The sequence below is a fragment of the Coccinella septempunctata genome, chromosome 7 (assembly GCF_907165205.1).
Source record: "Coccinella septempunctata chromosome 7, icCocSept1.1, whole genome shotgun sequence".
NCBI classification, from domain to species: domain Eukaryota; kingdom Metazoa; phylum Arthropoda; class Insecta; order Coleoptera; family Coccinellidae; genus Coccinella; species Coccinella septempunctata.
This window is the reverse complement of record NC_058195.1, coordinates 30,174,403-30,301,183: the sequence shown is the minus strand read 5'-3', so window position 1 is coordinate 30,301,183 and position 126,781 is coordinate 30,174,403. Positions and strand designations below refer to the sequence as shown.

The window sequence follows — 126,781 nt, the reverse complement described above, 5'->3', positions numbered from 1 at the left end:
TGTATGCCAAATAGCTGAAGTTAGCAGACATCAAACAGATGAGATGGCAACGAAGATGGACGGCACGAGCATCAGGCTGGATAATATCAACTCGTCCAAATCTAAGATAAGTACTTCAAACATTGTAAAAAGAAAAATGAAAAATGGACATTCTCTTAATAATCCTTATAACTGTAAAAAGTGTAATACGAAGCATAATGCAGGACAATGTCCAGCGTTTGGAAAAGAATGTTTTTATTGTCATAAGTTAAATCATTTTGAAACAGGTTGCCTGGTAAAAAAATCAGGTAAACAATTAGATAGAAGTAAGAGAAACAATTTCAAAAAGAAAGTGCACTCTGTTGAAACCGAAAACGCAGAAATAATTAATGATGACATAAATGATCTGTTTATTGATAGTTTAAAGTTAACAAAAGTCAATTATAACAAGTCAATTAACAATGATAAGATTTAAACTGAAATTGTGAATATTAATGGTTATAACATTTCCTTCAAATTAGATACGGGAGCTGATTGTAATATACTGCCATCGAGAATATATCTACAAATTATGCCTTCCAGAAGTGTCCAAAAGTCAAAGGTCAACCTCATTGCTTTTGGTGGTAATAGGATTCCGGTTGAGGGCTCAGTGAGGGTGAGTTGCCTGGTAAGAGGTCAGGAACACTACATAACTTTTCATATTGTTGACACAGCTGACAAGCCTATATTGGGTCTAGAAAGTTGCTTAGAATGTGAATTAATTAATAAGATTGACTTGGTAGAAAAAAATGTCTCAAATTTTCAATTTATGTCTAAAGATACTATTATAAAAAATTATATGGACGTATTTGAAAATTTAGGTCAATTTCCAGGACAGCCATGTAAATTATTTTTAAAAGATGGTGCTGAACCTGTACTTCATGCTGCTCGTAGGATTCCTAAAAATTTAACATCTAAATTTAAGTCAACACTAGAGTCACTAGAGAAGGCAAATGTTATTTGTAAAGAGACCAATCCAACTGATTGGGTTAATAATGTGGTAATCACAGAAAAAAAAGACGGAAAATTACGCGTTTGCTTAGATCCGAGAGATTTAAATAAGAATTTAAAGCGAGAGCATTTTCAAATTCCTTCGCCGGATGAAATATTAACAGACCTGAGTGGTAAAAAATATTTTTCCATATTAGACTTAAAAGATTCTTTCTATCAGATACGTTTAGACGAAAATTCGTCAAAATTATGTACTTTTGCAACCCCATTTGGCACATACCGGTTTCAACGACTTCCCTTTGGCATCAATACTGCGGCCGAAATATGTCAGAGAAAAAATACTGAAATATTTGGTAATATTTTGAATAACGGAATTTACATAGATGATCTAATAATTGCAACAGAAACTGAAAGAGAACACGACCTAAAATTAGTGCAAGTTTTAGAAGCTGCTAGGCATAACGGCGTAACATTTAACATTAATAAATTCCAATTTAAAAAATCTGAGGTTAAACTGCTAGGTTTCATTGTTTCTAGTAAAGGGATTGAAATTGACCCTGAGAGAACAGAAGCAATTACTAATATGGAAATCCCGAAGAATAAAAAAGAACTACTCAGATTCTTAGGTTTAGTTAAATACCTAGGAAAATTCTTACCGAATTTGTCATCGTTAACGGCACCCTTAAGACAACTAACTCATAAGAATATATTATTCCAGTGGGATCAAATTCATACTGACACAGTCATCAAAATTAAAAGACTTCTCGTAAAAGCACCCATTCTAGTTCACTTTAATCCAAATAAACCTTTAGTAATTCAATGTGACGCAAGTTTAGACGGTTTTGGTGCGTGTTTGCTACAAGAGCGTAAGCCAATCGCGTATGCCTCTCGAACGTTAATTGATGCAGAAAAAAGATACGCCAATATAGAACGTGAGCTTTGCTCTATTGTGTATGCCGTGGAAAAATTTAATTATTTAGTGTATGGAAGAGAAGTAATTGTAAATACTGATCATAAGCCATTGGTTAATATTTTTAAAAAAGACATCAATAAGATTTCAACAAGATTACAAAGATTATTGTATAGGTTATTAAAATATAATTTAAAGATAGTTTACTTACCGGGAAAGGATATGCACATAGCTGATGCGTTATCAAGAGCAAGTATCGATGATAAGTACGCCACTGAAGTTGAGGATATTAGGGTTCACAGTATTGCTAAACTACTACCAATATCGGAAGAAAGACTTAACGAGTTTATTGTAGCTACTGAAAATGATGAAATGCTAAAGCAATTGAAAATTTATCTTAGAAATGGTTGGAAAAAATATAAAACATTACCTCACGATCTTAAAATTTACTATAACATAAGAAATGAAATATCAGAATCTGACGGTTTATTATTTTACGGTGATAGATTGATTGTACCTGAATCAAAACGTAACATTATTTTACTAAAAATACATGAAGGGCATCTAGGAATAAATAAATGTCGAGCAAGAGCCAATGAGTGCCTTTATTGGCCGAATATGTCCAAAGACATCTATGACTTAATAATTAATTGTGAAATTTGCAATAGATTCAGCCAAAACAATGCCAAATTACCGATGTTGAGTCATGAGATACCTGATAGACCGTGGAGTAAAGTAGGAACTGACATTTTTGATTTCGGCGGTAGCTCATATATTGCAATCATGGATTACTACTCTAAGTGGATCGAATTCAAAGTTCTAAGAAATAAATCTATTGGAGAGGTAACTAAGAAACTAATAGAAATTTTTGCTTCATTTGGGTTCCCTGATAAAATCGTATGTGATAATGTACCTTTTAATTCATATTTGTTTAAAGATTTCACTAGTAGGTACGACATAAAAATCATTCATTCTAGTCCAAATTATCCGAGAAGTAATGGATTGGCTGAAAAATCAGTCAATATCTGTAAAGGAATTTTGAAAAAGTGTGCTTATGAAAACGGCAATTTACAAATATATTTATTGAAATATAGAAATAGTCCAATACCGGATATAGGTTTGTCACCTGCTCAGTTATTTCTTGGTAGGCGTCTGAAAGATAATATACCTTCACTGAGTACTCTTCTGAAACCGAATTTAGTGAATAATAGAAAATTGATGAATAATTTCAATAAAAGGCAGAAAAAACAAAAATATTTTTATGATAAAAATACAAAAAATCTAAGGGAAGGAAAAGAAAATGACATAGTTAATTATAGATTAAATAATGTATGGAAAAAAGGTAGAATTTTGAAAAAATGTGAAGAGCCTTCCTATTTAATACAAGATGGTAATAAAGTACGTCGTAGGACTAGGGAACATATAATTTTACATAATCATAGAAATAGTTTTAATGAAAATTCAGGGAATAAAAACGGCAATACTGATGATCTTGATGTTGACCGATATCATTTGAGAGATAGAACATTGATTAAGAAGCCAAGTAGGTTAGGAATTGTATCATAGTTTAGCGAATCTATTTTGTTCTCAGTATGACTCATGGTATTATAATGTATTATAAATTTGTATTTATATTGTTGATATAATGGCATTTTAGTGAAGTGATGAAGAGTGTAAACCAACTTGGGAGAGAGGATGTAAGGTTATTGAGCAACACATTATTTATGAAAATGTATGTTTGGTTGCGGTTGCTCAGTGGCGTGAATCCCCACTCCCATATTGGGGGTATGAGACCGGCCGTTGGTCAGTCGATGGACAGCGTAACTAGCGTAACGAATGTATTCTAATAAAACCGAAATAAAGAGTTCGCAAGTAAAGCGTGGCCTTTTAAAATACTGGCTTCATAACACCCTAATAAAGAGAAAGGAACGTTACAAAACTATTATTAAAACTACGTCACCAATTCTCAATCCTGTGAGTCCAAACTCGTGAAGACAAAAATTGAACATAAACCAAAAATCTGCAGCGCTCGTTCAGTATCCTTGATATTCTTGGATCTTAGGTAAATTGAATTCTCTGTCGACAGCACTCTTATATTTTACGTTATATTCCAAACGTAAACTCAAGAAGAAAAAGTCGGGAAAAAAAAAGGCCCTAGAACAATGGGATGTACGATATTAATCGTTCTAGATGAAGATAAACTATTAACGAATGTATGAAAAAAAAACTCACTTTGATGTTGTGTGGCCTAATGGAGAAAGATACTCTTTCAATACACTCCAATGATCCCCAAATTTGGGTATTATATTGCTTCATCAAATAACCAACTCGCAATACAATATTGAAAGAAATCAGGAAAATATTTTTATCCCAAAACTCTTGGATTTCCACAGAATAAATCGAAATATCTACTTTCCCAATTTCGAAGTACGAAAGTAAATTCTTTCTTGAAGGAAATTACCGTATCTGGCACATATGGAAAAAAAAAACCGATAAACATTCCCCGAGATAATTTAAATTCGTCGAACTCGAAATCAGTAGGCAACCCAAATTACTATACGAAGTATTTTGTGCTGCAATGAAATTGAACGCTACACAGTCCATGGTGTGAAAGTAAAGTTTGGTATTGTGATTAAAAACAGGGAAGTGAGTGATATTATTTGACAGAAGCTTACTCGCTATAGGAAATACAAAATCTATGTCCGCCATTCGAAGATGCATGAATTGCAATTCCATTATGTGAAACGAAAATCTCCAAAAGAAGGTTTTTGAGCAAAAATACATTTTCTACCTGACAGGATAGGTCTCTTTTTTGGGATCTAGCGCCTTCTATAATCTACAGTAAAACGAGTTATATAAGAATTCTTATTTTCAAGAAAAAACCCCTACAACTAAATTTTCTTGTTTCTACTGTCAAAATAACCATTATTATCAATTTTTGTGTTTTCAATATCCCGAAACCATATATTTGCCATATAATTAGTTAGCAATATCAATAGTTTCCAGATTTTATTTTAGTTTTGAATAACCCGGTATGTTCCTTCAGAATTTATGTAGGTACTGTGTATATCACGTGAGTGGATCCCTGCATTTTGTACCTAATTCGTTGAGCAAAATCTTGAAGTGAATAATCAATTTGATGATATTTTAGGGTACATATATCAAAATATGATATCGGAAAAACTATCCAACATACGCATGGGAAGGTATCATGGTAAACAACCATTTTCGTCGACTGGCTTAGAAATTAATGGTACATAGAGACTATTTCTAACCTTTTTTCAGATTCCATCAATTTCTTACAAAATAACTCCGAGGAAATTTGAAATCGAAATTCGGAAACTATGCATCCATGTTGTGTATGGTTCAAAAAATACTTGATGTCAAATGTGAGAAAATGGATAAAACTAATTCGACAAATTTTATTTTTTAAACCATACCTATAGACAACAGGGATACATTTTTCGTTGATGCTTTTTACTCAGAGTTGTTTCATTAAACACAGCGTCCGTAGCTTGGTGGTTAGAAGCGTCGGCTCAGTATTTCGCAACCGTAAGGTACTGAGTTCGATCCTGGGCTAGAGAAGGAATTTTCTTGTCCATACGGGTACGAGCCACCATTCACTGTTGTGTTCGAATTAACAGTGCTGCGCCTAAGGTGGCGTAAGGACACAGTAAGCCAGAACAAAACTTATTCTCCGAACTCGTACAAGCTTACGGAGCTTCTGAGGCGTACTTCGGTACCTGTGGAGAATCAGGATAATATAATATATGAATATTAATGAAATATAAATATAAAACTAACATTGTATGAATATATTCATGCAATTTGTAAATGACTAGTTGATTTATGGTCGAAAAACAGTGGGTCTTTCAAATATATTTTTTTGAGCAGCCCCCTGAAGATGGCATGTGAAAATAAATGTTTAATTTTCTCCTTAGTAACCATCAATCAAATTTTGTAGTTGTTCTATAGGCAATAAAAAATTGGTGGTGTTTCTCTATAATGTCAGCATGATATACGCCAACTAGGTAAAAACTGTCACTTTGCAGGAAATGACGAGAGATCTTATTTGTTCAAAATGAATCAAGCTATCAAAAATTGATTTCTCAAAAGTATTATATGCATAAGTAAAAAACTTTTCGCGAAACGATTTAAGAGGTGTTTTTTTCTACCCCTTGCAATTATATGAAAACATCGCAGAATTTTTTGATCGCCTTCTCGCTTCCCCAAAATGTCTGCTCAATTTTTTGACATTTTTCTGAATTGTAAGAAAAAAAATCGCGTTTCAGTTGCCATCCTTTGGGGATGTTCATTAAAACGTCTTTTTCATAGCACTTCATGCTAGCTACTCCACTGAACCCTCACCAAAACTACTTTTTCGTTCTAAGTGTGCCGGTCTGGAAGAAAATTCCCGGGCCGGTTCGATGTAGCCCATATCTGCTTCTGTTCAATATCCAAGGTTGGGGAGTTATGCCCATTTTAATGACGTAAGGTCGAAAAAAAAACGGAAAAATTATGGATTGCATAAAAACCGGATTTCTTGGTGAAAAGCAAAAATATTATATGATAAATAAGAAATATGGAAATTTAGTTGTAGAATCAACTCATGGAGACGGCTGTCAACCTTAAACATAACCACCCCACACTCATAAAATTATGAGTTGGGGCATCAATATGTGCCTGCCAGATCTAGGTGTTTTTAATATTATTGTATTTTCAAAAAAAAACTACAATTAAATCCAAATGAACAAATTTCGTATGAAGTATAAGTATCTGCCGCTGTTTGAGATCGTTTCTTACTTTCTAAAAGAACAATATTTTTGAGAATATTCCAGATGAATTAACTGTGAAATTATGAATGTCTGAACTTACCTGGTATTCTCTCACTTCACCGTTAAATTATACCGTACTTAACCTTTCAGAAATCAATTTGCACAGCAACACTTTGTAAAGTGAGAGCGTACCCCAAAATCCCATTATACCTATCAAATTATTCCTGGAATGGACTAACATTTCCTAGAATCATGAAGGAATATTTTTCCCAAAATTTTATGATGTTGATCCCAATAACAAAAGGTATTCGATAAGAAAATACTTAACGATAAAGTTCACGAATAGACATGCTCCTTTCTTCAAAAGAATCTACAATTTTTATGTGCCCCATACAAACTGCATACTCTCCTAGAAGAACTATGTCAAGAATTTTATCCTTATTGTCACATTTTGGCAATGTAATGACGTATTCACGACCAGCTAAAGCGATATAAATATTACAGAATCAAAAAGTCAAAAACAAAAATTTTATTTCGACACTTTTATTTTTCATATTTTTCATTTTTGTATGATCTATATTTTATCATATATGTCTTTTTATTTTCTACTTTCGGCGGAATTCCCAAATATGTGCGATCTTCAAAGTAGCGAGAGGAGAAAAACCTAATATACACGGTGTATCAGAGTAGGTATAACAAACGGTAGATGTTACAAATGGATTTTATAAATTTTTTTTGCTCGGTTTATTTCTGAGATACAGGATGTCATAATTACGAAAAATTATCAGATTTCGGCAAATTTTGAAGAGTGTGTCTGCTTTTAGAGAAAACAATGTTTGTCAGATTGAATGTTTGCTTCAATTTGCCTCTTGTTATACCTAACTTCCATAATTTGTCTAGCAACATTTTCTTAATTCCCTAACTATATTATATTCTTCTGATTTCTGATTTTTTCAGAAACGGTCAGGATTAGACTCAATTTATTTTCCCTTTCGCAAGAGAAGCGAAAGAGAAATCAAATAGGTTCCATGTCCACATCTTGTTCTTATTCTTTTGAGAACCATTCACCCTCCTTTACTACATTTATGTCTATACTAATGAATAATATTGAAGTATCTCACTGTAATTTTCGAATTCTATCTATCCGTTGAATGATGCTTTTAAATTGTGCCGCAAAAATGTTATGAGAAAGAATAATACAATTCATCTCCGTTCATTTAAATTTGCCGGTGTGTGTAGTAATAAAATTAAAAATCTTCATTATCTACTCGAATCTAACGAATTATTGGGACAAGTTCATCTATCCAATATTCGGAAATAAATAGGCGTTCCAGGATTCATGATTCGCAGCTTCAAAAAGTTCAGAGATATGATTTTTCTCTCAATTTTTTCCCTATCAAATTTGAATAAAAAGGGGCTGTAGATTAGCCTGAAGGATATGCCTATAAAACTGAATATCACCAACCGAATTACTTCATCTTATGAGGGTACGCTTGCTCAGGTATAATTTAAAATTTCGAAGCCCAGTCTATAATGAGTCATAGTTGACAATTTCCATGAAACGAACCGAAGTTTATTATTATTGTTCGGAAGAAAAAGATGCAGAAAAGAAGAAGAACATCTAGAATTCTCACCACTTAACCGGGTTGATGAATAGTTGAGTATTCTGCGATTTGAGTTTCATTAGTGCGAAAGACACTCTGCTTAGTACAAGTCTAAAGTTATTGGTGCTTTCAAAATGTTGTTCCTAAGTGTCGAACTCTTCTTTATTCTGTTTTTGATCGTTATACTATGTGTCAATAAGGTAAGTCCGAATAATTTTGACTCAACGCTAAAATTAAGCTACAAAATATGCTAACCGGCATATTTTTATGGAATCTAATAATAGTTTTCTTCAGGTACTTTTTTTCGATCTCTGAAATTCCGTTTGTATACATATTCAGTATGTGTAGTACCTTTGTGTGAAATAATTAATACCTCGATTCATTTCCCTTGAGTAACGGGTAATATTGGCTTAGAATAAAAAAAATTGACGTTGAAAGAGATACTCATATGCGAGAAATATTGAAATCAATTTTCTATAGAACGAATAAATACTTGAATGCTAAATTCATCGAGGATATATCAAAGGCTTAACGATACAGTAACATTGGATTGAATATAAGAAATAAATAACTGAACTCAATATTTGGAAGAATAGTTAACTAATGGAAATATGTCGAAGAAATTTATTTTTATTAAAATTATACCAGAACTTTCGTCCTCCATAATTAATTCAACGGGTCTATTCTTTCAGGAAATAGGACTAAATAAAAAATATTAATGGTTATACAACTGCCGTGGCGACATTTCGCAGAAGTTGCCTTTTGCATCTTCAGGTCTACAATTTATTCAAAAACATATAATACAAAGTCACATATAATGTCAACAAATCTTATTTACCAAAAAAATTTTTACAGTTTAGCCCCAATTCCAATGCCCCTTTCAAAGCCAGTAAGGTCCCAATTCCAAGAATTCCCATAAATATTTGCTCGTGATCTGACAAGGGCGGGTCTACGGTTATAATTCGCGACCAATTGTTAATGGAATTGATTCCCTCATTTTCTACCATGATCTGCAATTCTACTTTTCACAAATCGAAGCAAATTCCTTAATTCATCAAATTCTACAGAAATATAAAAATTACATTCTTTCAATCATTTATTTTTTCCAAACTTCAATCAGAATCTGACATCCAATTTAATTTGTCATAGGTGTATCATTTATTTTACGAAGAAATTTTTAAATTTTTGAATTCTAAAGAAACTTACATCAATGTTTTACAAAATTCTGTCTCTTAAAATTGAAAAAATGTTGAACTTGTAATATTCACACCTCTTGAGTAACAACCATCCTTAGTATTCTAACTGAAAACTTGAACGGTGTACTAATATTGTTACAAAGTATATAATTTGAAATTTTATTAATTCGGAAGAAACTAGAACCGTAACGGTATTCGCTCATCTAAAATACTAGAGCAATCAAAATTCTTCACCTGCTTCATGAATTGTTTGCATCAATATTTCATTTCAAATTGACATTGGCTCTGAAAAAATTGGCTTATGAAAGCGATAAAAAATTCTGGAACTTCAACTGCATCAATTAATTAATTCCTAATTTTTTTTCTCACAGAAGGTGTTACTCTTATATGCGAGGAAGAAACTGAAGCAGAACCAGGATAGGATTAACTCCGCTTTCAGAGCTTCAATTTTTGCTGGAGAAGAACATACAATGTTGAAGTTATTGGAAGAGGGGGCGGATGTGAAATGCACCGATGTTATTGGCTATGCTTGTCTTCACCACGCAGTGCTATGCGGACATTACAAATTAATTAAACACCTAGTAATGTATGGCGCTGATATAGAGCAAGAAGGCAATTTTTACGGTTACAAACCAATTCATTTGTGTGTTTATGCGGCCAACAAAGACAAATGCTTGGAAGAGTTACTGAAATATGGTGCTCAACTAGATGCCGTTGACTGTTTGCAAAATACCTTACTACATTTAGTGGTGAAGTTTAGACCCCAAGATATGAATTTTATCGAAAAACTGCTCGATTACGGTTTAGGTCCAAATGCCACAAATATAATAGGAAACAACTGCCTCCACATCATTGCTGCATCTCGCACATGCTCTATCGAAAAGGTCCTGTTTCTGGCGAGGAAATTCATACACAGAGGTGTTGATATCGACCGTAAGAATACATCAATTGGTGAGACACCCTTACAAATAGCATCCCGTACAGGAAAGACGGTTTTGGTCGATCTTCTTCTTCGTGAGGGGGCGGCAATAGACGTGAGGAGCAACATTGGATTGACTGCTTTCGAGCAATTGTTCGTGGAAAATCATCCAATGACGGCCATCATCACCACCTTCATTAAACACATCGCTCTGAGAAAACACCGTGGGGAAAATGTTGAAGACAGTATTTTTAGGAAAATTGCCTCCGATGTGAAACTACAAATCATATATCGCTATTACGACGAAGATTTGGAGTATCTGAAATCCATAAATATAGTTGAAACACACTGGGTAACACTGCATCATATATTATGCTGCGAGAAGAGTGAGGTTATCAATTACTTGAGAAACGCTAGTGTCAGGAATAACATTTTTTCACAAGAGGTTTCCACTTTTTATTGGAATGAAATTCGACACAAATTCTCGAAAATCATTGAAATCGTCAAATTTCAAGAGGAGGCCTGTAGAGTTCTGAATATAGTGTTCGATAGTAGAATTCCTTATTTATGTTTAAAGCAAATATGCAAATATTTGTCTGAAGAGGATGTGAAAAAATTGTCCACATTATTGTTGAGAGAAAATACAATTGATTGAAATTATCAGTTTTTGATATTAATTTAACCCAAATCACCTTTTTATTCACCAGAAATTGTCCCTATGAAACGGATTCATCGAAAAAAAATTCACATTTTGCACTTTTCATTCCTCATGTGAAGGGCTAAAATAGCTATTTGACTTGAATCCAAAGGAGATCAAAGTAAGAGGGGAACATATTATTTCTTCAGATCGCAGCTTGCTTTTATCTTATTCTATAGCTTTTCCAATGTCCATCTTCAAATTAAATTTTATTTTTTCATTATGCCACATTTCAGTTTGAATGATAATACTCAATGTTCTTATTTATACAAATGAAGAATTTTTACTGTTTGACATAAATGGGCAGAAAACAATATTAAAGTCAGTTGTGGATTATTCGTTTGTCACAACACCGTTGCCACAACTAATATCAATTTTTATTACGAAAATGCCGAAAGTGATTGAAAAAAGAGACAGGGTTTCGGGAAATACTATTTAGAATTCAGGTCCGCTCATTTAATATTCTAAAATCCACAATACGTCAGACAGAAGCGAAAATATCAATTGTGAGAAAATTTATATAATGTTTCATCTGAATCCAAACGACTTATATTTCAGCTGAATATTTCCACAATCAGAAAGATTGTGAATGAAGAGGATGACAAAGAATTTCCTTCTATTGAGAGACCCAAAAAAGTGGTGCATTTGAGAATTTCATGCTTGAGTGAATTAATTGCGAAAAGTTTACTACAGGATTCTCGATGAATGTCATCGTAGAATATGTTCCCGAAAATTGATATTTCTAATCTTCATTTGAGTTGCCTATACATTGTGAATGATTTAAGGTACCAATTATTAATTATCAATTATTATTATTATATCAATGTATTAAGATGAACAGCCACAAATACGCGTCAGTTGTCCTGTTAATTGTTTATTCAGGTGAAATTTTTTTTCAAAGGTGAAGTCATCTTGACAATTCCCCTATATACAGGTCTAATTTTTCGTAGAGGTACTCTACAGGTTCCAAGGTATGTCCCCTTATATTAATCTGACACGCTAGAGTATATCCCGAATTTCCCTCTTCGGCTCCCCAACTACAAGTGTCACTTGACTTAGAAATTGGAAGCCAAACTTATATTCTGAGAGGGATAGCCAATTTTTTGAGTCCGGTGGATAGCGCAGGTATAATTCAATATACTTCCTACTGTAGGAGAAATGATGGGCAGTTGGGCGAATATAATGATTTAGAAAAAATATATAAGAAATGATATAGTAATTAATCCTAACATGCTTTTATACACGATCTTATTTTGAATATAGTTCTTAGTTAAGTGTTATATTTGTGTAAGTAGTTTGGGTAGATTTTTTTTATTGATATCCAATAATCAAGTACGAAAAATATCAGTACCTCTTTCAATTACTGATTACTCACTGCTCTCTTATCCGCTGCTTTTGCAGTGGAACGATAAAAAGACTGAATTTTATAGAAAGCTACCAAAAGATTCTATTTTACGAGTTCAAATTACCAATGCTATGATTCTGATATTGTAGAAATGTTTTATGAAAACTTCTGGAACATGTAACTAGGTTTTTTATAATTGTCTAGGGTATACAGGGTTAATTATATTATTCTTACTGGTTTCACTCTTTAATCGGCAACACACAATTTTGATACAACCTTACGTCTTCGATATTAAATTCGTCGTAACTTCTTCTAAATAACGGTCGCGTCTCGACTGATGTTATTTTTCAACACTTTTCAACAAATTTTTGAAGAACTGAATACTAAAGTATTTTTTCAATTTCCGTCTAAATTGACAACTCCCTAGCCTTCCCATTTTCTATCAGTTTCTCATTATTCAAACAATAGGAACAACAATAGAACAGCAACAACAACGTCAAAAGTTAATCAAGAGTAATAAAAATATCTTTCTACATGTATGTACCTTATTGGTGTTTACATTGAAAATATGTATGTTTGTCCAAATACCTATTGAAATAATAATGAATCCAAATTTATATGCCACTCAGATACTCACAAGTTTTTTATATTGAATTAGGCAGAATACCATACCTTGCTTTATGAGTTGCGGTGATTTTCACCGGTGAAATGGTGAAACCAGTGGGTCACACTCATCTGAATAATTCTTCTGGACAAATTTCTTCAGGAAAACTTCAATATCTTCAGAATATTCGAAATGGCGATAAACTCCCAAACATGTCATAAAAAAAAGTTTTACGACGTTTCGAGTGTTGAAACCTATGGGCAGAGTATGGTCAATATAAGTGCCTAGTTATTCTAGGAATCCTATATTCAATCTGAAGGAAAATTCAATGTTATTTTCAAAATATTCACAGATTCATGTTCAGGGGCGGATTGGACCGCCGGGTAACCGGGAAAATTCCCGGTGGGTCGGTTGATTTTTGTGCCAGCGGGCTGGTCAGATCGTACCATTCTTTTTGTCTCCGGCGGAACATGTTTCACGTCGATAACTTTATTTTTACAAATATTGAAACCGATTCAAAATGAATGTTGGAAAAACTACCAATAAATATATGTTTCAATAAGTTTTGAAAATAATACTGATAATAGTAAATTATTCCTGAACAATTGGCATAAACAGGGTGACTTGAAACGTAATGAAAATACTGAAGTTGCAAAAAACTACACGTGATTGTAAGTATGATTATTATGCTGAACTTGCCTTACTCGAATATTTTAAGTTGCCAGTTGTGGCGTCATTCTTGCTCAAAAAAATTAATAAAGAAAACCAATACACAGAAGAGTTTCACTTGGGTTTTTCCTCGGTCAGCTGTCAGTGTAGACGGCGTGGGTTCACAATGATTTTATAAAGGGCGCCAACGTATTTTGAATAAAGTGACTCTTCAAAAATGAAAAACTATATCACATCGGCTAAATACGTAAATACCGACCAGAATATTTCAAAGGTGGAAAAGTATATTGTGACAAGTAATAAAAAAAAAAAATAAAAGGAATTGAGAAGAACCTGGAGAATATGAAAAGAATTTAATATGTAACGTCGAATTCGAGCACAATTCTAGCGAAATTTCCAACAAAATCTTGAGCCTAACATTAAGTAGTAACGTAATAATATTAAAGCTTTCACAAAAAAATATTGAAGGTGCACCTCACTTGATCAAGATCAGTTGAAAAATTTTGTATTTAAACAATAATGATCATTTATATGTGTATTTACTCTATAGCAGTGGTTCTTAACCTTTTAGTGATCAGGGACCATTTGACAACATTGTTGTCTTGTCACGGACCACCAACTGTTCGGAGGTAATATTAAGTACGTAAATGTCAATTTTACAATTTTTGTAAATGAATAAACAAGGTTGTTGTAGTTATAAATTTGAATGAACGAAACACACCAACAATCATTCAGAGCCAACAGTATTTTATACAGGATGGCCATTTGAAAACGAAACAGACGAGATTACAGACGAAATAAATTTTTTCGATAGAAATGCTCGGACAGGTCGATTTCTGTTTCGAGGGGGACAACTTAAGATGTAGGTTACGGACGCATAGCGCTTCAACCCTTGCTACTACAAGATTCTTCAATCAACGACATTTAGATAAACATGTTAATAGGAAGTATGTTTTGAAGCTCAAAATGTCGATTTTTCACAAAAAAACACTACAAGTGCCATGAAAACACCACTTCATTTTCAAATACTTAGTTAAGAATATTTCGAGAACTAATGCATAAAATGAAATAACAATTGCTGTGCTGAAATCAGTATAAAAATACCTTCCAAATGAGGTATCACTCACCCCATCTTCCCTATTCAAAAATTGAGGGTGAGGGTTGTAATAGCAAGGGTTGAAGCACTATGCGTCCGTAACCTACATCTTAAGTTGTCCCCCTCGAAACAGAAATCGACCAGTCCGAGCATTTCTATCGAAAAAATTTATTTCGTCTGTAATCTCGTCTGTTTCGTTTTCAAATGGCCACCCTGTATTTGTATTTTTAAACAGATAAATATACAGAGAAGCTTTATCATTTCAATGCGATTTTTTTCACTGCATACTATTCACCAATTTATGAATGCTTGGTTCAGGTTCAGTGCTAGGTACTTAATGCCAAACTGGCATGTCGGCACTGGCATCCAACCGATATCGATGTTTTTTTATCAGTAGAATCGAAAACCCCTGCTCGCATAAATATGTCGATGAAAAGAGAGAGCATTGGGGTCTAGTCTCCCCATTTTTTCTATTGAAGAAACCCAGTTCAATATAATAGCCGTCATACTTTCGTTTTGGTGGCATTTTTCTAGAAAACTCATATAAAATAATTGTTATCAATAAGTGCTCTTCAGTCTGGTTCAACCCTATGTCCTGTCGGATGGCTTCGCGGACCACTTTGGGTGCTTTCAGGGACCACCAGTGGTCCGCGGACCACCGGTTAAGAACCAGTGCTCTATAGGTTCAGATATTCAGATATATATATATATATATAAATATATATATATATATATATATATATATCTGAATATCTGAACCTATAGAGTAAATACACATATAAATGATCATTATTGTTTAAATACAAAATTTTTCAACTGATCTTGATCAAGTGAGGTGCACCTTCAATATTTTTTTGTGAAAGCTTTAATATTATTACGTTACTACTTAATGTTAGGCTCAAGATTTTGTTGGAAATTTCGCTAGAATTGTGCTCGAATTCGACGTTACATATTAAATTCTTTTCATATTCTCCAGGTTCTTCTCAATTCCTTTTAATTTTTTTTTTTATTACTTGTCACAATATACTTTTCCACCTTTGAAATATTCTGGTCGGTATTTACGTATTTAGCCGATGTGATATAGTTTTTCATTTTTGAAGAGTCACTTTATTCAAAATACGTTGGCGCCCTTTATAAAATCATTGTGAACCCACGCCGTCTACACTGACAGCTGACCGAGGAAAAACCCAAGTGAAACTCTTCTGTGTATTGGTTTTCTTTATTAAATTTTTTGAGCAAGAATGACGCCACAACTGGCAACTTAAAATATTCGTGTAAGGCAAGTTCAGCATAATAATCATACTTACAATCACGTGTAGTTTTTTGCAACTTCAGTATTTTCATTACGTTTCAAGTCACCCTGTTTATGCCAATTGTTCAGGAATAATTTACTATTATCAGTATTATTTTCAAAACTTATTGAAACATATATTTATTGGTAGTTTTTCCAACATTCATTTTGAATCGGTTTCAATATTTGTAAAAATAAAGTTATCGACGTGAAACATGTTCCGCCGGAGACAAAAAGAATGGTACGATCTGACCAGCCCGCTGGCACAAAAATCACCCGACCCACCGGGAATTTTCCCGGTTACCCGGCGGTCCAATAAGCCCCTGAACATAAATCTGTGAATATTTTGAAAATAACATTGAATTTTCCTTCAGATTGAATATAGGATTCCTAGAATAACTAGGCACTTATATTGACCATACTCTGCCCATAGGTTTCAACACTCGAAACGTCGTAAAACTTTTTTTTATGACATGTTTGGGAGTTTATCGCCATTTCGAATATTCTGAAGATATTGAAGTTTTCCTGAAGAAATTTGTCCAGAAGAATTATTCAGATGAGTGTGACCCACTGGTTTCACCATTTCACCGGTGAAAATCACCGCAACTCATAAAGCAAGGTATGGTATTCTGCCTAATTCAATATAAAAAACTTGTGAGTATCTGAGTGGCATATAAATTTGGATTCATTATTATTTCAATAGGTATTTGGACAAACATACATATTTTCAATGTAAACACCAATAAGGTACATACATGTAGAAAGATATTTTTATTACTCTTGATTAACTTTTGACGTTGTTGTTGCTGTTCTATTGTTGTTCCTATTGTTTGAATAATGAGAAACTGATAGAAAATGGGAAGGCTAGGGAGTTGTCAATTTAGACGGAAATTGAAAAAATACTTTAGTATTCAGTTCTTCAAAAATTTGTTGAAAAGTGTTGAAAAATAACATCAGTCGAGACGCGACCGTTATTTAGAAGAAGTTACGACGAATTTAATATCGAAGACGTAAGGTTGTATCAAAATTGTGTGTTGCCGATTAAAGAGTGAAACCAGTAAGAATAATATAATTAACCCTGTATACCCTAGACAATTATAAAAAACCTAGTTACATGTTCCAGAAGTTTTCATGAAACATTTCTACAATATCAGAATCATAGCATTGGTAATTTGAACTCGTAAAATAGAATCTTTTGGTAGCTTTCTATAAAATTCAGTCTTTTTATCGTTCCACTGCAAAAGCAGCGGATAAGAGAGCAGTGAGTAATCAGTAATTGAAAGAGGTACTGATATTTTTCGTACTTGATTATTGGATATCAATAAAAAAAATCTACCCAAACTACTTACACAAATATAACACTTAACTAAGAACTATATTCAAAATAAGATCGTGTATAAAAGCATGTTAGGATTAATTACTATATCATTTCTTATATATTTTTTCTAAATCATTATATTCGCCCAACTGCCCATCATTTCTCCTACAGTAGGAAGTATATTGAATTATACCTGCGCTATCCACCGGACTCAAAAAATTGGCTATCCCTCTCAGAATATAAGTTTGGCTTCCAATTTCTAAGTCAAGTGACACTTGTAGTTGGGGAGCCGAAGAGGGAAATTCGGGATATACTCGAGCGTGTCAGATTAATATAAGGGGACATACCTTGGAACCTGTAGAGTACCTCTACGAAAAATTAGACCTGTATATAGGGGGAATTGTCAAGATGACTTCACCTTTGAAAAAAAATTTCACCTGAATAAACAATTAACAGGACAACTGACGCGTATTTGTGGCTGTTCATCTTAATACATTGATATAATAATAATAATTGATAATTAATAATTGGTACCTTAAATCATTCACAATGTATAGGCAACTCAAATGAAGATTAGAAATATCAATTTTCGGGAACATATTCTACGATGACATTCATCGAGAATCCTGTAGTAAACTTTTCGCAATTAATTCACTCAAGCATGAAATTCTCAAATGCACCACTTTTTTGGGTCTCTCAATAGAAGGAAATTCTTTGTCATCCTCTTCATTCACAATCTTTCTGATTGTGGAAATATTCAGCTGAAATATAAGTCGTTTGGATTCAGATGAAACATTATATAAATTATCTCACAATTGATATTTTCGCTTCTGTCTGACGTATTGTGGATTTTAGAATATTAAATGAGCGGACCTGAATTCTAAATAGTATTTCCCGAAACCCTGTCTCTTTTTTCAATCACTTTCGGCATTTTCGTAATAAAAATTGATATTAGTTGTGGCAACGGTGTTGTGACAAACGAATAATCCACAACTGACTTTAATATTGTTTTCTGCCCATTTATGTCAAACAGTAAAAATTCTTCATTTGTATAAATAAGAACATTGAGTATTATCATTCAAACTGAAATGTGGCATAATGAAAAAATAAAATTTAATTTGAAGATGGACATTGGAAAAGCTAAAGAATAAGATAAAAGCAAGCTGCGATCTGAAGAAATAATATGTTCCCCTCTTACTTTGATCTCCTTTGGATTCAAGTCAAGTAGCTATTTTAGCCCTTCACATGAGGAATGAAAAGTGCAAAATGTGAATTTTTTTTCGATGAATCCGTTTCATAGGGACAATTTCTGGTGAATAAAAAGGTGATTTGGGTTAAATTAATATCAAAAACTGATAATTTCAATCAATTGTATTTTCTCTCAACAATAATGTGGACAATTTTTTCACATCCTCTTCAGACAAATATTTGCATATTTGCTTTAAACATAAATAAGGAATTCCACTATCGAACACTATATTCAGAACTCTACAGGCCTCCTCTTGAAATTTGACGATTTCAATGATTTTCGAAAATTTGTGTCGAATTTCATTCCAATAAAAAGTGGAAACCTCTTGTGAAAAAATGTTATTCCTGACACTAGCGTTTCTCAAGTAATTGATAACCTCACTCTTCTCGCAGCATAATATATGATGCAGTGTTACCCAGTGTGTTTCAACTATATTTATGGATTTCAGATACTCCAAATCTTCGTCGTAATAGCGATATATGATTTGTAGTTTCACATCGGAGGCAATTTTCCTAAAAATACTGTCTTCAACATTTTCCCCACGGTGTTTTCTCAGAGCGATGTGTTTAATGAAGGTGGGGATGATGGCCGTCATTGGATGATTTTCCACGAACAATTGCTCGAAAGCAGTCAATCCAATGTTGCTCCTCACGTCTATTGCCGCCCCCTCACGAAGAAGAAGATCGACCAAAACCGTCTTTCCTGTACGGGATGCTATTTGTAAGGGTGCCTCACCAATTGATGTATTCTTACGGTCGATATCAACACCTCTGTGTATGAATTTCCTCGCCAGAAACAGGACCTTTTCGATAGAGCATGTGCGAGATGCAGCAATGATGTGGAGGCAGTTGTTTCCTATTATATTTGTGGCATTTGGACCTAAACCGTAATCGAGCAGTTTTTCGATAAAATTCATATCTTGGGGTCTAAACTTCACCACTAAATGTAGTAAGGTATTTTGCAAACAGTCAACGGCATCTAGTTGAGCACCATATTTCAGTAACTCTTCCAAGCATTTGTCTTTGTTGGCCGCATAAACACACAAATGAATTGGTTTGTAACCGTAAAAATTGCCTTCTTGCTCTATATCAGCGCCATACATTACTAGGTGTTTAATTAATTTGTAATGTCCGCATAGCACTGCGTGGTGAAGACAAGCATAGCCAATAACATCGGTGCATTTCACATCCGCCCCCTCTTCCAATAACTTCAACATTGTATGTTCTTCTCCAGCAAAAATTGAAGCTCTGAAAGCGGAGTTAATCCTATCCTGGTTCTGCTTCAGTTTCTTCCTCGCATATAAGAGTAACACCTTCTGTGAGAAAAAAAATTAGGAATTAATTAATTGATGCAGTTGAAGTTCCAGAATTTTTTATCGCTTTCATAAGCCAATTTTTTCAGAGCCAATGTCAATTTTAAATGAAATATTGATGCAAACAATTCATGAAGCAGGTGAAGAATTTTGATTGCTCTAGTATTTTAGATGAGCGAATACCGTTACGGTTCTAGTTTCTTCCGAATTAATAAAATTTCAAATTATATATTTTGTAACAATATTAGTACACCGTTCAAGTTTTCAGTTAGAATACCAAGTATGGTTGTTACTCAAGAGGTGCGAATATTACAAGTTCAACATTTTTTCAATTTTAAGAGACAGAATTTTGTAAAACATTGATGTAAGTTTCTTTAGAATTCAAAAATTTAAAAATTTCTTCGTAAAATAAATGATACACCTATGACAAATTAAATTGGATGTCAGATTCTGATTGAAGTTTGGAAAAAATAAATGATTGAAAGAATGTAATTTTTATATTTCTGTAGAATTTGATGAATTAAGGAATTTGCTTCGATTTGTGAAAAGTAGAATTGCAGATCATGGTAGAAAATGAGGGAATCAATTCCATTAACAATTGGTCGCGAATTATAACCGTAGACCCGCCCTTGTCAGATCACGAGCAAATATTTATGGGAATTCTTGGAATTGGGACCTTACTGGCTTTGAAAGGGGCATTGGAATTGGGGCTAAACTGTAAAAATTTTTTTGGTAAATAAGATTTGTTGACATTATATGTGACTTTGTATTATATGTTTTTGAATAAATTGTAGACCTGAAGATGCAAAAGGCAACTTCTGCGAAATGTCGCCACGGCAGTTGTATAACCATTAATATTTTTTATTTAGTCCTATTTCCTGAAAGAATAGACCCGTTGAATTAATTATGGAGGACGAAATTTCTGGTATAATTTAAATAAAAATAAATTCCTTGGACATATTTCCATTAGTTAACTATTCTTCCAAATATTGAGTTCAGTTATTTATTTCTTATATTCAATCCAATGTTACTGTATCGTTAAGCCTTTGATATTTCCTCGATGAATTTAGCATTCAAGTATTTATTCGTTCTATAGAAAATTGATTTCAATATTTCTCGCATATGAGTATCTCTTTCAACGTCAATTTTTTCTATTCTAAGCCAATATTACCCGTTACTCAAGGGAAATGAATCGAGGTATTAATTATTTCACACAAAGGTACTACACATACTGAATATGTATACAAACGGAATTTCAGAGATCGAAAAAAAGTACCTGAAGAAAACTATTATTAGATTCCATAAAAATATGCCGGTTAGCATATTTTGTAGCTTAATTTTAGCGTTGAGTCAAAATTATTCGGACTTACCTTATTGACACATAGTATAACGATCAAAAACAGAATAAAGAAGAGTTCGACACTTAGGAACAACATTTTGAAAGCACCAATAACTTTAGACTTGTACTAAGCAGAGTGTCTTTCGCACTAATGAAACTCAAATCGCAGAATACTCAACTATTCATCAACCCGGTTAAGTGGTGAGAATTCTAGATGTTCTTCTTCTTTTCTGCATCTTTTTCTTCCGAACAATAATAATAAACTTCGGTTCGTTTCATGGAAATTGTCAACTATGACTCATTATAGACTGGGCTTCGAAATTTCAAATTATACCTGAGCAAGCGTACCCTCATAAGATGAAGTAATTCGGTTGGTGATATTCAGTTTTATAGGCATATCCTTCAGGCTAATCTACAGCCCCTTTTTATTCAAATTTGATAGGGAAAAAATTGAGAGAAAAATCATATCTCTGAACTTTTTGAAGCTGCGAATCATGAATCCTGGAACGCCTATTTATTTCCGAATATTGGATAGATGAACTTGTCCCAATAATTCGTTAGATTCGAGTAGATAATGAAGATTTTTAATTTTATTACTACACACACCGGCAAATTTAAATGAACGGAGATGAATTGTATTATTCTTTCTCATAACATTTTTGCGGCACAATTTAAAAGCATCATTCAACGGATAGATAGAATTCGAAAATTACAGTGAGATACTTCAATATTATTCATTAGTATAGACATAAATGTAGTAAAGGAGGGTGAATGGTTCTCAAAAGAATAAGAACAAGATGTGGACATGGAACCTATTTGATTTCTCTTTCGCTTCTCTTGCGAAAGGGAAAATAAATTGAGTCTAATCCTGACCGTTTCTGAAAAAATCAGAAATCAGAAGAATATAATATAGTTAGGGAATTAAGAAAATGTTGCTAGACAAATTATGGAAGTTAGGTATAACAAGAGGCAAATTGAAGCAAACATTCAATCTGACAAACATTGTTTTCTCTAAAAGCAGACACACTCTTCAAAATTTGCCGAAATCTGATAATTTTTCGTAATTATGACATCCTGTATCTCAGAAATAAACCGAGCAAAAAAAATTTATAAAATCCATTTGTAACATCTACCGTTTGTTATACCTACTCTGATACACCGTGTATATTAGGTTTTTCTCCTCTCGCTACTTTGAAGATCGCACATATTTGGGAATTCCGCCGAAGTAGAAACTTTTCCATCAGAAAATAAAAAGACATATATGATAAAATATAGATCATACAAAAATGAAAAATATGAAAAATAAAAGTGTCGAAATACAATTTTTGTTTTTGACTTTTTGATTCTGTAATATTTATATCGCTTTAGCTGGTCGTGAATACGTCATTACATTGCCAAAATGTGACAATAAGGAAAAAATTCTTGACATAGTTCTTCTAGGAGAGTATGCAGTTTGTATGGGGCACATAAAAATTGTAGATTCTTTTGAAGAAAGGAGCATGTCTATTCGTGAACTTTATCGTTAAGTATTTTCTTATCGAATACCTTTTGTTATTGGGATCAACATCATAAAATTTTGGGAAAAATATTCCTTCATGATTCTAGGAAATGTTAGTCCATTCCAGGAATAATTTGATAGGTATAATGGGATTTTGGGGTACGCTCTCACTTTACAAAGTGTTGCTGTGCAAATTGATTTCTGAAAGGTTAAGTACGGTATAATTTAACGGTGAAGTGAGAGAATACCAGGTAATTTCAGACATTCATAATTTCACAGTTAATTCATCTGGAATATTCTCAAAAATATTGTTCTTTTAGAAAGTAAGAAACGATCTCAAACAGCGGCAGATACTTATACTTCATACGAAATTTGTTCATTTGGATTTAATTGTAGTTTTTTTTTTGAAAATACAATAATATTAAAAACACCTAGATCTGGCAGGCACATATTGATGCCCCAACTCATAATTTTATGAGTGTGGGGTGGTTATGTTTAAGGTTGACAGCCGTCTCCATGAGTTGATTCTACAACTAAATTTCCATATTTCTTATTTATCATATAATATTTTTGCTTTTCACCAAGAAATCCGGTTTTTATGCAATCCATAATTTTTCCGTTTTTTTTTCGACCTTACGTCATTAAAATGGGCATAACTCCCCAACCTTGGATATTGAACAGAAGCAGATATGGGCTACATCGAACCGGCCCGGGAATTTTCTTCCAGACCGGCACACTTAGAACGAAAAAGTAGTTTTGGTGAGGGTTCAGTGGAGTAGCTAGCATGAAGTGCTATGAAAAAGACGTTTTAATGAACATACCCAAAGGATGGCAACTGAAACGCGATTTTTTTTCTTACAATTCAGAAAAATGTCAAAAAATTGAGCAGACATTTTGGGGAAGCGAGAAGGCGATCAAAAAATTCTGCGATGTTTTCATATAATTGCAAGGGGTAGAAAAAAACACCTCTTAAATCGTTTCGCGAAAAGTTTTTTACTTATGCATATAATACTTTTGAGAAATCAATTTTTGATAGCTTGATTCATTTTGAACAAATAAGATCTCTCGTCATTTCCTGCAAAGTGACAGTTTTTACCTAGTTGGCGTATATCATGCTGACATTATAGAGAAACACCACCAATTTTTTATTGCCTATAGAACAACTACAAAATTTGATTGATGGTTACTAAGGAGAAAATTAAACATTTATTTTCACATGCCATCTTCAGGGGGCTGCTCAAAAAAATATATTTGAAAGACCCACTGTTTTTCGACCATAAATTAACTAGTCATTTACAAATTGCATGAATATATTCATACAATGTTAGTTTTATATCTATATTTCATTAATATTCATATATTATATTATCCTGATTCTCCACAGGTACCGAAGTACGCCTCAGAAGCTCCGTAAGCTTGTACGAGTTCGTAGAATAAGTTTTGTTCTGGCTTACTGTGTCCTTACGCCACCTTAGGCGCAGCACTGTTAATTCGAACACAACAGTGAATGGTGGCTCGTACCCGTATGGACAAGAAAATTCCTTCTCTAGCCCAGGATCGAACTCAGTACCTTACGATTGCGAAATACTGAGCCGACGCTTCTAACCACCAAGCTACGGACGCTGTGTTTAATGAAACAACTCTGAGTAAAAAGCATCAACGAAAAATGTATCCATGTTGTCTATAGGTATGGTTTAAAAAATAAATTTGTCGAATTAGTTTTATCCATTTTCTCACATTTGACATCAAGTATTTTTTGAACCATACACAACATGGATGCATAGTTTCCGAATTTCGATTTCAAATTTCCTCGGAGTTATTTTGTAAGAAATTGATGGAATCTGAAAAAAGGTTAGAAATAGTCTCTATGTACCATTAATTTCTAAGCCAGTCGACGAAAATGGTTGTTTACCATGATACCTTCCCATGCGTATGTTGGATAGTTTTTCCGATATCATATTTTGATATATGTACCCTAAAATATCATCAAATTGATTATTCACTTCAAGATTTTGCTCAACGAATTAGGTACAAAATGCAGGGATCCACTCACGTGATATACACAGTACCTACATAAATTCTGAAGGAACATACCGGGTTATTCAAAACTAAAATAAAATCTGGAAACTATTGATATTGCTAACTAATTATATGGCAAATATATGGTTTTGGGATATTGAAAACACAAAAATTGATAATAATGGTTATTTTGACAGTAGAAACAAGAAAATTTAGTTGTAGGGGTTTTTTCTTGAAAATAAGAATTCTTATATAACTCGTTTTACTGTAGATTATAGCCTTCTATAATTCCTTCTATAATCCCAAACAAGAGACCTATCCTGTCAGGTAAAAAATGTATTTTTGCTCAAAAACCTTCTTTTGGAGATTTTCGTTTCACATAATGGAATTGCAATTTATGCATCTTCGAATGGCGGACATAGATTTTGTATTTCCTATAGCGAGTAAGCTTCTGTCAAATAATATCACTCACTTCCCTGTTTTTAATCACAATACCAAACTTTACTTTCACACCATGGACTGTGTAGCGTTCAATTTCATTGCAGCACAAAATACTTCGTATAGTAATTTGGGTTGCCTACTGATTTCGAGTTCGACGAATTTAAATTATCTCGGGGAATGTTTATCGGTTTTTTTTTCCATATGTGCCAGATACGGTAATTTCCTTCAAGAAAGAATTTACTTTCGTACTTCGAAATTGGGAAAGTAGATATTTCGATTTATTCTGTGGAAATCCAAGAGTTTTGGGATAAAAATATTTTCCTGATTTCTTTCAATATTGTATTGCGAGTTGGTTATTTGATGAAGCAATATAATAACCAAATTTGGGGATCATTGGAGTGTATTGAAAGAGTATCTTTCTCCATTAGGCCACACAACATCAAAGTGAGTTTTTTTTCATACATTCGTTAATAGTTTATATCTTCATCTAGAACGATTAATATCGTACATCCCATTGTTCTAGGGCCTTTTTTTTCCCGACTTTTTCTTCTTGAGTTTACGTTTGGAATATAACGTAAAATATAAGAGTGCTGTCGACAGAGAATTCAATTTATCTAAGATCCAAGAACATCAAGGATACTGAACGAGCGCTGCAGATTTTTGGTTTATGTTCAATTTTTGTCTTCACGAGTTTGGACTCACAGGATTGAGAATTGGTGACGTAGTTTTAATAATAGTTTCAATCCTGCTGTTCATCAAACTGGTATGTACAGATAATTTAGATTTCGATTGCTGGTACCAATCAAGAGTACCTTGTGACATAGGCACTTTTCTAGTGAAGTTGATTTTGGAGTTTTGACATTAATAAGTGAATATCTGTTTTTAGGATCTGTCTCTTGTTCCATTTCTTTACACCCGCTTCATTGTTATTTTCAGATTGTAAAAATTTGTAACACTCTTTTTCAAAAGAATATATATATATATATATATATATATATATATATATATATATATATATATATATATATATATATAAATTCGACGATAAGGCTCTTATAACTACAGTGATATATATATATATATATATATATATATATATATATATATATATATATATATATATATATATATATATATATATATATATATATATATATATATATATATATATATATATATATATATATATATATATATATATATATATATATATATATATATATATATATATATATATATATATATCTGAATATCTGAACCTATAGAGTAAATACACATATAAATGATAATTATTGTTTAAATACAAAATTTTTCAACTGATCTTGATCAAGTGAGGTGCACCTTCAATATTTTTTTGTGAAAGCTTTAATATTATTACGTTACTACTTAATGTTAGGCTCAAGATTTTGTTGGAAATTTCGCTAGAATTGTGCTCGAATTCGACGTTACATATTAAATTCTTTTCATATTCTCCAGGTTCTTCTCAATTCCTTTTAATTTTTTTTTTTTTATTACTTGTCACAATATACTTTTCCACCTTTGAAATATTCTGGTCGGTATTTACGTATTTAGCCGATGTGATATAGTTTTTCATTTTTGAAGAGTCACTTTATTCAAAATACGTTGGCGCCCTTTATAAAATCATTGTGAACCCACGCCGTCTACACTGACAGCTGACCGAGGAAAAACCCAAGTGAAACTCTTTTGTGTATTGGTTTTCTTTATTAATTTTTTTGAGCAAGAATGACGCCACAACTGGCAACTTAAAATATTCGTGTAAGGCAAGTTCAGCATAATAATCATACTTACAATCACGTGTAGTTTTTTGCAACTTCAGTATTTTCATTACGTTTCAAGTCACCCTGTTTATGCCAATTGTTCAGGAATAATTTACTATTATCAGTATTATTTTCAAAACTTATTGAAACATATATTTATTGGTAGTTTTTCCAACATTCATTTTGAATCGGTTTCAATATTTGTAAAAATAAAGTTATCGACGTGAAACATGTTCCGCCGGAGACAAAAAGAATGGTACGATCTGACCAGCCCGCTGGCACAAAAATCAACCGACCCACCGGGAATTTTCCCGGTTACCCGGCGGTCCAATCCGCCCCTGAACATAAATCTGTGAATATTTTGAAAATAACATTGAATTTTCCTTCAGATTGAATATAGGATTCCTAGAATAACTAGGCACTTATATTGACCATACTCTGCCCATAGGTTTCAACACTCGAAACGTCGTAAAACTTTTTTTTATGACATGTTTGGGAGTTTATCGCCATTTCGAATATTCTGAAGATATTGAAGTTTTCCTGAAGAAATTTGTCCAGAAGAATTATTCAGAGGAGTGTGACCCACTGGTTTCACCATTTCACCGGTGAAAATGACCGCAACTCATAAAGCAAGGTATGGTATTCTGCCTAATTCAATATAAAAAACTTGTGAGTATCTGAGTGGCATATAAATTTGGATTCATTATTATTTCAATAGGTATTTGGACAAACATACATATTTTCAATGTAAACACCAATAAGGTACATACATGTAGAAAGATATTTTTATTACCCTTGATTAACTTTTGACGTTGTTGTTGCTGTTCTATTGTTGTTCCTATTGTTTGAATAATGAGAAACTGATAGAAAATGGGAATGCTAGAAGTAACGACGAATTTAATATCGAAGACGTAAGGTTGTATCAAAATTGTGTGTTGCCGATTAAAGAGTGAAACCAGTAAGAATAATATAATTAACCCTGTATACCCTAGACAATTATAAAAAACCTACTTACATGTTCCAGAAGTTTTCATAAAACATTTCTACAATATCAGAATCATAGCATTGGTAATTTGAACTCGTAAAATAGAATCTTTTGATAGCTTTCTATAAAATTCAGTCTTTTTATCGTTCCACTGCAAAAGCAGCGGATAAGAGAGCAGTGAGTAATCAGTAATTGAAAGAGGTACTGATATTTTTCCTACTTGATTATTGGATATCAATAAAAAAAATCTACCCAAACTACTTACACAAATATAACACTTAACTAAGAACTATATTCAAAATAAGATCGTGTATAAAAGCATGTTAGGATTAATTACTATATCATTTCTTATATATTTTTTCTAAATCATTATATTCGCCCAACTGCCCATCATTTCTCCTACAGTAGGAAGTATATTGAATTATACCTGCGCTATACACCGGACTCAAAAAATTGGCTATCCCTCTCAGAATATAAGTTTGGCTTTCAATTTCTAAGTCAAGTGACACTTGTAGTTGGGGAGCCGAAGAGGGAAATTCGGGATATACTCGAGCGTGTCAGATTAATATAAGGGGACATACCTTGGAACCTGTAGAGTACCTCTACGAAAAATTAGACCTGTATATAGGGGGAATTGTCAAGATGACTTCACCTTTGAAAAAAAATTTCACCTGAATAAACAATTAACAGGACAACTGGCGCGTATTTGTGGCTGTTCATCTTAATACATTGATATAAAAATAATAATTGATAATAAATAATTGGTACCTTAAATCATTCACAATGTATAGGCAACTCAAATGAAGATTAGAAATATCAATTTTCGGGAACATATTCTACGATGACATTCATCGAGAATCCTGTAGTAAACTTTTCGCAATTAATTCACTCAAGCATGAAATTCTCAAATGCACCACTTTTTTGGATCTCTCAATAGAAGGAAATTCTTTGTCATCCTCTTCATTCACAATCTTTCTGATTGTGGAAATATTCAGCTGAAATATAAGTCGTTTGGATTCAGATGAAACATTATATAAATTTTCTCACAATTGATATTTTCGCTTCTGTCTGACGTATTGTGGATTTTAGAATATTAAATGAGCGGACCTGAATTCTAAATAGTATATCCCGAAACCCTGTCTCTTTTTTCAATCACTTTCGGCATTTTCGTAATAAAAATTGATATTAGTTGTGGCAACGGTGTTGTGACAAACGAATAATCCACAACTGACTTTAATATTGTTTTCTGCCCATTTATGTCAAACAGTAAAAATTCTTCATTTGTATAAATAAGAACATTGAGTATTATCATTCAAACTGAAATGTGGCATAATGAAAAAATAAAATTTAATTTGAAGATGAACATTGGAAAAGCTAAAGAATAAGATAAAAGCAAGCTGCGATCTGAAGAAATAATATGTTCCCCTCTTACTTTGATCTCCTTTGGATTCAAGTCAAGTAGCTATTTTAGCCCTTCACATGAGGAATGAAAAGTGCAAAATGTGAATTTTTTTTCGATGAATCCGTTTCATAGGGACAATTTCTGGTGAATAAAAAGGTGATTTGGGTTAAATTAATATCAAAAACTGATAATTTCAATCAATTGTATTTTCTCTCAACAATAATGTGGACAATTTTTTCACATCCTCTTCAGACAAATATTTGCATATTTGCTTTAAACATAAATAAGGAATTCTACTATCGAACACTATATTCAGAACTCTACAGGCCTCCTCTTGAAATTTGACGATTTCAATGATTTTCGAAAATTTGTGTCGAATTTCATTCCAATAAAAAGTGGAAACCTCTTGTGAAAAAATGTTATTCCTGACACTAGCGTTTCTCAAGTAATTGATAACCTCACTCTTCTCGCAGCATAATATATGATGCAGTGTTACCCAGTGTGTTTCAACTATATTTATGGATTTCAGATACTCCAAATCTTCGTCGTAATAGCGATATATGATTTGTAGTTTCACATCGGAGGCAATTTTCCTAAAAATACTGTCTTCAACATTTTCCCCACGGTGTTTTCTCAGAGCGATGTGTTTAATGAAGGTGGGGATGATGGCCGTCATTGGATGATTTTCCACGAACAATTGCTCGAAAGCAGTCAATCCAATGTTGCTCCTCACGTCTATTGCCGCCCCCTCACGAAGAAGAAGATCGACCAAAACCGTCTTTCCTGTACGGGATGCTATTTGTAAGGGTGTCTCACCAATTGATGTATTCTTACGGTCGATATCAACACCTCTGTGTATGAATTTCCTCGCCAGAAACAGGACCTTTTCGATAGAGCATGTGCGAGATGCAGCAATGATGTGGAGGCAGTTGTTTCCTATTATATTTGTGGCATTTGGACCTAAACCGTAATCGAGCAGTTTTTCGATAAAATTCATATCTTGGGGTCTAAACTTCACCACTAAATGTAGTAAGGTATTTTGCAAACAGTCAACGGCATCTAGTTGAGCACCATATTTCAGTAACTCTTCCAAGCATTTGTCTTTGTTGGCCGCATAAACACACAAATGAATTGGTTTGTAACCGTAAAAATTGCCTTCTTGCTCTATATCAGCGCCATACATTACTAGGTGTTTAATTAATTTGTAATGTCCGCATAGCACTGCGTGGTGAAGACAAGCATAGCCAATAACATCGGTGCATTTCACATCCGCCCCCTCTTCCAATAACTTCAACATTGTATGTTCTTCTCCAGCAAAAATTGAAGCTCTGAAAGCGGAGTTAATCCTATCCTGGTTCTGCTTCAGTTTCTTCCTCGCATATAAGAGTAACACCTTCTGTGAGAAAAAAAATTAGGAATTAATTAATTGATGCAGTTGAAGTTCCAGAATTTTTTATCGCTTTCATAAGCCAATTTTTTCAGAGCCAATGTCAATTTGAAATGAAATATTGATGCAAACAATTCATGAAGCAGGTGAAGAATTTTGATTGCTCTAGTATTTTAGATGAGCGAATACCGTTACGGTTCTAGTTTCTTCCGAATTAATAAAATTTCAAATTATATATTTTGTAACAATATTAGTACACCGTTCAAGTTTTCAGTTAGAATACCAAGTATGGTTGTTACTCAAGAGGTGCGAATATTACAAGTTCAACATTTTTTCAATTTTAAAGAGACAGAATTTTGTAAAACATTGATGTAAGTTTCCTTAGAATTCAAAAATTGAAAAATTTCTTCGTAAAATAAATGATATACCTATGACAAATCAAATTGAATGTCAGATTCTGATTGAAGTTTGGAAAAAATAAATGATTGAAAGAATGGTCGCATTCAGCGGACGAAACAGTTGCGCAACTGTTACCAAACGCTAGCGTAAACGTTCGGTGACATATGCGCTACATTCTCAACACGTTCTGGAGCGGACGCCACTTTTGGGAGCGGATTTGATTTGTGCTAGGTAGCGGTAGCGGAAAGGAGCGAAAGTTGGACTTGAACTGAGTAGGTAGTTGTTATTTAGTCTGGAAGATGCACGAGCTTGAGTTTGTTGAGGAAAATGAAATGAAAATTGATGGAAGGTAATAAAGAAGGATGTTAAATAAGTTATAGGAAATATACTAGAGCAACAAAGTAATTCGTCAGAATTCTAGGTTATGTTTTTCACAAAAAAAAAAACTGACTTAACCAGCACAAGGTTAACGAAACTTAAAAAATCCGTTTGTTTACGTCTTTCCTACAGACTTCTCAACTAATCAGCTGATAGTGACAGCTCGTTGGACTGCCTTATCCTATCTCGGCTTGCCAGCGAACGTTCAACATGTTCCCGACCGCTACCGCTACCGATGGGTAACAGAAGCGTTTTGCGCTCCGTCCGCTGAATGCGACCAATGTAACTTTTATATTCCTGTAGAATTTGATAAATTTAGGAATTTGCTTCGATTTGTGAAAAGTAGAATTGCAGATCATGGTAGAAAATGAGGGAATCAATTCCATTAACAATTGGTCGCGAATTATAACCGTAGACCCGCCCTTGTCAGATCACGAGCAAATATTTATGGGAATTCTTGGAATTGGGACCTTACTGGCTTTGAAAGGGGCATTGGAATTGGGGCTAAACTGTAAAAATTTTTTTGGTAAATAAGATTTGTTGACATTATATGTGACTTTGTATTATATGTTTTTGAATAAATTGTAGACCTGAAGATGCAAAAGGCAACTTCTGCGAAATGTCGCCACGGCAGTTGTATAACCATTAATATTTTTTATTTAGTCCTATTTCCTGAAAGAATAGACCCGTTGAATTAATTATGGAGGACGAAAGTTCTGGTATAATTTAAATAAAAATAAATTCCTTGGACATATTTCCATTAGTTAACTATTCTTCCAAATATTGAGTTCAGTTATTTATTTCTTATATTCAATCCAATGTTACTGTATCGTTAAGCCTTTGATATTTCCTCGATGAATTTAGCATTCAAGTATTTATTCGTTCTATAGAAAATTGATTTCAATATTTCTCGCATATGAGTATCTCTTTCAACGTCAATTTTTTCTATTCTAAGCCAATATTACCCGTTACTCAAGGGAAATGAATCGAGGTATTAATTATTTTACACAAAGGTACTACACATACTGAATATGTATACAAACGGAATTTCAGAGATCGAAAAAAAGTACCTGAAGAAAACTATTATTAGATTCCATAAAAATATGCCGGTTAGCATATTTTGTAGCTTAATATTAGCGTTGAGTCAAAATTATTCGGACTTACCTTATTGACACATAGTATAACTATCAAAAACAGAATAAAGAAGAGTTCGACACTTAGGAACAACATTTTGAAAGCACCAATAACTTTAGACTTGTACTAAGCAGAGTGTCTTTCGCACTAATGAAACTCAAATCGCAGAATACTCAACTATTCATCAACCCGGTTAAGTGGTGAGAATTCTAGATGTTCTTCTTCTTTTCTGCATCTTTTTCTTCCGAACAATAATAATAAACTTCGGTTCGTTTCATGGAAATTGTCAACTATGACTCATTATAGACTGGGCTTCGAAATTTCAAATTATACCTGAGCAAGCGTACCCTCATAAGATGAAGTCATTCGGTTGGTGATATTCAGTTTTATAGGCATATCCTTCAGGCTAATCTACAGCCCCTTTTTATTCAAATTTGATAGGGAAAAAATTGAGAGAAAAATCATATTTCTGAACTTTTTGAAGCTGCGAATCATGAATCCTGGAACGCCTATTTATTTCCGAATATTGGATAGATGAACTTGTCCCAATAATTCGTTAGATTCGAGTAGATAATGAAGATTTTTAATTTTATTACTACACACACCGGCAAATTTAAATGAACGGAGATGAATTGTATTATTCTTTCTCATAACTTTTTTGCGGCACAATTTAAAAGAATCATTAAACGGATAGATAGAATTCGAAAATTACAGTGAGATACTTCAATATTATTCATTAGTATAGACATAAATGTAGTAAAGGAGGGTGAATGGTTCTCAAAAGAATAAGAACAAGATGTGGACATGGAACCTATTTGATTTCTCTTTCGCTTCTCTTGCGAAAGGGAAAATAAATTGAGTCTAATCCTGACCGTTTCTGAGAAAATCAGAAATCAGAAGAATATAATATAGTTAGGGAATTAAGAAAATGTTTCTAGACAAATTATGGAAGTTAGGTATAACAAGAGGCAAATTGAAGCAAACATTCAATCTGACAAACATTGTTTTCTCTAAAAGCAGACACACTCTTCAAAATTTGCCGAAATCTGATAATTTTTCGTAATTATGACATCCTGTATCTCAGAAATAAACCGAGCAAAAAAAATTTATAAAATCCATTTGTAACATCTACCGTTTGTTATACCTACTCTGATACACCGTGTATATTAGGTTTTTCTCCTCTCGCTACTTTGAAGATCGCACATATTTGGGAATTCCGCCGAAGTAGAAACTTTTCCATCAGAAAATAAAAAGACATATATGATAAAATATAGATCATACAAAAATGAAAAATATGAAAAATAAAAGTGTCGAAATAAAATTTTTGTTTTTGACTTTTTGATTCTGTAATATTTATATCGCTTTAGCTGGTCGTGAATACGTCATTACATTGCCAAAATGTGACAATAAGGAAAAAATTCTTGACATAGTTCTTCTAGGAGAGTATGCAGTTTGTATGGGGCACATAAAAATTGTAGATTCTTTTGAAGAAAGGAGCATGTCTATTCGTGAACTTTATCGTTAAGTATTTTCTTATCGAATACCTTTTGTTATTGGGATCAACATCATAAAATTTTGGGAAAAATATTCCTTCATGATTCTAGGAAATGTTAGTCCATTCCAGGAATAATTTGATAGGTATAATGGGATTTTGGGGTACGCTCTCACTTTACAAAGTGTTGCTGTGCAAATTGATTTCTGAAAGGTTAAGTACGGTATAATTTAACGGTGAAGTGAGAGAATACCAGGTAATTTCAGACATTCATAATTTCACAGTTAATTCATCTGGAATATTCTCAAAAATATTGTTCTTTTAGAAAGTAAGAAACGATCTCAAACAGCGGCAGATACTTATACTTCATACGAAATTTGTTCATTTGGATTTAATTGTAGTTTTTTTTTGAAAATACAATAATATTAAAAACACCTAGATCTGGCAGGCACATATTGATGCCCCAACTCATAATTTTATGAGTGTGGGGTAGTTATGTTTAAGGTTGACAGCCGTCTCCATGAGTTGATTCTACAACTAAATTTCCATATTTCTTATTTATCATATAATATTTTTGCTTTTCACCAAGAAATCCGGTTTTTATGCAATCCATAATCTTTCCGTTTTTTTTCGACTTTACGTCATCAAAAGGGGCATAACTCCCCAACCTTGGATATTGAACATAAACAGAAGCAGATATGGGCTACATCGAACCGGCCCGGGAATTTTCTTCCAGACCGGCACACTTAGAACGAAAAAAGTAGTTTTGGTGAGGGTTCAGTGGAGTAGCTAGCATGAAGTGCTATGAAAAAGACGTTTTAATGAACATCCCCAAAGGATGGCAACTGAAACGCGATTTTTTTTCTTACAATTCAGAAAAATGTCAAAAAATTGAGCAGACATTTTGGGGAAGCGAGAAGGCGATCAAAAAATTCTGCGATGTTTTCATATAACTGCAAGGGGTAGAAAAAAACACCTCTTAAATCGTTTCGCGAAAAGTTTTTTACTTATGCATATAATACTTTTGAGAAATCAATTTTTGATAGCTTGATTCATTTTGAACAAATAAGATCTCTCGTCATTTCCTGCAAAGTGACAGTTTTTACCTAGTTGGCGTATATCATGCTGACATTATAGAGAAACACCACCAATTTTTTATTGCCTATAGAACAACTACAAAATTTGATTGATAGTTACTAAGGAGAAAATTAAACATTTATTTTCACATGCCATCTTCAGGGGGCTGCTCAAAAAAATATATTTGAAAGACCCACTGTTTTTCGACCATAAATTAACTAGTCATTTACAAATTGCATGAATATATTCATACAATGTTAGTTTTATATTTCATTAATATTCATATATTATATTATCCTGATTCTCCACAGGTACCGAAGTACGCCTCAGAAGCTCCGTAAGCTTGTACGAGTTCGGAGAATCAGTTTTGTTCTGGCTTACTGTGTCCTTACGCCACCTTAGGCGCAGCACTGTTAATTCGAACACAACAGTGAATGGTGGCTCGTACCCGTATGGACAAGAAAATTCCTTCTCTAGCCCAGGATCGAACTCAGTACCTTACGGTTGCGAAATACTGAGCCGACGCTTCTAACCACCAAGCTACGGACGCTGTGTTTAATGAAACAACTCTGAGTAAAAAGCATCAACGAAAAATGTATCCCTGTTGTCTATAGGTATGGTTTAAAAAATAAAATTTGTCGAATTAGTTTTATCCATTTTCTCACATTTGACATCAAGTATTTTTTGAACCATACACAACATGGATGCATAGTTTCCGAATTTCGATTTCAAATTTCCTCGGAGTTATTTTGTAAGAAATTGATGGAATCTGAAAAAAGGTTAGAAATAGTCTCTATGTACCATTAATTTCTAAGCCAGTCGACGAAAATGGTTGTTTACCATGATACCTTCCCATGCGTATGTTGGATAGTTTTTCCGATATCATATTTTGATATATGTACCCTAAAATATCATCAAATTGATTATTCACTTCAAGATTTTGCTCAACGAATTAGGTACAAAATGCAGGGATCCACTCACGTGATATACACAGTACCTACATAAATTCTGAAGGAACATACCGGGTTATTCAAAACTAAAATAAAATCTGGAAACTATTGATATTGCTAACTATTTATATGGCAAATATATGGTTTCGGGATATTGAAAACACAAAAATTGATAATAATGGTTATTTTGACAGTAGAAACAAGAAAATTTAGTTGTAGGGGTTTTTTCTTGAAAATAAGAATTCTTATATAACTCGTTTTACTGTAGATTATAGCCTTCTATAATTCCTTCTATAATCCCAAACAAGAGACCTATCCTGTCAGGTAAAAAATGTATTTTTGCTCAAAAACCTTCTTTTGGAGATTTTCGTTTCACATAATGGAATTGCAATTTATGCATCTTCGAATGGCGGACATAGATTTTGTATTTCCTATAGCGAGTAAGCTTCTGTCAAATAATATCACTCACTTCCCTGTTTTTAATCACAATACCAAACTTTACTTTCACACCATGGACTGTGTAGCGTTCAATTTCATTGCAGCACAAAATACTTCGTATAGTAATTTGGGTTGCCTACTGATTTCGAGTTCGACGAATTTAAATTATCTCGGGGAATGTTTATCGGTTTTTTTTTTTCCATATGTGCCAGATACGGTAATTTCCTTCAAGAAAGAATTTACTTTCGTACTTCGAAATTGGGAAAGTAGATATTTCGATTTATTCTGTGGAAATCCAAGAGTTTTGGGATAAAAATATTTTCCTGATTTCTTTCAATATTGTATTGCGAGTTGGTTATTTGATGAAGCAATATAATACCCAAATTTGGGGATCATTGGAGTGTATTGAAAGAGTATCTTTCTCCATTAGGCCACACAACATCAAAGTGAGTTTTTTTTCATACATTCGTTAATAGTTTATATCTTCATCTAGAACGATTAATATCGTACATCCCATTGTTCTAGGGCCTTTTTTTTTCCCGACTTTTTCTTCTTGAGTTTACGTTTGGAATATAACGTAAAATATAAGAGTGCTGTCGACAGAGAATTCAATTTACCTAAGATCCAAGAACATCAAGGATACTGAACGAGCGCTGCAGATTTTTGGTTTATGTTCAATTTTTGTCTTCACGAGTTTGGACTCACAGGATTGAGAATTGGTGACGTAGTTTTAATAATAGTTTCAATCCTGCTGTTCATCAAACTGGTATGTACAGATAATTTAGATTTCGATTGCTGGTACCAATCAAGAGTACCTTGTGACATAGGCACTTTTCTAGTGAAGTTGATTTTGGAGTTTTGACATTAATAAGTGAATATCTGAATATCTGAACCTATGGAGTAAATACACATATAAATGATCATTATTGTTTAAATACAAAATTTGTCAACTGATCTTGATCAAGTGAGGTGCACCTCCAATATTTTTTTGTGAAAGCTTTAATATTATTACGTTACTACTTAATGTTAGGCTCAAGATTTTGTTGGAAATTTCGCTAGAATTGTGCTCGAATTCGACGTTACATATTAAATTCTTTTCATATTCTCCAGGTTCTTCTCAATTCCTTTTAATTTTTTGTTTTTTATTACTTGTCACAATATACTTTTCCACCTTTGAAATATTCTGGTCGGTATTTACGTATTTAGCCGATGTGATATAGTTTTTCATTTTTGAAGAGTCACTTTATTCAAAATACGTTGGCGCCCTTTATAAAATCATTGTGAACCCACGCCGTCTACACTGACAGCTGACCGAGGAAAAACCCAAGTGAAACTCTTCTGTGTATTGGTTTTCTTTATTAATTTTTTTGAGCAAGAATGACGCCACAACTGGCAACTTAAAATATTCGTGTAAGGCAAGTTCAGCATAATAATCATACTTACAATCACGTGTAGTTTTTGGCAACTTCAGTATTTTCATTACGTTTCAAGTCACCCTGTTTATGCCAATTGTTCAGGAATAATTTACTATTATCAGTATTATTTTCAAAACTTATTGAAACATATATTTATTGGTAGTTTTTCCAACATTCATTTTGAATCGGTTTCAATATTTGTAAAAATAAAGTTATCGACGTGAAACATGTTCCGCCGGAGACAAAAAGAATGGTACGATCTGACCAGCCCGCTGGCACAAAAATCAACCGACCCACCGGGAATTTTCCCGGTTACCCGGCGGTCCAATCCGCCCCTGAACATAAATCTGTGAATATTTTGAAAATAACATTGAATTTTCCTTCAGATTGAATATAGGATTCCTAGAATAACTAGGCACTTATATTGACCATACTCTGCCCATAGGTTTCAACACTCGAAACGTCGTAAAACTTTTTTTTATGACATGTTTGGGAGTTTATCGCCATTTCGAATATTCTGAAGATATTGAAGTTTTCCTGAAGAAATTTGTCCAGAAGAATTATTCTGAGGAGTGTGACCCACTGGTTTCACCATTTTTTCCATGAAAATCACCGCAACTCATAAAGCAAGGTATGGTATTCTGCCTAATTCAATATAAAAAACTTGTGAGTATCTGAGTGGCATATAAATTTGGATTCATTATTATTTCAATAGGTATTTGGACAAACATACATATTTTCAATGTAAACACCAATAACGTACATACATGTAGAAAGATATTTTTATTACCCTTGATTAACTTTTGACGTTGTTGTTGCTGTTCTATTGTTGTTCCTATTGTTTGAATAATGAGAAACTGATAGAAAATGGGAAGGCTAGGGAGTTGTCAATTTAGACGGAAATTGAAAAAATACTTTAGTATTCAGTTCTTCAAAAATTTGTTGAAAAGTGTTGAAAAATAACATCAGTCGAGACGCGACCGTTATTTAGAAGAAGTAACGACGAATTTAATATCGAAGACGTAAGGTTGTATCAAAATTGTGTGTTGCCGATTAAAGAGTGAAACCAGTAAGAATAATATAATTAACCCTGTATACCCTAGACAATTATAAAAAACCTACTTACATGTTCCAGAAGTTTTCATAAAACATTTCTACAATATCAGAATCATAGCATTGGTAATTTGAACTCGTAAAATAGAATCTTTTGGTAGCTTTCTATAAAATTCAGTCTTTTTATCGTTCCACTGCAAAAGCAGCGGATAAGAGAGCAGTGAGTAATCAGTAATTGAAAGAGGTACTGATATTTTTCCTACTTGATTATTGGATATCAATAAAAAAAATCTACCCAAACTACTTACACAAATATAACACTTAACTAAGAACTATATTCAAAATAAGATCGTGTATAAAAGCATGTTAGGATTAATTACTACAGTCCCTGGCCAGTTTATTAGACGCACTGAGGATTTTTTTTATATTTACCGGTATTGCCCGAGAAAAAAGCAGAATATTTGAATTTCATTTCCACAGAATGTCAGTTTTATCTACGACTCTCATTAAATTGTTCTATTTGGCATTTATTTTTGATGTTGTAGTATTAGTACTCAAGTATGAATCAGTACTATGTCTTCCAGTGGACGTCTTGAATTCTGCAGGTTCGGACGTTATTTCGATAATCCGCATATAAAATCATCATCCTCGAATGCAGCAAACCGAACAATTCTGCATTGACAGTATGAAGCTCTCATAGCTACACAGGGTGGCTCAGCAAAATATTAGAATTTCATGTTTAATCATCGATAAATCAATATTTTTTATTGAATATGATATATTATATGTGAAAACCATTTACAGATGAAGTATATGTAACATAAACATTCAATTTAATAATTCAATATTGAGATTTTGCATCGAATCAATGCGTCTAATAATATGGCCAGGGACTGTATATCATTTCTTATATATTTTTTCTAAATCATTATATTCGCCCAACTGCCCATCATTTCTCCTACAGTAGGAAGTATATTGAATTATACCTGCGCTATCCACCGGAATCAAAAAATTGGCTATCCCTCTCAGAATATAAGTTTGGCTTCCAATTTCTAAGTCAAGTGACACTTGTAGTTGGGGAGCCGAAGAGGGAAATTCGGGATATACTCGAGCGTGTCAGATTAATATAAGGGGACATACCTTGGAACCTGTAGAGTACCTCTACGAAAAATTAGACCTGTATATAGGGGGAATTGTCAAGATGACTTCACCTTTGAAAAAAAATTTCACCTGAATAAACAATTAACAGGACAACTGGCGCGTATTTGTGGCTGTTCATCTTAATACATTGATATAATAATAATAATTGATAATAAATAATTGGTACCTTAAATCATTCACAATGTATAGGCAACTCAAATGAAGATTAGAAATATCAATTTTCGGGAACATATTCTACGATGACATTCATCGAGAATCCTGTAGTAAACTTTTCGCAATTAATTCACTCAAGCATGAAATTCTCAAATGCACCACTTTTTTGGGTCTCTCAATAGAAGGAAATTCTTTGTCATCCTCTTCATTCACAATCTTTCTGATTGTGGAAATATTCAGCTGAAATATAAGTCGTTTGGATTCAGATGAAACATTATATAAATTTTCTCACAATTGATATTTTCGCTTCTGTCTGACGTATTGTGGATTTTAGAATATTAAATGAGCGGACCTGAATTCTAAATAGTATATCCCGAAACCCTGTCTCTTTTTTCAATCACTTTCGGCATTTTCGTAATAAAAATTGATATTAGTTGTGGCAACGGTGTTGTGACAAACGAATAATCCACAACTGACTTTAATATTGTTTTCTGCCCATTTATGTCAAACAGTAAAAATTCTTCATTTGTATAAATAAGAACATTGAGTATTATCATTCAAACTGAAATGTGGCATAATGAAAAAATAAAATTTAATTTGAAGATGGACATTGGAAAAGCTAAAGAATAAGATAAAAGCAAGCTGCGATCTGAAGAAATAATATGTTCCCCTCTTACTTTGATCTCCTTTGGATTCAAGTCAAGTAGCTATTTTAGCCCTTCACATGAGGAATGAAAAGTGCAAAATGTGAATTTTTTTTCGATGAATCCGTTTCATAGGGACAATTTCTGGTGAATAAAAAGGTGATTTGGGTTAAATTAATATCAAAAACTGATAATTTCAATCAATTGTATTTTCTCTCAACAATAATGTGGACAATTTTTTCACATCCTCTTCAGACAAATATTTGCATATTTGCTTTAAACATAAATAAGGAATTCTACTATCGAACACTATATTCAGAACTCTACAGGCCTCCTCTTGAAATTTGACGATTTCAATGATTTTCGAAAATTTGTGTCGAATTTCATTCCAATAAAAAGTGGAAACCTCTTGTGAAAAAATGTTATTCCTGACACTAGCGTTTCTCAAGTAATTGATAACCTCACTCTTCTCGCAGCATAATATATGATGCAGTGTTACCCAGTGTGTTTCAACTATATTTATGGATTTCAGATACTCCAAATCTTCGTCGTAATAGCGATATATGATTTGTAGTTTCACATCGGAGGCAATTTTCCTAAAAATACTGTCTTCAACATTTTCCCCACGGTGTTTTCTCAGAGCGATGTGTTTAATGAAGGTGGGGATGATGGCCGTCATTGGATGATTTTCCACGAACAATTGCTCGAAAGCAGTCAATCCAATGTTGCTCCTCACGTCTATTGCCGCCCCCTCACGAAGAAGAAGATCGACCAAAACCGTCTTTCCTGTACGGGATGCTATTTGTAAGGGTGTCTCACCAATTGATGTATTCTTACGGTCGATATCAACACCTCTGTGTATGAATTTCCTCGCCAGAAACAGGACCTTTTCGATAGAGCATGTGCGAGATGCAGCAATGATGTGGAGGCAGTTGTTTCCTATTATATTTGTGGCATTTGGACCTAAACCGTAATCGAGCAGTTTTTCGATAAAATTCATATCTTGGGGTCTAAACTTCACCACTAAATGTAGTAAGGTATTTTGCAAACAGTCAACGGCATCTAGTTGAGCACCATATTTCAGTAACTCTTCCAAGCATTTGTCTTTGTTGGCCGCATAAACACACAAATGAATTGGTTTGTAACCGTAAAAATTGCCTTCTTGCTCTATATCAGCGCCATACATTACTAGGTGTTTAATTAATTTGTAATGTCCGCATAGCACTGCGTGGTGAAGACAAGCATAGCCAATAACATCGGTGCATTTCACATCCGCCCCCTCTTCCAATAACTTCAACATTGTATGTTCTTCTCCAGCAAAAATTGAAGCTCTGAAAGCGGAGTTAATCCTATCCTGGTTCTGCTTCAGTTTCTTCCTCGCATATAAGAGTAACACCTTCTGTGAGAAAAAAAATTAGGAATTAATTAATTGATGCAGTTGAAGTTCCAGAATTTTTTATCGCTTTCATAAGCCAATTTTTTCAGAGCCAATGTCAATTTTAAATGAAATATTGATGCAAACAATTCATGAAGCAGGTGAAGAATTTTGATTGCTCTAGTATTTTAGATGAGCGAATACCGTTACGGTTCTAGTTTCTTCCGAATTAATAAAATTTCAAATTATATATTTTGTAACAATATTAGTACACCGTTCAAGTTTTCAGTTAGAATACCAAGTATGGTTGTTACTCAAGAGGTGCGAATATTACAAGTTCAACATTTTTTCAATTTTAAAGAGACAGAATTTTGTAAAACATTGATGTAAGTTTCCTTAGAATTCAAAAATTGAAAAATTTCTTCGTAAAATAAATGATATACCTATGACAAATCAAATTGAATGTCAGATTCTGATTGAAGTTTGGAAAAAATAAATGATTGAAAGAATGTAACTTTTATATTCCTGTAGAATTTGATAAATTTAGGAATTTGCTTCGATTTGTGAAAAGTAGAATTGCAGATCATGGTAGAAAATGAGGGAATCAATTCCATTAACAATTGGTCGCGAATTATAACCGTAGACCCGCCATTGTCAGATCACGAGCAAATATTTATGGGAATTCTTGGAATTGGGACCTTACTGGCTTTGAAAGGGGCATTGGAATTGGGGCTAAACTGTAAAAATTTTTTTGGTAAATAAGATTTGTTGACATTATATGTGACTTTGTATTATATGTTTTTGAATAAATTGTAGACCTGAAGATGCAAAAGGCAACTTCTGCGAAATGTCGCCACGGCAGTTGTATAACCATTAATATTTTTTATTTAGTCCTATTTCCTGAAAGAATAGACCCGTTGAATTAATTATGGAGGACGAAAGTTCTGGTATAATTTAAATAAAAATAAATTCCTTGGACATATTTCCATTAGTTAACTATTCTTCCAAATATTGAGTTCAGTTATTTATTTCTTATATTCAATCCAATGTTACTGTATCGTTAAGCCTTTGATATTTCCTCGATGAATTTAGCATTCAAGTATTTATTCGTTCTATAGAAAATTGATTTCAATATTTCTCGCATATGAGTATCTCTTTCAACGTCAATTTTTTCTATTCTAAGCCAATATTACCCGTTACTCAAGGGAAATGAATCGAGGTATTAATTATTTTACACAAAGGTACTACACATACTGAATATGTATACAAACGGAATTTCAGAGATCGAAAAAAAGTACCTGAAGAAAACTATTATTAGATTCCATAAAAATATGCCGGTTAGCATATTTTGTAGCTTAATATTAGCGTTGAGTCAAAATTATTCGGACTTACCTTATTGACACATAGTATAACTATCAAAAACAGAATAAAGAAGAGTTCGACACTTAGGAACAACATTTTGAAAGCACCAATAACTTTAGACTTGTACTAAGCAGAGTGTCTTTCGCACTAATGAAACTCAAATCGCAGAATACTCAACTATTCATCAACCCGGTTAAGTGGTGAGAATTCTAGATGTTCTTCTTCTTTTCTGCATCTTTTTCTTCCGAACAATAATAATAAACTTCGGTTCGTTTCATGGAAATTGTCAACTATGACTCATTATAGACTGGGCTTCGAAATTTCAAATTATACCTGAGCAAGCGTACCCTCATAAGATGAAGTCATTCGGTTGGTGATATTCAGTTTTATAGGCATATCCTTCAGGCTAATCTACAGCCCCTTTTTATTCAAATTTGATAGGGAAAAAATTGAGAGAAAAATCATATTTCTGAACTTTTTGAAGCTGCGAATCATGAATCCTGGAACGCCTATTTATTTCCGAATATTGGATAGATGAACTTGTCCCAATAATTCGTTAGATTCGAGTAGATAATGAAGATTTTTAATTTTATTACTACACACACCGGCAAATTTAAATGAACGGAGATGAATTGTATTATTCTTTCTCATAACTTTTTTGCGGCACAATTTAAAAGAATCATTAAACGGATAGATAGAATTCGAAAATTACAGTGAGATACTTCAATATTATTCATTAGTATAGACATAAATGTAGTAAAGGAGGGTGAATGGTTCTCAAAAGAATAAGAACAAGATGTGGACATGGAACCTATTTGATTTCTCTTTCGCTTCTCTTGCGAAAGGGAAAATAAATTGAGTCTAATCCTGACCGTTTCTGAGAAAATCAGAAATCAGAAGAATATAATATAGTTAGGGAATTAAGAAAATGTTTCTAGACAAATTATGGAAGTTAGGTATAACAAGAGGCAAATTGAAGCAAACATTCAATCTGACAAACATTGTTTTCTCTAAAAGCAGACACACTCTTCAAAATTTGCCGAAATCTGATAATTTTTCGTAATTATGACATCCTGTATCTCAGAAATAAACCGAGCAAAAAAAATTTATAAAATCCATTTGTAACATCTACCGTTTGTTATACCTACTCTGATACACCGTGTATATTAGGTTTTTTTCTCCTCTCGCTACTTTGAAGATCGCACATATTTGGGAATTCCGCCGAAGTAGAAACTTTTCCATCAGAAAATAAAAAGACATATATGATAAAATATAGATCATACAAAAATGAAAAATATGAAAAATAAAAGTGTCGAAATACAATTTTTGTTTTTGACTTTTTGATTCTGAAATATTTATATCGCTTCAGCTGGTCGTGAATACGTCATTACATTGCCAATATGTGACAATAAGGAAAAAATTCTTGACATAGTTCTTCTAGGAGAGTATGCAGTTTGTATGGGGCACATAAAAATTGTAGATTCTTTAAAAGAAAGGAGCATGTCTATTCGTGAACCTTATCGTTCAGTATTTTCTTACCGAATACCTTGTGTTATTGGGATCAACATCATAAAATTTTAGGAAAAATATTTCTTCATGATTCTAGGAAAGGTTAGTCCATTCCAGGAATAATTTGATAGGTATAATGGGATTTTGGGGTACGCTCTCACTTTACAAAGTGTTGCTGTGCAAATTGATTTCTGAAAGGTTAAGTACGGTATAATTTAACGGTGAAGTGAGAGAATACCAGGTAAGTTCAGACATTCATAATTTCACAGTTAATTCATCTGGAATATTCTCATAAATATTGGTTTTTTAGAAAGTAAAAAACGATCTCAAACAGCGGCAGATACTTATACTTCATACGAAATTTGTTCATTTGGATTTAATTGTAGTTTTTCTTTGAAAATACAATAATATTAAAAACACCTAGATCTGGCAGGCACATATTGATGCCCCAACTCATAATTTCATGAGTGTGGGGGTAGTTATGTTTAAGGTTGACAGCCGTCTCCATGAGTTGATTCTACAACTAAATTTCCATATTTCTTATTTATCATATAATAATAATAATAATAAACTTTATTCACAAAAACTCATCGTTACATCATTCACAATGAAAATGGGAAATGTCAAAAACAGAAAATACACAAAAGTGATTATGCTTAAGTTTGACTCATTCCTGACAAAAAATCAAGTATGGTGTAGGGTTCCTGCTGTATTAAGAGTTCATGAATCTCTCTGCGAATTTTTTTGAATTTATCAATCTCCCTTATGCGTCTTTGCAGTGCGTTGTACAGTTTGATACACATATAAGTACAAGATTTTTCGGTGGAAGAGAGGTTATGCTGAGGATAAATGAAGTAGTCGTTCCTTGTGTTATATGAACGGGTCTTTTCGAACTTTGTGAAGTATTGAGGCTGTTTATACACAAATTGTAGGCATTTAAATATATAAAGGGCAGGTAAAGTAAGTATATTGTTTTTTTTTAATGCACCTCTACAGGTCTCCCTATACTTCATCTTGAATATACTTCTAATGGCGAATTTCTGTATTCTGAATAAGTAAAGCGTGTGGGCTATTTCACCAGAACATCACGCCATAACTTAAAAGGGACTGGAAGTTGGAAAAATATACTGCCATAAAAAATTCGACAGTAAACTCAGTGCGCAGTACACGCAGTGTGTATACTACCTTGTTCAGTTTTCCCTGAAGTTCACGAATGTGTTCGGCCCACTCAAGGTGTTTGTCGATGGTTACACCAAGGAATTTGGTATGATCTTTCAGCTCAACTGGCTTACCATTGAGAGTAATCGATAAGTTTTCGGATTTTCTTAGTTTGTGAGAAAAAAGGACCAACTCGGTTTTGTTATCATTGAGGATAAGATTATGCGGCAGACACCATCGCTCAATTGACTCGGATGTGGCATTTAGAAGTTCCTGTAGGGCCGCCAGAATTTTCTGGCGAAGTATGATATTGGTGTCATCCGCGTAATTAAAGAAGAAATCATACAATCGAGGAATTCTTCTTCTTCTTCTTCTTCTTCTTCTTCAACCTGCATTCGTCCACTCCTGGACATAGGTCTCTTTCAACCGCTTCCATGTCTCCCTATCGTGTACCACTTGTATCCACCTCTTACCAGCCATCCTCTTAATATCATCCACCCACCGAGGAATTACTTCTGGCATATCATTCACATAAATAAGGTAAAATAATGGACCTAGATACTGCCCTTAATCACACCTCTTATTATTTCCGTTATGGTGGATCTATAGTCGATTCCATTTACGTTCAACTCAACATATTGAAAGCGTCCTCGCAAATAACTTTTAATTAAATCCAGCTGTCCATCTCTAATGCCATAGATTTCGAGCTTCGTTATGAGTACCTCATGAATAACCGAGTCAAAAGCCTTGTAGAAGTCAATGAAATACCCCAACAATATATCATCTCCCTCCAAACCCTCAGTCAATGTCTCAATGAGTTTGTAAATGGCCGTTTCAGTGCTTTTACCGGGAATGAAACCGTGTTGCTGACTATTGAACACACCAAACTTCCTGAAGAAACTATATAGTCTATTGTATAGAACTTTTTCGAATATTTTCGAGAAAGTGTCAAGTAAACTAATTGGTCTATAATTCCGTAGATCAGTAGGATCATTCTTTTTGAAAGTTGGTTTTATAACAGTTGTTTTGAGTTTTTCAGGAAAAATTCCATATTTAAAACTATTATTAATAATATATGCAAGAGGCTGAACTATGTTGTTTATTGTTTTTTTTATGACATTTATTGGTATTCCGTCTTGGCCTGTACTTTTTTTATTGCTTAGTATTTTTACAACTTGATGAATTTCAGATTCAGTTACGTCGAACATGTAGAATGAATTTTCCACGCGCTTCACAAAATTAACATGTGATGGAGAATGCAAGTGAGAATGTGATTCAGGACCTCGAAACACAAGAAATTGTTTACAACTTCTTGTGGAGACCTAGCTTATCAAGTTGATTTATGCTAGTGTTTCTACCAGTTTTGTTATTGATGAGTGACCAAATTGTTTAATTTTTATTTGCCGAGTTGTTGAATTTTTCAAAGTAAAAATCCTGTTTCGCTTTTTGATTGTTGCATCATATGTTAACTTAAGTTTCTTATAAGCTGGTTCCAGTTCCGTATTATTGCTTGAAATTACATAAAAAATATCTAATATACTTTTAAGCCTTTTGATTTCTGGATTATTCAATGGTGCATTTTTAGGTGTTAATTTGATCACTTTCGTTGGAAAATAAATCTGAAACATATCTTTATATAAAGCTATGAATTGGTATCATTGAGAATTTACATCTTCTGGAGGTATACTATATACAAACTCCCAGTTAAGTTCTGACAAATATTCATTGAACATTGTAAGGCCTACCTCATTTATTGTACGTACAGTTGTTGATTTGTATGACTTCTGCGAACTAACAAGCTCGAAGGATACAATTTGTGCCAAATGATCTGAAAGGTGTGGTTGTTCTGTATAGGCTGATTGTACATTGTCGAGATGTGTAATTATATTGTCGATACATGCTGTTTTTCGTGTTGGAGTGCTGATGAGCAATTAATCATTGACTGATTCGATGATATGTGAGAATTTATATTTGTTGGAATCTTTAGATGATGGTTCAGTGTGAATATTAAAATAGCCTGCTATCAGGTAGTCCACGTTCATATCAGATAACAATTGTACAAGGATTATCAACTTCTCGAAGAAGAGATTTAATCACTTTTTGAAGCATTGGAGGATCTATACACTGAAGCAATGATAATTTTTTTGTTTACTAATTCCATTGATATGGCCGCGCATTCGAAAGAATATATTTTTGCTTTTCACCAAGAAATCCGGTTTTTATGCAATCCATAATCTTTCCGTTTTTTTTCGACCTTACGTCATTAAAATGGGCATAACTCCCCAACCTAGGATATTGAACATAAACAGAAGCAGATATGGGCTACATCGAACCGGCCCGGGAATTTTCTTCCAGACCGGCACACTTAGAACGAAAAAAGTAGTTTTGGTGAGGGTTCAGTGGAGTAGCTAGCATGAAGTGCTATGAAAAAGACGTTTTAATGAACATCCCCAAAGAATGGCAACTGAAACGCGATTTTTTTTCTTACAATTCAGAAAAATGTCAAAAAATTGAGCAGACATTTTGGGGAAGCGAGAAGGCGATCAAAAAATTCTGCGATATTTTCATATAATTGCAAGGGGTAGAAAAAAACACCTCTTAAATCGTTTCGCGAAAAGTTTTTTACTTATGCATATAATACTTTTGAGAAATCAATTTTTGATAGCTTGATTTATTTTGAACAAATAAGATCTCTCGTCATTTCCTGCAAAGTGACAGTTTTTACCTAGTTGGCGTATATCATGCTGACATTATAGAGAAACACCACCAATTTTTTATTGCCTATAGAACAACTACAAAATTTGATTGATGGTTACTAAGGAGATAATTAAACATTTATTTTCACATGCCATCTTCAGGGGGCTGCTCGAAAAAAAATATTTAAAAGACCCACTGTTTTTCGACCATAAATTAACTACTCATTAACAAATTGCATGAATATATTCATACAATGTTAGTTTTATATTTATATTTCATTAATATTCATATATTATATTATCCTGATTCTCCATAGGTACCGAAGTACGCCTCAGAAGCTCCGTAAGCTTGTACGAGTTCGGAGAATCAGTTTTGTTCTGGCTTACTGTGTCCTTACGCCACCTTAGGCGCAGCACTGTTAATTCGAACACAACAGTGAATGGTGGCCCGTACCCGTATGGACAAGAAAATTCCTTCTCTAGCCCGGGATCGAACTCAGTACCTTACGGTTGCGAAATACTGAGCCGACGCTTCTAACCACCAAGCTACTCACGCTATGTTTAATGAAACAACTCTGAGTAAAAAGCATCAACGAAAAATGTATCCATGTTGTCTATAAGTATGGTTTAAAAAATAAAATTTGTCGAATTAGTTTTATCCATTTTCTCACATTTGACATCAAGTATTTTTTGAACCATACACAACATGGATGCATAGTTTCCGAATTTCGATTTCAAATTTCCTCGGGGTTATTTTATTTATTCATTTATTTATTTATTTATCAACTCAGGAATACACACAGGTGATTTCCACACCCAAAAAGATATTCACAAAATATTATAGAAAAGTGAACAATTTGTGAATTGAATTGCATTTGGTACAATCAAAAATCAGCACATATGAGGCTTAACCTAGTAATAAAAAAAAAAAAATCCAAGAAATGATATCCCAATAAAACAAAATATTAGGTGTCAAAAAGAAAAGTCAAAGTTCTTCGAAATATTTTCTCAACATTTTCCGCTTGACCGCCGTCGAACCGTCGAAAAATATGTCACATATCTCAGCAAACATGCAAGTTTCCTTTTGCATACGATACAAAGGAGAGTTTTGAGCAGAAACAGTATTTCTCCTAGGGAGGCAAAAGATGTCATGTTTCCTCAGTGATCTACTCGGGGTATAAAAGGTAATACAGTCTTGAAGGAATTCTGACTCCAATGAGCCATTCAAAAGTTTTTGGAGCATCAGTACATTATTTATAGTTCTACGATATTCTAAACTGACCACATTAAAATGTTTTTGCCTTAATGAATAATTTTCAGCATTACCTCTCTGGGTCAAGAGACCGGACTTGTAACTGAGAAATCTCAGGAATTTTTTCTGAACATTTTCGAGCCTCGAAATATGGACATTGTAATGAGGACTCCATACAGAAGTTGCAAAATTTAGTCTACTGAATATGAAAGCATAATAAACAGCTAATAATGAATGTATATTTTTGAAGTCTCTGCATTGTCTTGTAATGAAGCCAAGCATCCTATTGCTGTTGTTGACCACAGACTTGAAATGATGACGGAAAGTTAGTTTGGAGTCGAGAACCACTCCCAGGTCTCTGACTATTTCTGTTCTAGAAAGAGTCGTATTGTCGATAGAATAATCAAAAAGAAAAGGACGATTACTTCCAGTGAAAGAGACCACTGAGCATTTAGAAATATTGAGAACTAAGCCTTTATTTCTGCAGTACCCACAGAATTCAGTCAGCTCTCCCTGCATAGCAATGCAGTCATGGATGCTGCGAACCACAATAAAAATTTTCAAATCGTCCGCAAATAGCAGAAATCTGCATTTCTTGAAACATTTCCCTATTCCATTGGTAAACACCAAAAAAAGCAGCGGACCCAAATGAGACCCCTGAGGCACACCCGACGCAGAAACAAAGCATTCGGAACGAAAACCCTGAACCGCAACAAACTGACTTCTGTTCTCCAAATAGGACTTAAACCACCGCAGCAAAGCACCGTGATCCCCGACCTCAGCAAGCCCAGACAAAAGACTGGATATGTCAACTTTGTCAAAAGCCTTGCTGAAATCAGTATACACTGCATCAACCTGCTCCCGCTCGTCAAGCTTATCGGTCAGATACTCGACAAAACTCAACAAGTTAGTCTCAACCGATCTCCCCTTAAAAAATCCGCATTGTTCAGGAATAATCTGAGTCTTTACTAAGTGAAAAAGATGTGGGTAGACCAAGGACTCAAAGATTTTTTCGAACACACAAAGCTTGCTTATTGGTCTATGGTTACTAATCGACGCCCTGTTACCACCCTTGTGTATGGGAATGATGCAGCCCAATTTCCAGTAGGTTGGAAAGACACCAGTAGCCAGAGATTTATTAAAAATGATTTTTTGTAAGAAATTGATGGAATCTGAAAAAAGGTTAGAAATAGTCTCTATGTACCATTAATTTCTAAGCCAGTCGACGAAAATGGTTGTTTACCATGATACCTTCCCATGCGTATGTTGGATAGTTTTTCCGATATCATATTTTGATATATGTACCCTAAAATATCATCAAATTGATTATTCACTTCAAGATTTTGCTCAACGAATTAGGTACAAAATCCAGGGATCCACTCACGTGATATACACAGTACCTACATAAATTCTGAAGGAACATACCGGGTTATTCAAAACTAAAATAAAATCTGGAAACTATTGATATTGCTAACTAATTATATGGCAAATATATGGTTTCGGGATATTGAAAACACAAAAATTGATAATAATGGTTATTTTGACAGTAGAAACAAGAAAATTTAGTTGTAGGAGTTTTTTCTTGAAAATAAGAATTCTTATATAATTCGTTTTACTGTAGATTATAGAAGGCGCTAGATCCCAAAAAAGAGACCTATCCTGTCAGGTAAAAGATGTATTTTTGCTCAAAAACCTTCTTTTGGAGATTTTCGTTTCACATAATGGAATTGCAATTTATGCATCTTCAAATGGCGGACATAGATTTTGTATTTCCTATAGCGAGTAAGCTTCTGTCAAATAATATCACTCACTTCCCTGTTTTTAATCACAATACCAAACTTTACTTTCACACCATGGACTGGGCAACTTAAAATATTCGTATAAGGCAAGTTCAGCATAATAATCATACTTACAATCACGTGTAGTTTTTTGCAACTTCAGTATTTTCATTACGTTTCAATTCACCTTGTTTATGCCAATTGTTCAATAATAATTTACTATTATCAGTATTATTTTCAAAACTTATTGAAACATATATTTGTTGGTAGTTTTCCCAACATTCATTTTGAATCGGTTTCAATATTTGTAAAAATAAAGTTATCGACGTGAAACATGTTTCGCCGGAGACAAAAACGAATGGTACGATCTGACCAGCCCGCTGGCACAAAAATCAACCGAACCACCGGGAATTTTCCCGGTTACCCGGCGGTCCAATCCGCCCCTGAACATAAATCTGTTAATATTTTGAAAATAACATTTGAATTTTCCTTCAGATTGAATATAGGATTCCTAGAATAACTAGGCACTTATATTGACCATACTCTGCCCATAGGTTTTAACAATCGAAACGTCGTAAAACTTTTTTTTTATGACATGTTTGGGAGTTTATTGCCATTTCGAATATTCTGAAGATATTGAAGTTCTCCTGAAGAAATTTGTCCAGAAGAATTATTCAAAGGAGTGTGACCCACTGGTTTCACCATTTTTTCCATGAAAATCACCGCAACTCATAAAGCAAGGTATATAAAAAAATTGTGAGTATCTGAGTAGCATATAAATTTGGATTCATTATTAATTCAATAGGTATTAGGACAAACATACATATTTTCAATGTAAACACCAATAAGGTACATACATGTAGGAAGATATTTTTATTACCCTTGATTAACTTTTGACGTTGTTGTTGCTGTTCTATTGTTGTTCCTATTGTTTGAATAATGAGAAACTGATAGAAAATGGGAAGGCTAGGGAGTTGTCAATTCAGACGGAAATTGAAAAAATATTTTAGTATTCAGTTCTTCAAAAATTTGTTGAAAAGTGTTGAAAAATAACATCAGTCGAGACGCGACCGTTATTTAGAAGAAGTAACGACGAACTTAATATCGAAGACACACAAAATTGTGTGTTGCCGATTAAAGAGTGAAACCAGTAAAAATAATATAATTAACCCTGTATACCCTGGAAATTATAAAAAACCTACTTACATGTTCCAGAAGTTTTCATAAAACATTTCTACAATATCAGAATCATAGCATTGGTAATTTGAACTCGTAAAATAGAATCTTTTGGTAGCTTTCTATAAAATTCAGTCTTTTTATCGTTCCACTGCAAAAGCAGCGGATAAGAGAGCAGTGAGTAATCAGTAATTGAAAGAGGTACTGATATTTTTCGTACTTGATTATTGGATATCAATAAAAAAAATCTACCCAAACTACTTAAACAAATATAACACTCAACTAAGAACTATATTCAAAATAAGATCGTGTATAAAAGCATGTTAGGATTAATTACTATATCATTTCTTATATATTTTTTCTAAATCATTATATTCTCCCAACTGCCCATCATTTCTCCTACAGTAGGAAGTATATTGAATTATACCTGCGCTATCCACCGGACTCCAAAAATTGGCTATCCCTCTCAGAATATAAGTTTGGCTTCCAATTTCTAAGTCAAGTGACACTTGTAGTTGGGGAGCCGAAGAGGGAAATTCGGGATATACTCGAGCGTGTCAGATTAATATAAGGGGACATACCTTGGAACCTGTAGAGTACCTCTACTAAAAATTAGACCTGTATATAGGGGAATTGTCAAGATGACTTCACCTTTGAAAAAAAATTTCACCTGAATAAACAATTAACAGGACAACTGGCGCGTATTTGTGGCTGTTCATCTTAATACATTGATATAATAATGATAATTGATAATTGGTACCTTAAAACATTGACAATGTATAGGCAACTCAAATGAAGATTAGAAAAATCAATTTTCGGGAACATATTCTACGATGACATTCATCGAGAATCCTGTAGTAAACTTTTCGCAATTAATTCACTCAAGCATAAAATTCTCAAATGTACCACTTTTTTGGGTCTCCCGAAAGAAGGAAATTCTTTGTCATCCTCTTCATTCACAATCTTTCTGATTGTGGAAATATTCAGCTGAAATATAAGTCGTTTGGATTCAGATGAAACATTATATAAATTTTCTCACAATTGATATTTTCGCTTCTGTCTGACGTATTGTGGATTTTAGAATATTAAATGAGCGGACCTGAATTCTAAATAGTATATCCCGAAACCCTGTCTCTTTTTTCAATCACTTTCGGCATTTTCGTAATAAAAATTGATATTAGTTGTGGCAACGGTGTTGTGACAAACGAATAATCCACAACTGACTTTAATATTGTTTTCTGCCCATTTATGTCAAACAGTAAAAATTCTTCATTTGTATAAATAAGAACATTGAGTATTATCATTCAAACTGAAATGTGGCATAATGAAAAAATAAAATTTAATTTGAAGATGGACATTGAAAAAGCTATAGAATAAGATAAAAGCAAGCTGCGATCTGAAGAAATAATATGTTCCCCTCTTACTTTGATCTCCTTTGGATTTAAGTCAAGTAGCTATTTTAGCCCTTCACATGAGGAATGAAGAGCGCAAAATGTGAATTTTTTTCGATGAATCCGTTTCATAGGGACAATTTCTGGTGAATAAAAAAGTGATTTGTGTTGAATTAATATCAAAAACTGATAATTTCAATCAATTGTATTTTCTCTCAACAATAATGTGGACAATTTTTTCACATCCTCTTCCGACAAATATTTGCATATTTGCTTCAAACATAAATAAGGAATTCTACTATCGAACACTATATTCAGAACTCTACAGGCCTCCTCTTGAAATTTGACGATTTCAATGATTTTCGAGAATTTGTGTCGAATTTCATTCCAATAAAAAGTGGAAACCTCTTGTGAAAAAATGTTATTCCTGACACTAGCGTTTCTCAAGTAATTGATAACCTCACTCTTCTCGCAGCATAATATATGATGCAGTGTTACCCAGTGTGTTTCAACTATATTTATGGATTTCAGATACTCCAAATCTTCGTCGTAATAGCGATATATGATTTGTAGTTTCACATCGGAGGCAATTTTCCTAAAAATACTGTCTACAACATTTTCCCCACGGTGTTTTCTCAGAGCGATGTGTTTAATGAAGGTGGTGATGATGGCCGTCATTGGATGATTTTCCACGAACAATTGCTCGAAAGCAGTCAATCCAATGTTGCTCCTCACGTCTATTGCCGCCCCCTCACGAAGAAGAAGATCGACCAAAACCGTCTTTCCTGTACGGGATGCTATTTGTAAGGGTGTCTCACCAATTGATGTATTCTTACGGTCGATATCAACACCTCTGTGTATGAATTTCCTCGCCAGAAACAGGACCTTTTCGATAGAGCATGTGCGAGATGCAGCAATGATGTGGAGGCAGTTGTTTCCTATTATATTTGTGGCATTTGGACCTAAACCGTAATCGAGCAGTTTTTCGATAAAATTCATATCTTGGGGTCTAAACTTCACCACTAAATGTAGTAAGGTATTTTGCAAACAGTCAACGGCATCTAGTTGAGCACCATATTTCAGTAACTCTTCCAAGCATTTGTCTTTGTTGGCCGGATAAACACACAAATGAATTGGTTTGTAACCGTAAAAATTGCCTTCTTGCTCTATATCAGCGCCATACATTACTAGGTGTTTAATTAATTTGTAATGTCCGCATAGCACTGCGTGGTGTAGACAAGCATAGCCAATAACGTCGGTGCATTTCACATCCGCCCCCTCTTCCAATAACTTCAACATTGTATGTTCTTCTCCAGCAAAAATTGAAGCTCTGAAAGCGGAGTTAATCCTATCCTGGTTCTGCTTCAGTTTCTTCCTCGCATATAAGAGTAACACCTTCTGTGAGAAAAAAAATTAGGAATTAATTAATTGATGCAGTTGAAGTTCCAGAATTTTTTATCGCTTTCATAAGCCAATTTTTTCAGAGCCAATGTCAATTCGAAATGAAATATTGATGCAAACAATTCATGAAGCAGGTGAAGAATTTTGATTGCTCTAGTATTTTAGATGAGCGAATACCGTTACGGTTCTAGTTTCTTCCGAATTAATAAAATTTCAAATTATATACTTTGTAACAATATTAGTACACCGTTCAAGTTTTCAGTTAGAATACCAAGTATGGTTGTTACTCAAGAGGTGCGAATATTACAAGTTCAACATTTTTTCAATTTTAAGAGACAGAATTTTGTAAAACATTGATGTAAGTTTCTTTAGAATTCAAAAAGTTAAAAATTTCTTCGTAAAATAAATGATATACCTATGACAAATTAAATTGGATGTCAGATTCTGATTGAAGTTTGGAAAAAATAAATGATTGAAAGAATGTAATTTTTATATTCCTGTAGAATTTGATGAATTAAGGAATTTGCTTCGATTTGTGAAAAGTAGAATTGCAGATCATGGTAGAAAATGAGGGAATCAATTCCATTAACAATTGGTCGCGAATTATAACCGTAGACCCGCCCTTGTCAGATCACGAGCAAATATTTATGGGAATTCTTGGAATTGGGACCTTACTGGCTTTGAAAGGGGCATTGGAATTGGGGCTAAACTGTAAAAATTTTTTTGGTAAATAAGATTTGTTGACATTATATGTGACTTTGTATTATATGTTTTTGAATAAATTGTAGACCTGAAGATGCAAAAGGCAACTTCTGCGAAATGTCGCCACGGCAGTTGTATAACCATTAATATTTTTTATTTAGTCCTATTTCCTGAAAGAATAGACCCGTTGAATTAATTATGGAGGACGAAAGTTCTGGTATAATTTAAATAAAAATAAATTCCTTGGACATATTTCCATTAGTTAACTATTCTTCCAAATATTGAGTTCAGTTATTTATTTCTTATATTCAACCCAATGTTACTGTATCGTTAATCCTTTGATATTTCCTCAATGAATTTAGCATTCAAGTATTTATTCGTTCTATAGAAAATTGATTTCAATATTTCTCGCATATGAGTATCTCTTTCAACGTCAATTTTTTCTATTCTAAGCCAATATTACCCGTTACTCAAGGGAAATGAATCGAGGTATTAATTATTTCACACAAAGGTACTACACATACTGAATATGTATACAAACGGAATTTCAGAGATCGAAAAAAAGTACCTGAAGAAAACTATTATTAGATTCCATAAAAATATGCCGGTTAGCATATTTTGTAGCTTAATATTAGCGTTGAGTCAAAATTATTCGGACTTACCTTATTGACTTATAGTATAACTATCAAAAACAGAATAAAGAAGAGTTCGACACTTAGGAACAACATTTTGAAAGCACCAATAACTTTAGACTTGTACTAAGCAGAGTGTCTTTCGCACTAATGAAACTCAAATCGCAGAATACTTAACTATTCATCAACCCGGTTAAGTGGTGAGAATTCTAGATGTTCTTCTTCTTTTCTGCATCTTTTTCTTCCGAACAATAATAATAAACTTCGGTTCGTTTCATGGAAATTGTCAACTATGACTCATTATAGACTGGGCTTCGAAATTTCAAATTATACCTGAGCAAGCGTACCCTCATAAGATGAAGTCATTCGGTTGGTGATATTCAGTTTTATAGGCATATCCTTCAGGCTAATCTACAGCCCCTTTTTATTCAAATTTGATAGGGAAAAAATTGAGAGAAAAATCATATCTCTGAACTTTTTGAAGCTGCGAATCATGAATCCTGGAACGCCTATTTATTTCCGAATATTGGATAGATGAACTTGTCCCAATAATTCGTTAGATTCGAGTAGATAATGAAGATTTTTAATTTTATTACTACACACACCGGCAAATTTAAATGAACGGAGATGAATTGTATTATTTTTTCTCATAACTTTTTTGCGGCACAATTTAAAAGAATCATTCAACGGATAGATAGAATTCGAAAATTACAGTGAGATACTTCAATATTATTCATTAGTATAGACATAAATGTAGTAAAGGAGGGTGAATGGTTCTCAAAAGAATAAGAACAAGATGTGGACATGGAACCTATTTGATTTCTCTTTCGCTTCTCTTGCGAAAGGGAAAATAAATTGAGTCTAATCCTGACCGTTTCTGAGAAAATCAGAAATCAGAAGAATATAATATAGTAAGGGAATTAAGAAAATGTTTCTAGACAAATTATGGAAGTTAGGTATAACAAGAGGCAAATTGAAGCAAATATTCAATCTGACAAACATTGTTTTCTCTAAAAGCAGACACACTCTTCAAATTCTGCCGAAATCTGATAATTTCTCGTAATTATGACATCCTGTATCTCAGAAATAAACCGAGCAAAAAAAATTTATAAAATCCATTTGTAACATCTACCGTTTGTTATACCTACTCTGATACACCGTGTATATTAGGTTTTTCTCCTCTCGGTACTTTGAAGATCGCACATATTTGGGAATTCCGCCGAAGTAGAAACTTTTCCATCGGAAAATAAAAAGACATATATGATAAAATATAGATCATACAAAAATGAAAAATATGAAAAATAAAAGTGTCGAAATACAATTTTTGTTTTTGACTTTTTGATTCTGTAATATTTATATCGCTTTAGCTGGTCGTGAATACGTCATTACATTGCCAATATGTGACAATAAGGAAAAAATTCTTGACATAGTTCTTCTAGGAGAGTATGCAGTTTGTATGGGGCACATAAAAATTGTAGATTCTTTTGAAGAAAGGAGCATGTCTATTCGTGAACTTTATCGTTAAGTATTTTCTTATCGAATACCTTTTGTTATTGGGATCAACATCATAAAATTTTGGGAAAAATATTCCTTCATGATTCTAGGAAATGTTAGTCCATTCCAGGAATAATTTGATAGGTATAATGGGATTTTGGGGTACGCTCTCACTTTACAAAGTGTTGCTGTGCAAATTGATTTCTGAAAGGTTAAGTACGGTATAATTTAACGGTGAAGTGAGAGAATACCAGGTAATTTCAGACATTCATAATTTCACAGTTAATTCATCTGGAATATTCTCAAAAATATTGTTCTTTTAGAAAGTGAGAAACGATCTCAAACTGCGGCAGATACTTATACTTCATACGAAATTTGTTCATTTGGATTTAATTGTAGTTTTTTTTTGAAAATACAATAATATTAAAAACACCTAGATCTGGCAGGCACATATTGATGCCCCAACTCATAATTTTATGAGTGTGGGGTAGTTATGTTTAAGGTTGACAGCCGTCTCCATGGGTTGATTCTACAACTAAATTTCCATATTTCTTATTTATCATATAATATTTTTGCTTTTCACCAAGAAATCCGGTTTTTATGCAATCCATAATTTTTCCGTTTTTTTTTCGACCTTACGTCATTAAAATGGGCATAACTCCCCAACCTTGGATATTGAACAGAAGCAGATATGGGCTACATCGAACCGGCCCGGGAATTTTCTTCCAGACCGGCACACTTAGAACGAAAAAGTAGTTCTGGTGAGGGTTCAGTGGAGTAGCTAGCATGAAGTGCTATGAAAAAGACGTTTTAATGAACATCCCCAAAGGATGGAAACTGAAACGCGATTTTTTTTCTTACAATTCAGAAAAATGTCAAAAAATTGAGCAGACATTTTGGGGAAGCGAGAAGGCGATCAAAAAATTCTGCGATGTTTTCATATAATTGCAAGGGGTAGAAAAAAACACCTCTTAAATCGTTTCGCGAAAAGTTTTTTACTTATGCATATAATACTTTTGAGAAATCAATTTTTGATAGCTTGATTCATTTTGAACAAATAAGATCTCTCGTCATTTCCTGCAAAGTGACAGTTTTTACCTAGTTGGCGTATATCATGCTGACATTATAGAGAAACACCACCAATTTTTTATTGCCTATAGAACAACTACAAAATTTGATTGATGGTTACTAAGGAGAAAATTAAACATTTATTTTCACATGCCATCTTCAGGGGGCTGCTCAAAAAAATATATTTGAAAGACCCACTGTTTTTCGACCATAAATTAACTAGTCATTTACAAATTGCATGAATATATTCATACAATGTTAGTTTTATATTTATATTTCATTAATATTCATATATTATATTATCCTGATTCTCCACAGGTACCGAAGTACGCCTCAGAAGCTCCGTAAGCTTGTACGAGTTCGGAGAATAAGTTTTGTTCTGGCTTACTGTGTCCTTACGCCACCTTAGGCGCAGCACTGTTAATTCGAACACAACAGTGAATGGTGGCTCGTACCCGTATGGACAAGAAAATTCCTTCTCTAGCCCAGGATCGAACTCAGTACCTTACGGTTGCGAAATACTGAGTCGACGCTTCTGGCTTCTAACCACCAAGCTACGGACGCTGTGTTTAATGAAACAACTCTGAGTAAAAAGCATCAACGAAAAATGTATCCATGTTGTCTATAGGTATGGTTTAAAAAATGAAATTTGTCGAATTAGTTTTATCCATTTTCTCACATTTGACATCAAGTATTTTTTGAACCATACACAACATGGATGCATAGTTTCCGAATTTCGATTTCAAATTTCCTCGGAGTTATTTTGTAAGAAATTGATGGAATCTGAAAAAAGGTTAGAAATAGTCTCTATGTACCATTAATTTCTAAGCCAGTCGACGAAAATGGTTGTTTACCATGATACCTTCCCATGCGTATGTTGGATAGTTTTTCCGATATCATATTTTGATATATGTACCCTAAAATATCATCAAATTGATTATTCACTTCAAGATTTTGCTCAACGAATTAGGTACAAAATCCAGGGATCCACTCACGTGATATACACAGTACCTACATAAATTCTGAAGGAACATACCGGGTTATTCAAAACTAAAATAAAATCTGGAAACTATTGATATTGCTAACTAATTATATGCCAAATATATGGTTTCGGGATATTGAAAACACAAAAATTGATAATAATGGTTATTTTGACAGTAGAAACAAGAAAATTTAGTTGTAGGAGTTTTTTCTTGAAAATAAGAATTCTTATATAATTCGTTTTACTGTAGATTATAGAAGGCGCTAGATCCCAAAAAAGAGACCTATCCTGTCAGGTAAAAGATGTATTTTTGCTCAAAAACCTTCTTTTGGAGATTTTCGTTTCACATAATGGAATTGCAATTTATGCATCTTCAAATGGCGGACATAGATTTTGTATTTCCTATAGCGAGTAAGCTTTTGTCAAATAATATCACTCACTTCCCTGTTTTTAATCACAATACCAAACTTTACTTTCACACCATGGACTGTGTAGCGTTCAATTTCATTGCAGCACAAAATACTTCGTATAGTAATTTGGGTTGCCTACTGATTTCGAGTTCGACTAATTTAAATTATCTCGGGGAATGTTAATCGGTTTTTTTTTCCATATGTGCCAGATACGGTAATTTCCTTCAAGAAAGAATTCACTTTCGTACTCGAAATTGGGAAAGTAGATATTTCGATTTATTCTGTGGAAATCCAAGAGTTTTGGGATAAAAATATTTTCCTGATTTCTTTCAATATTGTATTGCGAGTTGGTTATTTGATGAAGCAATATAATACCCAAATTTGGGGATCATTGGAGTGTATTGAAAGAGTATCTTTCTCCATTAGGCCAGACAACATCAAAGTGAGTTTTTTTTTCATACATTCGTTAATAGTTTATATCTTCATCTAGAACGATTAATATCGTACATACCATTGTTCAAGGGCCTTTTTTTTTCCCGACTTTTTCTTCTTGAGTTTACGTTTGGAATATAACGTAAAATATAAGAGTGCTGTCGACAGAGAATTCAATTTACCTAAGACCCAAGAACATCAAGGATACTGAACGAGCGCTGCAGATTTTTGGTTTATGTTCAATTTTTGTCTTCACGAGTTTGGACTCACAGGATTGAGAATTGGTGACGTAGTTTTAATAATAGTTTCAATCCTGCTGTTCATCAAACTGGTATGTACAGATAATTTCGCTTTCGATTGCTGGTACCAATCAAGAATACCTTGTGACATAGGAACTTTTCTAGTGAAGTTGATTTTGGAGTTTTGACATTAATAAGTGAATATCTGAATATCTGAACCTATAGAGTAAATACACATATAAATGATCATTATTGTTTAAATACAAAATTTGTCAACTGATCTTGATCAAGTGAGGTGCACCTTCAATATTTTTTTGTGAAAGCTTTAATATTATTACGTTACTACTTAATGTTAGGCTCAAGATTTTGTTGGAAATTTCGCTAGAATTGTGCTCGAATTCGACGTTACATATTAAATTCTTTTCATATTCTCCAGGTTCTTCTCAATTCCTTTTAATTTTTTTTTTTTATTACTTGTCACAATATACTTTTCCTCATTTGAAATATTCTGGTCGGTATTTACGTATTTAGCCGATGTGATATAGTTTTTCATTTTTGAAGAGTCACTTTATTCAAAATACGTTGGCGCCCTTTATAAAATCATTGTGAACCCACGCCGTCTACACTGACAGCTGACCGAGGAAAAACCCAAGTGAAACACTTCTGTGTATTGGTTTTCTTTATTAATTTTTTTGAGCAAGAGTGACGCCACAACTGACAACTTAAAATATTCGTATAAGGCAAGTTCAGCATAATAATCATACTTCTTTATCCTCTTCATTCACAATCTTTCTGATTGTGGAAATATTCAGCTGAAATATAAGTCGTTTGGATTCAGATGAATCATTATATAAATTTTCTTACAATTGATATTTTCGCTTCTGTCTGACGTATTGTGGATTTTAGAATATTAAATGAGCGGACCTGAATTCTAAATAGTATTTCCCGAAACCCTGTCTCTTTTTTCAATCACTTTCGGCATTTTCGTAATAAAAATTGATATTAGTTGTGGCAACGGTGTTGTGACAAACGAATAATCCACAACTGACTTTAATATTGTTTTCTGCCCATTTATGTCAAACAGTAAAAATTCTTCATTTGTATAAATAAGAACATTGAGTATTATCATTCAAACTGAAATGTGGCATAATGAAAAAATAAAATTTAATTTGAAGATGGACATTGGAAAAGCTAAAGAATAAGATAAAAGCAAGCTGCGATCTGAAGAAATAATATGTTCCCCTCTTACTTTGATCTCCTTTGGATTCAAGTCAAGTAGCTATTTTAGCCCTTCACATGAGGAATGAAAAGTGCAAAATGTGAATTTTTTTTCGATGAATCCGTTTCATAGGGACAATTTCTGGTGAATAAAAAGGTGATTTGGGTTAAATTAATATCAAAAACTGATAATTTCAATCAATTGTATTTTCTCTCAACAATAATGTGGACAATTTTTTCACATCCTCTTCAGACAAATATTTGCATATTTGCTTTAAACATAAATAAGGAATTCCACTATCGAACACTATATTCAGAACTCTACAGGCCTCCTCTTGAAATTTGACGATTTTAATGATTTTCGAAAATTTGTGTCGAATTTCATTCCAATAAAAAGTGGAAACCTCTTGTGAAAAAATGTTATTCCTGACACTAGCGTTTCTCAAGTAATTGATAACCTCATTCTTCTCGCAGCATAATATATGATGCAGTGTTACCCAGTGTGTTTCAACTATATTTATGGATTTCAGATACTCCAAATCTTCGTCGTAATAGCGATATATGATTTGTAGTTTCACATCGGAGGCAATTTTCCTAAAAATACTGTCTTCAACATTTTCCCCACGGTGTTTTCTCAGAGCGATGTGTTTAATGAAGGTGGTGATGATGGCCGTCATTGGATGATTTTCCACGAACAATTGCTCGAAAGCAGTCAATCCAATGTTGCTCCTCACGTCTATTGCCGCCCCCTCACGAAGAAGAAGATCGACCAAAACCGTCTTTCCTGTACGGGATGCTATTTGTAAGGGTGTCTCACCAATTGATGTATTCTTACGGTCGATATCAACACCTCTGTGTATGAGTTTCCTCGCCAGAAACAGGACCTTTTCGATAGAGCATGTGCGAGATGCAGCAATGATGTGGAGGCAGTTGTTTCCTATTATATTTGTGGCATTTGGACCTAAACCGTAATCGAGCAGTTTTTCGATAAAATTCATATCTTGGGGTCTAAACTTCACCACTAAATGTAGTAAGGTATTTTGCAAACAGTCAACGGCATCTAGTTGAGCACCATATTTCAGTAACTCTTCCAAGCATTTGTCTTTGTTGGCCGGATAAACACACAAATGAATTGGTTTGTAACCGTAAAAATTGCCTTCTTTCTCTATATCAGCGCCATACATTACTAGGTGTTTAATTAATTTGTAATGTCCGCATAGCACTGCGTGGTGAAGACAAGCATAGCCAATAACATCGGTACATTTCACATCCGCCCCCTCTTCCAATAACTTCAACATTGTATGTTCTTCTCCAGCAAAAATTGAAGCTCTGAAAGCGGAGTTAATCCTATCCTGGTTCTGCTTCAGTTTCTTCCTCGCATATAAGAGTAACACCTTCTGTGAGAAAAAAAAAATTAGGAATTAATTAATTGATGCAGTTGAAGTTCCAGAATTTTTTATCGCTTTCATAAGCCAATTTTTTCAGAGCCAATGTCAATTTGAAATGAAATATTGATGCAAACAATTTATGAAGCAGGTGAAGAATTCCGATTGCTCTAGTATTTTAGATGAGCGAATACCGTTACGGTTCTAGTTTCTTCCGAATTAATAAAATTTCAAATTATATACTTTGTTACAATATTAGTACACCGTTCAAGTGTTCATTTAGAATACCAAGGATGGTTGTTATTCAAGAGGTGTGAATATTACAAGTTCAACATTTTTTCAATTTTAAAGAGACAGAATTTTGTAAAACATTGATGTAAGTTTCCTTAGAATTCAAAAATTGAAAAATTTCTTCGTAAAATAAATGATATACCTATGACAAATTGAATTGGATGTCAGATTCTGATTGAAGTTTGGAAAAAATAAATGATTGAAAGAATGTAATTTTTATATTCCTGTAGAATTTGATAAATTTAGGAATTTGCTTCGATTTGTGAAAAGTAGAATTGCAGATCATGGTAGAAAATGAGGGAATCAATTCCATTAACAATTGGTCCTAAGTGTACAGTCAGTTTATGAGTTTTTCTCAAACAATATAATCGAGGTGGAACAGAGTTGTATTTTTAATTTTTTTCTACTGTTGATCCGTTAGAAAGTTGTTTTTATATAATTTGTCTACCAATTGATTAGCCCTCGTCTGTAATCTAGAAGTAGGTTTTTTTTGTGAAACTTCATAAATATTAACATCTCGTAACAATTTCCTTAACTTCTGTTATATATTCATAGCGAATTATAACCGTAGACCCGCCCTTGTCAGATCACGAGCAAATATTTATGGGAATTCTTGGAATTGGGACCTTACTGGCTTTGAAAGGGGCATTGGAATTGGGGCTAAACTGTAAAAATTTTTTTGGTAAATAAGATTTGTTGACATTATATGTGACTTTGTATTATATGTTTTTGAATAAATTGTAGACCTGAAAATGCAAAAGGCAACTTCTGCGAAATGTCGCCACGGCAGTTGTATAACCATTAATATTTTTAATTTAGTCCTATTTCCTGAAAGAATAGTCCCGTTGAATTAATTATGGAGGACGAAAGTTCTGGTATAATTTAAATAAAAATAAATTCCTTGGACATATTTCCATTAGTTAACTATTCTTCCAAATATTGAGTTCAGTTATTTATTTATTTCTTATATTCAATCCAATGTTACTGTATCGTTAAGCCTTTGATATTTCCTCGATGAATTTAGCATTCAAGTACTTATTCGTTCTATAGAAAATTGATTTCAATATTCCTCGCATATGAGTATCTCTTTCAACGTCAATTTTTTCTATTCTAAGCCAATATTACCCGTTACTCAAGGGAAATGAATCGAGGTATTAATTATTTTACACAAAGGTACTACACATACTGAATATGTATACAAACGGAATTTCAGAGATCGAAAAAAAGTACCTGAAGAAAACTATTATTAGATTCCATAAAAATATGAAGCCGGTTAGCATATTTTGTAGCTTAATATTAGCGTTGAGTCAAAATTATTCGGACTTACCTTATTGACACATAGTATAACTATCAAAAACAGAATAAAGAAGAGTTCGACACTTAGGAACAACATTTTGAAAGCACCAATAACTTTAGACTTGTACTAAGCAGAGTGTCTTTCGCACTAATGAAACTCAAATCGCAGAATACTCAACTATTCATCAACCCGGTTAAGTGGTGCGAATTCTAGATGTTCTTCTTCTTTTCTGCATCTTTTTCTTCCGAACAATAATAATTAACTTCGGTTCGTTTCATGGAAATTGTCAACTATGACTCATTATAGACTGGGCTTCGAAATTTCAAATTATACCTGAGCAAGCGTACCCTCATAAGATGAAGTCATTCGGTTGGTGATATTCAGTTTTATAGGCATATCCTTCAGGCTAATCTACAGCCCCTTTTTATTCAAATTTGATAGGGAAAAAATTGAGAGAAAAATCATATCTCTGAACTTTTTGAAGCTGCGAATCATGAATCCTGGAACGCCTATTTATTTCCGAATATTGGATAGATGAACTTGTCCCAATAATTCGTTAGATTCGAGTAGATAATGAAGATTTTTAATTTTATTACTACACACAGCGGCAAATTTAAATGAACGGAGATGAATTGTATTATTTTTTCTCATAACTTTTTTGCGGCACAATTTAAAAGAATCATTCAACGGATAGATAGAATTCGAAAATTACAGTGAGATACTTCAATATTATTCATTAGTATAGACATAAATGTAGTAAAGGAGGGTGAATGGTTCTCAAAAGAATAAGAACAAGATGTGGACATGGAACCTATTTGATTTCTCTTTCGCTTCTCTTGCGAAAGGGAAAATAAATTGAGTCTAATCCTGACCGTTTCTGAGAAAATCAGAAATCAGAAGAATATAATATAGTAAGGGAATTAAGAAAATGTTTCTAGACAAATTATGGAAGTTAGGTATAACAAGAGGCAAATTGAAGCAAATATTCAATCTGACAAACATTGTTTTCTCTAAAAGCAGACACACTCTTCAAATTCTGCCGAAATCTGATAATTTCTCGTAATTATGACATCCTGTATCTCAGAAATAAACCGAGCAAAAAAAATTTATAAAATCCATTTGTAACATCTACCGTTTGTTATACCTACTCTGATACACCGTGTATATTAGGTTTTTCTCCTCTCGGTACTTTGAAGATCGCACATATTTGGGAATTCCGCCGAAGTAGAAACTTTTCCATCGGAAAATAAAAAGACATATATGATAAAATATAGATCATACAAAAATGAAAAATATGAAAAATAAAAGTGTCGAAATACAATTTTTGTTTTTGACTTTTTGATTCTGTAATATTTATATCGCTTTAGCTGGTCGTGAATACGTCATTACATTGCCAATATGTGACAATAAGGAAAAAATTCTTGACATAGTTCTTCTAGGAGAGTATGCAGTTTGTATGGGGCACATAAAAATTGTAGATTCTTTTGAAGAAAGGAGCATGTCTATTCGTGAACTTTATCGTTAAGTATTTTCTTATCGAATACCTTGTGTTATTGGGATCAACATCATAAAATTTTGGGAAAAATATTCCTTCATGATTCTAGGAAATGTTAGTCCATTCCAGGAATAATTTGATAGGTATAATGGGATTTTGGGGTACGCTCTCACTTTACAAAGTGTTGCTGTGCAAATTGATTTCTGAAAGGTTAAGTACGGTATAATTTAACGGTGAAGTGAGAGAATACCAGGTAAGTTCAGACATTCATAATTTCACAGTTAATTCATCTGGAATATTCTCAAAAATATTGGTTTTTTAGAAAGTAAAAAACGATCTCAAACAGCGGCAGATACTTATACTTCATACGAAATTTGTTTATTTGGATTTAATTGTAGTTTTTTTTTCGAAAATACAATAATATTAAAAACACCTAGATCTGGTAGGCACATATTGATGCCCCAACTCATAATTTTATGAGTGTGGGGGTAGTTATGTTTAAGGTTGACAGCCGTCTCCATGAGTTGATTCTACAACTAAATTTCCATATTTCTTATTTATCATATAATAATAATAATAATAAACCTTATTCACAAAAACCCATCGTTACATCATTCACAATGAAAATGGGAAATGTCAAAAACAGAAAATACACAAAAGTGATTATGCTTAAGTTTGACTCATTCCTGACAAAAAATCAAGTATGGTGTAGGGTTCCTGCTGTATTAAGAGTTCATGAATCTCTCTGCGAATTTTTTTGAATTTATCAATCTCCCTTATGCGTCTTGGCAGTGCGTTGTACAGTTTTATACACATATAAGTACAAGATTTTTCGGTGGAAGAGAGGTTATGCTGAGGATAAATGAAGTAGTCGTTCCTTGTGTTATATGAACGGGTCTTTTCGAACTTTGTGAAGTATTGAGGCTGTTTATACACAAATTGTAGGCATTTAAATATATAAAGGGCAGGTAAAGTAAGTATATTAATAATGAGGATAAATTCAGATGCATACCACCCGACGATATGAATATCGACAAGTGTTACGATCTGAATTGAGCTAGCCAATTTGTCATCGTCAAGGCCCCCAAATGGAGTACGCTCCACCGAAGAAAAGCAGATGCTGACCATGGTTTCGGCCTCGTTTGGCCTCATCAGAGCAACATAGCATTTTTCCACGGTGGAGAACGTTTGGAATTGATGGAACTTTATTCAATGTTGTCATGTTCTCGTGGGTATTATTTACCCACAGCGCCATCCAACATGAAACGGTATCCGATTCAATCCCCCCCAGATAGTTGTTGGAATCTTTAGATGATGGTTCAGTGTGAATATTAAAATAGCCTGCTATCAGGTAGTCCACGTTCATATCGGATAACAATTGTACGAGGATTATCAACTTCTCGAAGAAGAGATTTACATCACTTTTTGAAGCATTGGAGGATCTATACACTGAAGCAATGATAATTTTTTTGTTTACTAATTCCATTGATATGGCCGCGCATTCGAAAGAATATATTTTTGCTTTTCACCAAGAAATCCGGTTTTTATGCAATCCATAATCTTTCCGTTTTTTTTCGACCTTACGTCATTAAAATGGGCATAACTCCCCAACCTAGGATATTGAACATAAACAGAAGTATATATGGGCTACATCGAACCGACCCGGGAATTTTCTTCCAGACCGGCACACTTAGAACGAAAAAAGTAGTTTTGGTGAGGGTTCAGTGGAGTAGCTAGCATGAAGTGCTATGAAAAAGACGTTTTAATGAACATCCCCAAAGAATGGCAACTGAAATGCGATTTTTTTTCTTACAATTCAGAAAAATGTCAAAAAATTGAGCAGACATTTTGGGGAAGCGAGAAGGCGATCAAAAAATTCTGCGATATTTTCATATAATTGCAAGGGGTAGAAAAAAACACCTCTAAAATCGTTTCGCGAAAATTTTTTCACTTATGCATATAATACTCTTGAGAAATCAATTTTTGATAGCTCGATTTATTTTGAACAAATAAGATCTCTCGTCATTTCCTGCAAAGTGACAGTTTTTACCTAGTTGGCGTATATCATGCTGACATTATAGAGAAACACCACCAATTTTTTATTGCCTATAGAACAACTACAAAATTTGATTGATGGTTACTAAGGAGATAATTAAACATTTATTTTCACATGCCATCTTCAGGGGGCTGCTCGAAAAAAAATATTTAAAAGACCCACTGTTTTTCGACCATAAATCAACTAGTCATTTACAAATTGCATGAATATATTCATACAATGTTAGTTTTATATTTATATTTCATTAATATTCATATATTATATTATCCTGATTCTCCACAGGTACCGAAGTACGCCTCAGAAGCTCCGTAAGCTTGTACGAGTTCGGAGAATAAGTTTTGTTCTGGCTTACTGTGTCCTTACGCCACCTTAGGCGCAGCACTGTTAATTCGAACACAACAGTGAATGGTGGCTCGTACCCGTATGGACAAGAAAATTCCTTCTCTAGCCCAGGATCGAACTCAGTACCTTACGGTTGCGAAATACTGAGCCGACGCTTCTAACCACCAAGCTACGCACGCTATGTTTAATGAAACAACTCTGAGTAAAAAGCATCAACGAAAAATGTATCCATGTTGTCTATAAGTATGGTTTAAAAAATAAAATTTGTCGAATTAGTTTTATCCATTTTCTCACATCTGATATCAAGTATTTTTTGAACCATACACAACATTGTTGCATAGTTTCCGAATTTCGATTTCAAATTTCCTCGGGGTTATTTTATTTATTTATTTATTTATTTATTTATTTATTATCTCAGGAATACACACAGGTGATTTCCACACCCAAAAAGTTATTCACAAAATATTATAGAAAAGTGAACAATTTGTGAATTGAATTGCATTTGGTACAATCAAAAATCAGCAAAACATATGAGGCTTAACCTAGTAATAAAAAAAAAATCCGAGAAATGATATCCCAATAAAACAAAATATTAGGTGTCATAAAGAAAAGTCAAAGTTCTTCGAAATATTTTCTCAACAATTTCCGCTTGACCGCCGTCGAACCGTCGAAAAATATGTCACATATCTCAGCAAACATGCAAGTTTCCTTTTGCATACGATACAAAGGAGAGTTTTGAGCAGAAACAGTATTTCTCCTAGGGAGGCAAAAGATGTCATGTTTCCTCAGTGATCTACTCGGGGTATAAAAGGTAATACAGTCTTGAAGGAATTCTGACTCCAATGAGCCATTCAAAAGTTTTTGGAGCATCAGTACATTATTTATAGTTCTACGATATTCTAAACTGACCACATTAAAATGTTTTTGCCTTAATGAATAATTTTCAGCATTACCTCTCTGGGTCAAGAGACCGGACTTGTAACTGAGAAATCTCAGGAATTTTTTCTGAACATTTTCGAGCCTCGAAATATGGACATTGTAATGAGGACTCCATACAGAAGTTGCAAAATTTAGTCTACTGAATATGAAAGCATAATAAACAGCTAATAATGAATGTATATTTTTGAAGTCTCTGCATTGTCTTGTAATGAAGCCAAGCATCCTATTGCTGTTATTGACCACAGACTCGAAATGATGACGGAAAGTTAGTTTGGAGTCGAGAACCACTCCCAGGTCTCTGACTATTTCTGTTCTAGAAAGAGTCGTATTGTCGATAGAATAATCAAAAAGAAAAGGACGATTACTTCCAGTGAAAGAGACCACTGAGCATTTAGAAATATTGAGAACTAAGCCTTTATTTCTGCAGTACCCACAGAATTCAGTCAGCTCTCCCTGCATAGCAATGCAGTCATGGATGCTGCGAACCACAATAAAAATTTTCAAATCGTCCGTAAATAGCAGAAATCTGCATTTCTTGAAACATTTCCCTATTCCATTGATAAACACCAAAAAAAGCAACGGACCCAAATGAGACCGCTGAGGCACACCCGACGCAGAAACAAAGCATTCGGAACGACGCCCTGTCACCACCCTTGTGTATGGGAATGATGCAGCCCAATTTCCAGTAGGTTGGAAAGACACCAGTAGCCAGAGATTTATTAAAAATGATTTTTTGTAAGAAATTGATGGAATCTGAAAAAAGGTTAGAAATAGTCTCTATGTACCATTAATTTCTAAGCCAGTCGACGAAAATGGTTGTTTACCATGATACCTCCCCATGCGTATGTTGGATAGTTTTTCCGATATCATATTTTGATATATGTACCCTAAAATATCATCAAATTGATTATTCACTTCAAGATTTTGCTCAACGAATTAGGTACAAAATCCAGGGATCCACTCACGTGATATACACAGTACCTACATAAATTCTGAAGGAACATACCGGGTTATTCAAAACTAAAATAAAATCTGGAAACTATTGATATTGCTAACTAATTATATGGCAAATATATGGTTTCGGGATATTGAAAACACAAAAATTGATAATAATGGTTATTTTGACAGTAGAAACAAGAAAATTTAGTTGTAGGAGTTTTTTCTTGAAAATAAGAATTCTTATATAATTCGTTTTACTGTAGATTATAGAAGGCGCTAGATCCCAAACAAGAGACCTATCCTGTCAGGTAAAAGATGTATTTTTGCTCAAAAACCTTCTTTTGGAGATTTTCGTTTCACATAATGGAATTGCAATTTATGCATCTTCAAATGGCGGACATAGATTTTGTATTTCCTATAGCGAGTAAGCTTTTGTCAAATAATATCACTCACTTCCCTGTTTTTAATCACAATACCAAACTTTACTTTCACACCATGGACTGTGTAGCGTTCAATTTCATTGCAGCACAAAATACTTCGTATAGTAATTTGGGTTGCCTACTGATTTCGAGTTCGACTAATTTAAATTATCTCGGGGAATGTTAATCGGTTTTTTTTTTCCATATGTGCCAGATACGGTAATTTCCTTCAAAAAAGAATTCACTTTCGTACTCGAAATTGGGAAAGTAGATATTTCGATTTATTCTGTGGAAATCCAAGAGTTTTGGGATAAAAATATTTTCCTGATTTCTTTCAATATTGTATTGCGAGTTGGTTATTTGATGAAGCAATATAATACCCAAATTTGGGGATCATTGGAGTGTATTGAAAGAGTATCTTTCTCCATTAGGCCACACAACATCAAAGTGAGTTTTTTTTCATACATTCGTTAATAGTTTATATCTTCATCTAGAACGATTAATATCGTACATCCCATTGTTCTAGGGCCTTTTTTTTTCCCGACTTTTTCTTCTTGAGTTTACGTTTGGAATATAACGTAAAATATAAGAGTGCTGTCGACAGAGAATTCAATTTACCTAAGATCCAAGAACATCAAGGATACTGAACGAGCGCTGCAGATTTTTGGTTTATGTTCAATTTTTGTCTTCACGAGTTTGGACTCACAGGATTGAGAATTGGTGACGTAGTTTTAATAATAGTTTCAATCCTGCTGTTCATCAAACTGGTATGTACAGATAATTTCGCTTTCGATTGCTGGTACCAATCAAGAATACCTTGTGACATAGGAACTTTTCTAGTGAAGTTGATTTTGGAGTTTTGACATTAATAAGTGAATATCTGAATATCTGAACCTATAGAGTAAATACACATATAAATGATCATTATTGTTTAAATACAAAATTTGTCAACTGATCTTGATCAAGTGAGGTGCACCTTCAATAATTTTTTGTGAAAGCTTTAATATTATTACGTTACTACTTAATGTTAGGCTCAAGATTTTGTTGGAAATTTCGTTAGAATTGTGCTCGAATTCGACGTTACATATTAAATTCTTTTCATATTCTCCAGGTTCTTCTCAATTCCTTTTAATTTTTTTTTTATTATTTGTCACAATATACTTTTCCTCATTTGAAATATTCTGGTCGGTATTTACGTATTTAGCCGATGTGATATAGTTTTTCATTTTTGAAGAGTCACTTTATTCAAAATACGTTGGCGCCCTTTATAAAATCATTGTGAACCCACGCCGTCTACACTGACAGCTGACCGAGGAAAAACCCAAGTGAAACTCTTCTGTGTATTGGTTTTCTTTATTAATTTTTTTGAGCAAGAGTGACGCCACAACTGGCAACTTAAAATATTCGTATAAGGCAAGTTCAGCATAATAATCATACTTCTTTATCCTCTTCATTCACAATCTTTCTGATTGTGGAAATATTCAGCTGAAATATAAGTCGTTTGGATTCAGATGAAACATTATATAAATTTTCTCACAATTGATATTTTCGCTTCTGTCTGACGTATTGTGGATTTTAGAATATTAAATGAGCGGACCTGAATTCTAAATAGTATTTTCCGAAACCCTGTCTCTTTTTTCAATCACTCTCGGCATTTTCGTATTATAATAAAAATTGATATTAGTTGTGGCAACGGTGTTGTGACAAACGAATAATCCACAACTGACTTTAATATTGTTTTCTGTCCATTTATGTCGAACAGTAAAAATTCTTCATTTGTATAAATAAGAACATTGAGTATTATCATTCAAACTGAAATGTGGCATAATGAAAAAATAAAATTTAATTTGAAGATGGACATTGCAAAAGCTATAGAATAAGATAAAAGCAAACTGCGATCTGAAGAAATAATATGTTCCCCTCTTACTTTGATCTCCTTTGGATTCAAGTCAAGTAGCGATTTTAGCCCTTCACATGAGGAATGAAAAGTGCAAAATGTGAATTTTTTTTCGATGAATCCGTTTCATAGGGACAATTTCTGGTGAATAAAAAGGTGATTTGGGTTAAATTAATATCAAAAACTGATAATTTCAATCAACTGTATTTTCTCTCAACAATAATGTGGACAATTTTTTCACATCCTCTTCAGACAAATATTTGCATATTTGCTTTAAACATAAATAAGGAATTCTACTATCGAACACTATGTTCAGAACTCTACAGGCCTCCTCTTGAAATTTGGCGATTTTAATGGTTTTCGAAAATTTTTGTCGAATTTCATTCCAATAAAAAGTGGAAACCTCTTGTGAAAAAATGTTATTCATGACACTAGCGTTTCTCAAGTAATTGATAACCTCACTCTTCTCGCAGCATAATATATGATGCAGTGTTACCCAGTGTGTTTCAACTATATTTATGGATTTCAGATACTCCAAATCTTCGTCGTAATAGCGATATATGATTTGTAGTTTCACATCGGAGGCAATTTTCCTAAAAATACTGTCTACAACATTTTCCCCACGGTGTTTTCTCAGAGCGATGTGTTTAATGAAGGTGGTGATGATGGCCGTCATTGGATGATTTTCCACGAACAATTGCTCGAAAGCAGTCAATCCAATGTTGCTCCTCACGTCTATTGCCGCCCCCTCACGAAGAAGAAGATCGACCAAAACCGTCTTTCCTGTACGGGATGCTATTTGTAAGGGTGTCTCACCAATTGATGTATTCTTACGGTCGATATCAACACCTCTGTGTATGAATTTCCTCGCCAGAAACAGGACCTTTTCGATAGAGCATGTGCGAGATGCAGCAATGATGTGGAGGCAGTTGTTTCCTATTATATTTGTGGCATTTGGACCTAAACCGTAATCGAGCAGTTTTTCGATAAAATTCATATCTTGGGGTCTAAACTTCACCACTAAATGTAGTAAGGTATTTTGCAAACAGTCAACGGCATCTAGTTGAGCACCATATTTCAGTAACTCTTCCAAGCATTTGTCTTTGTTGGCCGGATAAACACACAAATGAATTGGTTTGTAACCGCAAAAATTGCCTTCTTGCTCTATATCAGCGCCATACATTACTAGGTGTTTAATTAATTTGTAATGTCCGCATAGCACTGCGTGGTGAAGACAAGCATAGCCAATAACATCGGTGCATTTCACATCCGCCCCCTCTTCCAATAACTTCAACATTGTATGTTCTTCTCCAGCAAAAATTGAAGCTCTAAAAGCGGAGTTAATCCTATCCTGGTTCTGCTTCAGTTTCTTCCTCGCATATAAGAGTAACACCTTCTGTGAGAAAAAAAATTAGGAATTAATTAATTGATGCAGTTGAAGTTCCAGAATTTTTTATCGCTTTCATAAGCCAATTTTTTCAGGGCCAATGTCAATTCGAAATGAAATATTGATGCAAACAATTCATGAAGCAGGTGAAGAATTTTGATTGCTCTAGTATTTTAGATGAGCGAATACCGTTGCGGTTCTAGTTTCTTCCGAATTAATAAAATTTCAAATTATATACTTTGTAACAATATTAGTACACCGTTCAAGTTTTCAGTTAGAATACCAAGGATGGTTGTTACTCAAGAGGTGCGAATATTACAAGTTCAACATTTTTTCAATTTTAAAGAGACAGAATTTTGTAAAACATTGATGTAAGTTTCCTTAGAATTCAAAAATTGAAAAATTTCTTCGTAAAATAAATGATATACCTATGACAAATTAAATTGGATGTCAGATTCTGATTGAAGTTTGGAAAAAATAAATGATTGAAAGAATGTAATTTTTATATTCCTGTAGAATTTGATAAATTTAGGAATTTGCTTCGATTTGTGAAAAGTAGAATTGCAGATCATGGTAGAAAATGAGGGAATCAATTCCATTAACAATTGGTCGCGAATTATAACCGTAGACCCGCCCTTGTCAGATCACGAGCAAATATTTATGGGAATTCTTGGAATTCGGACCTTACTGGCTTTGAAAGGAGCATTGGAATTGGGGCTAAACTGTAAAAATTTTTTTGGTAAATAAGATTTGTTGACATTATATGCGACTTTGTATTATATGTTTTTGAATAAATTGTAGACCTGAAGATGCAAAAGGCAACTTCTGCGAAATGTCGCCACGGCAGTTGTATAACCATTAATATTTTTTATTTAGTCCTATTTCCTGAAAGAATAGACCCGTTGAATTAATTATGGAGGACGAAAGTTCTGGTATAATTTTAATAAAAATAAATTTCTTGGACATATTTCCATTAGTTAACTATTCTTCCAAATATTGAGTTCAGTTATTTATTTCTTATATTCAATCCAATGTTACTGTATCGTTAAGCCTTTGATATTTCCTCGATGAATTTAGCATTCAAGTATTTATTCGTTCTATAGAAAATTGATTTCAATATTTCTCGCATATGAGTATCTCTTTCAACGTCAATTTTTTCTATTCTAAGCCAATATTACCCGTTACTCAAGGGAAATGAATCGAGGTATTAATTATGTCACACAAAGGTACTACACATACTGAATATGTATACAAACGGAATTTCAGAGATCGAAAAAAAGTACCTGAAGAAAACTATTATTAGATTCCATAAAAATATGCCGGTTAGCATATTTTGTAGCTTAATATTAGCGTTGAGTCAAAATTATTCGGACTTACCTTATTGACACATAGTATAACTATCAAAAACAGAATAAAGAAGAGTTCGACACTTAGGAACAACATTTTGAAAGCACCAATAACTTTAGACTTGTACTAAGCAGAGTGTCTTTCGCACTAATGAAACTCAAATCGCAGAATACTCAACTATTCATCAACCCGGTTTAGTGGTGAGAATTCTAGATGTTCTTCTTCTTTTCTGCATCTTTTTCTTCCGAACAATAATAATAAACTTCGGTTCGTTTCATGGAAATTGTCAACTATGACTCATTATAGACTGGGCTTCGAAATTTCAAATTATACCTGAGCAAGCGTACCCTCATAAGATGAAGTCATTCGGTTGGTGATATTCAGTTTTATAGGCATATCCTTCAGGCTAATCTACAGCCCCTTTTTATTCAAATTTGATAGGGAAAAAATTGAGAGAAAAATCATATCTCTGAACTTTTTGAAGCTGCGAATCATGAATCCTGGAACGCCTATTTATTTCCGAATATTGGATAGATGAACTTGTCCCAATAATTCGTTAGATTCGAGTAGATAATGAAGATTTTTAATTTTATTACTACACACACCGGCAAATTTAAATGAACGGAGATGAATTGTATTATTCTTTCTCATAACTTTTTTGCGGCACAATTTAAAAGAATCATTCAACGGATAGATAGAATTCGAAAATTACAGTGAGATACTTCAATATTATTCATTAGTATAGACATAAATGTAGTAAAGGAGGGTGAATGGTTTTTAAAAGAATAAGAACAAGATGTGGACATGGAACCTATTTGACTTCTCTTTCGCTTCTCTTGCGAAAGGGAAAATAAATTGAGTCTAATCCTGACCGTTTCTGAGAAAATCAGAAATCAGAAGAATGTAATATAGTTAGGGAATTAAGAAAATGTTTCTAGACAAATTATGGAAGTTAGGTATAACAAGAGGCAAATTGAAGCAAATATTCAATCTGACAAACATTGTTTTCTCTGAAAGCAGACACACTCTTCAAATTCTGCCGAAATCTGATAATTTTTCGTAATTATGACATCCCATATCTCAGAAATAAACCGAGCAAAAAAAATTTATAAAATCCATTTGTAACATCTACCGTTTGTTATACCTACTCTGATACACAGTGTATATTAGGTTTTTCTCCTCTCGCTACTTTGAAGATCGCACATATTTGGGAATTCCGCCGAAGTAGAAACTTTTCCATCAGAAAATAAAAAGACATATATGATTAAATATAGATCATACAAAAATGAAAAATATGGAAAATAAAAGTGTCGAAATACAATTTTTGTTTTTGACTTTTTGATTCTGTAATATTTATATCGCTTTAGCTGGTCGTGAATACGTCATTACATTGCCAATATGTGACAATAAGGAAAAAATTCTTGACATAGTTCTTCTAGGAGAGTATGCAGTTTGTATGGGGCACATAAAAATTGTAGATTCTTTTGAAGAAAGGAGCATGTCTATTCGTGAACTTTATCGTTAAGTATTTTCTTATCGAATACCTTGTGTTATTGGGATCAACATCATAAAATTTTGGGAAAAATATTCCTTCATGATTCTAGGAAATGTTAGTCCATTCCAGGAATAATTTGATAGGTATAATGGGATTTTGGGGTACGCTCTCACTTTACAAAGTGTTGCTGTGCAAATTGATTTCTGAAAGGTTAAGTACGGTATAATTTAACGGTGAAGTGAGAGAATACCAGGTTATTTCAGACATTCATAATTTCACAGTTAATTCATCTGGAATATTCTCAAAAATATTGGTTTTTTAGAAAGTAAAAAACGATCTCAAACAGCAGCAGATACTTATACTTCATACGAAATTTGTTCATTTGGATTTAATTGTAGTTTTTTTTTCGAAAATACAATAATATTAAAAACACCTAGATCTGGTAGGCACATATTGATGCCCCAACTCATAATTTTATGAGTGTGGGGGTAGTTATGTTTAGCCGTCTCCATGAGGTGATTCTACAACTAAATTTCCATATTTCTTATTTATCATATAATAATAATAATAATAAACTTTATTCACAAAAAATCATCGTTACATCATTCACAATGAAAATGGGAAATGTCAAAAACAGAAAATACACAAAAGTGATTATGCTTAAGTTTGACTCATTCCTGACAAAAAATCAAGTATGGTGTAGGGTTCCTGCTGTATTAAGAGTTCATGAATCTCTCTGCGAATTTTTTTGAATTTATCAATCTCCCTTATGCGTCTTGGCAGTGCGTTGTACAGTTTGATACACATATAAGTACAAGATTTTTCGGTGGAAGAGAGGTTATGCTGAGGATAAATGAAGTAGTCGTTCCTTGTGTTATATGAACGGGTCTTTTCGAACTTTGTGAAGTATTGAGGCTGTTTATACACAAATTGTAGGCATTTAAATATATAAAGGGCAGGTAAAGTAAGTATATTAATAATGAGGATAAATTCAGATGCATACCACCCGACGATATGAATATCGACAAGTGTTACGATCTGAATTGAGCTAGCCAATTTGTCATCGTCAAGGCCCCCAAATGGAGTACGCTCCACCGAAGAAAAGCAGATGCTGACCATGGTTTCGGCCTCATTTGGCCTCATCAGAGCAACATAGCATTTTTCCACGGTGGAGAACGTTTGGAATTGATGGAACTTTATTCAATGTTGTCATGTTCTCGTGGGTATTATTTACCCACAGCGCCATCCAACATGAAACGGTATCCGATTCAATCCCCCCCAGATAGAAACCAATACGAAGACGATAGGTTTGTTCGTAGAGTGGTTCACAACGGTTGTGAACTGTGCAGAGCAAGCGCAAATGGATTTTCGCTACCCTAAAATGGAATTGCGCTTGCTCTGTACAGTTCACAACCGTTGTGAACCACTCTACGAACAAGCCTAATAGCATATTTCCCATATTTTCCCTAATTCAGCACGCCGGCTCGCTTTTGCGAACGTCGGACGTATGATGAGAAGTCTGAGACGCGCTCGGTTCGTGGCAGGGTACGATGCCGGCGGTACAATAATAAAGAATGATCACGCCTAAACAGGGAGGCAATGAATAAAAATGCTATGTTGCTCTGCTGAGGCCAAATGAGGCCGAAACCATGGTCAGCATCTGCTTTTCTTCGGTGGAGCGTACTCCATTTGGGGGCCTTGACGATGACAAATTGGCTAGCTCAATTCAGATCGTAACACTTGTCGATATTCATATCGTCGGGTGGTATGCATCTGAATTTATCCTCATTATTTTTATTATACCACTAGGAGATTGCCTTTGATGGATAAACTTATTGTAGGTTTCGGATATAGGCAAAGAAGTTAATATAAAAACGATTTATTTCGCTACAGTTTCGGATCTTATTTGATCCTTCTTCAGGCTGCAATAAAATTCTTATGTAAGGAAAACAGATTTTATAAAATACAGAGGCGACTCACCGAGACAAACCAAACGAACCTTTACTTGTATCAATCATGAAACTAGAAATCCACCGACATTGCGAACTCATAAAGGAAGTCAAAAAACACATAAAATTTTTAAAAAAAACCGAAAATGAAATCTGTCAACACATAGAAAACATGTATCGAATCTCAGAGAAAACATGAAACAATATTCCATCAAACAGTTAAAAATAAATGAACTAACAAATAAATTAAATCAACCAATATAAACATACGATGTACATATAAGTAAAATATTTGAAAATGTCGAAGAGATAAAAATATAATAAATTAAAGACAAACATCAATACCATGCATCAAAAGGAGTTAGAATAATCCTAACAAATGGTAGACAAGAAATCTGCTTTACATGAACGAAAAATAAGAACTACCAAAAACAAAAACAACAACATAACCTAAATGAAACACAGGTCAACTATTGCATCTATTAATTATTACATTGTATATTGAACTCAAATTGTCCAGGTCCGATCTGAAATTCACACAACTGTTGGATCTCTTAATATAAAACATCTCAGCGAACAGTCTTTTTCTATAATTGTCCTCTCTGTGGAGAACCTCTACATTATCTATATTAAAATCGAATGAATGTCCAGTTGCGAGGTGGTGTTCAACCAGAGCTGTTCTCTGATTCGAAATTGTCGTACACGATGACCTGTGGTTCGAGATTCTACTGGTGAGGTGCTGCTTGGTTGTGCCAATATAGCATTTCTCACAGTGACAACACTTAATCTTATAAATGACATTGGACAAGAATTTTTTTGGAGTCTTGTCTTTGAGACAACTGAACACCAAGTTGTTCAAAGTGTTCTTAGAATAACTAATTATTTTAAAGTTCTCCTTGTTGAGGACAGATTTAAGTTGACTAGACAAACCAGGAACGGACAACAGTTTGAAGTGTTTCACGTTTGTTTGTTCAGAGGGTGCGTTTTCTCTCCGAGGGTTAGGAGTGTGAGAGTTCAATACACTATTAATGAGTCGGGCAGGATAGCCATTTTTATGTAAGTCTTCTCTCAAATGTGTGAAGTTCTTTTCTCTGAACTCAACACTGCAAAGGTTAGTAATCCTTAATTTAGACTGTGTGATGATATTTATTTTTTGATGTAAGGGGTGTAACGAGTTGAAGTTTATGGTCCTACTAGTGCTCGTTGGTTTTCTGTAGAGATCAGTTGATAGCCTTCCACCCACTAGATCTCTGAAAATTCGGACATCTAAAAATGGAAGGGAATGATTCAAGTCCTCCAACTCATAGGTGAAATTTATCTCAGGAACTATAGAATTAAAAATCGATAGGACGCGTTGAACAGAATCTTTTGAGATAATAGCGAAGATATCATCTACGTAAACTAGTAAAATTAGAAATATGGAGTCCAATCTTCTCTGAACCTCTGATAAAATGAAATGCATGACGAGTATTGCAAATAGAGATGAACAGGGAGCTCCCATAGGGCAACCTGAAATTTGTCTGTAAAAACAATCCATAAAGCTGACATAACTACACCTGAAACAGAATTCCACCAGTTCCACCACAATTCCGAGATCCAGGCTAGTTGAGTCCTCCAGGAGATGCCAATATTTTCGAATAAGCTCCAAAACAAGCTCCTTCTTGACATTTGTGTAGAGGCTTTCAGCATCGAAAGAAATTAACACATGGTCATCGGGGACGACGATGTTCCCAATGCGATCCAACAATTCTGTTGAGTTTTTAATACTGTAAGTAAACATCGGGTTAAGGTTACTTAGGATGTTAGAAACAAACTTAGAAATATTATAGCCAGGTGATCCAACAAAAGAAACTATTGGGCGTAGAGGAAAACCCTGCTTGTGTATCTTGCATAGTCCATAAAGTTTTGGAGGAACGCAGTTGTATTTCGATAAAGAATCTTTCTGATCCTTTGAGATGTAATTCTTCCTAAATAATGATGAAATAATTTTGTTGGCTTCTTTCTGGAGGGAGATGGTAGGATCCCTAATTAGAAGCATATATGTGTTTTCATCTTCGACGATGGTTACCATTTTTCCCTCATATTCAGACTTATATAACACAACGGTTCGATTTCCCTTGTCTGCCTTGGATATAATTATTTCTGGATGACTTCTCAGGAAAACTTTGGTTTCTTTGACCAAATCGATTAGGTGATGGTCAATTGGTCTTAAAGATCTATCAATCCAAGTTCTACTCATGAAGTTGGTTATAATGTTCGAGCATAAAGCCCGCTTTTCGTCTCTTATTTCTGATGAAGCTTCCTCCTGGACTATATTCTCCACGTCCTTCAAAATTTCCAAGAAAGAGATATTCTTTGCTTTTTGTGGGGCTATGAATTTAGGTCCCAATGCTAACAGAGAACAGACATTGAAAGGCAGAGTCACCGCCGTGCAATTAAATAACCAATCCGAATTCTCCTCCAACCTGAGCACACCACGATTCTCATCAAGATCATCCAATTTCTTATTGAGAGAAGCACACAATCTATGATTGAGTCGTCCAAAAGACCTATCCTGCATGAAAATGAAGTTCTGAATGACTACATGTGGTAGTATTGAAGAGACTTTCTCAATTATGATTCTGATACTACTCTGAATCTGACTGATTTTCCAAAATGTGATCCAAATTTCCAAATTCAGACATTTATTCTTGAATGCTGCGATCACTCTATCAACACATCTCTTATAGGGATGATCGAATATCAACATACCATAAATAGATCCAAAATTCTGCTTGATATGTCTAGGAATGAGCTTACGCCTTCTACACGCTGTTAAAAACATCTTCCTACTCTCCAATGTCACCAACTTCTTCCGAAGAGATGACCAGTCTTTTAAAAGGGTTCTAGCTGTTTCCTCATATAAATCTGCAATATCCTCAAAGAATGCCATGACAGATGGACGTTGCTAGAGATTTCACCGAAAAATATATATAATACCACTGGGAGATTGCCTTTGATGGATAAACTTATTGTAGGTTTCGGATATAGGCAAAGAAGTTAATTTAAAAACGATTTATTTCGCTACAGTTTCGGATCTTATTTGATCCTTCTTCAGGCTGCAATAAAATTCTTATGTAAGGAAAACAGATTTTATAAAATACAGAGGCGACTCACCGAGACAAACCAAACGAACCTTTACTTGTATCAATCATGAAACTAAAAATCCACCGACATTGCGAACTCATAAAGGAAGTCAAAAAACACATAAAATTTTTAAAAAAACCGAAAATGAAATCTGTCAACACATAGAAAACATGTATCGAATCTCAGAGAAAACATGAAACAATATTCCATCAAACAGTTAAAAATAAATGAACTAACAAATAAATTAAATCAACCAATATAAACATACGATGTACATATAAGTAAAATATTTGAAAATGTCGAAGAGATAAAAATATAATAAATTAAAGACAAACATCAAGACCATGCATCAAAAAGAGTTAGAATAATCCTAACAAATGGTAGACAAGAAATCTGCTTTACATGAACGAAAAATAAGAACTACCAAAAACAAAAACAACAACATAACCTAAATGAAACACAGGTCAACTATTGCATCTATTAATTATTACATTGTATATTGAACTCAAATTGTCCAGGTCCGATCTGAAATTCACACAACTGTTGGATCTCTTAATATAAAACATCTCAGCGAACAGTCTTTTTCTATAATTGTCCAAAACCAACGAGCACTAGTAGGACCATAAACTTCAACTCGTTACACCCCTTACATCAAAAAATAAATATCATCACACAGTCTAAATTAAGGATTACTAACCTTTGCAGTGTTGAGTTCAGAGAAAAGAACTTCACACATTTGAGAGAAGACTTACATAAAAATGGCTATCCTGCCCGACTCATTAATAGTGTATTGAACTCTCACACTCCTAACCCTCGGAGAGAAAACGCACCCTCTGAACAAACAAACGTGAAACACTTCAAACTGTTGTCCGTTCCTGGTTTGTCTAGTCAACTTAAATCTGTCCTCAACAAGGAGAACTTTAAAATAATTAGTTATTCTAAGATCACTTTGAACAACTTGGTGTTCAGTTGTCTCAAAGACAAGACTCCAAAAAAATTCTTGTCCAATGTCATTTATAAGATTAAGTGTTGTCACTGTGAGAAATGCTATATTGGCACAACCAAGCAGCACCTCACCAGTAGAATCTCGAACCACAGGTCATCGTGTACGACAATTTCGAATCAGAGAACAGCTCTGGTTGAACACCACCTCGCAACTGGACATTCATTCGATTTTAATATAGATAATGTAGAGGTTCTCCACAGAGAGGACAATTATAGAAAAAGACTGTTCGCTGAGATGTTTTATATTAAGAGATCCAACAGTTGTGTGAATTTCAGATCGGACCTGGACAATTTGAGTTCAATATACAATGTAATAATTAATAGATGCAATAGTTGACCTGTGTTTCATTTAGGTTATGTTGTTGTTTTTGTTTTTGGTAGTTCTTATTTTTCGTTCATGTAAAGCAGATTTCTTGTCTACCATTTGTTAGGATTATTCTAACTCCTTTTGATGCATGGTATTGATGTTTGTCTTTAATTTATTATATTTTTATCTCTTCGACATTTTCAAATATTTTACTTATATGTACATCGTATGTTTATATTGGTTGATTTAATTTATTTGTTAGTTCATTTATTTTTAACTGTTTGATGGAATATTGTTTCATGTTTTCTCTGAGATTCGATACATGTTTTCTATGTGTTGACAGATTTCATTTTCGGTTTTTTTTTAAAATTTTATGTGTTTTTTGACTTCCTTTATGAGTTCGCAATGTCGGTGGATTTCTAGTTTCATGATTGATACAAGTAAAGGTTCGTTTGGTTTGTCTCGGTGAGTCGCCTCTGTATTTTATAAAATCTGTTTTCCTTACATAAGAATTTTATTGCAGCCTGAAGAAGGATCAAATAAGATCCGAAACTGTAGCGAAATAAATCGTTTTTATATTAACTTCTTTGCCTATATCCGAAACCTACAATAAGATTATTTTTATTCATTGCCTACCTGTTTAGGCGTGATCATTCTTTATTATTAGTAAGTATATTGTTTTTTTTTTAATGCACCTCTACAGGTCTCCCTATACTTCATCTTGAATATACTTCTAATGGCGAATTTCTGTATTCTGAATATAGATAAAGCGTGTGGGCTATTTCCCCAGAACATCACGCCATAACTTAAAAGGGACTGGGAGTTGGAAAAATATACTGCCATAAAAAATTCGACAGTAAACTCGGTGCGCAGTACACGCAGTGTGTATACTACCTTGTTCAGTTCACGAATGTGGTCGGCCCACTCAAGGTGTTTGTCGATGGTTACACCAAGGAATTTGGTATGATCTTTCAGCTCAACTGGCTTACCATTGAGAGTAATCGATAAGTTTTCGGATTTTCTTAGTTTGTGAGAAAAAAGGACCAACTCGGATGTGGCATTTAGAAGTTCCTGTAGGGCCGCCAGAATTTTCTGGCGAAGTATGATATTGGTGTCATCCGCGTAATTAAAGAAGAAATCATACAATCGAGGAATTACTTCTGGCATATCATTCACATAAATAAGGTAAAATAATGGACCCAGAATGCTGCCCTGAATCACACCTCTTATTATTTCCGTTATGGTGGATCTATAGTCCATTCCATTTACGTTCAACTCAACATATTGAAAGCGTCCTCGCAAATAACTTTTAATTAAATCCAGCTGTCTATCTCTACTGCCATATATTTCGAGCTTCGTTATGGGTACCTCATGAATAACCGAGTCAAAAGCCTTGGAGAAGTCAATGAAATACCCCAACAATATATCGTCTCCCTCCAAACCCTCAGTCAATGTCTCAATGAGTTTGTAAATGGCCGTTTCAGTGCTTTTACCGGGAATGGAACCGTGTTGCTGACTATTGAACACACCAAACTTCCTGAAGAAACTATATAGTCTATTGTATAGAACTTTTTCAAATATTTTCGAGAAACTGTCAAGTAAACTAATTGGTCTATAATTTCGTAGATCAGTAGGATCATTCTTTTTGAAAGTTGGTTTTATAACAGTTGTTTTGAGTTTTTCAGGAAAAATTCCATATTTAAAACTATTATTAATAATATATGCAAGAGGCTGGACTATGTTGTGTATTGTTTTTTTATGACATTTATTGGTATTCCGTCTTGGCCTGTACTTTTTTCATTGCTTAGTATTTTTACAACTTGATGAATTTCAGATTCAGTTACGTCGAACATGTAGAATGAATTTTCCACGCGCTTCACAAAATTAACATGTGATGGAGAATGCAAGTGAGAATGTTATTCAGGACCTCGAAACACATCACTGAAATTGTTTACAACTTCTTGGGGAGGACCTAGCTTATCAAGTTGATTTATGCTAGTGTTTCTACCAGTTTTGTTATTGATGAGTGACCAAATTGTTTTATTTTTATTTGCCGAGTTGTTGAATTTTTCAAAGTAAAAATCCTGTTTCGCTTTTTTGATTGTCGCATCATATGTTAACTTAAGTTTCTTATAAGCTGGTTCCAGTTCCGTATTATTGCTTGAAATTACATAAAAAATATCTAATATACTTTTAAGCCTTTTGATTTCTGGATTATTCAATGGTGCGAATTTATTTTCAGGTGTTAATTTGATCACTTTTGTTGGAAAATAAATCTGAAACATATCTTTATATGAAGCTATGAATTGGTATCATTGAGAATTTACATCTTCTGGAGGTATACTATATACAAACTCCCAGTTAAGTTCTGACAAATATTCATTGAACATTGTAAGGCCTACCTCATTTATTGTACGTACAGTTGTTGATTTGTATGACTTCTGCGAACTAACAAGCTCGAAGGATACAATTTGTGCCAAATGATCTGAAAGGTGTGGTTGTTCTATATAGGCTGATTGTACATTGTCGAGATTTGTAATTATATTGTCGATACATGATGTTTTTCGTGTAGGAGTGCTGATAAGCAATTTAGCATTGAATGATTCAATGATATGTGAGAATTAATATTTGTTGAAATCTTTAGGTGATGGTTCAGTGTGAATATTAAAATCGCCTGCTATCAGGTAGTCCACGTTCATATCAGATAACAATTGTAGGAGGATTATCAACTTCTCGAAGAAGAGATTTACATCACTTTTTGAATATGAATTGAATTTTGATATGGGCGCGCATTCGAAAGAATATATTTTTGCTTTTCACCAAGAAATCCGGTTTTTATGCAATCCATAATTTTTCCGTTTTTTTTTCGACCTTACGTCATTAAAATGGGCATAACTCCCCAACCTTGGATATTGAACAGAAGCAGATATGGGCTACATCGAACCGGCCGGGAATTTTCTTCCAGACCGGCACACTTAGAACGAAAAAAGTAGTTTTGGTGAGGGTTCAGTGGAGTAGCTAGCATGAAGTGCTATGAAAAAGACGTTTTAATATGAACATCCCCAAAGGATGGCAACTGAAACGCGATTTTTTTTCTTACAATTCAGAAAAATGTCAAAAAATTGAGCAGACATTTTGGGGAAGCGAGAAGGCGATCAAAAAATTCTGCGATGTTTTCATATAATTGCAAAGGGTAGAAAAAAACACCTCTAAAATCGTTTCGCGAAAAGTTTTTTACTTATGCATATAAGTAATCCCTATCAATAAGGAGATAATTAAACATTTATTTTCACATGCCATCTTCAGGGGGCTGCTCAAAAAAATATATTTAAAAGATCCACTGTTTTTCGACCATAAATTAACTAGTCATTTACAAAGAGTATGCCGAAACAAAGTCAACGCTGCGAAAAATAAAACATGGGATAAAAAATGCAAAGAGATAGATACATATATTGGAGGACGACAGTGTACGGAAGCCTGGAAGTTCATAAATGCCATAAGAAGACCCGTCAAACGGTCAAAAGTGAGGTGAAGTTGGATCCAATAAAATCAAAGGAATGGATAAACTACTATAAGAGATTGTTGACTGAGGATAGGCATGAGTTTACAATGGACAACGAAAGATCCAACATAGAAATAGAGGGAGAACAGATAAATCTCACACAGGAAAGGCTGGAAAAGGCAATAAGGTCCTTATAAAACGGTAAAGCAAGTGGGCCGGAGGGAATAGCTGCAGAATTAGTGAAGAATGGTACTCCAAAACTTTATAGGATGATTACGAAGAACTTCAATTATTATCTGAACGGTAGTCCAATACCTGAGGAATGGAAGGTGGCACACATTCATTCTATCTATAAGAAAGGAGACAGAAAAAAGTGTGAGAATTACAGAGGGATTTCTGTTACTAGTACTATGAGCAGGCTGTACGGAAGAATCCTTCGAGATATGATCGAAGAGGAATACGCGCCAAAGGAGGAGGAAGAACAAAGCGGATTCAGAGCAAGTCGGTCTTGTACTGACAATATATTCTGCTTAAAACAAATTATTGAAAAGAAGCTAGCTACTAACAGAGATGTACATATGACCTTTGTGGACTTAAAAAAAGCCTATGATACAGTACCTGTGAAGAAACTGTGGGAGGTATTGGAAACATCGAATATAAGCCATACATTGATTACTGCGTTGAAAAACTTGTACAACAATTCGTGCTCTCAAATAAGGATCGATAGATATCTAACGAAGAGATTTCATGTTTCGAAGGGTTTGAGACAGGGATGCTGCATTTCGCCAACGTTGTTTAAAATATATGTTTCGGTGGTACTACAGAAATGGAAGAGTAAGGTAGCAAATATGGGAATGAACATAAATGATAACTTTGTGTACACTTTACAGTTTGCCGACGATCAGGTGGTCATTTCTAAAGATAAGTCTGACATGGAATATATGATGAGAAAGCTGATAGAGGAGTATAGGAAGTGGGGATTAGAGGTAAATCTGGAGAAGACGAAATACTTGTGTGTAGGGTCAGAGGAGACAACGAACTTGGACTTGGAAGATATGGGGGAAATTGAAAAATGTGAAGATTATAAGTACTTAGGAGTCAATTTCAACGAGACGGAAACAGATAATAAGGAGATCGAAGGAAGGATAGTTCAGGCAAGGAGAGCGATTGGTAGTTTAAACAGCATCCTATGGAGCAAAGAAATAACTAAGGGTAGGAAATTCAGAATATATGAAACCATAATAAAAAGTAGTCTTCTTTATGGTTCGGAGACATGGAGGATAACAGAGAAGTATATGAGAAAGATCGAGGCAGTTGAGATGGACGCCATGAGAAGAGCATTGAGAATTTCCCGAAGAGATAGAATCCGGAATGAGGTGGTGAAGGAACGAATGGGCATTGAAGGTGAGATACGTGAGGATGTAGAGAGAAGACAACTTAGGTGGTACGGACATGTGAATCGGATGGGGAACGAACGAATACCGAAGCAACTGATGGAATGGCAACCTGTGGAGAAGAGAAAAAGAGGACGCCCAAGAAAGACCTGGGGGGAAGGAGTTAAAAAGGCAATTAGTGCAAGAGAATTGAACGAGGCACTGGTACACAACCGAGAGGAATGGAAGAGGGTTATCGGAGAACGTCGCAAAACGTTATAAACCGACATATATATATGAATATATTCATACAATGTTAGTTTTATATTTATATTTCATTAATATTCATATATTATATTATCCTGATTCTCCACAGGTACCGAAGTACGCCTCAGAAGCTCCGTAAGCTTGTACGAGTTCGGAGAATCAGTTTTGTTCTGGCTTACTGTGTCCTTACGCCACCTTAGGCGCAGCACTGTTAATTCGAACACAACAGTGAATGGTGGCTCGTACCCGTATGGACAAGAAAATTCCTTCTCTAGCCCAGGATCGAACTCAGTACCTTACGGTTGCGAAATACTGAGCCGACGCTTCTAGCCACCAAGCTACGGACGCTGTGTTTAATGAAACAACTCTGAGTAAAAAGCATCAACGAAAAATGTATCCATGTTGTCTATAGGTATGGTTTAAAAAATAAAATTTGTCGAATTAGTTTTATCCATTTTCTCACATTTGACATCAAGTATTTTTTTAACCATACACAACATGGATGCATAGTTTCCGAATTTCGATTTCAAATTTCCTCGGGGTTATTTTGTAAGAAATTGATGGAATCTGAAAAAAGGTTAGAAATAGTCTCTATGTACCATTAATTTCTAAGCCAGTCGACGAAAATGGTTGTTTACCATGATACCTTCCCATGCATATGTTGGATAGTTTTTCCGATATCATATTTTGATATATGTACCCTAAAATATCATCAAATTGATTATTCACTTCAAGATTTTGCTCAAAGAATTAGGTACCAAATGCAGGGATCCACTCACGTGATATACACAGTACCTACATAAATTCTGAAGGAACATACCGGGTTATTCAAAACTAAAATAAAATCTGGAAACTATTGATATTGCTAACTAATTATATGGCAAATATATGGTTTCGGGATATTGAAAACACAAAAATTGATAATAATGGTAATTTTGACAGTAGAAACAAGAAAATTTAGTTGTAGGGGTTTTTTCTTAAAAATAAGAATTCTTATATAACTCGTTTTACTGTAGATTATAGAAGGCGCTAGATCCCAAACAAGAGACCTATCCTGTCAGGTAAAAAATGTATTTTTGCTCAAAAACCTTCTTTTGGAGATTTTCGTTTCACATAATGAAATTGCAATTTATGCATCTTCAAATGGCGGACATAGATTTTGTATTTCCTATAGCGAGTAAGCTTCTGTCAAATAATATCACTCACTTCCCTGTTTTTAATCACAATACCAAACTTTACTTTCACACCATGGACTGGGCAACTTAAAATATTCGTATAAGGCAAGTTCAGCATAATAATCATACTTACAATCACGTGTAGTTTTTTGCAACTTCAGTATTTTCATTACGTTTCAAGTTTACGCCAATTGTTCAGGAATAATTTACTATTATCAGTATTATTTTCAAAACTTATTGAAACATATATTGGTAGTTTTCCCAAGATTCATTTTGAATCAATTCAATATTTGTAAAAATAAAGTTATCGACGTGAAACATGTTCCGCCGGAGACAAAAAGAATGGTACGGTCTGACCAGCCCGCTGGCACAAAAATCAACCGACCCACCGGGAATTTTCCCGGTTACCCGGCGGTCCAATCCGCCCCTGAACATAAATCTGTTAATATTTTGAAAATAACATTGAATTTTCCTTCAGATTGAATATAGGATTCCTAGAATAACTAGGCACTTATATTGACCATACTCTGCCCATAGGTTTTAACACACGAAACATCGTAAAACTTTTTTTTTATGACATGTTTGGGAGTTTATTGCCATTTCGAATATTCTGAAGATATTGAAGATCGATAAAATTCAGAACGTTTCGGATGAAAGTTTAGATATTAATGTATTATGTTAAAATAATACATATTGGTTAAATTGAAAGAGGTGAAAGTTTTCCTGAAGAAATTTGTCCAGAAGAATTATTCAGAGGAGTGTGACCCACTGGTTTCACCATTTTTTCCATGAAAATCACCGCAACTCATAAAGCAAGGTATGGTATTCTGCCTAATTCAATAAAAAAAAAAGGTGAGTATCTGAGTGGCATATAAATTTGGATTCATTATTAATTCAATAGGTATTAGGACAAACATACATATTTTCAATATAAACACCAATAAGGTACATACATGAAGGAAGATATTTTTATTACCCTTGATTAACTTTTGACGTTGTTGTTGATGTTCTATTGTTGTTCCTATTGTTTGAATAATGAGAAACTGATAGAAAATGGGAAGGCTAGGGAGTTGTCAATTTAGACGGAAATTGAAAAAATACTTTAGTATTCAGTATTGGTTGAAAAGTGTTGAAAAATAACATCAGTCGAGACGCGACCGTTATTTAGAAGAAGTAACGACGAATTTAATATCGAAGACGTAAGATTGTATCAAAATTGTGTGTTGCCGATTAAAGAGTGAAACCAGTAAGAATAATATAATTAACCCTGTATACCCTAGACAATTATAAAAAACCTACTTACATGTTCCAGAAGTTTTCATAAAACATTTCTACAATATCAGAATGATAGCATTGGTAATTTGAACTCGTAAAATGGAATCTTTTGGTAGCCTTCTATAAAATTCAGTCTTTTTATCGTTCCACTGCAAAAGCAGCGCTTCCATCAAGGATAAGAGAGCAGTGAGTGATCAGTAATTAAAAGAGGTACTGACATTTTTCGTACTTGATTATTGGATATCAATAAAAAAATCTACCCAAACTACTTAAACAAATATAACACTCAACTAAGAACTATATTCAAAATAAGATCGTGTATAAAAGCATGTTAGGATTAATTACTATATCATTTCTTATATATTTTTTCTAAATCATTATATTCTCTCAACTGCCCATCGTTTCTCCTACAGTAGGAAGTATATTGACTTACACCTGCGCCATCCACCGGACTCAAAAAATTGGCTATCCCTCTCAGAATATAAGTTTGGCTTCCAATTTCTAAGTCAAGTGACACTTGTAGTTGGGGAGCCGAAGAGGGAAATTCGGGATTTACTCGAGCGTGTCAGATTAATATAAGAGGACATACCTTGGAACCTGTAGAGTACCTCTACCAAAAATTAGACCTGTATATAGGGGGAATTGTCAAGATGACTTCACCTTTGAAAAAAAATTTCACCTGAATGAACAATTAACAGGACAACTGGCGCGTATTTGTGGCTGTTCATCTTGATACATTGATATAATAATAATAATTGATAATTAATAATTGGTACCTTAAAACATTCACAATGTATAGGCAACTCGAATGAAGATTAGAAAAATCAATTTTCGGGAACATATTCTACGATGACATTCATCGAGAATCCTGTAGTAAACTTTTCGCAATTAATTCACTCAAGCATAAAATTCTCAAATGCACCACTTTTTTGGGTCTCCCAATAGAAGGAAATTCTTTGTCATCCTCTTCATTCACAATCTTTCTGATTGTGGAAATATTCAGCTAAAATATAAGTCGTTTGGATTCAGATGAAACATTATATAAATTTTCTTACAATTAATATTTTCGCAACTGTCTCACGTATTGTGGATTTTAGAATATTAAAATAGCGGACCTGAATTCTAAATAGTATTTCCCGAAACCCTGTCTCTTTTTTCAATCACTTTCGGCATTTTTGTAATAAAAATTGATATTAGTTGTGGCAACGGTGTTGTGACAAACGAATAATCCACAACTGACTTTAATATTGTTTTCTGCCCATTTATGTCAAACAGTAAAAATTCTTCATTTGTATAAATAAGAACATTGAGTATTATCATTCAAACTGAAATGTGGCATAATGAAAAAATAAAATTTAATTTGAAGATGGACATTGAAAAGGCTATAGAATAAGATAAAAGCAAGCTGCGATCTGAAGAAATAATATGTTCCCCTCTTACTTTGATCTCCTTTGGATTCAAGTCAAGTAGCTATTTTAGCCCTTCACATGAGGAATGAAAAGTGCAAAATGTGAATTTTTTTCGATGAATCCGTTTCATAGGGACAATTTCTGGTGAATAAAAAGGTGATTTGTGTTAAATTAATATCAAAAACTGATAATTTCAATCAATTGTATTTTCTCTCAACAATAATGTGGACAATTTTTTCACATCCTCTTCCGACAAAAATTTGCATATTTGCTTCAAACATAAATAAGGAATTCTACTATCGAACACTATATTCAGAACTCTACAGACCTCCTCTTGAAATTTGACGATTTCAATGATTTTCGAAAATTTGTGTCGAATTTCATTCCAATAAAAAGTGGAAACCTCTTGTGAAAAAATATTATTCCTGACACTAGCGTTTCTCAAGTAATTGATAACCTCACTCATCTCGCAGCATAATATATGATGCAGTGTTACCCAGTGTGTTTCAACTATATTTATGGATTTCAGATACTCCAAATCTTCGTCGTAATAGCGATATATGATTTGTAGTTTCACATCGGAGGCAATTTTATTAAAAATACTATCTTCAACATTTTCCCCACGGTGTTTTCTCAGAGCGATGTGTTTAATGAAGGTGGTGATGATGGCCGTCATTGGATGATTTTCCACGAACAATTGCTCGAAAGCAGTCAATCCAATGTTGCTCCTCACGTCTATTGTGGCCCCCTCACGAAGAAGAAGATCGACCAAAACCGTCTTTCCTGTACGGGATGCTATTTGTAAGGGTGTCTCACCAATTGATGTATTCTTACGGTCGATATCAACACCTCTGTGTATGAATTTCCTCGCCAGAAACAGGACCTTTTCTATAGAGCATGTGCGACATGCAGCAATGATGTGGAGGCAGTTGTTTCCTATTATATTTGTGGCATTTGGATCTAAACCGTAATCGAGAAGTTTTTCGATAAAATTCATATCTTGGGGTCTAAACTTCACCACTAAATGTAGTAAGGTAATTTGCAAACAGTTTGGAAAAAATAAATGATTGAAAGAATGTAATTTTTATATTCCTGTAGAATTTGATGAATTCAGGAATTTGCTTCGATTTGTGAAAAGTAGAATTGCAGATCATGATAGAAAATAGGCTGTGACTAGAGTCCCGACTCGGGAGTCGTGTCCAGTCCCGAGTGACGTAATTGAATTCGGGACTGATATTCGGTCCCGAATTCAACGATGCACTGCACTGGTGCTTTGAAATTATTAAGAAGCGAAAATCATGAGCCTATACCCAGTCAAATAGAAACAATGATTTATATTTCAATCGGGCATGTAGATATGGGTTGCTATAAAGATGAATATGTTGTTAAAGTATATTTTATTTTCAAATCATCACATTTATAAAGAGAAAAAAGAGCAATCTTGAAATAAAACATCTAAGGTGAACATTTTGAACAGAACCTCTACCTTTACCTTTTTGGCTAAATTTTCATACACTTCAAATAAAAATACATTTTATTGAGGTGCCGTAGCATTGTATCATTATTTCGTATAAAACATCACACATTTCAGTATTAACATTTCGTAACATTTCCCCATTTTCTGTTATATATTTATCGCGAATTATAACCGTAGACCCGCCCTTGTCAGATCACGAGCAAATATTTATGGGTGACAAAAAATCTTCTAGTGAACTCAAACTTACTAACAGAAGAGCTCCTAGTAGAAGGAGTTAATACAAAGTATTAACATAGTTGGTAAGAATATTAACAAAATTTCACTTAAGCAAATCTTTTTCAGTGTCTGCTATTGTCTGAGATTATATGAAAAACCCTACATCAGTCAAAATTCTTGGAATTGGGACCTTACTGGCTTTGAAAGGGGCATTGAAATTGGGGCTAAACTGTAAAAAATTTTTTGGTAAATAAGATTTGCTGACATTATATGTGACTTTGTATTATATGTTTTTGAATAAATTGTGAACCTGAAGAAGCAAAAGGCAACTTCTGCGAAATGTCGCCACGGCAAATGTATAACCATCAATATTTTTTATTTAGTCCTATTTCCTGAAAGAATAGACCCGTTGAATTAATTATGGAGGACGAAAGTTCTGGTATAATTTTAATAAAAATAAATTTCTTGGACATATTTCCATTAGTTAACTATTCTTCCAAATATTGAGTTCAGTTATTTATTTCTTATATTCAATCCAATGTTACTGTGTCGTTAAGCCTTTGATATTTCCTCGATGAATTTAGCATTCAAGTATTTATTCGTTCTATAGAAAATTGATTTTAATATTTCTCGCATATGAGTATCTCTTTCAACGTCAATTTTTTCTATTCTAAGCCAATATTACCCGTTACTCAAGGGAAATGAATAGAGGTATTAATTATTTCACACAAAGATACTACACATACTGAATATGTTTACGAACGGAATTTCAGAGATCGAAAAAAAGTACCTGAAGAAAACTATTATTAGATTCCATAAAAATATGAAGCCGGTTAGCATATTTTGTAGCTTAATATTAGCGTTGAGTCAAAATTATTCGGACTTACCTTATTGACACATAGTATAACTATCAAAAACAGAATAAAGAAGAGTTCGATACTTAGGAACATCAATTTGAAAGCACCAATAACTTTAGACTTGTACTAAGCAGAGTGTCTTTCGCTCTAATGAAACTCTAATCGCAGAATACTCAACTATTCATCAACCCGGTTAAGTGGTGGAATTCTAGATGTTCTTTTTCTTTTCTGCATCTTTTTCTTTCGAACAATAATAATAAACTACGGTTCGTTTCATGGAAATTGTCAACTATGACTCATTATAGACTGGGCTTTGCAATTTCAAATTATACCTGAGCAAGCGTACCCTCATAAGATGAAGTCATTCGGTTGGTGATATTCAGTTTTATAGGCATATCCTTCAGGCTAATCTACAGCCCCTTTTTATTCAAATTTGATAACTCAACTAGTTTTATTGAGTAAACCTCGAGTATTCAATTTACTCAAAGATTACACAGTTTTTTAAACTAAAACTAAGGAACATAAATCGGAAACTCAATAATACGGGGATTTCACATTATGAAGAGTTGTTCTTATCATGCAGCCATTCATTCATTCATTGCTGTATCCCGTTACCGGAAATAAATCTACAAAAAGAAAAAGAAAAAAAAAAAAAAAAAAAAATTCGAACAGACTTGTAACTTCTTAGTGCTAGTTGCGATTGTGTGCCCTCCTGTGACTAAAGAGACCCAACCGTGACCTGCAGATCCTTCCACACTCAGGGCATGGATAGTCTCCAACCAGATCTGGCCGCCGCTGTATTCTTCTCGATTCTCCATTATAACTGTGGACCAAAGACCTCCACTGTGACCTGTCTAACGCTAGTTGTTCCCAGTTATGATTAGCATTAACTGATTTTAGGGATTGATGTAGTGTATCCTTAAACCGCTTATACTGGCCTCCTGGTTTCCGGGCTCCCTCAGTGAGTTCGCCGTATAGAGCTATTTTGGGGAGTCTTGTGTCTTGCATCCTCAGAATGTGGCCGCTCCATCTGAGTCGGGCCCTCGTTACTTGAGTCTCAATTGTTGTACAACTCGCGCGCTGCAAGACTTCTGCATTCGAAACTTTGTGGAACCATCTGATGTGCATTATCTGTCTTAGATGACGTTGCTGCGTCTGTTCAAGCTGTTTAATATGTCGCCTGTAGGGAGTCCAGCTTTCGCTTCCGTAAAGAAGCGTTGGGAGGACCACTGCTCTGTAAACAGCTGTCTTGGTCTTCAGATTGAGGTCGTGATTTTGGAACACTCTGTCCTTCAGCTTCCAGAATGCCCGTGATGCCGAATTGATACGGTTGTGTATTTCCGTGTCAAGGTTAGCCCTAGTATTTATGAAGCTTCCCAAGTATTTGAACTGCTCGACCTGTTCTAGAGTTTCATTGTCCAGGCTGATATCTGTTTGAAGGCTTTCTGGCGGACTTACCAGGATTTTGGTCTTGTCAATATTGAGTCTAAGGCCTAAAGCTTCGTATATATGTTTATAGGTGTCCATCATTATCTGTAGATCCTCTGAGCTGCTAGCGATGAGTGAACAGTCGTCTGCATATTGAAGTTCCGTGATAAACTTGGTACGGGTTTTTGCTCTGAGGCGCTTCAGGTTAAACAGGCCTCCATCAAATCTGAATCTTATCCCAACACCTCTTACGGGCATGCTCATGTCAGCAATTATCGATACAGCTATGGCGAAAATATTGAACAGTAAAGGCGCTAATACGCAGCCTTGTTTTATTCCAGAGTTGGTTGAGAAATGGTCGGTTGTAGAGCCATTATGCTGTATTCTAGCGGTGTTGTTGGTATGAAGGCTTTTACACACTGCCAGGAATTTTTCGGGTACTCCTAGACGTGCCATGATTATCCAGAGCGCTCTCCGATTCACCGAGTCGAATGCCTTGCTTAAATCGATGAAGGCTGTATAAATCCTTGATTGTTGTTCACGGGCCTTTTCTTGTAGCTGTCGCAGTGTAAAAATTAGGTCCACCGTACCTCGATTTGGTCGAAAGCCGCACTGGGATTCAGGTAAAAGCTTCTCTAAGAGTGGAACCAGACGATTAGCCATAATCTTCGAGAGAATTTTACTGGCCACATTAAGCAACGATATGCCCCTGTAATTGTTGCAATTCGACGTATCGCCTTTGTTCTTATAGAGGTTGATAACTAAAGCGTCTCTGAAGTCTTGTGGCACATCTCCCTGTTCCCAGATCTTGCGGAATAGTATTAGGAGACTATTGACAATGTCCTCATCCAAGGCTTTGAATATCTCCGCCGGAATGCCGTCTAGACCAGGTGACTTATCATTTTTCATATTTTTAATCGCGCTTATGATTTCCGACATTGAAATTTCGTCATCAAGCGATGTCATCGGACTATACGCGGGAAGCAGGTCTAAAATGGATAAATCCGAGTCGTTATTTTGATTCAAGACCTGTGAGTAATGCATGCAGCCAACTGAGTAATTGGTTGACGGATTCTTGAAGTGCATCCAACTTTTACATTTTCTCACGATGTCTTCTTTCTACACTATTCTCCCTCATTTTTTTTTGCATGAATGATGATGTAGGAGGAGTAGATGCAGAATTTTATTCATTATCCAAGGTTAGGGAGTTATGGCCATTTTAATGACGTAAAGGTCGAAAAAAAACGGAAAATTTAAAGGTTGCGGAAAAACATGATTTCTTGCCGAGAAGCTAAAATGTTATACGACAAATTTTATGGAAAACTTGTTGAAGAATCAACTCCTGCGGAGACAGCTGTCAACCTTAAGCATGAATACCATTATTTTATAAGTTGGGGCATCAATATTTGTCTGGCAGATCTGTGTGTTTCCAATATAATTCTATTTAAAAGAAAACATATATATCACAATTAGTACAAACCATCTGCGGCCGTTTGACATCGTTTCTTACTTTCTAAGGAACCAATATTTTTGAGAATATTCCAGATGAAATAACGCCCTGTGAAATAATGAATATCTGAACTCCGTTGCTTACCTTGTATTCCAACCTCACCCTTAAATTATACCGTACTTAACCTTTCAAAAATCAATTTGCATTGTAACAATTTGTAAAGTAAGAGGATACCCCAAAATCCTATTATACCTATCAAATTATTCTTGGAATTAACAAATATTTCCTGAAATCAGGGAGAAATATTTACCCCAAAATTTTATATTGCTGATTCCGACAACACGAGGTATCCGATAGGAAAATACTGAACGATAATGTTTATGGATAGAAATGCTCCTTTTAGATTTATTTCTTCAAAAGAAACTACAAACTGCATGCTCTCATAGAAGAACTATGTCAAGAATTTTTTCCTTATTTTCACATATTGGCAATGTAATGACGTATTCACGACCAGCTAAAGCGATATAAATATTACAGAATCAAAAAGTCAAAAACAAGAATTGTATTTCGACAATTTTATTTTTTATATTTTTCATTTTTGTATCTTGTATCATCTATATTTTATCATTTATGTCTTTTTATTTTCCGATAGAAAAGTTTCTGCTTCAGCGTAATTCCGAAATATGTGCGATCTTCAAAGTAGCGGGAGGAGAAAAACCTAGTATACACGGTGTATCAGAGTAGGTATAACAAACGGATAGGGTAGATGGTACAAATGGATTTCATAAAAAAATTTCTGCACAATTAGGTCCTAATTCGGTTTATTTCTGAGAAACAGAATGTCATAATTTCTAAAAATGGTCAGATTTCGGCAGAATTTGAGAAGCGTGTCTGCTTTTAGAGAAAACAATGTCAGTCGGATTGAATATCTACTTCAATAAGCTTCATTTTGTAACTCATTAATTCGTATAATATATTATATTCTTCTTCATGAAAAATCAAATCTGAAATGATTGAGCTTGATTTTCTCGAAAGAGAAATCAAATAGGTTCCATGTTCACAACTTGTTCTCAGTCTTTCAAGAACCATTCACCCTCCTTTAGTACACCCAGCGAGAACAGATCTGAAACACTACTTTAAAAGTAGATCCGACGAAACACAAGGAAAAACAGAAAAAGTGACGATTGTTGCCGAATTAAATCGGCAAAGAGTCGAAATAACCTCGGCGTATAAGCCACCACAAAACAATCTATTGGAAGAAGAGATAAACAACATGTTGGAAGGATCAAACCCGAAAATCTCCATCGGAGATTTCAACTGTAAATCCCCATTATGGAATAGCATAACAGAGAATAGAAATGGCAAAAAACTCAAGGATTTCGCCGAAAAACAAAATGCCATAGTTATTGGACCAGAGCTACCGACATATCTTGCTTTTGGAAGAGGAATACAGATGTAATAGATATCGCGATATTGAAAAATATAACTCAAGAATTCTCGATTGAAACTTTGGAAGATGGAACCTCAAACCACAATCCCGTGGAATTGACAATTGGAGAAGAACCAAGAGAAAAACTGCTGGAAATGAGAGAATATACCAATTGGACTAAATACAGCCATTTAATACAATCGGAAATAACAGAAATTCCAACAATAAACACTTCAGACGATCTGGAATGTGCGGTTGATAAACTGGAAGAGATTATATTGAAAACTTACGAAAAAAGCACGAGAAGAGTGAAGAGACCAGCTCCAAGTCATCCGCATGGCGATACGCCTAAAGAAGTAAAAGATCTTATACAAGAAAATCGAAGACTCAGAAGAATATATAGGATGAACAAAAATGATCTAAATAGAAGGAACCTCAACCGACATAGCCAAGTTCTGAAAAATGCCCTGAAAGATCTAAGAACAAGCAGATGGAACAAAAGGGTTCAAGAACTGAATACAATCGATCATTCTGCATGGAGAATGCAAAAAAGCCTACGAGGAGAAAAGACTAAAATTCCACCCCTACACGGAGAAAGGGAAATGGCTTATACCAATACTGATAAGGCAGATGCACTGGCGGACTCGATCGAACGAGAATCGAGAATAAATTACAGGATAGACGACGATAATGAAGATTTGGAAGAACTGGTTGAAGAAAATGATGAAGAAATGGATGAATTACCAGCGACTGCTGAAATAGACAAGCCAACATCGCCAAATGAAATCAGGGAAATAATTAGAAGTTTGAAGAAGAGGAAAGCTCCCGGAAGCGATAAAATAACGAATGTTATGTTAAAGAAATTACCTAGAAAAGGTATAGCCGCTCTAACTAATATCGCGAATGGAATTATGAGGACAGAACACTACCCAGAAAAATGGAAAACAGCAGAAGTCATAGTATTCAATAAACCATTCAAAGAGAAGAAGTTTCCACAAAACTACAGACCGATAAGTCTACTGTCGGCTCTAGGAAAAGTAGTAGAAAGAATTATCGCCACGAGGCTAAATGAGGAAACCGAAAATCTGAAACTAATTCCACCAGAACAGTTCGGATTCAGAAGAGAGCATTCAACAGAACAACAATTATTAAGGCTCACAGAGTACATAACAGAGGGATTCCAAAATAAACAAGCTACAGGTCTTGTTTTACTAGACGTCGCCAGAGCATTCGACAGAGTATGGCATGAAGGATTAATATATAAGATGAGATGTGCTGGATATTCGATCAAAATATGCAAGTTGATACGGAATTATCTCAAAAATAGAAGATTTTACGTGAAAGTGGGAGGAGAATGCTCCTCAACAAGAGATATAGAGGCTGGAGTACCCCAAGGATCAGTACTTGGGCCACTTCTGTACAACATATACATCCACGATATTCCGAAAAATCCAAGAACCATGCTAACGTTATATGCTGACGACACAGGCATAGCAACTCGACACCGAAATCCTGAAATAATAGAACGAGTTCTACAAGAGTCGATTGACGAAACAAATGACTGGTGCATAAAGTGGAAAATCAAGCTCAATGGACAAAAGAGCCAAGCAATATTACTACAGAAGAGAAGACTGCGACCCACAACGAAACTGGATGTTGACGGCGAAGAAATCGACTGGAAAAATGAAGCCAAATATTTAGGAATAACACTTGACAAAGGACTTACTTGGAAAAGTCATATCAAACAAGCAATCGACAAAACGAAAGCAGCGATGAATAGACTCTATCCTCTGATAGGAAGAGGAAGCCACATGTCGAAAGAGACAAAATTGAAGATAATCAAAGCCGTTGCTAGGCCTCAACTGACTTATGGATCAGTTGCCTGGGGTTTCGCGGCAAAGAGCCATATCAAAAGAATTCAGGCCACTGAAAACAAGCTGCTACGATGTGCAATAGATGCACCTTGGTTTGTCAGGAATAGACAGATTTATAAGGACCTGAAATGGGAAACCATGACGGAATTCATGAACAGAAAAGCAGAGAAATTATTCGAAACAGCGAAAAACCATCCGAATCAAGAACTCAGGAGACTAGTGGACTACGACCCAGAGGAAGACAAAAGGAGAATGCGAATTTACCGAAGGAGACCAAGAGATCAATTAAAAAGAGATTAAAATAACAACTTATTGAAAAATTCAATAAAGTGTTTATCCAATAGAGGATAAACACATAAATCCCAGCACGATAGTGTGCGAGAAGAAAACCGACCAAGAGATGAACGGTTTATAGGCAAATGCCCGGAACCAAAATTCAAGAAGCAGTAGGGTTTTTAGTGGGTCTCGAGCTCAGGAGAGTGAGAAACCCCACACTGTTCCCCCTCAGGAGATGAGGGTGGTTCGTCTGTCTTGCAGATTTTCCCCCTGCTACACCAAAAAAAAAAAAAAAAAAAGTACACCCAGCATAATTTTGTGTCTATACTAATGGATAATATTGAAGTATCTCACTGTAATTTTCTAATTTCCTTTCGGAAATTTCAACGATGTTTCATTCTCATTAGCCAAAGCGATTTTAACTATACTTTTATTGTTGGACAGAGAAGCTTGGCAACTTCTCAATTTCCAAGTTACCGATATTCCGTCGCTATCTTGAAAAAGGGTCAGTTAAATAAAGAAAATTCGTCCTGTAAAGCAGGCAAGAAAAGCTTTATATTAATAAATTTAAAAATCTTCATTGCTCAACGAATTATTGGGACTAGTTCATCCAGTGAGATACATTTATATTGAATATTCGGAAATAAATGGTCGTTCCTGGATTCATAATTCAGCTTCAAAAAGTTCAGAGATATGATTTTTCTCTCAACTTTTCCCCTATCAAACTTCAGTGCAGATTAGCCTGAAGGATATAAAACTTGAAATATCTCCAACTGAATAACTTCATCTTATGAGGGTACGCTTGCTCAGGTATAATTTAAACTTTCGTAGACCACACTAGAATGAGTCATAGTTAACAATTTTCATGAAATCCAACGAACCGTAGTTTATTATTGTTGGGAAGAAAAAGAAGAAGAAGAGAAGAAGAAGAAGATTATCTAGAACTCTCACCACTCACCCGGCTTGACGAATATAACAAACGGAGTGATGAGGACCGAATACTACCCAACGAGATGGAAAACTGCAGAAATGATAGTTTTCAACAAGCCTGGAAAGGAACGGAAATTTCCTCAAAATTATAGACCAATCAGCCTACTATCAGCACTAGGAAAAGTCGTCGAGAGGGTTATCGCCAAAAGGCTGAATGAGGAAACAGAAATGTTGAAGATAATCCCACCCGAACAATTTGGATTCCGACGAGAACACTCGACTGAACTCCAATTACTACGGCTCATAGAATACGTCACCGAAGGAATGCAGACAAAACAGGCCACAGGATTAGTTCTGATGGATATCGAGAGAGCTTTTGATAGAGTATGGCACGAAGGCCTAATCTACAAGATGAAAAAAGCAGGATATTCGACCAAGCTATGCAAGATTATAAGGAACTATCTGAGGAATAGAAACTTTTATGTGAAGATAGATGGAGCAACCTCTCAAACCAGACAATTGGAAGCGGGAGTGCCACAAGGATCGGTACTTGGACCTCTGCTTTACGTAATATACGTTTATGATATCCCGAAGAATGCTAGGAATATGCTCACCTTGTACGCAGATGACACAGGAATAGCGTTCAGACATCGACGCCCAGAGATCATACACCGGAGACTGCAGGAAGCCATAGATGAATTACTCAAATGGTGCATCAAATGGAAAATCCAAATCAATGGAAGAAAGACTCAAGCAATATTACTGCAAAAGAGAAGATTGAGGATGGAAGAAAACCTTGAAGTTGATGGACAAGAGGTTGAATGGAAAAATGAAGCAACATACCTAGGAGTGACGCTTGACAGAGGACTTACATGGAAAAACCACATCAAATGTGCTGTTGATAAAACAAAAGCCGCAATGAGTAAACTTTATCCACTCATAGGCAGAAGAAGTCATATGAATAAGAACATCAAGTTGACGATGATTAAAACTATTGCGCGACCACAACTCACATATGGATCGGCGGCATGGGGCTTCGCAGCCAAGACCCACATCAAGAGAATACAGGCCACTGAGAATAAACTCCTTAGAATGGCGATGGACGTACCCTGGTTTGTTAGGAACAAACAAATCTACAAGGACTTGGAATGGGAACCAGTTACAGAATTTATGAAGAGAAAGGCGGAAAGGATATTCGACAAAGCCAAACAACATCCAAATGAGGAACTACGAAGATTAGTCGACTACGATCCAACAGAAGAAGCTAGAAGGTCAAGAACCTACCACCGAAGACCGAGAGATCAGTTAAGGATTTAAATGTAACCAAAGAAGAGCTTAACCTATAAAAGCTATAGGCAGCATACAACTATCAACACGACTACAATCGTGTGAGAGTCCAGAAACCAAAAGAGTCAACTGGTTAATAGGCAAAATGCCCGGAACCTATGAAGAAGCAGTTAAGGGTTTTTAGTGGGTCTCGAGCTCAGAGAGTGAGAATCCCCACACTGTTCCCCCTCAGCAGAGGGTGTGTTCGTCTGTTTGCAGATTTTCCCCCTGCTACACCAAAAAAAAAAAAAAAAAAAAACCCGGCTTGATGAATATTTGAGTATTCTGCGATAACTAGTGCGAAAGATACTCTGCTTAGTACAAGTCTAACTAAAGTTATTGGTGCTTCCAAAATGTTGTTCCTAAGTGTCGAACTCTTCTTTATTATGTTTTTGATAGTTATACTATGTGTCAATAAGAAAAGTCCGAATAATTTTGATTCAACGCCAATAAAACGCTACAAAATATGCTAACCGAACTCAAATTTTTGTGAAATCTAATAATGGTAATTTAGAAGTAACTGATTTTTTTTCTCGCGTAATGAAAAAAATTTAAATATTGCATTGATTCAACGCCAACAAGCGCTACAAAATATGCTAACCGAACTAAAATTTTCAATAAAATATAAAAATGGTTTTGTTCAAGTAATTTTTTTCGAGATAAGTTAATTTAGAAGTAATAACAATATTCTATTAAAATAAAAATTTCAACAAGGGTGGAATTTATTAGAAATTCTCATTTTGTAGGTAATCATCGTTGGTAGATAAGCATCGTTTCTTGTTTATTGAATTATCAACTGATTTTTTTTCTCGCGTAATGAAAAAAAATTTAAATATTGCGTTGATTCAACGCCAACAAGCGCTACAAAATATGCTAACCGAACTAAAATTTTCAGTAAAATCTAAAAATGGTTTTCTTCAAGTAATTTTTTTCGAGATAAGTTAATTTAGAAGTAATAACAATATTCTATTGAAATAAAAATTTCAACAAGGGTGGAATTTATTAGAAATTCTCATTTTGTAGATAAGCATCGTTGGTAGATAAGCATCGTTTCTTGTTCATTGAATTTTCAACTGATTTTTTTTCTCGCGTAATGAAAAATATTTAAATATTTATTTATTTATTCATTATGCTTCGCATTGTGTTTCGAAATTCATGATGGTTGAGCGATATTGAAAGTTTCATCGAAAATTCAATGATTGATATAGTTGATTTTCTAATTAATTTTTCTTTATTTCGACGTCACTTCTTTGAAACTCCATTTATTTCTGGTTCGGATATATGTGATAGTTTATTCGCTTGGAATTTAATGCAAAATATCAGGTCTAGCAACTTCAATGAGTTTTTTGTTTTGAAATAAAAAATATGTATACATATTGCACACTTTTGAATTAGTATGATCTTAATATACAGTATGTGCAGTACCTCTGTATAAAATATCCAATACTCAGTTTCATTTCACCTAAATAATGGGTAATATCGGCTAAAAATAGAAATTATTGACGTTCAAAGAGAGGTTCTCATGAGAAATAGTAAAATCAATTTTCTTTAGAACGGATAAATAGTATTCCGCTATGGAATGAAAATAAGAAATAAATAACTGAACTCAATATTTGGAAGATTAATTAACTAATGAAAATATGCCCAAGGAATTTATTCATATTTACATGATTTTTGTATCGGTGAGAATTTTTCTCTCTTAGATCACGTAGCTTCAATTTCCTCTTTTTCTACCAGGTTCTGCAATTTGAATTTTCACAAATCGAAGCAAAATCCTCTTATTATCAAATTCTCCAGGAATACAAAAATTACTTTCTTTCAATCATTTCTTGTTTTCCATACTTCAATAAAAATCTGACATTCAATTTGAATGGACGAGTTCAGGAACGTCTGCTAACTTTGTAAATAATAAAAAAAACTCTTCGATAGAAACGTATCTTTTTGAAATCATATTTGTGCCTTTCATTTGCTTTCATCATTTTACAATCCTTGGAATGTCCTCGGCTCTCAAATCCAAGTGATATACAAGAAAATTTTTATTGAATTTTCAAGGTGAATTTTTCGTCCATTATACATAATATTTATTGTTTCATCCACGGGCTAATAATTTATTTATTATAAGACAATCGGTTTCATCACAGAACACATTAGTAGTTGAGGCGATTTGTGATGAAACCATAGTCTTATAATGAATAAATTATTAGTCTATGGATAAAACCATGAATATAATGCACGAAACACGAAAAAAACGTCTGAATAATGTGAAAACTCACTTTGAAAATTCAATATAAATTCAGACGGGGTCATTCCAAGGATTGTAAAATAATGAAAGCAACTGAAAGGCACAAATATGATTTAATAAAAATACGTTTCCATAGAAAGAGTTGTTTCTATTGTTTACAAGGTTGTCAAACGTTCCTGAACTCGTCCATTGCATCATTTTTGTATGAACCAATTTTTCAAATTTATGAATTCTAAGGAACCTTACATCAGTTACATCTATGATTCACAGAATTCTGTCTCTTTATAATTCAAAACATGTTAAAATTGTAATATTTGCACCTCTTGAATGATCATTGCGCAAACGAAATGAATGAATCATTTTGAAACTGACAAACCAACCTTGATATTCTAATTGAAATATTTGGAGGGATACGTACTGATATTTGTTCCAAACAATATAATTATTAATTCGGAAGGAACTAGGACCCTAACGATTTATTCGCTCATCTAAAATAATACAGCCATCAGCTACTTTAATCTCAAATCGATTTTGGCGATCAATAAATTGGCTTATGAAAACGATAAAAGAGTCAAGCACTTCAACTTCATTAATTAATTCATTCCATATTGTTTTTTTTCACAGAAGGTGTTACTCTTATACGGGAGGAAGAAACCGAAGCACAACAAATACCAGTATAGGACTAACTCAGCTTTCAGAGCTTCAATTTCTGCTGGAGAAGAACATACAATGTTGAAGTTATTGGAAGAGGGGGCGGATGTGAAATGTACCGATGTTATTGGCTATGTTTGTCTTCATCACGCAGTGCTATGCGGACATTACAAATTAATTAAACACCTAGTAATGTATGGCGCTGATATAGAGCAAGAAGGCAATTTTTACGGTTACAAACCAATTCATTTGTGTGTTTATCCGGCCAACAAAGACAAATGCTTGGAAGAGTTACTGAAATATGGTGCTCAACTAGATGCCGTTGACTGTTTGCAAAATACTTTACTACATTTAGTGGTGAAGTTTAGGCCCCAAGATCTGAGTTTGATCGAAAAACTTCTCGATTACGGTTTAGATCCAAATGCCACAAATATAATAGGAAACAACTACCTCCACATCATTGCTGCCTCTCGCACATGCTCTATAGAAAAGGTCCTGTTTCTGGCGAGGCAATTCATACAAAGAGGTGTTGATATCGACCGTAAGAATACTTCAATTGGTGAGCAGGGGCTTGACACTTCCTTACCCCCACCCCAAATACGGTTTTTAGTTCTGCAATCAGTCGCTATGTGGCACTGCATACGAAAATATTCTCCACAGATTACTGTATTCTGACATATTGGATTTGTGAACGCCAACACTGTCAATGTCAATATGTTTTAATGCAAATTCTTGTTTACAAACGAGATCTTATACGAGAGTAAATTGAAAATACTCATTTATTGAACTTGACAGTTTTATCAGGAAATCAATTTTCTTGTAAGAAATATTTGATTCAAAGAACCACGTAATTATAACATTAATCGTTTATACTTAAACCAATCCAACCAAACCCTTTAAAAATTGTGTTAATGGAAATGAAAGTCAAACTGTGTAGTCAGTTATTAAGCCACTCCGTGGGGTCAATGATGAAGCTCATTTCTCAATGGGGTAAGTATTTTTTTCAAACATAATAATACAAAAATTTACTATTTTCCTTTTTACAAATCAAGCATCCGGTTCAGCTTCACAGAGAGGCTATCGACACTGCTGACTTTATACTATTCTTGGATGAGTTATTTGATTCGTTGAATGTATCCAGGGCTTGGACATCCACTGCGAAACTCTTAAAGAAGAGGGTTAGTATTCAAACAGAACACAATGTTTGTTGGGAGCAGGCGATACAAATTTTCAACAGTACATATTTCATTTTATTGCCCTATATTCGATATATTCTAACTGGGGCTTTCAATCAAGATTGTTTAGAAAACCTTTTTGGGTACATTAGAGCACATGGAGTAAGGAATACTAACCCAAATGTTGAACACTTTATTTCATCATTCAAAACTTTAGTTATTAATAATTTCATGTGAGTGCATTCCTGGTGATCTAACTGTGAGGAAGATAAAACAGGGAGTCGTTGTTTAGAGACTTTGAAATCTTTCCTACAGGAAAATATAAAATCCACATAAGTCTTTGGGCAACTAATTTTTTCTTTTCCAAATTATTCATGCATTCTAAGCTTTGGCATGCTGTTTTTGATTTCTATGGCCGACTCCCAACAAACATTGTGTCCTTTTAGGATAATGTTGAAGATTTCTGAACATATAATAATTTCAACCTCATTTCCTATGAACAATATTATTACTGTTTATTATAATTATTGTCTTACGAAGATATGTGACCCTATTGACAGTTTACCTCTGCTCATATATTCATTGCCATAATTATAGCTTATGTATTTCCATATTTTTTTTTCCTGTGCTGGAAATATCAATATATGTATATTTTTCATGAGATGTTTTATTTCTCCTTTAAATTCGCCCTAATAATCCATATTATTCTATCGACGTCTAAAAGACCAGTGAATGGGCCAATTTAAATTTCGCGCCTTGCAATTGCAGTTTCCTGTTTTACCGACATTACTTCTGGTTAGTTGGGTGGCAGCCGCATGGGGGCGCTGAGGGCGGGATAAACTGTATTTTTCACCGTAGAACGTGAGTGTCAGATCTATTCTACTCTGTAATCTGTGTTGGTGAGACACCCTTACAAATAGCATCTCGTACAGGAAAGACGGTTTTGGTCGATCTTCTTCTTAGTGAAGGGGCGGCAATAGACGTGAGGAGCAACATTGGATTGACTGTTTTCGAGCAATTGTTCGTTGAAAATCGTCCAATGACAGACATCATCACCACCTTTATTAAACGCATCGCCCTTAGAAAACACCGTGGGGAAACTGTTGGAGAGAGTATTTTAAGGAAAATTGCCTCCGATGTGAAACTACAAATCATTTATCGCTATTACGACGAAGATTTGGAGTATCTGAAATCCATAAATATAGTTGAAACACACTGGGTAACACTGCATCATATTTTATGCTGCGAGAAGAGTGAGGTCATCAATTACTTGAGAAGCGCTAGTATCAGGGATAACATTTTTTCACAAGAGGTTTCCACTTTTTACTGGAATGAGATTCGACACAAATTTTCGAAAATCATTGAAATCGTCAAATTTCAAGAGGAGGCCTGTAGAGTTCTGAATATAGTGTTCGATAGTAGAATTCCTTATTTATGTTTAAAGCAAATATGCAAATATTTGTCTGAGATGGATGTGAAAAAATTGTCCACATTATTGATGAAAGAAAATACAACTGAGTGAAATTATCATTTTTTGATTATTTTGACCCAAATCACCTTTTTGTTCACCAGAAATTGTTCCTATGGAGCGAATTTATCCAAAAAAAATCTGGTTTTGCACTTTCATTTTCTCATTTGAGGGGCTTAAATAGCTATTTGAATTCTAAGGGGATCAAAGTAAGAGGAGAAAATATTATTCTTTCAGATTGCAGCTTGCTTGTATCTTATTCTATAGCTTTTCCAATGTCTATCTTCAAATTGGATCCTATTTTTTCATTATGCCACATTTCATTTTGACAGTTAATTCTCAATGTTCTTCTATACAAACAGAGGCGTAGCAAGCTCTTGTGACACCCGGGGCGCAATTTCAACTTGTCGCCCCCCAACATTACATAACATTGTTGAGCCTTTTTTGTTTGATAACAAAATTACGAAATTTTATTTGAAGTGTTTGAAACATGGGAATAGAGGTGTGGAGGGCAACACGTAAAATATGATATTTCAATAAAAAAAAATCAGTTTTTTGCACAAATTCAACAAATTATCAGCATCTTTTCTTTCAGAACTTCTTTTTTTTTTAACTTTGCTCTCTGCAAACTGAGAAATAGTCTCATCAAAGTCGATCCCACTGGCTACACCATGCTCATTAGATTAAATAGCCAAGCAAGATAGTCGAGCTTGGCTCATAGTAGATCTGAGATAACTTTGGATAAGCTTAATTTTGAAAAAACTCAAAAACTAATAATGTGAGGTAAACCCCAAGGGCTAACGTTAAATTTGGAACAGAATCTGGAAGCTCATACTCGACATTAAACTGCAATAGTCTCAAAGAACTTCACTTCAGAGCTTCTTCTTCAGGAACGCTAGCCGCACTTTTAAAAACCTCCTCAGACGTGAGATTTCTTTCAACATGTCTTCTGAAGACATTTCTTCATAACTCCAAACTAAACTGCCAACTAATTCTAGCAATTCAGTTTCTGAACTCTTCAGCAAGTTCTTGGTCTGCAAGATAGCACACCTGAGTGATATCACTTCCATGCCTTGGCAACGAGTGTTTATTTCTTGTTGAAACGTGTCAATGCACCCTAACATCGATCGTCCGATATCTTTCTCTCCGGGCATAGATTTCCTTCTTCTGAAGGTTCTTCTTTTGGCGGTAGGAATTTCCATCTCGTCACAAATACCTTTCGCAAATTACATTGCCTTTTCCACAAGCATTTTCCTGTTTTCAATCAGAAAGGCCATTAAACTTCTCATTCTGATGAGGCACTTTTCGACACTGTAGGAATAAGTGTCGAAAATTTCCTCATAAGAATGAGAAGTTTAAAAGCCTTTTTTCTTCTAGTGCACTATTCCATAGACTCAAATAGCACAAGAATGAAAAATCACATTCTGCAGTTTAATAAGTTTAAGCTGCTCTTCAAATGTGGATAGTTTCTGAAGGGTCACAAAGTTCCTCAATGCTATATCGGCAATCTTCTCGGAACTTTAGAATACAGGCTTTACAGCTTCATACTGAGCACTCCACCTTAATTGTCAGTCCTCCTGCTACTTCTCAACAGCTCGACCTTCACTAAATTGCGAAAGTGTGCATATGTAGAATACCTACCTCTGCTCCTCATCCTTTCACATTTCGAACTATCAAAACGCATGGGAAAACAAAACTCACCCAAATTCCTAAATAGCTGCCAGATCGAAGAGGTAGAATAATCTGGACCACTGATTCAATATTTTATTTCTGTTCGATTATACATACACCACAGCACCACGGCAGCTAGTCTAGTTTACCACAAAGAAGCACAAACAATAAACGAGTAAACAGCGATTGCGTATTATTGCAGTCGAATTTAGGTACTGACGCAGACGCACTGAGGATGAATGACAAAATTAAACTCCTGGAAGAGGCAGGCGCAGTGGAAACATAATGGGTCATAAATCACTCCACCCGGACACTCGCTGCTCCTACTCTATTCAGCCCTGACTTCAAGTTCCTTCTCGACGCGATCGTACTCTTTGCCCACTGTTCCGCTCCTCGCTTAGTAGCCATTTTCAAAGATTAACCTTCCTCTTTGCCATTATACGATATCTATCCTAATAGATAATTGTACTTCACCCACAATTTTAGCGATCGTACGTAAACTATATCTAAAATCGATCAGACTTAGATGTATTTTGTTATTCTTTGCTAGGAAAATACGCTCTAATCAAATATAAGCCTCTTAAGATACATTTTTGTCACCCCCACAGGGCTGGCACCCGGGGCGGTCCGCCCCATCCGCACCCCCCTTCCTACGCCTCTGTATACAAATGAAGATTTTTTACTCTTTGACATTAATGGGCAGAGAACAATGTTTAAAGTCATATAAAGTTTTGGATTATTCGTTCAGTTTATTAAACTTTGGAAACAGGCATGAAAATACCAATAAACCATCTGAAATTTCAACGCTCAAATGCAAAGGACATGTGGATTCCGAAAGGCGGATTTAGGCACAGCATTCTAAACCCCCGGGCCCGGTCATTGCCAAGAGCGGCAACACTGGAGCGGGGTATACGTCTAGTCAGTTCTAGTGGTAAATAGTTCCCGCGTTTTTATAGCACCGTCTTAGTTTAGTGTTGATTCTGGTACTAAATGTGAAAAATAAGTGGATTATTGCGATTGTTCGAGTGTTGTGAACAGTGAAAGTGTTTGTGATATTGGTGTTAGTGAATTTTCCTTGGAATAACAAACTACACTCGTCTTTTGTAAGTATTTAACCTATAAATTCAACTCAACTAGAGAATAGAGATCATCTGCTTCGGAAAATGGTCAAAACGTGTTGTATTCCATCGTGTAGAAGTAATTATCCGTCTACAAAAAATGAAGGATATTTCAGTTGTTTTAGTTTTCCGAAAGATGAACAGCGTAAGCAATTATGGATGAGGGCCATACCGCGAAATTTCATTCCAACAAATAATAGTTTTGTTTGCGAGAAACATTTCGATTCCGACGATATTATTAAGTTCGATAAACATTTACAAGCAGATGGAACCATTAAATTACTTTCTTTGAAATACCCGAAATTGAAAGAAGGAGCTATCCCAAAAATTTTTCCCAATTTTTCCTCATACCTTACAAAACCGAATAAAAAAAAAGGAAGCAATTTTCACTAGAAATGATAATGAAGTAGAAGCTTTTTTGAGTTCCGATTTGATCAAAGATTTTAATGACTTTCTTGAAAATTATTCGGCTAAAATTGATATATCAATTTTAGCCGAATAATTACGTATTATTACGTATTATTACCAGACGTATACGTCTGGTTGGAAAATTAAAAAATGCGATAACGCAATTTACTTTTATATTTTAAATTATGAAAAATCATTATCGGTTGGATGTTCTATGCAGATTAATGAAAGTCTTCAGATCAGAATATTTAATAGAAATGTTCTAATTTCCGCCAATGACCTGAAATGGATACTTCCTTCTGATCTGATTCTGAGCAGATGGTCTCAAGTAACTAATTTGCTCTCTCGTTATAAAAATGTGCCTAATGAGAATACTAGTAAATCTACCTCCGATTTATTGAGACATTCCTTGACTTCATTAGAAGCATTTTTGTCGGATAGGAACAATGAAGATTTTGACCAACTCAGGCAGCTGGAAATTGTTACAGATCAATTGAGGCAGATAAGTCGAAATAAAATTAGATACTCATCAAGTACCATAATAATGTCTTTCATTTTATATTCGCAGTCAGCCTCTTGTTATGAATTATTGAGGAAGTTTTTCATTCTTCCTAATAAGAGGTATTTAAGGTCAATTTCATCGTCTTTGGAAGTTTCTGCAAATTCTGACAAGGGTAATAAAAACTATCTCTCAAATGTATCCCGCGAACTGCCCACTCTAGATCGTGTAGTAGTCCTTTTGATCGACGAAATTTAAATAAATTCCCGTCTTGATTATCGATCGAAAAATATTATCGGTACCGCGGTTAATTCGTCACAACCCAAAGATTTGGCTGAAACGGTTCTTTCCTACATGATTAGTTCGGCTTTTGGTCATACAAAAGAAATCGTGAAATTATTACCTGTCAACGTGAAAGGTACGGAATGGTGGATATCAAGAAAAATATCGTTTCTTTAATTCAAAATTGCGGATTCGAAGTTTTGACTATAATAACAGATAACCATTCCATCAATAGAGTAATGTTCAAAAATTTTTCAAATTCTTTCTCAATTCCGAACGATGAGCAAAAAAAAATTTGTTTAACATTCGATCCCGTGCACATATTTAAAAACTGTAACGTTGTCGTCGAGCGATATTTCTTCAGGTTTTTTAACATATGACAGATTAGGCAGTTTTTATATTTATTGTTGCTTTCTCGTTTATGTCTCTACATTGAATGAATTATAACAAACATATTTCTAGGTATCATATCAATGCACTGTTGCCAGATTTAATATAATTATCAATAACTAACTATTTACAATGTTGTCTATGTTACATCTTTCCCCTTAAGCTAAAGTCATACCTTAATTAATTATTATTTTTTTTTATGATTTTTTTTTCACCATATAATTACCTAATTCTATTTAACCTATTCTATAACTAACATTATACTTAACTATCTAATTCCAGTCTACCTAAATTATACCTAATTCATCTATTATGTAAGTAAATGTTAATAAAGAAATACTACTCTTTATAGTTGATTTTTTTTCTCTCTCTCAAATCATAATCGTGCTTATTTTTACACATATTCAGACTGAATCTAGCCCTATTAATATCTACAAGATTTTCAGGATCTGTGATTATCCTTGTACCTTCATTTGTTTTATCATTATGAAATTTGGAACAACTATTATTAAGCAAAATAATATGTTGTCTTGTTCTTCTGAAAATTCTATTCTCAATATCTCTGACATGATAAGATCGTGGTTCCTCACATAAATTAACAATCTTCCCTTCTTTCCAAACATTTTTATATTTAAACAACACCCTATCACCTACTTTTCCTTCTGCCAAGTTTTTCACATGTCTATTATAATAATTTTTCTGTCTCAACCTTTTATTTTCAAATTTCTCACGAACAAATTTCTTATTTATCGCTACAGGCTGAAGCAAGTGATCCATGAGAGGTATGTCATCTTTTAGACGACGACTGAGTAATAATTGAGCAGGTGATAAACCAAAATCAGGACTAGATGTATTTCTATACACGCAAAAAAATCTTTTCTTCAACCAAATGGATCATATTTGTCTGAAGTAAAGGATAGATTTATATATAAGCAAGAATATAATAGAGTTGAGTCAAGTACACTTTATTCTCAAAATTCAAATATATTGAGTTTTTCGGGTGAGTAAATAATATACTTGAATCTAATAAAACAGATAATATTAACTCAAGAAAATTTATATATTTCTATAGAAGAGTATAGTACTCATTTTGAAATGAGAATTTGAAATATTTCATATGAGTGTAGAAAATTTTCAGAATGAATTATTAAACCTCTTGATCTTAGTGATTTGTCCGGTTGAAGGGAGGAGACTGAATACTTGAATGAACGTGGCTTTTCTACTCAAACCAACTTTGCAAAAGTGTTGAAACAAGTATATCATATTATCAAATCAAAATTGATATATTACTGGTTTTGAGGAAATAATACATTTTTGTGAAGTAAATATTAACTTCAAATTTATCTCTCGGTGTATTCCCAAGAAATAAATACAACTATCCGTCCAATATATTTACATTTTCACTTTGAATCATTTCCAATATTTATTTTGAATTCAGAACATTTTCTTGTTAAAAGGTCAGATTTCTTCATTTCAGTTATTACTAGATTTGACACAAATGAACTTCATACTTGAATCAACCAGATTATTTTATCAGCTGAAAATCAACTCCATGCTTGTTTTGAGGACTTAATTATTGAACTATTTGGTAGTTGACTATTGCTTTGATTATAGAATGAAGATTCTCCTTAACAAAAAAGATATATATGAGTAAAATAAATTTATTGCACATTCAAAATGAATATCAACAAAACGAAAATGAAATAAATATAGACTAACAAAAATAAATAAACTGGTATAATATTTTTCAACATCGAAAAACATTGAACAAGGTACCTACATACAATAATCACATAATGAATAAGACATTCAGTACTATACATAAACTCTAATATATATATGAGGAGGAATAACATTTGATTTCGTAACAATGTCGAAAACACAGAACTGTATAAGTGGTATGTACTAGGATAGTGCACATTTAATACATGAAATAATTTAAAAAATATATCGAAATCCTTACGTGCAGAAGAAAATTGAAGATGCATCTCATATTCAACAAAACAGAAACTTTTTGGTTCTAGTACAGACCCTCCTAAATCAGTAAATAGGACTGGACAGTTTTTCTCCTTTGTGACGCTTTGTTTCTTTGTTCTCCATTGATTTGTCCAATATCTCCAGAACTCTACATAAAAAGAAGAAGTAAAAATCGAATTTATTCATTATAGGCCCTTTTGAAAAAAAAATCACCATAGCATGAACAATGAATCAATTTTTCCTTGTGTTATTAAGTTACATAAAAACCTTTTTCTTCGAAAAAAAATTCTATTCACCTTATAGGAAAAAACGTTAATATTTCAAAATTGTATGTTGTATGAACCAGCAGGATTTCTCATTGAAAAATTAAAAAACCTAGGTTGTATTGAACGAATGATTACATATTTAACATAATATTAAGGAAGTTTACATCTAATTTCAGAGGATAGCTACTTTTGAAAATAATTATTCAGAATGAAGAATTATTGCGAATGAAGAAGATGTGCACCAAAAATTCATAAAGCATCAAACAAAATGTAAAAAGTATAGGCTTCAGAAATTCAGATTCTTTAAATATCATAAACTTACCTTGAAATATTCGGATCATGCTGTCCGAGCATCCCCAACCCCTCAATAAGTTTTCCATATTTCACTCCATTATTTACTTCAACTAATTAGTAAAAACGTTTCTTGAACGTGCTTGCCTTAACAGAACGTTCGGCGGTATTAACACAGCGAAAGTGATATCTCTTTTTACGAACTAGCCAGGGGGCGCTTTTTAGTATATTATTGAATTATATACTTGGAACTAATGGATGAAGAAATTCATATACTTGGATTCCGATAGAACTGTTTGCAGGTGGATAGAGAGGTTTTCATTGGTCCTCTATATACAGAGGATAATTGCTTGTTAGTATATCGCGCAATCATATACTTGGATCTAGTGAATAAAAATATGTAGAAGAAGGAATAGAAATGGTAAAAAATCTCGAGAATCCTTATATTTTTCAGAATATTTATTCCAAATTTGTCGATCCGTGTTAGATCGTTTTCCTACCCAAAAAATTTCTAGGCATACCTTTATAATCCAACTGAAATATTCTATAGTAAATATTTTTTCGATGACCAATTTAGCCAGTCTTTACCTATATTTTGAGAGTTTTCAATTCATTACGGAGCAGGGTAGAAATCAAAATCATGACTCTTTATCAAAATTTTTCCTATGTTTTCCTGATGCATTTTTTGCATCTTTTTCAAATTTCGGCAATAACTTTTTGACAACTATCATCTAAGTATTAGATGGATTTTGTTGATATGGCTGTTATTTATTTTTCCTACTAGCGATAGCGTTTCGAAAGTATGCGGCTGAGCGCACAAAAATATAAAAAAATATATAAACTTAGAGCATGCCTATATACATAAACTTATGGTAGATACACCAGATCAAATTTTGAACAAAACTTTCTCGCAAGGAATTCGATTCCATTAGGCAATTATTGGCAATTTCGCCCATGAATTCTTTTTATATTTCAAAATTATTATCAGCTAATGTGTTCATCAACTGATTTTTATATTATCTCTAATCCAGAAATTTTGTCACTAATATTTTTATTGTTGAGTTATGAAAATTTTCTTATATCTATAGGTTAGTATAAGAATCATCAAGATCGTACAATCGTCATGAGAAAACCAACTTCTTGAAAGAATTATATGGAATGAGTATAAGCAATTTCTCGATTTGAGAATATTATATTTTCGAAGTAAAGATGTCATATAGTTACAGGAAATATTAGAGTACTCTTGGATTAATAGGACTCTATTACTCCGATCAAAAAAAAATATATACTTGGATGAAATATTTTATTTTTCAATGAAGTATATGTATTCTGTGAGATATAAATTAACACCAAATATACCGAATTTCCCTTTTTACTCGTTGCAATTCAATATATAATCAAAACAACTACAATATTCCAAGAATATCTTGATTCTTGATTTAAGATTACTTTTTTTTCCGTGTAGTTGAGCAAGTATGAGTTGATATCGCCATTTTCCAAGTCACACTTTCTGAGCATATTTTTAGCAATACTCACTGCTTTTTCTGCTAAACCATTGCTTCTTGGATAATTCGGACTTGAGTTAATAAGTTTGATATTCCTTTCATTCAAATAGTTCTTTAACTCGTATGAATTGAAGGGAGCGTTGTCAGTAAAAATTATGTCCGGATATCCATGCAAAGAGAACACCTTGTTGAAAATTTTTATGATCTGACTCATATTTTTAGATTTTAATTTTTCCAATTCGATCCATCGACTATAATAATCTATAATTACTAGATAATCATTATTTTTAAACGTTAAAATGTCACTTGCTAATTTTTCCCATGGGCGATTAGTTATAGAATGTTGTAAAATTGGCAATTTGGAATTATTGTATTATTTCTGAACCTATTACACACACTGCATTTTGAAATAAAGGTTGCTATATCCCTAGAAATCCCAGGCCAGTAGATGCATTCCTGAGCTCTAGTTCTACATTTATTGATTCCCATATGACCCTTATGTAAAATTTTCAAAAATTTCAGTCTCAATTGCGCTGGTATTATTAATCACCAAAAATATAAAATTGTCAGCTACAAAGATTTCCTCTTTAATTTGAGAAAATTTCTGTACCTCTTCAGACAATTTATTTACACGCTTAGGCCATCCTTTTTCAGTGAATGCTTTCAGTTTAATCAAATTTTCATCCTGTATGATATATTTCTCAATTTCCTCTTTGTTTTCGTCCGACAGAGGTAAATCTTTTATCACATTACTATGAACAAGAATATCTTCAATTTTATCAGAATTTTTCATTTTCACAGCAGCCCTAGATAGCATGTCTGCTATCAGCATTTGATTGCCTGGTAAATACGTAACATTGAGGTTATATTTGAACAATCTGAAAAGTAATCTTTGTAGCCTGCTAGATACTTTATTGATATCTTTTTTGAATATATTCACTAGTGGTTTATGGTCGGTTTGTATTTCCACTGTTCTTCCGTAGCAATAATAGTTGAATCTTTCGACTGCAAATACTATAGCAGATAATTCCCTTTCAATTGTTGCATATCTCGTTCTAGAAGCAAACGCGACCACCCCATCTTCTTGCAGCAAACACGCTCCAAACCCTTCAATTGAGGCATCACTTTGAATCTAGATAGGTTTCTTTATATCATAATGACGTAAAATTTTTATTTATTTATTTATTTATTTATTACATAGTTGTTTCGAGTAGAGGACAAGCCTATAAACTCGAAGATTATTAGATTAAGTATGTGCATACATAAACTGATGAGGATAGTAATGAAATCGAAAAATACAAAACTGAAATATCATATACAAAAGCAAAAACAAAAATTAGATATAACACCACAGTTCCTCAAAGAGAGGATTTCCACCTGTCATAACTGTTTTTGAAACCGTTTACCGAGGTCGATCGCACCACGCATTCAGGCAGACGGTTCCAGTTGTGGAATATCCGGTTAGGAAGAAAGAGTTGACGTTGGGAGGACCTGAAATTTTCACGTTTCAACTTGAAAATGTGCCCTCGCAAGTTATTCCTATTCAGAGGAAACATACTGCGGACCCTCTCACCGAAGTGGCCCTGCATGGCTCGAAACGAGAAGATCAGGTCACCGCGTACACGTCTCTCCTCGAAGAGTGACAAATCCATGGCAGAAAGTCGCTGTTCATATGAGGGTCGCATTGGACCATAATGAGCGCGAGTGGCCCATCGCTGTGTGGACTCAAGAATATCGCTGGCGGCCTTCGTGGAGCACCACCAAACTGGACCAGCGTACTCAAGTGTTGGTCGGACGTATGTCTTGAAAAATGTCTTGAAATTGTTGCTGAAGTCAATAGCTTTCTCAAGTATTTTAAAGCATCCGATTGTGGCCTATCCCAGTGCCATATGACATTATCGCGAGTTAATTCTCTGAGTGGACTGGTAATTTGAGATAAATTTGGAATAAATTTTGACAGATATTTCACCGTACCTAAGAATCTCAAGAGTTCCTTCTTATTTTTAGGATCTTTTAATTTAACTATCGCGTCAACTCTATTATGGTCAACTTCTATACCATTTTCCGAAACAATATAACCCAATAGTTTGATTTGTGTTTTTTTATATTGAAATTTATTTTTGTTGAACGTAATTCCACAATTTTTTGCTCTATCCAAAACTTTTTTCAAAATTCTGTCATGCTCTTCTTCAGTTGAACCTGCTATTATCAAATCATCAATATATATTTTGTTGCCTAAAATATCACCGAAAATTTCTGAATTTTTTCGTTGAAATATCTCCGCTGATGTATGAATTCCGAGAGGTAATCGCAAAAATTTATATCGACCCAATGGTGTGGCAAATGTACATAGTCTCGATGATTCCATATCAAGTTTAATTTGATAAAAAGAATCCTTGAGATCTGCTATGGTGAAATATTTTAGACCGGCTAGGTCATCAAGTATTTCTTCAGGAGATGGGATTTGAAATTGTTCACGTTTCAAGCATTTATTAAGGTCTGATGGATCCAAACAAATTCGTAACTTTTTATTTTTTTCTGTAACGACGATATTATTAACCCAATCAGTGGGCCCTGATTGCTTAGCTATTACACCATATTTCTTCAGATTTTCTAGAGATTTTACAAATTCTGGAAAGAGACTCTTAGGGATTCTGCGAGCGGCATGTGCAATAGGTACGCTATTGTGATTCAAGACTAACCTATGTGGTTTTTCTGGGAATGTTCCAATGCCCTTGAAAACAGACTTATATTCTGTGAAAATTGCGTTTAATTGCTCAGAAAACCCGACCTCAACTGATTCAACAACTTTAATTAAATTGCATTTCATGCTACTTTCTAAACCTAAAATTGGTTTACCCTGCTCTTCAACAATTAAAAATTTCAAATTGTATACCTTATTCCGAATATTACAGTTAATCTGTATGGATCCTTTGACATCCAGCTTGCTTCCACCGTAAGCAACCAAATTCACCTTCTGATTTTTGTTGATTTGACCTGAACCATTTTTCTTGTTCTTTATCACACTTTGAAAAACGTTGGCAGGCAGAATATTACATTGAGCTCCAGTGTCGACCTTGAAACACACAATTTCATCATTAATCTTAACATTTCCAGTTATTTCTTTTATAATATTTAATTCAGAAATATTTTTTTCAACTATTTCATTTTCTGTATCTATTATATTTACAGTTTGAAGCGAAAAATTATCACTAGAATCGGAATCTATAAATTCTTCATTTATTTCATTTACCTCTCTTTTTTTGAATTTAAGGAACTTCTTTTTCCTACAACAAATTTCAAAGTGATTCATTTTTTTGCAAAAACTACATAGTTTACCATATGCTGGACATTTATTTTTTTCATGATTCAAATTGCATCTTTTACAAGTGAAATGGACCTTATTCTTTTTATTGAAATTTGAGCCACTTATCTTATTCCGCTTAAAGTTTCCTCGATTCTTCCGTGAATACTACTGGATTGCATTCATTGCCGTTTCCATTCCTTTACTGCCCATTTCCGTTGTCTGCTTGCGACTGGTCTCGAAAATTTGGCAAATTTCTTCTGCTTTTGCCATGGTCAAATCTTCAATTTGTAGCAATTTTTCCCGAAGATGGTTGTCACACATACCGGCGTGAAGTTGGCCACATCCACACATACACTGCACGAAAAAAAATTGGTTCGATATATTCTCACGTTTAGAATGGGAATTATGGGGAAAATAGTGTTTGATTCGCTAAATTTATTCATAACAAAGTCATACAACACGAAATAATCCTTCTCTTTTTCTTTGACAGGCCATCAGAGGGTTGGGAGGGGGTAGTTTATGAGAAAAAAATTCGATAACTTTTTTGTATGAAGGAGTACCGTATTCTGCTTCTAGGATGTGTTTAAAGAATAAAAAATGAATCGAATGACATCAACCTTATAGTTTGTCAGCCCGTCAGGGGGGTGGTAGGGGGTAGTTTATGAGAAAAAATTCGATTACTTTTTCGAATGAACGAGTACCGCCTTCTGCTTTTAGAATGTGTTTAAGGAACGTGAAATGAATCGAAAGACATCAACCTTATAGTTTGTCAGCCCGTCAGATGGGTGGTAGGGTAGGGGGTAGTTTATGAGAAAAAATTCGATAACTTTTTCGAATGAACGAGTACCGCCTTCTGCTTTTAGAATGTGTTTAAGGAACGTGAAATGAATCGAATGACATCAACCTTATAGTTTGTCAGCCCGTCAGGGGGGTGGTAGGGGGTAGTTTATGAGAAAAAATTCGATTACTTTTTTGTATGAAGGAGTACCGCATTCTGCTTCTAGGATGTGTTTAAAGGATAAAAAATGAATCGAATGACATCAACATTATAGTTTGTCAGCCCGTCAGGGGGGTGGTAGGGGGTAGTTTATGAGAAAAAATTCGATAACTTTTTCGAATGAACAAGTACCGCCTTCTGCTTTTAGAATGTGTTTAAGAAACGTGAAAAGAATCGAAAGACATCAACCTTATAGTTTGTCAGGCCGTCAGGGGGGTGGTAGGGGGTAGTTTATGAGAAAAAATTCGATAACTTTTCTGTATGAGGGAGTACCGCATTCTGCTTTTAGAATGTGTTTGAGGAAAGTGAAAAGAGTCGAAAGACATCAACCTTATAGTTTGTCAGGCCGTCAGGGGGGTGTTAGGGGGTAGTTTATGAGAAAAAATTCGATAACTTTTTTGAATGAACGAGTACCGCCTTCTGCTTTTAGAATGTGTTTAAGGAACGTGAAAAAAATCGAATGACATCAACCTTATAGTTTGTCAGCCCGTCAGGGGGGTGGTAGGGGGTAGTTTATGACAAAAAATTCGATAACTTTTTTGTATGAAGGAGTACCGCCTTCTGCTTTTAGAATGTGTTTAAAGAATAAAAAATGAATCAAATGACATCAACCTTATAGTTTGTCAGCCCGTCAGGGGGGTGGTAGGGGGTAGTTTATGAGAAAAAATTCGATAACTTTTTTGTATGAAGGAGTACCGCATTCTGCTTCTAGGATGTGTTCAAAGAATAAAAAATGAATCGAAAGACATCAACCTTATTGTTTGTCAGGCCGTCAAGGGAGTGGTAGGGGGTAGTTTATGAAAAAAAATTCGATAACTTTTCTGTATGAGGGAGTACCGCATTCTGCTTTTAGAATGTGTTTGAGGAACGTGAAAAGAATCGAAAGACATCAACCTTATAGTTTGTCAGGCCGTCAGGGGGGTGTTAGGGGGTAGTTTATGAGAAAAAATTCGATAACTTTTTTGAATGAACGAGTACCGCCTTCTGCTTTTAGAATGTGTTTAAGGAACGTGAAAAGAATCGAATGACATCAACCTTATAGTTTGTCAGCCCGTCAGGGGGGTGGTAGGGGGTAAATGAACGAGTACCGCATTCTGCTTTCAGAATGTGTTTACTAAAGGAAAAATCAATAACTTATCTATAAGTTTATATTTCATATACATATCATTATATTACACAAAACTATTATGAACCATTGTTTCACATAATTCGCATTGAAGCGCTTTCATAAGGAAACACTTATCGTGAAATTTTCGTCCACAATGAGAACAAAGTGAACTATCTTCATTAACATCATCCCCGCATATCATGCAAAACTGGTAACTGTTCTCAGAATTTTCCAACAATTTTTTTTTTTATTGTTCTTCGGAACTCATCAATATCTATAGGTTCTGAAAGTGATAAACCTTCGATATATTGTTTTACGAAATATATAATATACACTCCACAATTGAAAGTGTCCGTCTGTTTCACATGGTCTATTACAGAATTTTGCCAAATGACTTGTTTTTTCCTGATCATACCTCTGAAGGAAATCTTTGAACTGCTCAAAATACTTGTTCGCATTTTTTATAGAATATCCTCGAGGATCGAGATATATAAATTTTCCATCATTTATTTCTATAATGATCAAAGACCAATGATTCCTGTTCAGATGCAGAGGAATAATTAGGTTTTTTTTTTCGGTGAAAAGTGGAAGCTCCTGGAAAAATGTTTTTTCTAGTAACATAGAATTAAAAATAGCGAAAGATTTTTCGACGGGAAATACTTCGAAGCTATTTTCGCTACTTGAATTAACGAGAGCATTGACGGAAAAATTTATAATAGAATCTGTCAACCACTGATTTCCAGACAATGATTCGAAATCTTCTATTTTCAGTTCCTTACATAAGGAATTCCTGAATTTTGAAACAACATAGTTCCCCAAAGTAGAACACTTTCTGTAATAGTCAGGATTTCTCATGAGACCATTTGGAAACTGAATTGGGTCATCGGTTATTACAGGTTCCCTAATGACTCTTTCGGAATTCTCAAAAGATAAAGAGTCAGATACTCGTCGCCACGTCCTTCTCCCAATTTTATTCGGGTGGACTGGATTCTCATAAACTACCCCCTACCACCCCCCTGACGGCCTTGACAAACTATAAGGTTGATGTCTTTCGATTCTTTTCACGTTCCTCAAACACATTCTAAAAGCAGAAGGCGGTACTCGTTCATTTGAAAAGGTTATCGAATTATTTCTCATAAACTACCCCCTACCACCCCTCTGACGGCCTGACAAACTATAAGGTTGATGTCTTTCGATTCTTTTCACGTTCCCTAAACACATTCTAAAAGCAGAATGCGGTACTCCTTCATACAAAAAAGTTATCGAATTTTTTCTCATAAACTACCCCCTACCACCCCCCTGACGGGCTGACAAACTATAAGGTTGATGTCATTCGATTCATTTTTTATTCTTTAAACACATCCTAGAAGCAGAATGCGGTACTCCCTCATACAAAAATACAAAAAAGTTATCGAATTTTTTCTCATAAACTACAACCTACCACCCCCCTGACGGCCTGACAAACTATAAGGTTGATGTCTTTCGATTCTTTTCACGTTCCTTAAACACATTCTAAAAGCAGAAGGCGGTACCCGTTCATTTGAAAAAGTTATCGAATTATTTCTCATAAACTACCCCCTACCACCCCTCTGACGGCCTGACAAACTATAAGGTTAATGTCTTTCGATTCTTTTCACGTTCCTTAAACACATTCTAAAAGCAGAATGCGGTACTCCTTCATACAAAAAAGTTATCGAATTTTTTCTCATAAACTACCCCCTACCACCCCCCTGACGGGCTGACAAACTATAAGGTTGATGTCATTCGATTCATTTTTTATTCTTTAAACACATCCTAGAAGCAGAATGCGGTACTCGTTCATTCAAAAAAGTTATCGAATTTTTTGTCATAAACTACCCCCTACCACCCCCCTGACGGGCTGACAAACTATAAGGTTGATGTCATTCGATTCTTTTCACGTTCCTCAAACACATTCTAAAAGCAGAATGCGGTACTCCCTCATACAGAAAAGTTATCGAATTTTTTCTCATAAACTACCCCCTACCACCCCCCTGACGGCCTGACAAACTATAAGGTTGATGTCTTTCGATTCTTTTCACGTTCCTTAAACACATTCTAAAAGCAGAAGGCGGTACTCGTTCATTCGAAAAAGT

General features: G+C 34.1%; 8 protein-coding genes and 4 long non-coding RNA genes across 13 annotated transcripts; 5 read left to right on the top strand and 7 right to left on the bottom strand.

Annotated features, from left to right (window-relative positions):
• The first annotated feature begins 9,924 nt into the window (after positions 1 to 9,924).
• On the top strand, positions 9,925 to 18,544 carry LOC123317743 (serine/threonine-protein phosphatase 6 regulatory ankyrin repeat subunit B-like). The gene is made up of 2 exons (XM_044904353.1): positions 9,925 to 10,725; positions 18,518 to 18,544. Exons 1-2 carry the CDS (start codon positions 9,925 to 9,927, stop codon positions 18,542 to 18,544), a joined length of 828 nt encoding a protein of 275 aa, XP_044760288.1.
• A 210-nt stretch (positions 18,545 to 18,754) lies between these two features.
• LOC123317742 (serine/threonine-protein phosphatase 6 regulatory ankyrin repeat subunit B-like) lies at positions 18,755 to 19,858 on the bottom strand. The gene is made up of 2 exons (XM_044904352.1): positions 19,058 to 19,858; positions 18,755 to 18,832 (listed from the first exon to the last, which is right to left on the bottom strand). Exons 1-2 carry the CDS (start codon positions 19,856 to 19,858, stop codon positions 18,755 to 18,757), a joined length of 879 nt encoding a protein of 292 aa, XP_044760287.1.
• A 9,529-nt stretch (positions 19,859 to 29,387) lies between these two features.
• Positions 29,388 to 33,173, bottom strand: LOC123316984 (ankyrin repeat and protein kinase domain-containing protein 1-like). Its single transcript, XM_044903315.1, has 2 exons — positions 32,745 to 33,173; positions 29,388 to 30,812 (listed from the first exon to the last, which is right to left on the bottom strand). Exons 1-2 carry the CDS (start codon positions 32,808 to 32,810, stop codon positions 29,610 to 29,612), a joined length of 1,269 nt encoding a protein of 422 aa, XP_044759250.1. The 5' UTR covers positions 32,811 to 33,173; the 3' UTR covers positions 29,388 to 29,609.
• A 3,241-nt stretch (positions 33,174 to 36,414) lies between these two features.
• Positions 36,415 to 41,756, top strand: LOC123316987. 2 transcript variants are annotated; one of them, XR_006538125.1, is made up of 3 exons: positions 36,415 to 37,437; positions 38,473 to 38,717; positions 41,630 to 41,756. It is a non-coding gene; the product is annotated as an uncharacterized LOC123316987 (long non-coding RNA). The 2 variants fall into 2 exon arrangements; XR_006538124.1 differs by lacking the exon at positions 41,630 to 41,756 and having other exon boundaries at positions 36,434 to 37,117; positions 37,197 to 37,437; positions 38,473 to 38,836.
• Positions 40,834 to 44,293, bottom strand: LOC123316982 (ankyrin repeat and protein kinase domain-containing protein 1-like). Its single transcript, XM_044903313.1, has 2 exons — positions 43,865 to 44,293; positions 40,834 to 42,496 (listed from the first exon to the last, which is right to left on the bottom strand). The coding sequence occupies exons 1-2, from the start codon at positions 43,928 to 43,930 to the stop codon at positions 41,294 to 41,296; spliced, it is 1,269 nt and encodes a 422-aa protein (XP_044759248.1). The 5' UTR covers positions 43,931 to 44,293; the 3' UTR covers positions 40,834 to 41,293.
• Positions 44,294 to 51,645: 7,352 nt separating this feature from the next.
• LOC123317741 (serine/threonine-protein phosphatase 6 regulatory ankyrin repeat subunit B-like) lies at positions 51,646 to 56,093 on the bottom strand. The gene is made up of 2 exons (XM_044904351.1): positions 55,259 to 56,093; positions 51,646 to 51,755 (listed from the first exon to the last, which is right to left on the bottom strand). The coding sequence occupies exons 1-2, from the start codon at positions 56,091 to 56,093 to the stop codon at positions 51,646 to 51,648; spliced, it is 945 nt and encodes a 314-aa protein (XP_044760286.1).
• Positions 56,094 to 59,865: 3,772 nt separating this feature from the next.
• LOC123317470 lies at positions 59,866 to 62,585 on the top strand. The gene is made up of 2 exons (XR_006538167.1): positions 59,866 to 60,719; positions 62,006 to 62,585. It is a non-coding gene; the product is annotated as an uncharacterized LOC123317470 (long non-coding RNA).
• A 1,100-nt stretch (positions 62,586 to 63,685) lies between these two features.
• LOC123317740 (serine/threonine-protein phosphatase 6 regulatory ankyrin repeat subunit B-like) lies at positions 63,686 to 66,533 on the bottom strand. Its single transcript, XM_044904350.1, has 3 exons — positions 66,376 to 66,533; positions 63,777 to 64,769; positions 63,686 to 63,706 (listed from the first exon to the last, which is right to left on the bottom strand). The coding sequence occupies exons 1-3, from the start codon at positions 66,439 to 66,441 to the stop codon at positions 63,686 to 63,688; spliced, it is 1,080 nt and encodes a 359-aa protein (XP_044760285.1). The 5' UTR covers positions 66,442 to 66,533.
• A 6,261-nt stretch (positions 66,534 to 72,794) lies between these two features.
• On the top strand, positions 72,795 to 73,436 carry LOC123316302. The gene is made up of 2 exons (XR_006538052.1): positions 72,795 to 72,982; positions 73,062 to 73,436. It is a non-coding gene; the product is annotated as an uncharacterized LOC123316302 (long non-coding RNA).
• A 902-nt stretch (positions 73,437 to 74,338) lies between these two features.
• Positions 74,339 to 75,729, bottom strand: LOC123317739 (serine/threonine-protein phosphatase 6 regulatory ankyrin repeat subunit C-like). Its single transcript, XM_044904349.1, has 2 exons — positions 74,929 to 75,729; positions 74,339 to 74,347 (listed from the first exon to the last, which is right to left on the bottom strand). The coding sequence occupies exons 1-2, from the start codon at positions 75,727 to 75,729 to the stop codon at positions 74,339 to 74,341; spliced, it is 810 nt and encodes a 269-aa protein (XP_044760284.1).
• A 5,347-nt stretch (positions 75,730 to 81,076) lies between these two features.
• Positions 81,077 to 83,542, bottom strand: LOC123317738. The gene has a single exon (XM_044904348.1). The coding sequence runs from the start codon at positions 83,540 to 83,542 to the stop codon at positions 81,077 to 81,079; it is 2,466 nt and encodes an 821-aa protein (XP_044760283.1).
• A 1,880-nt stretch (positions 83,543 to 85,422) lies between these two features.
• Positions 85,423 to 85,664, top strand: LOC123316303. Its single transcript, XR_006538053.1, has 2 exons — positions 85,423 to 85,513; positions 85,572 to 85,664. It is a non-coding gene; the product is annotated as an uncharacterized LOC123316303 (long non-coding RNA).
• Positions 85,665 to 126,781: the final 41,117 nt, after the last annotated feature.

What these genes read in the sequence shown, in the direction of transcription:
- LOC123317740 (XM_044904350.1), bottom strand. Translation starts at nt 66,441, where the DNA reads ATGTTGTTCCTAAGTGTCGAACTCTTCTTTATTCTGTTTTTGATAGTT. An exon ending in TTATACTATGTGTCAATAAG is followed by an intron (nt 64,770 to 66,375) that starts GTAAGTCCGAAT and finishes TTTTTCTCACAG; the next exon opens with AAGGTGTTACTCTTATATGC. An exon ending in ATAACATTTTTTCACAAGAG is followed by an intron (nt 63,707 to 63,776) that starts GTTTCCACTTTT and finishes TCAAATTTCAAG; the next exon opens with AGGAGGCCTGTAGAGTTCTG.
- LOC123316984 (XM_044903315.1), bottom strand. Translation starts at nt 32,810, where the DNA reads ATGTTGTTCCTAAGTGTCGAACTCTTCTTTATTCTGTTTTTGATAGTT. An exon ending in TTATACTATGTGTCAATAAG is followed by an intron (nt 30,813 to 32,744) that starts GTAAGTCCGAAT and finishes TTTTTCTCACAG; the next exon opens with AAGGTGTTACTCTTATATGC.
- LOC123317743 (XM_044904353.1), top strand. Translation starts at nt 9,925, where the DNA reads ATGTTGAAGTTATTGGAAGAGGGGGCGGATGTGAAATGCACCGATGTT. An exon ending in ATATAGTTGAAACACACTGG is followed by an intron (nt 10,726 to 18,517) that starts GTAACACTGCAT and finishes TTTAATTTGAAG; the next exon opens with ATGGACATTGGAAAAGCTAA.
- LOC123317738 (XM_044904348.1), bottom strand. Translation starts at nt 83,542, where the DNA reads ATGGCATTCTTTGAGGATATTGCAGATTTATATGAGGAAACAGCTAGA.
- LOC123317742 (XM_044904352.1), bottom strand. Translation starts at nt 19,858, where the DNA reads ATGTTGAAGTTATTGGAAGAGGGGGCGGATGTGAAATGCACCGATGTT. An exon ending in ATATAGTTGAAACACACTGG is followed by an intron (nt 18,833 to 19,057) that starts GTAACACTGCAT and finishes TTATGTTTAAAG; the next exon opens with CAAATATGCAAATATTTGTC.
- LOC123316982 (XM_044903313.1), bottom strand. Translation starts at nt 43,930, where the DNA reads ATGTTGTTCCTAAGTGTCGAACTCTTCTTTATTCTGTTTTTGATAGTT. An exon ending in TTATACTATGTGTCAATAAG is followed by an intron (nt 42,497 to 43,864) that starts GTAAGTCCGAAT and finishes TTTTTCTCACAG; the next exon opens with AAGGTGTTACTCTTATATGC.
- LOC123317741 (XM_044904351.1), bottom strand. Translation starts at nt 56,093, where the DNA reads ATGTTGAAGTTATTGGAAGAGGGGGCGGATGTGAAATGCACCGACGTT. An exon ending in TATATTATGCTGCGAGAAGA is followed by an intron (nt 51,756 to 55,258) that starts GTGAGGTTATCA and finishes ATGATATTTTAG; the next exon opens with GGTACATATATCAAAATATG.
- LOC123317739 (XM_044904349.1), bottom strand. Translation starts at nt 75,729, where the DNA reads ATGTTGAAGTTATTGGAAGAGGGGGCGGATGTGAAATGCACCGATGTT.